Source organism: Malania oleifera, chromosome 11 (genome assembly GCF_029873635.1).
Source record: "Malania oleifera isolate guangnan ecotype guangnan chromosome 11, ASM2987363v1, whole genome shotgun sequence".
NCBI lineage: Eukaryota > Viridiplantae > Streptophyta > Magnoliopsida > Santalales > Ximeniaceae > Malania > Malania oleifera.
In genome coordinates, this window is record NC_080427.1 from 47607008 (window position 1) to 47751186 (window position 144179).

General features: G+C 35.6%; 10 protein-coding genes across 13 annotated transcripts in view; 5 read left to right on the forward strand and 5 right to left on the reverse strand.

Annotated features, from left to right (window-relative positions):
• Nucleotides 1–15946: 15946 nt before the first annotated feature.
• LOC131168258 (exocyst complex component EXO70B1-like) lies at nucleotides 15947–18425 on the forward strand. The gene has a single exon (XM_058127561.1). The coding sequence runs from the start codon at nucleotides 16296–16298 to the stop codon at nucleotides 18219–18221; it is 1926 nt and encodes a 641-aa protein (XP_057983544.1). The 5' UTR covers nucleotides 15947–16295; the 3' UTR covers nucleotides 18222–18425.
• Nucleotides 18426–35090: 16665 nt separating this feature from the next.
• LOC131168259 (sulfite oxidase) lies at nucleotides 35091–53516 on the forward strand. Of its 2 annotated transcripts, XM_058127562.1 has the most exons (13): nucleotides 35091–35397; nucleotides 42512–42627; nucleotides 42732–42794; nucleotides 42981–43017; nucleotides 43164–43245; nucleotides 43779–43897; nucleotides 44037–44132; nucleotides 49588–49698; nucleotides 49784–49885; nucleotides 50190–50237; nucleotides 52018–52233; nucleotides 53023–53135; nucleotides 53356–53516. In XM_058127562.1, the coding sequence occupies exons 1-13, from the start codon at nucleotides 35323–35325 to the stop codon at nucleotides 53378–53380; spliced, it is 1203 nt and encodes a 400-aa protein (XP_057983545.1). In that variant the 5' UTR covers nucleotides 35091–35322; the 3' UTR covers nucleotides 53381–53516. The 2 variants fall into 2 exon arrangements, with proteins under 2 accessions (XP_057983545.1, XP_057983546.1); XM_058127563.1 differs by having other exon boundaries at nucleotides 35097–35397; nucleotides 53023–53516.
• Nucleotides 53517–56311: 2795 nt separating this feature from the next.
• On the forward strand, nucleotides 56312–58493 carry LOC131168261 (cytochrome P450 94B3). The gene has a single exon (XM_058127565.1). It carries the CDS (start codon nucleotides 56534–56536, stop codon nucleotides 58037–58039), a length of 1506 nt encoding a protein of 501 aa, XP_057983548.1. The 5' UTR covers nucleotides 56312–56533; the 3' UTR covers nucleotides 58040–58493.
• A 1117-nt stretch (nucleotides 58494–59610) lies between these two features.
• On the reverse strand, nucleotides 59611–66252 carry LOC131168260 (ATPase family AAA domain-containing protein FIGL1). The gene is made up of 13 exons (XM_058127564.1): nucleotides 65898–66252; nucleotides 64640–64778; nucleotides 63955–64344; nucleotides 63123–63364; nucleotides 62574–62701; nucleotides 62361–62479; nucleotides 62188–62280; nucleotides 61303–61404; nucleotides 60973–61075; nucleotides 60440–60523; nucleotides 60260–60355; nucleotides 59982–60109; nucleotides 59611–59879 (listed from the first exon to the last, which is right to left on the reverse strand). The coding sequence occupies exons 1-13, from the start codon at nucleotides 66227–66229 to the stop codon at nucleotides 59778–59780; spliced, it is 2058 nt and encodes a 685-aa protein (XP_057983547.1). The 5' UTR covers nucleotides 66230–66252; the 3' UTR covers nucleotides 59611–59777.
• Nucleotides 66253–67878: 1626 nt separating this feature from the next.
• Nucleotides 67879–71796, reverse strand: LOC131168263 (SWI/SNF complex component SNF12 homolog). The gene is made up of 2 exons (XM_058127566.1): nucleotides 69341–71796; nucleotides 67879–68359 (listed from the first exon to the last, which is right to left on the reverse strand). Exons 1-2 carry the CDS (start codon nucleotides 70909–70911, stop codon nucleotides 68287–68289), a joined length of 1644 nt encoding a protein of 547 aa, XP_057983549.1. The 5' UTR covers nucleotides 70912–71796; the 3' UTR covers nucleotides 67879–68286.
• A 2664-nt stretch (nucleotides 71797–74460) lies between these two features.
• Nucleotides 74461–79440, forward strand: LOC131168264 (small ribosomal subunit protein bS21c). The gene is made up of 2 exons (XM_058127567.1): nucleotides 74461–75003; nucleotides 79114–79440. Exons 1-2 carry the CDS (start codon nucleotides 74564–74566, stop codon nucleotides 79220–79222), a joined length of 549 nt encoding a protein of 182 aa, XP_057983550.1. The 5' UTR covers nucleotides 74461–74563; the 3' UTR covers nucleotides 79223–79440.
• Nucleotides 79441–81042: 1602 nt separating this feature from the next.
• Nucleotides 81043–85830, reverse strand: LOC131168265 (uncharacterized protein At4g15970-like). Its single transcript, XM_058127568.1, has 3 exons — nucleotides 85483–85830; nucleotides 81708–82031; nucleotides 81043–81629 (listed from the first exon to the last, which is right to left on the reverse strand). The coding sequence occupies exons 1-3, from the start codon at nucleotides 85657–85659 to the stop codon at nucleotides 81159–81161; spliced, it is 972 nt and encodes a 323-aa protein (XP_057983551.1). The 5' UTR covers nucleotides 85660–85830; the 3' UTR covers nucleotides 81043–81158.
• A 16261-nt stretch (nucleotides 85831–102091) lies between these two features.
• Nucleotides 102092–115606, forward strand: LOC131168267 (chloride channel protein CLC-b). The gene is made up of 6 exons (XM_058127571.1): nucleotides 102092–102814; nucleotides 102942–103142; nucleotides 103336–103513; nucleotides 113150–113682; nucleotides 113908–115060; nucleotides 115336–115606. Exons 1-6 carry the CDS (start codon nucleotides 102624–102626, stop codon nucleotides 115441–115443), a joined length of 2364 nt encoding a protein of 787 aa, XP_057983554.1. The 5' UTR covers nucleotides 102092–102623; the 3' UTR covers nucleotides 115444–115606.
• On the reverse strand, nucleotides 112862–127575 carry LOC131168266 (uncharacterized). Of its 2 annotated transcripts, XR_009140272.1 has the most exons (16): nucleotides 127305–127560; nucleotides 127095–127209; nucleotides 126325–126436; nucleotides 126206–126250; nucleotides 125996–126063; nucleotides 125842–125896; nucleotides 125657–125736; nucleotides 125440–125523; nucleotides 124954–125067; nucleotides 118617–118735; nucleotides 118394–118511; nucleotides 117487–117617; nucleotides 117223–117376; nucleotides 117027–117106; nucleotides 115688–115910; nucleotides 112862–115407 (listed from the first exon to the last, which is right to left on the reverse strand). XR_009140272.1 is itself a non-coding variant. In XM_058127570.1 (15 exons), the coding sequence occupies exons 1-15, from the start codon at nucleotides 127520–127522 to the stop codon at nucleotides 115823–115825; spliced, it is 1581 nt and encodes a 526-aa protein (XP_057983553.1). In that variant the 5' UTR covers nucleotides 127523–127575; the 3' UTR covers nucleotides 115582–115822. The 2 variants fall into 2 exon arrangements, 1 of the variants encoding a protein (XP_057983553.1); XM_058127570.1 differs by lacking the exon at nucleotides 112862–115407 and having other exon boundaries at nucleotides 115582–115910; nucleotides 127305–127575.
• A 1047-nt stretch (nucleotides 127576–128622) lies between these two features.
• LOC131168268 (uridine/cytidine kinase UKL1, chloroplastic) overlaps nucleotides 128623–144179 on the reverse strand; it is a 23573-nt gene continuing 8016 nt past the window's right edge. The window contains exons 6-15 of one of the 2 annotated variants that reach the window (XM_058127572.1): nucleotides 144082–144161; nucleotides 142924–143118; nucleotides 141921–142004; nucleotides 141763–141823; nucleotides 139054–139114; nucleotides 138051–138134; nucleotides 132352–132445; nucleotides 132142–132214; nucleotides 129216–129298; nucleotides 128623–129126 (exon numbers count right to left, since the gene is read on the reverse strand). In XM_058127572.1, the coding sequence (XP_057983555.1) occupies nucleotides 128980–129126; nucleotides 129216–129298; nucleotides 132142–132214; nucleotides 132352–132445; nucleotides 138051–138134; nucleotides 139054–139114; nucleotides 141763–141823; nucleotides 141921–142004; nucleotides 142924–143118; nucleotides 144082–144161 (962 nt within the window). In that variant the 3' untranslated portion in view covers nucleotides 128623–128979. The remainder of the gene's footprint in view (nucleotides 129127–129215; nucleotides 129299–132141; nucleotides 132215–132351; nucleotides 132446–138050; nucleotides 138135–139053; nucleotides 139115–141762; nucleotides 141824–141920; nucleotides 142005–142923; nucleotides 143119–144081; nucleotides 144162–144179) is intronic. The other variant, XM_058127573.1, reaches the window with a different exon arrangement.

Sequence of the window (144179 nt, forward strand, 5' to 3'; positions counted from 1 at the left end):
ACATGAAATTTTTAAATTTCATAACTCGTATGTAACGGTCTGAACCCGAAATTAGGGTTCAGAGTGTTATTTGAAATGTACCTCTGATATCATCTGGCGGTGCCCTGAACCCGCTTGGTGGGGCCCGGGTGCCACGTGTTCCATTTACCTTAACCTGGCTCTATATCAGTTACGCAACGAAAATAATAACTCCTCAAAAAAATATACTAGAATTTCTGCATCTCTATACATCTCAAAAACATAACCCACATCCAGTATTAACAAACATCCACAAACATCTCTGAAAACATAAACAAACCCAAAAGAGAATATACATAACCAACAGTCTATACCCTCTCACTTTAAAAAATGCTACAACAACCCGAGCTCTCTAAGCTCAATCCCACGAAGGTCCTGAAAAAGATAAATTCAACTATCGGGTGAGACACATCTCAATAAGAATGAAATATATTAAATCAACGTGTGACAATCATGAGATTAAAGTACAACATATATGTATATTCATTATTTTCAAATAAAACCACAGTTAAGAAATCGTTCTCTATTCCTACTCATACACAAAGAACGTATTTTACCAACGAGAGTTCCTAAGGATGGGGGTGATTACCCGCCCATACAAGTAGCATCCCTTTGCTCTGATGCCCTAAGCAACCTACGGTCACAACTGAAGCATATCAGGGCACTTACCTTACTCAGTAAACCCTCAGGTGGTTAGTTTATCTCGTACTCACACATTCATACAAAGGTTTACTGGCAGAAGTTTCCGAGAATAGGGAAGATTATCCACTCATACAAGTAGTTTCTCTCTACCCTAACACGTTATGCAGCCCACAACTACATTTGATACCTATCAGGGCACTCGCCTTTCTCAACAAGCCTTCGAGCGAAGAGTATACCCCGCCCCAAATATAAGTAATACTATTATATTTAATACTGATAATACCTTACTGCATTACTCTTTATGTTGTTATCACTATACCATTCATTACATTCACTTTCATATTCTATATTCATGTGTTGCGTATTTATCATTTCTTTCTATATTCATGTCCGTTTTCACATATTCCATTTTCATATCATTTCCGTCTGCTGCTCTTATATCCATTGCTTCCATAACTGTCATTTCCATATCCATTGTTCCCATATTATCCATGGTTAAACTTACAATTATGCGTTTAGAACCCTTTATACTGGTGATAAATCCTAATCATGCTTTCGCCACATGACAGGTTGTGCGGCTCGAAGGTTAGACTTAACCCTGGTTGGCCCTCTAGAGTTAAATCAACCACATTCTACAGTTTGTAAGTATGATTGACTGTTCTCACACTAGTCTAGAGTCTAGGTGTAGAGACTTGAAGAATTTTACCGAATTAAGTATTAAAAGAGAAGGGAGAAAATAAGTTTTCTAAGGATGTTCAGTAGGCCTCGTCGACGAGGCCAAGTAGTTCGTCGATGATGAGTTTTTTGGGGCACGTCGACAGGGACATGTGTCTCGTTGACGAGACATTACCAAGAGAGGTGTTTCTGGGCTTGAAATTCATCGATAAGGAGTAAGTGCTCATCGAAAAACCTCCTTCTTGTGCTCGTCGACGAGTCTGCACTTTATAAATATGCTAAACCCGGATTTGAAGCGAGAAAATGGCATGCAAATTCCTCTCTCTCTCTCTCTCTCTCTCTCTCTCTCTCTAACTTCATCCTCCCCACCTTCTCTCTAAGTTTTTGGCTGCCACGCTACTCTTGGAAAGATTCTCTCCATATCTACTGGAGTAGATCGTTGGTTAGGCCTACTTGGGTACTATCCCAAAATTTGGGCAAGTTAGTTAATTTCAGTTTTATTAGGTATTTGGTGTTTCTGGACTGAGGAGAATATGTTAGGAAAGATGATATTGAAGTTTTGTTGGGAAAAATGTTAATTTTAGGGTATTGTGTTGGGAACACTGCAGGTATAGGATTGAGTGTTTTGTGGGTTTTTTAGTAAGTCAGGTAAAGGGTTAAATTAAGTTAGTCTTCTTATGAAAATATATTTATTATTTTATAGCATTTAATTTCAGGTAAATATGTATATTGTAGAATTATGTTTGGGAATACTGTTGTTGATCAGGGATATGATTTTAATGTATTTTTCCAAAAATATGATTTCAGAATAGATTTTATGTTTTGAATATTACCCTTTTTGTGTGGCATGAGTAACATTTACCACGGAAATTATGTTAATGGAATATTATGTTTTTTCCAGAATAATCATGTATTTCCAGTTTTCAAGGAAAACCATAAAACAATACAAGAACTATGTTCTAAAATATTATATTAAATAGTACAGAGATTTCATGATTCAGTATGCTATGATATGCCAGTGTAGATGCCATGATTCATGTTGGCACAAATGCCATAATCATGTATGATATGACAGGATTTATAAAAACATTAATATGTCTGTTATTACTATGGAATTTGAAACAATTATGTTCAGTATATGAAATTTATTATATGATATCAGAACCCAAATGGTCTAGTTCAGTTTTCAGGAGCATGGTACCATAGCTATATGTTCAGAATTATTATAGTGCTACCATATACCACACGACCAGTAGTGTGGGAGATGGTAGTCGATGTCATGCTCTGAACCAGCAGATGGGTCCTAATTGTGAATATAGTAACCTAACCTATATTTGTATCAATTAAACATACAGGATACAATAATGAATGAGGGTCCGACCCCGTAGGATACACGTGAACCCTACACACATTCACATACATATCCATACTCATCAAATACGCAGTGAAAATGTTTTTTCTATACATATATCATACCATACCAGAGTCTATACATAACTAGAAATATACATCCCAACATACAATACATACTCCGGGTGTCTACAAAACCCAACAATGATAACCCGGTTACAAAACTCGTACCTACACAGGTACTAAATGTAGCTAAACGACACCCCCGTTTCCGAACGCTAGGATGCTAGTTTCGGCTACCCGAAGGACCTGAAAAATATTTGTATTGTGATGACCCAAAAATATATATATATGATTAAAGTACAATAATAATAAAATAATAAAAATAGTCATTAAGTTAATATCAATACAGAAGTGTTTTTCTGTAGGATCCTTGATTCTATGTTTGATGCCTAAGAAAGACCTTGTCTTAGCGAGTGCTCAGAGACCATTGCGGCTCAGTCGCTCCCTGGAGGTCGGCCTGGTCAAAATAGAATTTCATAGGATAAACAGGATAGACACTATTTGTACACATAAATAAGTATATATACATAAAATAGTGTTTTGACAGACATAATTTGTCGAAATACATAATAAGATAATAATAATATAGGTATCATATGTGGGGCCCACAAGACTATGTGGGGTCCACATGAGTCCTGGAGCCACAAGACACTGTTTATATACGTAAATAAGTACATAAAAAATGTTTTAACTGATATAATTTGTAGAAATATATGATAAAATAATAATAATATAGGTATCCTATGCGGGGCCCACAAGACTGTGTGGGGCCCACATGAGTCTCGAAGCCGTATGGAGGTTTTCACAAGTCTCAAAGCTATGTAGGATGCATAAAATCGTATAAGAGTTATTCGAGTTACGTAGGATCCATTCGGGTCTCGAAGTTGTGTGGGGCCCACAAGACCATGTGGAGCCCACATGAGTTTTTAAAATTTAAATTTAATTCTTATTCAAAAATAAATAATAAAATAAATAAATACTAAAAGTAGTTTAAAATTAATAACAATGATAATAATAATGATTAGAAAAAAAAATACAATCAGAGAATAATTAATTAAGTTATTGATTAATTAATTAGGTAAGTAATTAATTAAAAAAATTATTTAGTGGGAATGGTGGCAAGCACTCCCACATGGCCTCCATCCCTATTCTATACTCAACCCATACCTTGCCCATTCTTTAATTTTTAAAAATTATAATTTTACCCATCTCCCCACACTTTTATAAATTCCATTTCTTCCCCAAAATTTTCCTATAAATAGGGAGCTCTCAACCTTCATTTTTCACAACAATTTTCTAAGGAAGAGAAGGATTAGTGAGTGAAAGAATTTGTGGTGGAGTGAGAATTTTGAGTAAGTTCTCACTCACCCACTCTTTCCGATCTCATATCTTAAAGATAGTTATTGTGTTCGTAGCACACGGTAAAAGAAGAAGGTAAGTAAATTTTGATTATGTTAGTTTCTTTTTATTTTAAATTCATACCCGAGTTTATTATGTACGTAAATTTTAATTATGTTACTTAGTTCCACAAAATTTCCATGAGTTTATTTTTACGCATATTTAATTATATCAGTTCTATCTTTAATATACTTGCATCTATTTTTGGGTTAAGAAATGTTCCAATCCCTTCGGGTAAATTTTCAGCATTTCTTTCTATTCAAAAATAAAATTATATATATTTTTAACACAAAAATTGTGTGGCATGAATTTATTTCTACGTTACATTTTTTTATGTAAATATGAGTAAAGATGAGATTTTCACGATATTATTTTAAATTGCATAAATTATAATAAGATGATTTTCAAACCCCTTATGGCAACAAAAGTTCAAAGTTACAGATGCTCGGTACCGCAGCTTAAAGTTTATACGGATCAGAGTGCACCCACACTGTTTACAGAGTGGTTATTTATGTTAGTGGATTTCTCCTGAGTGCACACCTGGTTTAAGTCCAGGACTTAATAAGGAAAATCTCACTTAAAGTTTACGTACGTTGATTTAGTTTGGTCGGCCAGCCAGCTAAGTCCAGTCTTCTGACCGCACAACCCAGTCATGGGGGTAAACATGACTTACGGCAAACAGGCCTAAGGGTGGGTTTTTATAATATATATTTATACATATTTAATTACGTGTACAAAGTTACTGATGATTTGAAGGAAAAGTGTAAGTTTACGTGAAAAGGATCATTTTGGTACTTAAATGACGATCTAAGGAAAACGTATAAGGAAAAGTATATGTATGTTTATCATTAAATATTTTTACAGTTTTAAAATTAAAAGTTTAATTTAGCAGTTATAGTATATGATTGTAAAAATTTACTGTTGAAATTGATGACAAAAGTTTTATGCAGAAAATTTTAAATTTATGTTTATTCTAAAAGCAGTCTTGAAGTTATAGTATTAAATATTATTTTACGAAATTCTTTAAAAGCTCATTTTGGCCACACACTAATAATAATCTTATTTACTTACTGAGCGTCGTCTCACCACAATCATATTTTATTTCAGATAACTCTGAAGGACATGTCGGAAATCAGGCTTAGCAAGCATGCGGGTGGGGATTAGAAAAATAAAGATTAATTAGAAATATAGTATGATTTCAGATATTTACGTTTGTGTAATTTTCTTCTTTTGAAATAAGTGATTGTAATATGAAATATTAGCGCTCTGGTTTAATAAAAATTGAGTTTATTTTGCTTTCGCAGGACCTGAAAAATATTTGTATATTCGGGGTGAGACACCTCTCAGTAAGGAAGAAAGCATGTTATATTAGTGTGTGATATATGAGTGTTATTTCAGCATAAAACATAACACAATACAATACAATTTCAATATTTTTCAGAAATCTGTTCCAGTACATACAATACCTAACATATGGTCAGTGTCGTCACACTCAAGCACCCGATACCCTGCAATAACTGAAGCCTCAAAGCGATATCGTTGCCAGTACGGTGTAGCTCACACCCATCGGTGACCAGCCGGAAAGAACAAGTGATATTTCACACCCTCGAATATAGAGTCAAACACTCTCACCCACGGTAATTAGTCGAGACATGGCGTTAGCGTACGGTAATTAGCCGCCCCTAACTATTTTTACAAAACCTGGAACATTTACATACGACATTTCATTCCAAACTTATTTGAGTATACATCAAATCATATCGTTTTTCAGTTGAAGAATACAGTTTAATACAAATATGCGTACGATCATCTCAATACTACAATTTTAATATAATATACGGTTTCTCTAACAAAATAGAGATGATACCTGAAACGTCCAAATTTTTCCAAAAGCTGTAACCCAAAAATCCTGCATTTTCACTCAATAATTTTTTCCAAATAAGTAACCAAAACATACATACGATCGTAAACTACAGGTTTACCAATCCCGATTTCAAAAATAAACTGATATAAACAGAATCCCCTTACCTTTTCTCAAATACCAAACTACGAATTCTACAGCTCCAAAACTACGAACTGAGTCCCCAAAACTTAAACATCTAAGAACTATACTTTACTATAATTCTTACTACTACTCATATACCGAAACGAAACTGAAATTGGACTCTTACCTCGGTTTTTGGGTCAAAACCCAAAAATCCTCGAAACAAAGATCTGATCCACCATTCTCGAAGAGATTCCTCCCTTGAACCACGCTATAACGTCGGATCATTGAATCAAGCGACGAACAATGAAGAATCGAAGAGAGAGAGAGAGAGATCCCGTTGGTTCTAGAGAGAGAGAGAGAGAGTTTGAGGTTTCTTAGCAACTAAGAAAGAGAAATGGATATTTATAGACCCTTTGACCTGGCCAACCTCGTCGACGAACCGATGCCTTCGTCAATGAATCATCCATACCTTTCGTCGATGAACCGACTCCTTTGGTGACGAACCCTATTCCAATATTTTACAACACGTTCGGTATCTCATCGTCGATGAGGCTCTGAATTTCGGTGACGAAGAATATGTGGGCCTTCGTCAACGAGAGAAATGACTTTGTTGACGAAGCCTGCAAATTTACCTTTTCACCCTTTTTCATTTATTCAATCTACATACCTCGGGTCGGGTTCTTACAGTCGATGTGGCTTCAGTGTAGAGTGGAGTTACTTCCTTAGCAGTCTGGGACCAGGTGGGGTAGACCCATCGTACTTACAGACTTATGATTTGTAACACCCCGACCCCGAGGGGCCTGGGATATTAACTTTTTACTACTGATTTACAGCGGAAGCAAATAAACTCAATTTTTATTAAACCAGAGCGCTAATTATCCATATTACAATCATTTATTTCAAAAGAAGGAAAATTACACAAACATAAATATCTGAAACCATACTAATATTTCTAATCAATCTTTATTTTTCTAATCCCCACCCGCATGCTTGCTAAGCTTGATTCCCGACATATCCTTCAGAGTTATCTGAAATAAAATATGATTGGGATGAGACGACGCTCAATAAGTAAATAAGATTATTATTAGTGTGTGGCCAAAATGAGTTTTTAAAGAATTTCGTAAAAACAATAATGAATACTATAACTTCAAGATTACTTTTAGAATAAACATAAATTTAACAATTTCTGCATAAAACTTTTGTCATCAATTTCAACAATAGATTTTTAAATCATATACTATAACTGCTAAATTAAACTTTTAACTTTAAAACTGTAAAAATATTTAATGATAAACATACATATACTTTTCCTTATACGTTTTCCTTAGATTGTCATATAAGCACCAAAATGATCCTTTTCACGCAAACTTACATTTTTCCTTCAAATTATCAGTAACTTTGTACACGTAATTAAATATGTATAAACATATATTGTAAAAACCCACCCTTAGGCCTGTTTGCCATAAGTCATGTTTACCCCCATGACTGGGTTGTGCGGTCCGAAGACTGGACTTAGCTGGCTGGCCGACCAAACTAAATCAACGTACGTAAACTTTAAGTGAGATTTTCCTTATTAAGTCCTGGTCCGGAACCAGGTGTGCACTCAGGAGAAATCCACTAACATAAATAACCACTCTGTAAATAGTGTGGGTGCACTCTGATCCGTATAAACTTTAAGCTGCGGTACCGAGCATCTGTAACTTTGAACTTTCGTTGCCATAAGGGGTTTTAAAATCATCTTATTATAATTTATGCAATTTAAAAATAATATCGTGAAAATCTCATCTTTACTCATATTTTCATAAAAATGCAACGTACAAATAAACTTATGCCACACAATTTTTGTGTTAAATATATATATAATTTTATTTTTGAATAGAAAGAAATGCTGAAAATTTACCCGAGGGGATTGGAACATTTCTTAACCCAAAAATAGATGCAAGTATATTAAAGATAGAACTGGTATAATTAAATATGCGTAAAAATAAACTCATGGAAATTTTGTGGAACTAAGTAACATAATTAAAATTTACGTACAAAATAAACTCGGGTATGAATTTAAAATAAAAAGAAACTAACATAATCAAAATTTACTTACCTTCTTCTTTTACCGTATGCTACGAACACAATAATTATCTTTAAGAAATGAGATCGGAAAAAGTGGGTGATTGAGAATTTATTCAAAAATTCTCTCTCCACCACAAATTCTTTCACTCACTAATCCTTCTCTTCCTTGGAAAATTGTTGTGAAAAATGAAGGTTGAGAGCTCCCTATTTATAGGAAAATTTTGGGGAAGAAATGGAATTTGTAAAAGTGTGAGGAGATGGGTGAAATTATAATTATTAAAAATTAAAGAATGGGCAAGGTATGGGTTGTGTATGGGATAGGGATGGAGGCCATGTGGGAGTGATTGCCACCAATCCCACTAAATAATTTTTTAATTAATTACTTACCTAATTAACTAATCAATTACTTAATTAATTATTTAATTATTTTATTATTTTTTTCCTAATAATTATTATCATTATTATTATCATTGTTATTAATTTTAAACTACTTTTAGTATTTATTTATTTTATTATTTATTTTTGAACAAGAATTAAATTTAAATTTTTAAAACTCATGTGGGCTCCACATGGTCTTGTGGGCCCCACACAACTTCGAGACCCGAAAGGATCATACGTAACTTGAATAACTCTTATACGATTTTATGCATCCTACATAGCTTTGAGACTTGTGTAAACCTCCATACGGCTTCGGGACTCATATGGGCCCCACACAGTCTTGTGGGCCCCGCATAGGATACCTATATTATTATTATTTTATCATATATTTCTTCAAATTATATCAGTTATAACATTATTTTATGTACTTATTTACGTATATAAACAGTGTCTTGTGGTTCCGGGACTCATGTGGACCCCACATAGTCTTGTGGGCCCCACATATGATACCTATATTATTATCATCTTATTATGTATTTCTACAAATTATGTCTGTCAAAACACTATTTTATGTATATATACTTATTTACGTGTACAAACAGTGTCTATCCTGTTTATCGTATGAAATTCCATTTTGACCAGGCCGACCTTCAGGGAGCGACTGAGCCGCAATGGTCTCTGAGCACTCGCTAAGACAAGGTCTTTCTTAGGCATCAAACATGGAATCAAGGATCCTACAGAAAAACACTTCTGTATTGATATTAACTTAATGACTATTTTTATTATTTTATTATTATTGTACTTTAATCATATATATATATATATATATATATATATATATATATATATATATTTGGGTCATCACATGATTGATCTAGCATGATCGGCCAACCATTACTAGGTCCCACCCTCAGGCTGCACAACCTAGTCATGTGAGGGTAAGACATGACATCACCTAATTATCTATCCTAAGTGTTATTTCAATATTGTACATTTATATAAGATGATTTTCATGTATAGAAATCTAGTATTCTTTATTATGATATGAAAAATCATGTTTTACTTGGTTCTGCTATGGACATATTTTACCAAATATACTTATTATATTGTTTATATGTATAATACGAAAATACTCATAACGCCACACACTGATGTTAGTTTATTTCTCTTATTGAGAGGTGTCTCACCCCAACTATATAACATTTCAGGAGTCCCAGGTAGAAGAGCGGATAGAGCTCCGCAACGTTAGAGGTCGGCTGTCCTACCTTGTTAGAAGGGTAAGCCTACTGCTAGGGTTTTCGGGTTATGACCATGGGGCACATTTTTGGTTTTTTTTTTGGGATGTGTATATGTATTTGATACGTTTGGTAAAACTCTGGTATTGTATTAGTTGGATGACTTGATATCTATATGATTTTATGTTTTCTGCTGCTTAAGTATCACAGTTGTATTTCAGGTATATCCCTCGTACGTATCAGTCCAGGTTGATTATGTTTTATCAGCTGAATAAGATAACAAGATTATTATATTAAATGTTATTTAAAAAAATTATATATAGTAAATTAGGCAGTTCGTTACACCAGGGGGACACTACTCTTCCCCAGCACAATCGACCATCCAGTCTCCAAACTCTATCTAAGACGTGTGGGTGCCCTAGCGCTCCATACATATCCGCAATAGTACTGTGCCTTTTTCTCGGTCCACGAGAGTTCTCAAACCATACATTGTAATTTAACATTACCAAACATATGCAAAATAATTCATATCACCTTTTAATTCTCATTACATTCCCAGTATTTCCAGCATCGATCTCATACACACACACACACATGCACACACACACACACACACACACACACACACACACACACACACACACATATATATATATATATATATATATATATATATATCACATAGTTTAACACAGAAACTTCATTTATTCATGCCACACAATTTAAAAACATATATTCATACGTTCATTGAAAATAAGTCAACACATATTCATCGTTCATATACTGAAAATATACATTTGATCTCTTACGCAATTAACTAGAAAATCTGTCATTTAACTTTTCATTTTCACAAATGATATCTAATACCACACCCCTAGGCTCAGAAATTTACAATTTAAACGGTTGGCATTTCATAACTCACATGAAAATCATATACATATATACATAATATTTCCATTTTTCACCAGTTATTTCCTAAAAAATCATGATTTAATATATTCCCCTTACCTAATTTCTTGAACTACGCCAACAAGAATCCCAAAATGATGCATGTGACGCTCACCCGGACCCTAAATCAAAAGCCCTAGTTTAATCAGATAAACCCTAATATCCTACTATTTCAACACTTTCTCAACTCATAAACCTCGAATAAATGTTTAAAAATTCAAAAACTAGGAATCTGAACCCTTACCTCAACTTTGGAGTGTTTCCTAAAAAGTCCAATTTAGAAATCTGCTCCGCTAGATATGTAGAGAATCTTCCCTAAAACAACGTAGCAGTTTCCGTTTGTTGATTCGGGTCGAATCCAGGCTGGAAACTTAGAGAGAAGGCCGAGGAAACGTTTAGAGAGAGAAAAACGAAGAGAAATATGATTTCTTCGTAGAGAGGCTTCCACAACTCTTTTTATACATGATGTTGCCATGTAGTTTCGTCAATGAGAAGACAGGATTTGTTGACGAACCACAGAAGGGAGTTCGTCGACGAGAGGATACATTCGTTGACGAAACTTAAAATTTGAAATTCACTCACTCGGGATCTCTTCGTCGATAAGGGACTAAACTTCGTCAATGATCCCTAAAAGAACACTCGTTGACGAGGAAAAGAGGTTTGTCGAAGAGGTCTACTGTTCTTTTTTTCAAAATTTTCCCTTTTCCCCTTATTATTTATTTATCTATTCTATTTATTATTTTTTTCTAATTTTTAAATAATTATAATTTTCCGGGTCTCTACACCGTACGTGTTTTTTTTACTAAATCTTATGAGAGGTCAAATAAAAATTTTTAAAATTTTAGAGAGGATGAGAATTTAATTTTTTGCTAAAATTATAGAGAGATTAATGTCTTTTACACTTTAATTATAAAAAGAAAAAAAATTTCATTGCCAAAAAAAAAACCTATCACAAAAAATTTTTACAAGTAGCCTTTTTCGTGACAAACTTCATCGAATGAATAATAAAAAATACAACAACATTAAATAAAATGCCCTAAATTTTATAACAAATATAATTTTTCTTTCATTCTTTAATAATTAACAATACTAATATAACTTGGGTACGTTTTGTATCATTAGTTTGTAAGTTTAAACATCCACAATAAACATGATTTATACATTTTAATTTTAAGGACCTTCAAAACTCGTAATTTTACACAACAAACGTTAAAAGAAAATTATACCTTGATCCATAGTCTCCAAGCATATATCATTAGACTGTATTTCTATCTCACAACCTTACGCTTCTTCATGCTCTATCTTAATTTGATGGAAGTCTTAATACAAGCTTTCTGGGTTGAGATAGGATTAGTCCCAAACCTCCTTTATATATTAATCACTTCCATCAAGTGATTAATTAATATACATAATTTATCATTATTATAGACTTCTCATATTCTGAGATATCATTATTGTAAATTATGATAATTAATGTCTTACATTGTTATGACATACATTTGGTAATCAAAGTCAAAATGCATTTCATGCACATTTGGAAAAATAAAATTGATTAAGTCTAATTTTAGTTTTAATTAATTTCCTACCAAATTAAATATATTGGGTGCAGATATGAGTTATTGGTTCAAAGAAAGAGTATCATTGGTAATAAATTAAAAGTATATCTTATATTTGATTTGCAAAGAATGATAAAAAATATTTAGTCTTAGAAATTAAATGTTATGTTGTGTTTGGGAGTGTAAATTTTAAGTTTTGAGTTTAGATTTGCATTAATTTAGATAAAATTTAATATAAATTTATGGTATAGTTTATCCTAATTCATATCTATCCACCCAAATATAAATTATTGTTTGAAAGAAAAAGCTATCTTTGGTAATAAATCAAAAGTAGATCTTATATTTGATTTACAAAGAATGATAAATAATATTTAATTTAGAAATTAAGTCTTATGTTGTGTTTGAGAGTACAAATTTTAAATTTTAAATTTAGATATGTATGGATTTAGATAAAATTTAATATAAATTTATGATATTCTTTAACCTAATTTATGGAGATTAAGCTCTATGCACCTAAATATAAATTACTGGTTTAAAGAAAAAGCTATCTTTGGTAATAAATTAAAAGGAGATTTTATATTTGATTTACAAAGAATGATATAAAAAATTAATCTTAGAAATTAAATGTTATGTTGTGTTTGGAAGTACAATTTTAAAGTTTAGAATTTAGATAAAATTTAATATAAATTTATGACATTCTTTAACCAAATTTATGGAGATTAAGCTTTATGCACCTAAATATAAATTACTGGTTGAAAGAAAAAGCTATCTTTGGTAATACATTAAAAGGAGATTTTATATTTGATTTACGAAGAATGATAAAAAAAAAAATTTAATCTTAGAAATTAAATGTTATGTTGTGTTTGGTAGTACAAATTTAAAGTTTAGAATTTAGATTTGTATGGATTTAGATAAAATTTTATATAAATTTATGATAAACTTTATCCTAATTCATACTATGCACTCAAATATGAATTATTGGTTGAAAGAAAAGACGGTCTATGGTAATAAATTAAAAGTAGATCTTATATTTAATTTGCGAATAATGATAAAAATTATTTAATCTTAAAAATTAAATGTTATGTAGTGTTTGGGAGCATGGATTTTAAGTTTTTAATTTAATTTTTCATAAATTTGGATTAATTTTTTTTTAAATAAAAATTATGTTATAATTTGTCCTAATCCACACAAATTAAGCTCCTAAATAGATAGATAGGGATCTTAGTTATGATAGGGATCTTAGTTATTTCTTTCTTTGGTAATATTTTGGACACATGGCGCACAACCCAGGTGAGTCGCACTTTGAGGCGTATTTTAATTTATTTTATTTTATTTTTGGACATGCGGAGTATCCTGGGCTTACGCGCAAGAGATGTGCGGTGTAAGCAGTAGGGTTTGAATTCTAGATCCACCGTTGCAAGTAGCCTTCTGGGACAAGTCCTTACTCCTTTTGACCATGTATCAGAGGACTTGAGGTATATTTTATTGATATCATTTTCAAACTTGCAATTCCATGAATTATTAAGAGGAGACATTGGAACCCCCAGGGTGTGGTTCAAGTGGTAGTGCAGACTGCGGGAGTACCTCTCACAAGGTCAAGTGGTTAAACCCTCCTAGGTTCTTTTCCGCCCCTGGATTCCTGAAATTTGCCTCCCTTTGAAGTTGTTGGGTCGGCTTCAACGGGCGCGGGATTAGTCACGTGGACCGTAAAGCAGACACGTGAAAACTCAGTGCGTAATCCGAAAAAAAAAAAAGAAAAAAAAGAAAGAAAAGAGAGACATTCGAAATTTAGTACTAAATGCATTTCATTTTAAATGACCTTCCACTCCCCCCCCCCCCCTCTCTTCTTTTTTTCAAATAACTTATTTCATTTGTTGTGTTCATGCATCTTCTTTGATCAATATTACTCCTCTCAAATGAAATATTTTGCAGACTAAAACAATGATTAAATGGGAGTCTAGGGGTCTCCTAAAATAAGGTTAAGACTATAAATCAAATATACCCCTAATTTCGGGTCAACTGTCAAGGTTAATGAGTGGAATAGTCAAATAAAAAAAAAGTTGACAAGAATTTTACTACTGAGTCATGCATGTGCATGTGCATGTGCATATGCATGTGAACAATGCACATTCACATACATGCATGTGCAACTATTAGATGCACATGTGCTCCATTCCATTTGATGGGCATGCTTGCGCGTGTACAATAGTTAATTAACAAAACACTTATAAAGATTGTTAAGTTGTGCACTTTGTGCTTAGAAAGTGAATTTAAATGTCATTCTCATTTTTTTAAAATCAATTATTTTATATTACTTTTCATTTTGAATAACATATCTTATCATACATCTCTCTTCTTCATTCTCAATTTGTCTTATTTTCTATCTTATTTATCTTACATTGAAAAAATTGAGTAAATGATAGTTGTTTATATATATGGTTGGACTTAAGACTCACTAGATTAAAGTATTTGGGTTAAATTGATGCTCACCTATGTGTATCAAACTTACTCATAGATTCTTCCGGTGCTAATAAGTGGTATCAGAGCCGATGGTAACTCTGGGTGAGCGACATTATACAAAAAGTCAAGGCATAAATCTAATTCTCCCGACGTGCTAACACTTGGAGGATCAAGTGTGTGATCAAGGTAATTAAGGATCATCTTGGGGTTGGAAAGTGAATCTAAATAGGGTCAAGACGTGGATGGATAAGATTAGTTCGGAGGCACGTGAAATGCAATTTGAGACACATAAGGCGTGGTGATAAAACCCACTTGAGCAACTATTGGAGAATTGGACTTACTCACATAAGAGAGACGATTTTTGTTCAAGGGCGAGCAATTGAAACTCACAAAGTGAGGGGGAGATTGTTGAGAATTTTACTTGTCAGTTTGTCTTACATTGGAAAAATTAAGTAGATGATGATTGCTTATATACACGATTGAACTCAAAACCAAATAGGTTTAAGCATTTGGATCAAGTTGGTATTCACTCATATGTATTAAGCCTACCTATGAGCTCCTTCGGTGCTAACAGTTTAATTTGACATACTTATTCTAAAATTGCTAACAAGAATAATTGACAAAGATAAAAATTCTTAACAGCATCATATGAACATTTCTATCACAGCTTTACTTATGTTCGGATACATAGAAATATCGATGAAGCCTAGTGTTGGGTATATTTTAAAAGTAAATAGTGACATTTAATGTTTGGTTTATAGAAAGTAATTTTGGTTATTTTCCATATATAGATGCAAGATATCTATCTCCTCCATCCATGTCCATTTAATATCTTATGCATTCATGTCTATTTAAAATGTGCCCAAATTATAATTAATGCCTTATATTATTTATATCTTCTAAATGCTAAATATAATTTTTAAAAAAAATTAATGATCTTTCACAAACTTATTTAAGCATAAAAATATCCAAGAAGGAACCGGATTTACCACAAAAAAATAAAGAAAATTTTAAATATTAATTTGGGTAAGTTGACAAAACATACAAGAGTTTTTTTATCATTAGCATTTATCTTCCCAAGAATTTAAAAATATATTTTATATATTAAAGAAATATAAGAAAATACTTTTATGTAGTCGATTCATTTATTGGAACTTAAAGGCTTATTTTTGTTTGTTGTATTATATTTAAAAAGTATTATAATTATTATTATTCCTTGCCAGCATCTGCATGCAAGAACAAGTAGCATTGAATTCAATTCAAAGTTTAGTCCCGGCAAAATGAAAGCAGTTTGGGATTTCGACCGGGAAACCCTAGAGAGTTTCAGCAACCCTTTGGAATCAGTCTGATCCGATCCATCCTCAAAAACCCTAGAAAAGGATCAGGGCATAGCTACGCACGACCCGCTTCCTTCTCCTCCGCCCCTGTTCTTGAATTCTCATCTGTAAACACGGGACGATTTCGGAGGAGGAATTTGAAATTCAAAAACTGGGTGTCTAAGGAGATTTTAGTTCAACAATGGCAGGCAATAAGGACGGGGACGAGAGGGTTATAGCCGCTGCCCAGCAGATTCTCAAGAGCTTAGGAACGTCAAAGAACGTTAAGGAAGATATGATTTTGATCCTGTCCAACTTCGATAACCGCTTATCTGCCGTCACGGATTTGCTTTCTGGCGGGTCAGTCGAAGAGCGGTTGGCGGCGGCGGAGGAGGTCGTTCTGGGTTGGAGCTCCGATCCGAACTCTCCCGGCGATTCCACTGCGTACCTTTCGGCGGTGGACGAGATTCTCAAGCTGATGGAGGATTTATCGGTGGACGGCGAATTCACCGATCGAGCCGAGAATGTGCTGCATTTGGCGTTGTCGAAGCTGGAGGATGAGTTTCGGCACGCTCTTGTGCGGAACACTGTTCCGTTGGACGCCGAGACGATTTGTGCATCGGTTCAATCGCAGAGGTTTTCTCTTTCTTTCCATTCCAATGATTGCGTGATTGAGGATTCTGAAGATGAAGAAGGGGCAAGCTGCGACGGTGACGAGAGAGGGGGAAATTTAGGGGATTTGGCGGTTGATCTGATCAAACCGGACGTCATTGATGATGTCAGGGATATAGCTGAGAGGATGATAAGAGCAGGTTATGAGAAGGAGTGCTCTCAGGTTTATACTAGTGTTCGTGGTGATGTTTTAGACAAGTGTTTATTGGTTCTTGGGGTAGAGAAGTTGAGCATTGAGGAAGTGCAGAAGATTGGGTGGAAGACTTTGGATGAGAAGATGAAGAAGTGGAGTACTGCCGTTAAGGTTGTAATTAGGGTTTTGTTGTCAGCAGAGAAACGGCTCTGCAATCGAATCTTTGTTGGGTCGGAAATGATTGGGGATTCTTGCTTTAGTGAGATTTCAAAGGGCTGTGTGATGCAGATTGTGACTTTTGCTGAGGCAATTGCAGTTGGGCAGCGATCTTCGGAAAGGCTATTTAGGATACTTGACATGTATGATGCGCTAGCAGATGTGTTGCCAGATTTGCAGGCCTTGTTTTTGGATGATTCGGGGAGATATGTTTGTGAGGATGTTCAAGGAGTACTGTATCTGCTAGGAGAGGTGGCAAAAGGGACTGTATTGGAGTTTGAAAATGTGGTTCAGAGAGAGACATCTAGGAAACCAATACAGGGAGGTGAAATTCACCCACTTACTCGATATGTGATGAATTATGTCAAGTTGCTTGTAGATTATACTGATTCCCTGAATTTGCTTTTGGCAAATGATGTGGGTGATTCAAATGGTTTACAAGTTGGTCATAATGATGATGATTGTAATGACAATGACAATAATTTGCATACAAGTGATGGATCTCCATTGGCACGATGCTTAGTGTCAATAATGGCGTCCCTGGAATCAAACCTAGAAGATAAATCGAAACTCTATGAGGATAAGGCAATGCAGTGTATCTTCCTGATGAATAATATACTTTACATAGTTCAGAAAGTAAAAGATTCTGAGCTTGGCAAGTTTTTGGGGGACCACTGGATTCGCAAGCGCCGGGGCCAGATTCGTCAGTATGCCACAACTTATCTCCGGGCTTCTTGGACCAAAGTCTTGTCTTGTTTGAAGGACGAAGGGATTTGGGGTGGTGGGAGCTCATCCAATGTCTCCAAGGCGGCTCTCAAGGAAAGGTTTAAGAATTTCAACTTGAGTTTTGAAGAGATCTACAGAAACCAAACAGCTTGGAAGGTCCCAGATCCTCAGCTTCGAGAAGAGCTTCGAATTTCTATATCAGAGAGGGTTATACCAGCATACCGTTCATTTTTGGGGAGATTCCGGGGTCCCATAGAGAATGGAAGACATCCCGGAAAATACATAAAGTACACAACTGAAGATCTAGAAAACTTTGTATTGGACTTATTTGAAGGGAATTCTGGTGTTGCACACTATCTAAGGAAAAAACTAAGTGGCTAGTGAACAGAATTCTTTTTTAACAGGTAAGCTCCTTGCTCTTATCGATAGAGGCGTTGTTGTTCCATATGCATTCATGTTGATGTAGTATTTGTATTTACATCAAGATTTCCAATAGCTTAAATTTATGTGAAAAGGGGGGATTTCCAGTAGCCCAGCCCTGCTTTTCCTATTTTATAAAGTGGAATGATGTAGATGCTGCACAAATCCCCATGGCTCCACTAGATTTCATGAATTTGTATTGAATTTTAGTTAGAACTGAAATAGTTTATGGGTATCATTGTTTAGAACTGCTAGGAACACTTGAAATATCATTAACAGTTCAAGGCCATTGACTCATATTGCTGTCACAGACACAGCCTTAGGTTTATTAGACTTTTTATTTTCTGATTTTAGTCAATCTATTCACTTACCTTCATCCTCCATTTCTTTTCATTTAAGGCCACATATATTATTCTCCTATTTCTTGTTTTTCAGTGATCACATTGCATCTTTCTCACATTTTTGTAAACCATGTAAAATCATTGAGTTCTGGTTCACATTCAAACGGTGGAAGAGAAGGCTTTGCATAGGGTGCAAGCCTTCCATACACGAAACCTTCCCTTCTGATGAAAAGGCCCAATAGTGTTTTGTTGGGTGTGGAGGGCTTCCTCCCCTTCAACCCCCTGCGTCCCGCGTGATACAGTGTAGTAATGTTTTGAGCCAAGGTGTATTGTGAGAATATTTTGGAGTTTTTACGGGGACTACTATATTTGTAGACAAGGATTGAAACCTATGGCAATTTTAGTTTGCAATACATACGGAAATCGGCTTTGTAGAAGTAAGTACACTATCGATCCACATAAAATTACTGTGTTTTTCTCTATTTTTGCAATGCCTTACAACAAAATCTGTGAGGAAGATGGACCTGGCAATCGACCTTCAATAGGTTTGCGGAATGGAATAGGTGGGGAATGAAATAAAATAAAAGTTTGAATATAAAATATAATGAAATCAATTAGTTAGCGTTTAGATTTAGACAAAATCCAATTCAATTTCCTACTTCGTTTTGGTCAAAGCCAGACAAATTCAAATACAAAGTTTGAAATTCAAAATTCCAAACTTAGGGTTTTATAAATTTGAGTTTGCTCTACTCAATTCCACTCTATTCTGATGTACCAAATTTGTGATCAGTGTTTGGCTTAAATTTTTCCCTTCTAAATTTGAGTGAACAATTACATGTGAGTTGTTTTCTCTTATTACTCAAAATGCATTGAGCGCCTTTCACTTGCCCTGCCTTTCTCATTCCCTGGCCCCTAATTTGCTTTTTTAGGGTTTGAGCATGGGATTTTTCTTTTTTCTTCCTTTCACATTTTCTTAACCTGAAATGGCCGAGAAGAGGGAAGATATTCCTTTTAAGGGTATTCCAGGGAACAGATTTAGTGGGGATCGGACGGGCCCTATAGCTCAAAGGATTAGAGCACGTGGCTATGAACCGCAGTGTCGGGATAAGCAAAAGAATGTATTACCACTGGGTAAAAAAATATAAACCAACGTCAGCTGGCTGTGTAAAAAGTCCTCAGTCTTGTTTTTTAATTCTTGATGTCTAAACTGAGAACATGCAATGAGCAAAATAAGCACACACTGACCAAGTCTAGGCCAGCAGAGATCACACTGGAGAACCAAAGCAATCACTTTTTTGTTCTTTATTATTTGAGTAAGGCGACAGAGTGACCTAAAAATTCTCCTCTGTCCACACTTCTTATTATATTATTCAATTCAAAAAATATTAATTTTTTTTTAACAAAACTATGGATTAAAAAAATTTGAAGCATATAACAACAATATATATATAACACATAAAAAATAAGGCTCGTAGAATGTGAAAAAAAAAAAAAACTTTTTTTTTCCTAATTCTATAAATTTGTATTCAAGAGGTTTCTTTCTTAATGCCAAATGGTAGAATGCTATTTGATTCTCGGTTTTCTTTTTTTTTTTGGGGGTATTTATTGTTCAATAAATAGTCGATATGGGGTTATCAACGTAGGTTATGATACTTACAACATTGGCTAGTAGCCATGGCGAGCATGATAACGGAGAATTAAGAAAATGTGAGAAATTTTCTTTCCTTTTCGCTCTAGAATACCATCAATCCTTACTTTTTCTTTTTCCTTTTTTTTTTTCCTCGTGTTCATAAAACAACCTATAAGGTGAGCATATGGAACTTTTTTGTTGTCAAATATAAATATAACACTTGTAATGCAATGTTAATTTGTGGTGGTGATAATTGTTAAGCTTCGCGATAAAGGTGATTACTCGAAAAATAGGATGATGATGATGATGTGGTGATACAATGCTATGTTTTGTTTGAAAAGAAGATAGAATTCATGATAAATATATTAGATATAATAGAATTGTAATTTGTGTATGCAGTTGTTGTGGGGAAGAGAAAATTTTACTTATGTAGTCTAGGATAATAAAAAAATTCTTTCAAAATTTTACTTAATTAGTGAATCAACTCAAAACCGAAATAGTTGGACAATAATACTAATAGTTAGTGCAATAAAACATTGAATCAAATGCTTGGATTCATCACATGATTTTGAATGGCAGTGCCTATGGGCTTGTTAGGACCAGAGGAGCCTATAGGTGAGCTTGATACACATGGGTGAACACCAACTTGACTTAAAAGCTTGAAGTCTATTGGGTCTTGGGTCCAATCATGTATATAAGCATTCATCATCCACTCTAATTTTTCAATGTAGGACAAGCTCACAAGTGGGATTCTCAACAATCTCCCCCTCACTTGTGACTTCCAACCGCTCCCCCTTAAACGGAAATCATCTCCCTTATAGGAGTAAGCCCAATTTCTCAACAGTTGCTCAAGTGGGCCTTACCACTGATGTTTTACGTGCCTCGGATTGCATTCCACGTGCTTCCAAACCAATCTTACCTCCCACGTCTTGATCATATTCGGATCCATCCCAGGCCTAGATGATCTTTATTGGCATCGATCACACACTTGGTCCTCCAACTATTAGCACGTCAGAAGAATTAGCTGCACGTCTCTACCTTTACGATGTCGCTGACCCAGAGTTACGAACTGTCGGCTCTGATACCACTTGTTATGATCGGAGGAGCCTATGGGTGGGTTTGATACATATGGGTGAACACCAACTTGACCCAAAAGCTTAGGCCTATTGGGTCTTGGGTCCAATCATGTATATAAGCATCCATCATCTACTCTAATTTTCCAATGTGGGACAAGCTCATAAGTGAAATTTTCAACAGGGCTATGAAGTTGTCACTCATTAAAAGAAAAAAAAAAGTGAAATCTCTTTACATTGTCTACTTAGTTTTACTTTTTAACCACTATTGAGTCTAATAATTTATTTTATGTATTTACGTATGTCGTATATACTTGCTAGAGTTAGGGGGGAATAAGTAAAGTTGTTTAATGAAAATCAAAATGCAAATTGAACTTGGAAGTGATAGATGAGGAAGAGTTTATAAATAAGAGATTTATTTGCAAAATTAGAGTCATTGAAGTTAAGATACCTTTGAAAAATAGATGAAAAATGAGAAATCAATATGATTAGATAACATACCAATTGAAGTTTGGAATACTTAGGGGATAAAGAAAGTATATAATCAATTAATTTATTCAACATTATTCTAAGAATGAAGAAAATTCTGGAGGAATGGAGGAAAAACACATTAATACCTTTATACAAAAGTAAAGACTTTAATCAAAATTGTAATAATTATCGCGAAATTAAGATTATGAGTCATGCAATGAAATTTTGAGAAATGGTAATTGAACAAAAAAAAACCTAGAAATGAGAGTTCCAAAGAATTAATTCGATTTTTTTATACTTGGGAGATCGATGACAGAAGTTATTTTTCTTTTAAAAAGATTAATGAAAAAAGTTTAGAAAAAAGAAGAGGGATTTGCATATGCCTACAAGATCGATGACAAAGCCACCTAAAATTCTCCTTTATGGACACTTCAATCCAAAAAAAGTTATTTAAAATTATTTTAACAGACCAATGGATTAAAAAAAAAATGAAGCATATAACAACAAAAAAGATAACAACACAAAATATAACGCTCGGAGCATGTGGAAGAAAAGCTTTTTCTTTTCCCAACCCTTATGGATCAAGGATTTTGGTCAAGGAAAAAAATGAAAGGAAAATAAGAAGGAAACCCTTTTTCCACTATATTTTCTCTCTATTCCAAATACTACTAAAAATAAATTTTTATTTTAATGTAATTACAAATTAAGAAAAATCAAATGTAAAAATGTGGAAGAAAAACTTTTTCTTTTCCCAACCTGTTTGGATCAAGGATTTTGGTCAGGAAAAAAAAATGAAAGGAAAATAAGAAGGAAACTTGTTTTCCACTATATTTTCTCACTATACCAAATACTATTAAACATAAAGATTTAGTTTAATATGATTAAAAATTAGAAAAAATCAAATGTAAATGGTGTGTAAAATCATATTTTTCATTCATCGATTTGGTATACCTTTTATTTTCCTTCTTAATAATCAAACATGAAAAAATGAATTCCCCAATATTTTTCATTGCCAATCCATGGCGAGCATGATAATAGAGAATAACAAATGAAGGAAGAGTCAAGAAAGATGGCAAGTAAACTTTAATAATCTTTTTAACAAAATAAGTAAATTATTTGCATTACTTAATTCTAAATTATTTTAACACAAGTAAGGCTTTAAGAATTTAAGCAAGCAACAAAAAATATATATATATATATATAGGCAAGGACTGGAAAATGCGTGAGAAAATTTCTTTTCACTTAACACCCGCAATACAATGTTAATTTATAGCGATGATAATTATCAAGAACCACACTTTTTAGAATTATTTAAGTGAATTTTGAAAAGTAATTTAGTATAGCTTTTGACTACTTATAAGTAATATTGTTCATAGACGGGGTCAATTTTTTATGTATAAGAAAATTTAGTTACTATTTTATAATTTAAAAAGTATATTAGAAGATAATCATATATTATTTTATAATATATATGAATTATTTTAATGAAATATAATTAAATTTTGGAATAAGGAAGAAAAACCATCTACTAATTTATTAATGTTAAAAATAAAAAATACTAATTTAATTAATAATATTATTTTAATATAAATTAAAATGATAATCATATGTTATAAATATATATTAAGAACATGATTCCTATTAATCAAAAAATAATATTTATTTTTTACTTAACAAAAATATTTAAATATAAATTAAATATAATAGTTAAAATGATTATTAATTAAATTATTAATTATATATTATTTATTATACATTATAATTATATTCCAGAATGAATAAAAAGAACCATCTATAAACTTAAATTAATATTAAGAAAATTAAAATTTTTAATTTATTTATTAATATTATTTTAAACATAAATTAATGTGATAATCATATGTTATAAATATGCATTAATTACAAGATTATTGTTTATTAATAGATAATATTATATTATTTTACTTAATATAAAATATTTAAATTTTAATTAGAAAAATAATATAATTATCATTTAAAATTCTAATTGTAAAAATATTAATATTTTTATTTAAAATATATTAAAAAATAGATATGAGTTATTATAAGTTAATTCTAGATTGAACCATAATTATTTATTAATTCAAATTAACATTAAATAAATTAAAATTTTAAATTTAACTATAATATTATTTTTATCATAATTTAATATGATAATAATATGTTATACATATACATTAATAATAAGATTATTATTAATTAAAAATAATAATCTTATATTGTTTTTTAATAGAAAATATTTAAATTAAAATATAATGAAATTATTAATTAAAAATATCAATATTTGTAATTTAAATAAGTATCCAAGTAACACTTATTTTAAATATAACAAAACGCCACTTATAACTTTCAGCACTTATTAAATTTAACATTTTTTTTTTCTTAAAAGTATTTCTATATAAGTGATTTCAAATAATCCATAACATTTTATTGGATTGTACATTATTATTATTATTTTGGATTACTGGATTGTACATTATTGCTTGAACCTTAAATTGTTGCATACTCTTTAACTTTCAAACAATTACAATTTCATATTTAATAGTCAATTGTCCTAATTTTTATTGAGTTAGATAAATGATTTGTGACTGTATTTTATATAATAATTATTATATTTTTAGTAACTATATAGAGTAAAATGGTACATTTTTTTATCTTAGATCATAGTTATTTTAATTAGATAATTAATAGAATTTATTTTGAGTCAATTAAATAAATAATAATGTGTTTGAGACGATAAATTATTAGGTTAAATTAAATAGTGAAGTGATGTTTGAGACTTTGAATTTAAAATATTTTTTTTTTCTAAAAATATGTTGGAATTGGTGTATTTTCAAGAGGGGCATGAATTGGATATTAAAAAATTTCTCCTAAGTTTAACGTCCAGTAGCAGTATAACACAACCTAAGGTCTGTCTAAGTAATTATAAACTCAATCATTCACAATAATAAATCACAAACATTTAAGTGCTGAAATTTAAAATGCAGAAACTACAAGCAGGCAGAAGAAATGTTATCGAAGTTTAGCCAATACTGTTTACATCCCCACCTCAACTCGCAAGCCCGATGATTACCACTATTGCTAACTTAACGAGTGCAGCGGTACCGGTTACAATCAGGTCAAATTTTCAAGTCTGATCTCAACCTTTACAAACTCTTCTTACGGGGCGAAGAAGACCCTACCGATCCTGATGAGTTAGATCAATACCCTCTCAAGCCACTCTTGGAATACAACAAATTCACAATACAATTTTGTGTACAAAGTATATACTTCTCCAATAAGCAGATTTGTATCAATATCAATCAATGCACCTCAAACAAATAAGAACTATAAGCTCAGTGCAAACAATGTGTAATAGCACTTTAGGTAATGTCAATGATCAATCAAGTGTAAGAGTGTATTACCAATCTATCTTTAAAACAATATGTAAATATATTTCAATCACAAGTAGGGTTTTAAAGATTTTCAAAATGTAACGTCTCAAAAAATAATATGCATGGAAGTGTGAAAAATTAAAATTAAAAATAAATTATATTAAATAATAAATTAATAAATTAATAAATTAATAAATTAATTAATTAAATTAAATGATTAATTAAATGATGATAATTATTAATTAAATTATATAATATACTAATATAATAAATATTATTATAAACTTAATATAATATATATATATATATATATATGAAAAGTTAACCTAAAGGAATCAAAAATTCCTTTAGGACATTCCAAAGAGGTTAGCTCTCTCTCTCCTCCGCCTCCCTCTCTCTCTCTCTCTCTCCTCATTTTCTCGATAAACACTCGGCTAATCGGAAAATGAAAAATACCGCTGGACTCTATTCTCCGCCACCAACATTTTTACCGGAGTGAATTTTTCGTAGGAGCGTTGTAGGCACAACTCTTGGGGTAAGATAAACCCACTCTCTTCTCAATTTCTTTCAAATTTTCGGCCTAACTGACGATCTAAAACCGTCACGTGATTTTAGGAGCATTTCTCTACAAGTCTAGTAGAACGGATTTTTAAACTAGACTTTCTAGGTACTACTCTAAGGCTAGGGTAAGATATAGGAAATTGAGCAAATTTGTGGATTTGGTAATTTAATTATTTATTTGAAGTTTATGAGTTTAGGAAATTTTAAAATAGTATTTTATTTGGGGTGAAATTTATAAATTAGGAATTAAGAATTTAGGGTACGGGTGAGCGCCACGGGTATAATTTTGGGATCCCTGCATGCGTAGTTTCTGGAACCAGGTAAAGGAAATAAATTAAGCCAGTATTTTGTGAATTTTACCAGTTAAAATGGAAAACATATATGTATATGAATATAATTATCATGCGAATTTAGAAAAAGTCAATTGTTTGAATTGTGATGTTTTTGAACCTAGAGTTGTGATATTAATTATTATTTGTGAAAATGGAGCAATGAAAGTAATGAATTTTCTAGATAATTGTGGAGATAACTATATTGTATTTTTCAATAAGTGAATGATGAATGTGGGTTGACTTATTTTCAGTAAATGTATATATATGTGTATTATTCTAAATCGCGTCGCATGAGTAAAATAAATATACTATGATGAATTATGATATATTTATGAGATGTAAGAAATACTGGAAATGCGTTGAGAATTAAAATGTGATGTGATTATATACTGCATGTAATTGAGAATGTTAAATTGCAATTTATGATTTGAGAACTCCGGTGGACCATAGTGAGGCACAATACTATTGCGTATGATTTTTGGCAGAAATTAGTAAACTCACACGTCTTAAAGTAAGTGTGGGACAATCGATTGTGCTAGGATAGAGTTCTCCTAGAGTCCGAACTAGTGTGGGAAAGTCAATCAAATTTATAGACTATAGAATGTGGTGTTGATTTAACTTTGGTGGGCTAACCAAGGCTAAGTCCAGCCTTCAGGACGCACAACCCATTATGGGGGGAAGCATGACAGTATTTTATCCATCTGGTAGTGAGTTCTAAACGCATAATTGTAAATTTAACCAATGTATAATATGAGAACATTGATTGTGAATACAAATTATAGAAAGGGCATCAGGGGACGGTGAGACGTAACGCCCCAATGACGATTATTGAGAAAGGTCTCGAGGGATGGCGATACGTAACGCCTCGATGACGATTATTGAGAAAGGCAAAGGGGTACAGTGATACGTAACACCCCGATTCTTGGGATTTAGCCCGAGGGCTTGCTATGAGGGACGACGATACGTAATGCCTCTTAGCGAGTGTCCAATGTGTATGGCTGGATTGAGGGACGATGATACATAATGCCTCAATCTCAGCGAATGTGAATTGTAGTATTAAATGCATTATATATAGTAGTATTATATGTATTTGGGGTAAGGTAAACTCTCCGCCCGAGGGCTTGCTGAGAAAGACGAGTGTCCTAATACATATCAGATGTAGCCATACCGGACTGCATAATGTATTAGGGCAGAGAGTAGTTACTTGTATGGGCGCGTAATCTTCCCTATCCTCGGGAACCTTTGCTGATAAATAATTGTTTGAATGTGTGTGAATACGAGACAAACTATCCACCTAAGGGCTTACTGAGTAAGGTGAGTGCCTTGATGAGTTTCAGTTATAGCCATACCCGGTTGCATAAGGTATCAGAGGGGTGCTACTTGTATGGATGGGTAATCACCCCAATCCTTGGGAAACTGTCGTTAATAAAATATGCTGCATGTGTGTGAGTAGGGACAAAGAATGATTTAATAATTGTGGATTAATATGTAAATGATGATTATACTTTGTACACAAACCTCATGATAGCCACACACTAGTATTAACATATTCCGTCTTACTGAAATGTGTCTCGCCCGATATGAATTTTATCTTTTTCAGGACCTCTGTGTGATTGAGCTTAGTGAGCTCGGGGCCGGATTTGTTGGCATAGTATTTTGTGAGAAGGTACAGATTTTGGTTGTATTTTTGGTTTATGTTTTTTTAGTTTTCTAAGATGAATATATATGGATACTGGATGTTGGGAAATTTCTTTTTGGGATGTTTATATAGAATTCTGGTATATTATTAAGGATGTTTATTTATTTTTTTGATGCATGGTTGAGGTTATGGTATCATACACAAGTGATTGGATCACATTACACCCCGAACCCCACTTGGCAGGTTCGGGACATGACAGAGTGGTATAAGAGCATTAGGTTGTTAGAATTTGTAGACTCTATGATGGATTAAGACTAGAGTATAAGATTGAGTTAGGATGAGGATAGGAATGGGTAGATTAAGATATTGTTCTGAATTCTTGGTTGTTTTTCGTGGCTTGGAGGTAGAAATCCCTTGACGAACTTCTATGATTTTCTGATTCAGTCGCGAGTTTCAAAACAACCACGGTAAATCCATCGACGATGATGTTTCTGAGCACTGACCCCGATTTTTGACGTTTATTGATTTTTTTTCAATTTTATATTTGTATCTCGACTAGTGTGGACATTACCTATGGCACGGGAGCAAGTAATAAATTTATATTATGAGATAAGCAATAGTTATTTTTGGTTTCTAACCTTAATTTTTGTTCAACTACCATTTCCCATAGTTTCATCGTACGACTCATAAGTTTAATTCCATGATAGTTATTACAATTTTGAATATCTCCCTCATTGTTGTATATATATAGGTATTAAAGTGATAATACTATTTTTACAAAATACTATATGTGTAACGACCTGCTTACTTATCAAATAATAAAACATAATTAATAAGATGGTCAACCCGAACCTATAGGTAACGGGGACACCTGTCAAACACAACGGAAACTTAAGCAGTAGTAAGCCTAAAATCTCAACCATCCAACCATAAAACATAATACCAGAGTTTAGTACAACATCATAAGACTGTGTTTATATACATCATTCAGAACATCAGAATAACTCTAGGATCAATCACAAAATAATCCTGATCCTAGTACAAAATCTTACCCTCTTAATGGGGTAATATCATTGACCCAACGACGGCCACGACCGTCGGTCACTTAGGGTGGTCTCCTGAAAAAAATACATTTAGTTCGGGGGTGAGACACTTCTCAGTAAGGGAAAATAAACTAAATACAGTTATGTGACAACATGAACATTTAATGCAATTATACATATGCAATATATTTCATATATTTGTAAACATTCGTCATGTCGTACTGAATAATCATATACTTTCATACTTGTTAATAAATCGTATCGTACATAAAACATCTGTTATAATTGATAATACTGAAAATATACCTAGGATGAATAACTAACTGATGTCATGTATTACCCTCCATGACGGGTTGTGCAGCCCGAAGGTAGGACCCGACAATGGCTGGCTGACCACTACCGAGTCAAATATGTCTGTAAGTATGATGGGTCTGCCACACCCTAGTCCGGACTGCCAAGTCGACGTCCACACTCTGCTGAAAGTCACATCAACTATCCATCTCCCACCCCCTCGTGGGATGGTTAGCACTAATCTGATAATAAACGTCTGATCTATAAGCTACGGTATCGAGCTTCTGAAACTGAACTAAACTAATATAAGCTACAGTACCGAGCTTTTGAAACTGAACTAAACTAACATCCAGGTTCTGATATCATATAATATAGTATCTTTCATAATTTCATAAATACGACCTCACGCCGAACATTTCATAAATACGGTCTCGCGTCGATCGTCTCATAAATATGACCTCGTGCAGAAATCATACATAAATACGACCTCGCGTCGAATCATACATAAATACCGCATCGCGCCAAAATCATACATAAATACGGTCTCGCGCCGAAATCATACATAAATGTATATCATTCTAAAAATAATCAATCTATCATGTATTTTCAACATCATAATGTACTGTATTCTTTCATAATTTCTCAAAACATATTTCATTCATATCAGTATCATATCATGATATTTTTCCACGTAAAATAACACTCATGCCACACATTTGTTGTATAAAACCATACATTGTATTCTAAAAATCATAATCTCTCGCATCCCATATATATATATATATACATTTCAACATAGTAGCAGTATTTTTCCAAACGTGCATTTCCTTTATAATTTACAGATATCATACATGCTTTCCTGAACTCCGCCTGTGATGCACTTAAATGGCCTAATTTTTTCACACACAGCCGGTCCCAAGCCCGGGTTAAGGGGGAGGGTTGCGTTAGGTAGCTGACAGCCAGAGTAAAATTTGTCAGATCACTATGATATGAATCCTTACCGAATATTTGCTGGGGCGTCCCCTATGAGCAACGTGTTACACTTGAACCACCCGGGTGTAGCGAAAAGTGGGCGAGGGTGGGCTAGGTCGTCGCCTCGAAGCGACGCGGCGTGTCGGCGCACAAGTACGGTGTCAAATATGCAAGGGTTCCTACATCATTCTGGACGTGGGCAGGTAAAGACGTTAGTTCAGGAAACTAGGATTAGATTAGCAACTTGAAATATAGGGACACTTACGGGTAAAAGCATGGAAATTGTGGATACAATGATTAGAAGAAGAATTAATATAATTTGCCTTCAAGAAACTAAGTGGGTGGGGGAGAAAGCTAAAGAAATCGATAAATTAGGATTTAAACTTTGGTACACTGGAAAAGAAAAACATAAGAATGGAGTAGGCATTATTATAGACAAAAACTTAAAAGATAGCATTGTGGATGTAACTAGAGTAAGGGATAGAATTATAAAAATCAAGATGGTATTAGGACAAGAGATAATAAATATCATTAGTGCTTACGCTCCTCAAATTGGCTTAGCAGAAAATCTTAAAAGGCAATTTTGGGAAGATATGGATAGTAGTATATAAGGCATACCAGGGACTGAGAAAATATTTATAGGAGGAGATCTGAATGTACACTTTGGAAGAAATAATAAAAATTATGAGAGGATACATAGAGGATATGGATATGGAGACAAAAATGAGTCTGGGGAGATGATCTTAGACTTTGCTATGTCATATGATTTTAGTATAATAAATACTTGCTTTAAGAAGAGAGAAAAACACTTAATAACCTTTAAAAGTGGACAAAATAGAAGTCAAATAGATTTTTTTTAACTAGGAGGGTAGATCGTGTATCATGCAAGGATTGTAAAGTTATTCCAGGTGAAAGTCTAACCACACAACATAGAGTCTTAGTGTTAGATATATGCATTAAAAAATGGAAGAAAAAGGATAAAATAAACCAGTGTAGGAGAACTAGATGGTAGAACCTAAAAGGAGAAAATATAATAAAATTTAAAGATAAAATGATCAAAGATGGGGATTGGACCTTAGAGGATGGGATAGATTCAAATACTCTTTGGAATAGATTAGCTAGCTCTATTAAAAAATAGCAAAAGAGATTTTAGGCGAATCAAGAGGAAAATTCTCAAATAGCAAAGAAAGTTGGTGGTGGGATAAAGATATACAAAAAATCATAAAGACAAAAAGAATTTGGTATAAAACGTGGCAAAAATGTAGAAACAGCGATAACTTTGAAAAATATAAGGAGGCAAGAAAAGATGCAAAAATGGCTGTTAGTGAAGCTAAATATAGATCATTTAATAGTTTGTATGATAGATTAGGTACAAAAGAAGGGGAAAGAGATATATTTAAACTTGCTAAAGTTAGAGAAAGGAAGAACAAGGACTTAGGAAATGTAAAATATATAAAAAGTGAGGATGATATTGTCTTGATTAAGGACGAAGATATTAAAGAAAGATGGCGAAGTTACTTTAGTAAGTTGTTTAACGAAAACCAAATAGAAGGCTTAAATTTAGATTTGTCAAATAAGGAAAAGACTAAAAATATAAGATTTATTCGAAAAATTAGAGTTAACGAAGTTAAGTTTGCACTAAAAAGGATGAAAAATGGGAAAGCGATGGGACCAGATAACATCCCAATTGAAGTTTGGAAATGCTTGGGTGATAACGGAATTATATGGTTAACTAATTTATTTAATACAATTGTAAAAACTAAGAAAATGCCAGATGAATGGAGGAAAAACACTTTAATACCTATATACAAAAATAAAGGAGATATTCAAAATTGTAATAACTATCGTGGAATTAAACTTATGAGTCATACGATGAAACTATGAGAAAGAGTAGTTGAACAAAGATTAAGGTTAAAAACGAAAATCTCAGAAAATCAATTTGGTTTTATGCCTGGGAGATCTACCACATAAGCTATTTATCTTTTAAGAAGATTAATGGAAAAGTTTAGGGAAAAGAAGAGGGACTTGCATATGATATTTATTGACCTTGAGAAAGCATATGATAGGATACCTAGGGAAGTTCTATGGTAGGTTTTAGAAAAAAAGGGTGTATGTTGTAGGTATACCGATGTCATTAAGGATATGTACGATGGAGTAATGACTAGTGTAAAGACTATAGATGGAGAAACTAGAGAATTACCAATTACCATAGGTGTACATCAAGGATCTGCTTTAAGTCCTTATCTTTTTACTTTAGTGATGGACCAATTGACTAAGAGTATTCAAAAGGAGGTTCCATGGTGTATATTGTTTGCAGATGATATTGTATTAATTGACGAAACTAGGGATGGAGTGGATGCTGAGTTAGAATTATGGAGAGAAGCTTTGGAATCTAGAGGCTTTAGGATAAGTAGAAATAAAACAGAATATATGAAATGTAATTTTAGTAATGATAGGAGGAATATTGGAGACAAAGTTAAACTTGATGATGAAGAAATAAATAGCACTTGTAGATTTCGATACCTTGGATCTATTATGCAAGCTGAAGGAGAAATTGAAGATGATGTAATGCATAGAGTTAAAGCAGGTTGGGTAAAATGGAGAAGTTCTTCAAGTGTTCTATGTGATCGTAGAATACCCTTAAAATTGAAAGGGAAGTTTTATAGGACAACTACAAGACCAGCTATGCTATATGGATCAGAATGTTGGGCGACGAAGAAACATAATATCCAAAATGTAAAAGTTGCCGAGATGAGGATGCTTAGATGGATGAGTGGTATAATATTGAAAGATAAATTAAGGAATGAACATATTCGTGGTAAGTTAGGTGTAGCTCCTATAGAAGATAAGATAAGGGAGGGACGACTCAGATGGTATGGACACTTGCAACGTAGGCCTTATAGTGCACCTATGAGGAAGAGTGACTTAGTTACTGTGGGGGGCAGTAGAATGCGTAGGGGTAGACCTAAAATAACTTGGGAGGAGATAGTGAGTAAGAATTTAATATCTTTGAATCTATCAAAAGAAATGGTTCATGATTACATAAAGTGGCGGAAAATGATTTATATAGCCGACCCCACTTAGTGGGACTAAGGCTTAGTTTTGTTGTTGTTGTTATACATGCTTTCCTGAAAATAAATTTTCTCATAAATAATAATAATTTGCATGAAAATGATTGTTTTAGTTTATTCCCTTACCTGACTACTAAGAAAGCCCCCAAAATATTCTAGTCTAACACCCGTAAGATTTTCTAACCAATGCCTTGAAAATAAAAACTCTCAGTATTAAACTTTAGTATTTCCACGTGTATATCTTTTCTTATAACTACAACAAGACTAAATTTAACTTAAAAAGTCTTACTTCAACTCAGGGATGATTTCCAACTTGCTTTCACCAACGATCTGCTACGGCAGATTTGAAGAGAACTTCCCCAGGAGCGTCGTGGTGGCTTCAGATTGTCGATCCGGCATAACTTTGGCCCAAAATCGACGAAAGAGAGAGAGAGAGGACCGAAGGGGAAAGAGATTTCTTAATTGGGAAGTAAAAAATTCAGATTTTTGATATTTATAGAGCTGGATTCGTCGACGAACCACGTCATTCGTCGACGAGTCCTTTAATAATTTTGTCGACGAAATCCACTCCTCGTCGACGAAATTCAGTCTGCTCAAAAACTTATCTCGGTATTTCTTTGTTGACGAATCCTCTTATACTTTCGTTGACGAATCCCTGATGATTTTCCTCGGTTATTCCTTCCAAAGTGCAATGTCATCGACAAACGCTTCGACTTCCTCCTTCTGTTACTATCTCAATTTCCCTTTCTCTTTATTATTTAAATCTCATTATTATTCGGATTGTCACAATATGAATGATAGTTATTACAATTTTGAATATCTCTTTTCTTTCTTTCTTTTTTTGAAAATTTATTTTATACACATATATGAGTTAATATTGGGACACGTGTCCAGTGACTCGATTATGTTCTTTGTGCGTATTTGCATGTTTTCGTCCCAGTTACAATCCTTCTCCCTTTTTGCTATTTTTAATTTTGCATTTTATATTAATATTTCTTTTAAAAAAAATTAATGATATTTGAGACTCTTTGAATATTAATTTGACTAATTTTTAAAGCACTGGATCTCTACATTTATCATTCTCAATTCAAATAGATCAAAGGGTTACTAACCAATCATGATGATAAGTTCGTTCCTATATCTTTCTCCACTTAAATATGAAAGTATTATCTGAAATGGAAAATCATAACCCTAAACCCCTAAAATTCAAACCCTAATCATTCAAATACTTAACCTCTAAAATTGTAGAACATTCCTTTTTAAAAAAAATAATAATATATTTTTGGTATATAATTTTTATTTGACAATTTGAGATATATATTAAATATATATTCAGTATCTCATTTCAAATTATTTTAGGTCTACTCCTATTTCTTCTATCACCACTTTTAGTAACTAATTCACTTTTTCTCATTGGTGCATCATATCTAGCCTACATTTTATATTCAGTATCTCATTTCAAATTATTATGTTGTGCATGTATGAATGATACATTTTTAAATAATTTTATAATTTATTTTAATTAATTTTCAATACATAAATTTTATATTTGATAATCAATTGTCATAATTTTATGAATGATATGGGACTGTATTTTATAAAATAATTATTTTATTTTTAGTAACTATATAGAGTAAAATGATGCATTTTTTTTTATCTTAAATAAGCAATTATTTTAATTAGATAATTAATAGGATTTATTTTGAGTTGATTAAATAAATAATAATGTGTTTGAGATGATAAATTATTAGGTTAAATTAAATAGTGAAGTGATGTTTGAGACTTTGAATTTTAAATATTTATTTTTTTCTTAAAGTACTTATCAGTGAAACGCGTTACTATCATATTAATGTCATATTGGTTATCGAGTTGCATACGGAAGCTTAAGGTTAGTGCCTCGGTGGCATAGGGGTCTAGTGCTATATCCAGGTGGCGAGCCTAGGGGCTGCCACTTGTTTAATCGGAAATTATAGGACAAAACAAACATCCGCATTATGCCCTAGTCTAAAAAGCGCACCAGCCTACCGGGATTTGCTAGCAGCACTGGGCGGTGAGCGTCGAAGCCGACAACCTTGCTCGTTACCGTTCGTTTCCCGGCCCCGCCCCCCCCCGGGGGCGTGGTGTGGAAGTAAATAAAACAATAAGACATAGATTTCATTTTAATATTCTCTCTGCGCAGAGAAGAGCTTTTGAAGAAGAGCTTTCGAAGAAGAAGAAGAAGGAAGGAAGGAAGGAAGGTGGGGGCAATGCCGGGAGTGAGAGGGCCAGCTGATTATTCGCAAGAACCCACTCGTCACCCCTCTCTCCGAATCAATTCCAAGGCAAGTTCAGTTCTTCCGATTAATTCCACTTTTCATCTATCACATGATTGTCGATTTTACGATTTCCCTCTCTCCGTCGGGTTCGATTCCTTCACTCTTCCTTGAAATTTCGATTTTCGGATTGAATTTAAGGTTGAAATTTGGTTCCTATTTTTTTCATCAATGACGTGTTACTCGATTTTCCTCTCTCTCTCTCTCTCTCTCTCTCTCTCTCTCTCTCTCTCTCTCTCTCTCTCTCTCAGGAGGTTTGATTCTTTTTTTTTTTTTTTTCCCCTTTAAATATGGCTTTTCGGATTGAATTGGGGGTTGAAATTTGGTTTATTTCTTATTATTCATTCGCTTATGCTTTGGATTATTGCCTGGCAAGCTGTTCCATTTATATGGGAAGTACGGAAGGGGGGCACGTGTATATATATTGCCCCCAAATAGAATGTATTTTTGAAAATGTGAAGGATCTTTTTGTTGTAATAATCAACGTCCTAATCTGTGCATAAATATACAAAGAAGAAGTCTTAAAGACCAAATATTATTTTATGCATAAATATACAAAGAAGAATTCTTAAAGACCAAATATTATTTTATGCATAAATATACAAAGAAGAATTCTTAAAGACCAAATATTATTTTATGCAGGTAGATAAACAAAATATACTTTTTCAATGTAGATACTTAGATAACATGCATTAAAAGTCAAACTAAAGCTGTGTGTGTGAGAGAGAGAGGGAGAGGGAGAGAGAGAGAGAGCAGTACTGGCTGCAGTCTTCCACAACACTGAGCATTGTAATACCTACAGGAAACAAGATTAGTTTGCCAATTTTAAAGTTGGTGATTTTTTAAAGTTTGTGAACATGTTAAGTTTCTTAAATTGTGGCATATGTATCAAAGTCTAAAAAAAATGAAGCCCTAATAAGAGAAAATCGAAATTCAATGCAAATTATAACACTTTACAATGCTTATTCACTTATTTCTGTATTGACCCAGTTATCATTTGGCTATTTGGAAAATACCACGGAACTTACATTGTATTTGACAGCTTGGAGTTCACACCTTGGATTTGGATTTGAACAAAACACTGGACAAAATTTTGTTGAGTTTCATCTAAATCCGAAAACACTGTACAAAATTATATTTAGTTTCACCCAAATCCAGAAAAATAAATATCCAAGTCCCAAAATCCGTGCTCTCAGCCACAACCTTAATCTTTTTTTTCTTTTTCTCTTTATTTGAGAAACATGCCTAATTGTAAACAATGTAAAGAATAAATGTAATGAGAACTTATGTGGTCTCATTTGTCTTGTGGGATAAATGCAACTTTTTATTCATTTAGTAATCATTCTTGAGCTCTACAAACAAAATAGAAGAAGCATTTAAGAATATCTTCACACCAGATTAAAAAAAGAAAAAAGTTATACAGCATAATTATGAGTACAAATTAATCAACCATCTCTGAAATGCACCGTACTCAATTTTATGGGCAACTAAACATTTATAATTAAATGCATAGTATAATTTTTTTAAAAAAATTGTGCAATATTTAAATTCAATATATCATCCATCAAATCAATGTTAATATGAAAACAAAAATCATGAAATTTGGAATTTAGACAAACAACATAATGTGATATGTCAAAGAAAAAGTCCAAATTTAGTTTGTAATCTGCTTGCTTAACAATATTCTGAGAATGATGTGTACCTGAATTAAAATGCAAAGAAACCAGTATTACTGAAGTTCCTTTACAACAATGCTCAAACTTATCAAACGATGCTGCTGGCTAGTGGTTACTGTCACCCTCCCAATTTTCAAATGCTTCCCTATTTAGATGAGCAATTTCAAGAATGGGAAGATGTAAATCTAAAACAGCTAATTGAAACATAAATTTTCTCTCTTTGGTAAAAAAATGAAAAAGTTCTGGAAACTATTGAAAAAGAGACAGTATTGTCAATGGGCAACCCCCACCAATAAACCACTGATCAGTCCTCTGCTGACACATGAAGAGTAGACAATGGAATGACAGATAGTCAGAGTTGAATATATTGTGACCTCGCTAGAGTTCAAAAGGGGGAAAAAAGCTTGAAGGTTTTGTTTTATTTTCAATTTTTGTGATGAAGAAGATGGGTTGGGATTAGAAGAAAAGGGTTGGGGAGGAAGCAACAACATCTATGGTGCTTAATTGTTTATTGTGGAGGAGAGTGACAGAAAAAATAACAAGGCAAGGTGTCATGGGCTGAACGCTTCAATTCGTGTGAAAGGCCATGCAACACTAGTTATAGCACACAAATTTTATAAGTGTTAAGGTTAATTGCCAATTCACCACATTAGGGGGTGAGCATTCAGCTGGTATGGTTAATTTGGTTAATTAACTGAACATTATCGAAATTCCATAATAATTGAACCCCAAAACCGATCGAACTGTATTTCGGTTAAATCAGTTAATCAATTTAATATTTTAATATATACAATATATATAAAATATGAAATAATATAAAGCATATTAAATTATTAATTTTTACTATATACTAACTAATTAGGTTAACCAAACATATTTAACCTAAAATGAACCAAAAATCAGTGAAAAAGAAAACAGAACTGGATTGACCAAATTTATTCGGTTAATTTGGTTTTGGCGGAACTATGCTCACCCTTACACCACATGAACAAGTTCACAACCATCGAATACAAATTACGAGGAAGCAGTAAGCAAACATGAAAAATAAACACTAGTTGGTAAACCGTAAAGCAACACAATTCATATTACATCTTTGCAGGCAACGTATGTTTTGTGAGGCAAGCTAGGATGCTAAACATATTTACAATAGCTAGTAAGTTTTACAATAGTTGATGAACATTCCCCCTCTCCTAAAGAGCTTTCTATGCTAATCTTACTCTGGCACTAGGAAACATTAATGTAATTGAGGAGTCATATTCCCCTTTTTCGTTACTCTCCCTAAAGAATAAAACTTACACTAGTATTTATGCGATGATTATCTACTTAATACACACAAGACAAGCATTCACAGGCAAGCGTATGGCCTTGAAAAAGCTTGGCTTGTGAGACAAGGTGAGATGCTTTGTTCATACCATAATGTGGGTAGGTTGAGGGAGATCTTTTCATTGCTTGCTTGTAAACATGTTTGGGAGTGCTAAGGACCTAATAAATTTTTATAGAGAGAGAGAGAGAGAGAGGCTAAGAAAGGTATGAGACAAGATTTTCATTCGGGAAATGGGTGGGGGTGCAATCTCCACTTTTTTGCTAGAGAGGTAGAGCCAGGGGAGGGGGGAGGGGGAGATGATGTTGCTATCTGCCATGAGTGATGACAGGTGGAGAAAAAGGCATCCAATGATGAAGGATGACGGGTAGAGAGATGAGAAAAGTGGAAGTCTGAGAGGAGAAGCTGCAATCAAGAATAACCAGGGATGGGGTGAAAGAAATGTCTGGGAGAAATGTTGGGGCTTGGGCTGAAAGGAACAAAAGGGTGGGGGAATGTTCTCACATAGATGACAACCATCCATGTAAACATGTCCTCAATTTATATATATATATGTATATAACTCCGCCTGTGATGCACTTAATGTCCTAATTTTTTCACACACAGTCAGTCCCAAGCCCGGGTTAAGGAGGAGGGTTGCGTTAGGTAGCTGATAGCCAGCGTAAAATTTGTCAGATCACTATGATATGAATCCTTACCGAATATTTGCTGGGGTGTCCCCTACGAGCGACACGTTGCACTTGAACCACCAGGGTATAGCGAAAAGTGGGCGAGGGTGGGTTAGGTTGTCGCCTCGAAGCGACGCGCCGTGTCGGCGTTTGGGTACGGTGTCAAATATGCGAGGGTTCCTGCATCATTCTGGACGTGGGCAGGTAAAGACGTTAGTTCAGGAAACTAGATTAGATTAGCAACTTGGAAAATAGGGACACTTACGGGTAAAAGTATGAAAATTGTGGATACAATGATTAGAAGAAGAATTAATATAATTTACCTTCAAGAAACTAAGTGGGTGGGGGAGAAAGCTAAAGAAATCGATAAATCAGGATTTAAACTTTGGTACACTGGAAAAGAAAAACATAAGAATGGAGTAGGCATTATTATAGACAAAAACTTAAAAGATAGCATTGTGGATGTAACTAGAGTAAGGGATAGAATTATAAAAATCAAGATGGTATTAGGACAAGAGATAATAAATATCATTAGTGCTTATGCTCCTCAAATTGGCTTAGTAGAAAATCTTAAAAGGCAATTTTGGGAAGATATGGATAGTAGTATATAAGGCATACCAGGGACTGAGAAAATATTTATAGGAGGAGATCTGAATGTACACGTTGGAAGAAATAATAAAAATTATGAGAGGATACATAGAGGATATGGATATGGAGACAAAAATGAGTTTGGGGAGATGATCTTAGACTTTGCTATGTCATATGATTTTAGTATAATGAATACTTGCTTTAAGAAAAGAGAAGAACACTTAATGACCTTTCAAAGTGGACAAAATAGAAGTCAAATAGATTTTTTTTTTTTTTAACTAGGAGGGTAGATCGTTTATCATGCAAGGATTGTAAAGTTATTCCAGGTGAAATCCTAACCACACAACATAGAGTCTTAGTGTTAGATATATGTATTAAAAAATGGAAGAAAAAGGATGAAATAAACCAGTGTAGGAGAACTAGATGGTAGGACCTAAAAGGAGCAAATATAATAAAATTTAAAGATAAAATGATCAAAGATGAGGATTGGACCTTTGAGGATGGGATGGATACGAATACTCTTTGGAATAGATTAGCTAGCTCTATTAAAAAGATAGCAAAAAAGATTTTAGGTTAATCAAGGGGAAGATTCTCGAATAGCAATGAGAGTTGGTGGTGGGATAAAGATATACAAAAAATCATAAAGACAAAAATAATTTGGTATAAAACGTGGCAAAAATATAGAAACAGAGATAACTTTGAGAAATATAAGGAGGCAATAAAAATACAAAAAGGGCCGTTAGTGAAGCTAAATATAGATCATTTAATAGTTTGTATGATAGATTAGGTACAAAAGAAGGGGAAAGAGATATATTTAAACTTGCTAAAGTTAGAGAAAGGAAGAGCAAGGACTTAGGAAATGTAAAATGTATAAAAAGTGAGGATGATATTGTCTTGGTTAAGGACGAAGATATTAAAGAAAGATGGCGAAGTTACTTTAGTAAGTTGTTTAACGAAAAACAAATAGAAGGCTTAAACTTAGAATTGTCAAATGAGGAAAAGACTAAAAATATAAGATTTATTCGCAAAATTAGAGTTAACGAAGTTAAGTTTGCACTAAAAAAAATGAAAAATGGGAAAGTTATGGGACCAGATAACATCCCAATTGAAGTTTGGAAATGCTTGGGTGATAACGGAATTATATGGTTAACTAATTTATTTAATACAATTGTAAAAATTAGGAAAATGCCAGATGAATGGAGGAAAAACACTTTAATACCTATATACAAAAATAAAGGAGATATTCAAAATTGTAATAACTATCGTGGAATTAAACTTATGAGTCATACGATGAAACTATGGGAAAGAGTAGTTGAACAAAGATTAAGGTTAAAAACGAAAATCTCAGAAAATCAATTTGGTTTTATGCCTGGGAGATCTACCACAGAAGCTATTTATCTTTTAAGAAGATTAATGGAAAAATTTAGGGAAAAAAGAGGGACTTGCATATGATATTTATTGACCTTGAGAAAGCATACGATAGGATACCTAGGGAAGTTCTATGGTAGGTTTTAGAAAAAAAGGGTGTATGTTGTAGGTATACCGATGTCATTAAGGATATGTACAATGGAGTAATGACTAGTGTAAGGACTATAGATGGAGAAACTAGAGAATTTCCAATTGTCATAGGTGTACATCAAGGATCTGCTTTGAGTCCTTATCTTTTTGCTTTAGTGATGGACCAATTGACTAAGAGTATTCAAAAGGAGGTTCCATGGTGTATGTTGTTTGCAAATGATATTGTATTAATTGACGAAACTAGGGACGGAGTAGAGGCTGAGTTAGAATTATGGAGAGAAGCTTTGGAATCTAGAGGCTTTAGGATAAGTAGAAATAAAACAGAATATATGAAATGTAATTTTAGTAATGATAGATGGAATATTGGAGACAAAGTTAAACTTGATGATAAAGAAATAAATAGCACTTGTAGATTTTGATACCTTGGATCTGTTATGTAAGCTGAAGGAGAAATTGAAGATCATGTAATGCTTAGAGTTAAAGCAGGATGGTTAAAATGGAGAAGTGCTTCAAGTGTGCTATGTGATCGTAGAATTCCCTTAAAATTGAAAGGGAAGTTTTATAGGACAGCTATAAGACCAGTTATGCTATATGGATCGGAATGTTGGGCGATGAAGAAACATAATATCCAAAATGTAAAAGTTGCCGAGATGAGAATGCTTAGATGGATGAGCGGTATAACATTGAAAGATAAATTAAGGAATGAACATATTCGTGGTAAGTTAGGTGTAGCTCCTATAGAAGATAAGATAAGGGAGGGACAACTCAGATGGTATGGACACTTGCAACGTAGGCCGTATAGTGCACTTGTGAGGAAGAGTGATTTAGTTACTGTGGGGGGTAGTAGAAGGGGTAGGGGTAGACCTAAAATAACTTGGGAGGAGATAGTAAGTAAGTAAGGATTTAATATTCTTGAATCTATCAAAAGAAATGGTCCATGATTGCATAAATTGGACGAAAATGATTTATATAGCCGACCCCACTTAGTGGGACTAAGGCTTGGTTTTGTTGTTTGTTGTATATATATATATATATATTAAGTATAAGGAGAAACTATGTTAAAGAGCATTAGTTTATTTTTTTTGTAAGAATAATGGTAGAGAAAATTTCTGTTGTTTAATATTAAATGTGCAAAAATTCAGCAATTTTGGTTATTTCCACTATGGGTTTGTGAATCATTTATGATATTGCTGTTTCTGGGGATAGTCAGATGAAGTTTTGTCCTTCAGTATCCTTTGAACATTGGCGAACTTTTAAATCTTTTGTGTGTTCTTTGTTCACGTGCTTATTTTTCCTATAGTCCAGCTTTCTTCAGCAGTAAAAAGTGATATTTTCTCCTATTTATATTGCAGGAACCCTTCAATGCTGAGCCGCACCGGTCAGCATTGATTTCCTCTTATATTACTCCAGTGGAGTTGTTCTACAAGAGAAATCATGGACCAATCCCAGTAGTTGATGACATAGAAAGGTCAGGTTGCCTTCTCCTAGTTACATTGCAGTACCTCTCGAACATCCAACGCGGTCAATGCTAAAGAATTTTAAGCTGAATTTGATATTTTTTTGGCAAAGCAGATATTGTGTTTCTATAAATGGTTTGATTGAAACTCCAAAGAAGCTGTTTATGAAAGATATCAGGTAAGTGATGATTGGGGGATGTACAGATGCGAATGGATGATTTATAATCACACTGAGCACCGTATTGCATGTTTAATCTTCTTCACATCATTTTAAAATTTTCTTCTAAATAATTAGGTTAATTTAAATCATATGTTAGTAGCTTGTGCAATACGGTTGAAATGTCATTTGTTATGTAATTACCAGGAAGCTTCCCAAATATAATGTCACTGCTACTTTGCAGGTAAGGATATGCATAAATATCTTGTTTTCTTTTGTTTTAGTCAATTGTCTCTGACCTTCAATCTTATGACAAAAATTAGAATCAATTTTTTGGTGCTAAATTTCAGTTCAATGATATCATTTATTTGGCTTGTCTTGAATGAAAAGTGTGCAGGTAACAGGAGGACTGCTATGAGCAAAACCAGAAAAGTGAAAGGAGTTGGCTGGGATGTTTCTGCCTTAGGAAATGGTTTGTTTTCTCTGCCATGGCTCGATGAGTTTCTTTGATAAAACAAAATATGCATCAGTAACATGTGAATCTAGGATGCTTTACTATGAGAATAGTGTGGAATTTCAAATCATGCAGAGGAATCTGATGTGATGACATACTCTGGATACTGGATTGTTTGACAGAATAAATATACGAATTTTAGCACTTGTTCTTGTTGAATCCTATGTGCCAATAGTATGTGTGAGAGCATAGATGTATGCTACAAATGAAAAAAAAGTGAGAAGAGCATATTTTAATAAATTTTATTGTTATTTTTCATTTCTTCTTCTTCAAGTAGTCAGAGAATCACCCTTTCCAGGAATGAGTCAAGGCTGCCTACCACCCCCAACCTTGCAAAGACCTTGCTATAAGCAGGAGCCTTGTGCATTGAACTGACTTTTTTTCTTGTTTTAAGTTGTGCTTGAATAATTTTTCTGTGTGCTGTCATATTATGTCGGAGTTGTTGTCTCTTTGATATCTGTTTAACTGATCTTTGAATGAGTTTCTTTCAGCTGTATGGGCTGGTGCAAAATTGGCAGATGTTCTTGAACTTGTCGGTATACCTAAATTAACAAGTACCACGCAATCAAGTGGGAAACATGTGGAATTTGTCAGCGTTGATATGTGTAAGGTAATTACTTTGTATTTCCAGATCTTACTCTCCAACAGTCCTGTTGATTTTTTACTCTTGTTGTTTGATGGAGACATTTTTCATTTTGATCTGCTTCTATTTTCAATTATAAATTGAAAAAAAAAAAAAAAAACTATAGGAGGAAAATGGAGGTCCTTACAAGGCATCAATACCACTAATCCAGGCTACAAACCCTGAAGCTGATGTATTACTTGCATATGAGATGAATGGAAAGGTAACTGAACCAATCTTTCAAAAGTAAACAGTCTGTTCATCTATTTGAAGATTTTGCATCTTTATAGATCACTCTACATACCATGGTATAATTTCAAGTTTCTTGTTTTGTTAGCTCCATTGTCTATATTTTCACTCCAGATGTCTTGCTTCGACGATTCTTTCCCAAGTCTTCAGTTGTATGAATAAGGGAACCTTAAAAAATATATGCCAAGGTTTGCAGTATTTACCTTGTGTTTTTGGGAAGCAGCTTATGTGCTTTGAGGATTACTGATAGTCCTCCCAATAATAGTTACATGACAGATTTGAATAATGGCTGTACTAGTATTTCGCGAACTTTTTGTGCAGAGCTGAGATCTGTTGTTTTTAGAATACAGCTAGATTTGTGTTTGGATTGGGCTTGAGTTGACTTATGCTCATTGAACCATCCTCAAGAAGCTATATGTTTTTTGGACAAAGTTTGACCTTAACTTTGCAAAGCTTGACTCAATTTTCTTCAGTTGTGATTATGCATTATGCAAAATAAACATTTGGATGCCGATTTCAGAGTTTTTTTTTGGATAGAAAAGTGGAAATTAAATTTAGTCTGCCTTCAAAAGATGAAATGGGTAGGAGAGAAAGTTAGGGAAATTGAAAAATCAGGGTTTAAACTTTGGTATATACACTGGCAAAGAGAAACATGAAAACGGGGTGGGTATTATTGTAGATAGAAACCTAAAAGATAATGTAGTAGATGTTAAAAGAATAGGGGATAGGATCATTGCAATATAGTTAATTTTAGGTCTAGAAATAGTGAATGTTATTATTGCATATGCTCCCTAAATAGGCTTAGCGAAAAATCTGAAAAGACAATTTTGGGAAGATACGGATAGTATTTTACAAGGGATCCTGATGTCTGAAAAGACATTCATAGGAGCTGATTTGAATGGTCACATTGGGAAGGATAATGTAGGGTATGAGAGGATACATGGAGGCCATGGATATGGAGATAAAAATGAGTCCGGTGGTACAATATTAGATTTTGTCATGTCTTACGATTTGGTTATGGAATACTTGCTTTATAAAAAGAGAAGAACACTTGATAACTTTCAAGAGTGGGTACAATAAAAAAAAACCAAATAGATTTCTTTTTTATTACGAATAGGGACCGTCTATCTTCTAAGGATTGTGAAGTTATTCCAGATGAAAGTTTGGCTACACAACATAGAGTTTTAGTATTTGATATACATATTATAGAATGGAAGAGAAGGAATAACATAAATCAACATAAGAAGACTAGATGGTGGAACTTGAAGGGAGATAATATAGTAAAATTCAAAGATAAAATGAACAAAGAGTGTGATTGGACAATAGGGGATAAGGTTGATGCAAATACTATTTGGAATAAAATGGTGAATTCTATTGTAAGGATAGCAAAATAGGTTTTAGGTGAGTGCAAAGGAAGATATTTGGGTAGCAAAGAAAGTTGGTGGTGGGATCAAGAAGTCCAAAAAACTGTCAAGACAAAAAGAAATTGGTATAAGATATAACAAAATTATAGAAATATAAAAAATCTTGAAAAATATAAAGAAGCGAGAAAAAATGCAAAAAAGACTATCAATGAATCTAAACATAGAGCTTATGATACTTTATATACTAAGCTAGATACAAAAGAAGGAGAAAAAGACATTTATAGACTTGCTAGAGTTAAAGAAAGAAAATACAAAGATTTAGGTTTTGTAAAATGTATAAAGGATGAGAATGATAAGTCTTAATTAGAGAAGAAGACATAAAAGAAAGGTGGTGGAGATACTTTGATAAGTTATTCAATAAAAATTAAAATGAAAGATTGAATTTGGAAGTGACAAATGAAGAAAAGATTAAAAATAGGAGATTTATTCGTAAAATTAGAGTCCTTGAAGTTAAGATGACATTAAAAAAGATGAAAAGTGGGAAATCTATATGACCAGATAAAATATCAATTGAAGTTTGGAAATGTTTAGGGGATAAAGTAATTATTTGGTTAAGTAATCTATTCAATAATATAAAAACCATGAAAATGCCAGAAGATGGAGGAAAAGTATGGTAGTACCTCTGTATAAAAACAAAGACGATATTCAAAACTGTAATAACTATCATGGAATTAAGATTATGAGTCATACGATGAAATTATGGGAAAGGGTAATTGAACATAGAATAAGATTAGAAACGAAGATTTTAGAAAATCAAATTGGTTTTATGTCTGGGAAATCAATAATAGAAGCTATTTATCTTTTAAGAAGTTCAATGGAAGAGTTTAGGGAAAAGAAGAAGGACTTGCATGTGGTTTTTATCGATCTAGAGAAAACTTATGATAGATTACCTAGAGAAGTTCTTTGGTAGGTATTAGAAAAAAAGGGAGTTTGTAGTAGATACACGGAGGTCATTAAGGATATGTATGATAGAGTAGTGACTAGCATCAGGACTATAGGAGGAGAGTCTAGAGAGCTTCCAATCTCAATAAGTGTTCATCAAAGTTTTACATTGTGTCCTTATCCTTTTACTTTAGTAATTGATGAAATTATTAGGAATATCCGAGATGAGATCCCTTGGTGTGTGTTGTTTGCAAATGATATTGTGTTGATTGATGATAGTGATAACGGAGTGGAATCTAAGCTAAAACTTTGGAGAGTCACACTAGAGTCTAAAGGGATTGGGACAAGTAGGAAGAAGATTGAATATATGAAATGTAATTTCAGTAATGTAAGGAGTAGTAACAGAGAGAAGATTAAATTAGATTATCAAGAGATTAATAGTACTGATAGATTTAAGTATCTTAGATCTATTATACAAGGTGAAGGGGAAATTGAAGAAGATGTAGTGCATGGAATTAAGATAGGTTGGGTGAAATGGAGGAGTGCGTCAAGTGTGTTGTGTGGTCATAGAATATCCTTAAAATTAAAGGAAAGTTTTATAAGATGGCTATAAGGTCAGCTATGCTTTACGGTTCATAATACTGGGCAACTAAGAAACAACATGTACAAAGAATGAAAGTTGCTGAGACGTGTATGTTAAGGTGAATGAGTGGTTTAACATTAAAAGATAAAGGAAGAAATGAACATATACGCAAAAATTTAGGCATAGCACTAGTTGAAAACAAGATAAGGGAGGGGTGACTTAGATAATTTGGGCATTTAAAACGCAGGCCTAGTAGAACACTTGTGAGGAGGAGTGAATTAGTTATGGTTTCTGGCATAAAGGGATAGGGGTAGGCCTAAGATTACCTGGAATGAGATAGCGAGGAAGGATTTAATAGCCCTTAATCTAATAGAGAAAAATGCTCTGGATTGGGTGAATTGGTGGAAAAGGATTCATGTAGCCGACCCCATCTAGCAGGACTTAGGCTTGGTGGTGGTGTTGTATAGAAAAGTGGAAATGTGTTTTTAGAGAAGCACAAACTGCAAAGAGGATGAGAAGTCCTCACATTGTGTTTGGGCTCACCATGCATATTGAAGACACTAAACATGACATGGGTAGAGCTAAACATCTGAAAATGAAGAAGTTGATAAAATATAGGATACAAGACATTTTTTTGGAGATTCAATGGATATATTTTGCACTCTTTCCGAATACCCAAAAAAGAAGAAGAAGAAGAAGAAAAACACAAAAACCATAAGAACAAGGATGTTTGGAGAAATGGATAAAGAGTTCTTTGTTCAATGCATTGATGCTTCAACATTTGCTTTCTTTGCAGATTACTGCAAAAAAAGTTCTAAAATTATCTTCTATGATTAAGATAGTACAGTCTGAGCTACAGTGACTATGAACAGATAGGAGCACTGTTACCAGATTCAAGTTACTAAATGCCTGCTATAAGTAAAACTATATGTTCAATCAATATGAATTTAGAGGGTGGAATTTTGAAGTGGTAAACCTGCAGCTCAATGCGCACAAGAAAATGGAAAATACTGTTGTGGAAAGCCATGGCACCAGCTGCGAACATTGGTTCAAGGCTTGCTGCCACCAAAATTTCATTAAAAAATGGAGTTTATAGTCTAAATTAGACAATTGCCTCGCTTAAAATACAAAAACATGTTCATTTAAGAGTGTTTTAGTATTTTAGTGTTTGAGCATACGAATCTCATGATATTTTAGTACTGAAATATTCCATTGAAAATGTATTATAGCAATATTGCCCCACATTCCCTTGTGCTAATAATGATGCATACATATTGTCCATTCTGATACTTTTTTGCCCTCAGGACACAGCTTACGAGGTGAAACAAGGGAGGGCAAATGGAAGAGAACAAAGAGTAGATGGTGGGAGATATGGATGGGGAGAAAACGACTGGAACAGGGGAAAGGAAGAGGATACAACAAGAATAATGGAAACAAATAAAGATAGATCACAGATAGAAGGGAATTAGAAGCTTAAATGTAGTTACATTCCAAATCATCTCTGCTCTTAAACCATTGTAAGGATGCTAATGCACCCAATATAGGACATTAATTACAGTTCAAAATGGAATTCCTGAAAATCTCTATATATATATATCCTTCTGATTCCCAAGAAAATTGAAATTACAAAATAATCCTGAAGTACCTGAAAATATGAAACTATAAAATTCCAGTCTTCTTGGTTGCATCATCAACATCTGAGTCAAATGTGGACCATTATTTCCAATATTCACTGTCACCAAACCAGTACCTTTTTACCTTGTTCATTTGTTTGTTTGCTTCCCCTCTCCCTTCCTAGCTTTTGGGATTGGGGTTACTGCTTTCCCATCAGCCTATCATTTTTTAGGAAAAATAAAACTACATTAATAAGAAGCAAAACAACTTGCAACAAGCTGCTCAAAACAGAGGATCAACTGAACTAAAGAGCAAACTAAAGAACCAGGTAATGAGCCAACAAAGCAACTACTACACTACTATGCCAAGTAACAGGAAAGCCAAACAGCCAACAGAAATGGTACACACTATAACACTATGCCTATCTATGGAAAACTAAATCCAGAGTCCACCTAATATGATTTTTTTTTGTTTATTCAAATAAATAAATAAAATAAAGCTCCTTAGCTTGCAGAAGACAAAGGCTTTGTATTGGAGTAGTCCTTGCCTCAGTAAGTTGCTAAATTCCAGCACCTTGATAGCTTGAAGCCTCAACCTATTGTGCATGGATGATTAAGTTCTGGTATTTACGTGTCAACAGAAGCTGTTGTTTTACCTTCCTTCTGGACAGGATCTGAGATTCTGGCCAAACAAAGAAACTTCTGGGTGTCAAAATTATGAAAAACGAGACATATTTGTGTTACACAGTTATGGAATTTTTTTAAACATAATTGCTCAGTCATCTCTCTCATTATTATATTTACATATTTCAATACTTATCTCTCTTCTTGCTTTACCATGTTCTGTTTTAATATGATTTATGTGGATGTAGTATGTTAATTTTTTCTTCTGATATCTAGCTCACTTTCTTGTTATTATTGCCAAAGCTTCTTAACAGGGACCATGGATATCCATTGCGTGTGGTTGTTCCAGGTGTTATAGGTGCCCGTTCTGTTAAATGGTTGGATTGTGTAAACATAATTGCAGAAGAATGCCAGGTTGGAAATTTTCTTGTTATAATATTTATGATAAAGATTTTTTCTTTGGATTTCTTATAAATGCCTTTGTATTGCCACCTTTTAGGGATTCTTTATGCAAAAGGACTATAAAATGTTTCCACCTTCAGTGAATTGGGAAAACATCAATTGGTCTACTAGGAAGCCGCAAATGGATTTTCCTGTGCAGGTATGCATGGATGTTTGGTGCTTTCTTTTTTGTAGTGTTTTATGCTTTTTTTTTTTATCAATGAAGCACTCTTGAAACGTTTTATATGCTAGTAAATTTGGTTAAAATTTTATAGTTAAATTAAACCTAAGTCTGCAACAATATGTAGCCTAACTTTAAGAAAAGTGATTGAAAAGGTAGCCCATTAAAATGTTATTTGAACTTATTTCTTTTGGTTAGAATTGCGTGCCTTTATTTATTTAGGAACTCAGGTTGTCTTCAGACTATAATGTCCCAACTTACTTGTGGATTTGCTGATCGACAGTGTGCAATATGTTCCCTAGAGGATGTGGACGTGAGAAAGCCTGGAAAGGTTAGTTTTCTTTGCAATTGCATGTTTGTGTTGGGCACTTATATGCATATGGTATATGAGCATGTTCATATTCAGTCATCACTTTTATTGGGTTTCCTTGTCACAGTACCCAAACACCTTTATTGCTAATTTTCATGCAGCATGTATAGAAATGATGCATTTGAATTTGTTAGAGCTCCCAAGTACGTGTTTACCTTTTCAATTGAACTTGGGTGACTGGTTAATTCCACACCTTAGCAGTGGTTGAGTTATGTATAAAAATATGAAATATTACTAATAACTTTCTAATAATATTTGAAATTCTTTAGTTACTTTTCTATTGGTAAAGCTTGATATACATTGTTAGCCCACAACCATTAGCTTAAGATTTTAGGTAAAGTTGTAATCTAACAGGGTACAATGGAGTAATGACTAGTGTAAAGACTATAGATGGAGAAACTAGAGAATTTCCAATTACCATAGGTGTACATCAAGGATCTGCTTTGAGTCCTTATCTTTTTGCTTTAGTGATGGACCAATTGACTAGGAGTATTCAAAAGGAGGTTCCATGGTGTATGTTGTTTGCAGATGATATTGTATTAATTGACGAAACTAGGGATGGAGTAAAGGCTGAGTTAGAATTATGGAGAGAAGCTTTGGAATCTAGAGGCTTTAAGATAAGTAGAAATAAAACAGAATATATGAAATGTAATTTTAGTAATGATAGGAGGAATATTGGAGACAAAGTTAAACTTGATGATGAAAAAATAAATAACACTTGTAGATTTCGATACCTTGGATCTATTATGCAAGCTGAAGGAGAAATTGAAGATGATGTAATGCATAGAGTTAAAGCAGGTTGGGTAAAATGGAGAAGTGCTTCAAGTGTTCTATGTGATCGTAGAATACCCTTAAAATTGAAAGGGAAATTTTATAGAACAGCTATAAGACCAGCCATGCTATATGGATCAGAATGTTGGGCGACGAAAAAACATAATATCCAAAAAGTAAAAGTTGCCGAGATGAGGATGCTTAGATGGATGAGTGGTATAACATTGAAAGATAAATTAAGGAATGAACATATTCGTGGTAAGTTAGGTGTAGCTCCTATAGAAGATAAGATAAGGGAGGGACGACTCAGATGGTATGGACACTTGCAACGTAGGCCTTATAGTGCACCTGTGAGGAAGAGTGACTTAGTTACTGTGGGGGGCAGTAGAAGGGGTAGGGGTAGACCTAAAATAACTTGGGAGGAGATAGTGAGTAAGGATTTAATATCTTTGAATCTATCAAAAGAAATGGTCCATGATCGCATAAATTGGCGAAAAAGGATTCATATAGCCGACCCCACTTAGTGGGACTAAGGCTTGGTTTTGTTGTTGTTGTTGTTGTTGTTGTAATCTAACAGGGTATCTAAGTCTAAACTATGGTTTCCAGGAGGTCCTGGGTGTTGCCTATATTTATTTTATGGTGGTTAAAATTTATCTTAGTCCCTGTAATGGGTGTTATTTATCATTTCCTCAACTGCCCACAACTGAACAATTACAACACATACTTTTATACCATGTGCTTCTTCCTTCATCATCACCCAGAAAAAGAACAAACAAACAAATGTAGTGAATTTTCTTGTACATTTTATGATGCTTTCCATTTGAACATTCTCATATCCTTTGATAACAAATTAGTCTTTTAATCTTAAGTTGTTGCTTTGGCTGGTGTATTCTGCCTGGACAGATGAACATTAGCCTTTCTGCATTTTAACTCCATCAGTTGGATCCATTTGTTATTATTTATTGTGCAGATAAGTATTTGTGGATACGCAGTATCCGGAGGTGGCCGTGGAATTGAGAGACTAGATGTATCTGTTGACGGTGGCAAAAACTGGGTGGAAGCAACCAGATTCCAGAAGACTGGGGTTCCGTATATTGCAGATGATTCAAGCAGTGATATGTGGGCATGGGTGTTTTTTGAGGCTCAAGTTGATGTCCTAGACAGTACTGAGATAGTTGCCAAAGCGGTGGGTTTCTTCTTTCTTTTATGTAATATGCTTCTTTCTGTAACAAAATTATCTACTATAATTTTTGAATTTACACCCAACACTGTATCATAAATAATTCATTTGAGATCACGTTTCATATTTTAGAAGGACCAAAGTACAATAAGATATAGGCATTTGGTTAATCCAGGAATGAACCTCCATTCATGCCGGCATGACTTTTAACTGCCCGCCTTATTTTCCTTTGATAACTAGTAGAATAATTCTGTTTACTAGAATCTTTTCTAACATATCTAACAGCTACTTGAGCTTTTACAATGAAGGTCAAAATTTAATGCACTGGTTTATGAATTATATGCGCTAGCAAATATATTAAAGTTCTACAATATTAGTAGTTTTTACTGTTAAAACAGCTTTATGAGTCTGCACAACTTATCCACTGGATATGGATTATACACGCACATAAATGATATTTTTTATTTACGTTCAGGTTTGTGACATACGTAATTATTTACAACCTTATTTTCTTGAGTTAAATGGTTTTTTAATTATGATCATTATATTGACTCTTAAGAACTGTGTAAAGATAGCCATGGGCAAGAAGTTCTCTTTCCCATTCCTTCCAACTCTACGTAGGTTAACTCATAGGTGACTATTCGTCGTGCCCATATGTGCATGCGCATGCACAAGTTGCACCATGCACGAATTGTGGAGATTGGACTCACAATTGTCCTCTCCATTTCCTTTTGAGATAATGGGGTTTTTCCTATATTGCATGACATTTGGCGTATTTCTTCTATGAATGACCAGGTGGACTCAGCCGCAAATGTCCAACCAGCAAATGTGGAGGACATTTGGAACTTGAGAGGTATACTGAACACTTCGTGGCATCGGGTTCAAGTTCGAGTCGGCCACTCAAATATGTAAGGCACAAGAAATCGGGGGAATGATATAGCTTTTAGTTATGCAGCTTATGCTATGTGTGTATATGTGCTGATTTTTATCATAATGCCCTGTTTGATGTACGAAAAATGACATCATTTTGCTGTTCCCTGTTTGTGAAAGCTTGCATAAAATGAAGCCATTCTAAAAAAAAGAGTTTGGCTACAATAATTTTTTTTCTCTCTGTTTTTTTTTTTTTAGGGGAAGCGTCAACTGTGGGAGTTGAGAGGTAATGGTTAGAGTTCATCGCTCATGAGACAACCATTTGGGAGCAATGGACTCTGTGAACTGGCTTGAGCAATGTAGTGGTCAAGTTGTCAGGACTATATATTGTCTTTATAAGAGTCAATTTTGGTTAGTCAGTGTCTGCTTTTCCCAAGCTACGTCCATGGTTGACTATTCATCACTTTGTTACTTTCTCAGAATGCTTTCATACACTTACGTGCCAAAAAATAAGAAGGGAAAAATATTAAAAATAAATAAAATGAAATAAAATATAATAAGGGCATATGCTTCCAAGTACTTGCAATTGTCAGCTGAAGGAAAATGAAAGCTAGAAATTTTTTCCAGTGGAAGTATATAGGACACGCGGAGTAAGAGTTTTAATGAATTGTGTGTTTGGTTTGTGAGAAAATTTTGAGATTGTGCATTAAGTGGTCCAATGAGTTTTTGCATTATTTTAGGAATAAAATATGTATAGAAGGGAAAATGCATAATTATCTATGTTTATGAGAGCATAAGGAAATAAATATAATTCTCTTTTGGAAAATAATGCCTAAATTAACCATAGACCCTGAGATTTACCTGTCTGCCACTGCAATTCTATTGTCGCACCATCTAGAATTACAAATTTGATTTTATTTCTTTAATTTTTATTTTTTAAAAAATATTTAAGCGCATAGTTTCAAGATCAAGTGTGATTTTACATTATATTTTATTTAAATTCATATAGAGTTAAATTCAAAGTAAATACTGTACGCCATCTATATCAAAACTCAAGCTGCCTTGTTTGTTTACCATCGCAATGGTCATTCGATCATAATTGGAAAAGCATTCAAGCGAAGTTAGGGACAAAAAATTGCAAAAATAAAGAAGACCCGTCTTCATCAATCTGTCTCACAATTTCACAATACAATTGCAATTACTTGGATGATTTGTATTAAATTTGTCGAAATCTAAATTGGTCTAGGTCTGCAGAAACAAACTTCTTAATCTTCCAATGTGAACTGCTGGCGCTGGTCCACCGCAGTGGATGGACCATGTGAAAAGGGCAAAAGCCCTCGCCTGAAAAAGAACAATCGCTGTGTGGAAACAGAGCAGACCATCACTGGAAAGATTGATGCATAGATGAAGCCCATGTGGTTTGGACTTGTCCCTTTCTTCATGCAAGCTGACATGTTTTGATGTCTGTAGGCCAAACTACATGATGTATTGATGTGCCCTTTGCTCTGCCTTTTAACTCTGCCCACAGTTTCAATTCCAATTTTTGTCACTTTCATGGAGGGGGGATGGCTCTACGATTTTGCTCACAACCCCAGCCCTTGGTTTGGTTGCTGGTATGGGTCATGGGTGACTCCATGATGTGATTCTCCACTTCAATCATTTGCTAGGATGGGAGATATGGTCCCTCTGCTTCGGTGATATCAATTCTTAGATATCACATAATGCACAAATGCCTGAGTTTTCTTTTCGAATCATTTATACCAAAGTACTTTTCAAAAAAGATATTGAATTAATTAAGTGACGATGATAAATACTGAACTATAAAATTATTGGTAATAATTCAAATGTCTTTTTGCCCTCGTGAAATCTTCCCCCTTTCTTAGACAAGCACCTCTCTTATCTGAGCCGCATCTCAACAACGAAATGGGTTGCGCATGCATAAACCTGACAAAGTGGATCAGGTCCGATAATTCATGATGAATTAGGCGGATTATTGGGTGAGAATATTACAATTCATAACTCATACTCATTTAAGTTGTGAATTTATGACATTTTGGATTGGATAATCTATGACGGATGACGAATAATCCGTCATTCCCATTCTGAATATAATTTTTTTTTACCCTATGATGAACAATTTATTTTGTAACATAATAATTGAAATCATATTTAAAATTATAATTTGGTCATTGTTAAACATTTAATGACTAATCGCAAAATCATAATTTTTTTTTATTTTTAAGAACATGAATTTAGACGTTTTTGTTTTGATCACGGATTCACGAAAAAATTGAGCATTTATACTTGAATTTGAATGTGGGTATGGGTAGACCTAGAGGCACATGCAATAATGCAAGATTTGGAAGTGTGAGACTAGGTCTTAGCCAATAAAGCTTATGCTAATTGAATTGATGCCTAATAAGCATGAACATATGTAATTATCAATGAATTTAAACATTAGTTTTTAGTGGATAAGCGAGTATTTATTAGATAAAATCCTAAATCCGCCAACCAACTCATTTAGAGACGGATAAAAAAGGTTAAATCACATTCGACTAATTTAATGTGCGAGTCTGTTATGAGTTGGTTTAAGCGGGTCAAATTCGATTCGGATTAACATATTTTTATCCATTCTCCTAGATCTAGCGCCTAAGAGGACTCTAGTTTGATAGCACATGGGCATCAATATCATGGCAAACAATATAAAACTTTTCAAAACATCACAGAAGAAAGGTTTTTAGGTGAAAAATGAATGTATTGGACGATTACATGAACTATCCCTGAATCTCATACCGATTGGAGGATAGAAATTAAGGAAAGAGCTCTTTGCCGAGCATATTAGTCGAGCACTATAAAAGATCTATATATCATTAGTTGTACACTACACACATACACACACGTGCGTGTGTGTGTGTGTGTGTGTATATATATATATATATATATATTAGACCCTCTTAATTAGTGCAACGCATCTAGACCCTCTTGTTCTTTATCAAACACTAAGGGTCAATACTTAACAAAAAGTAAAAAAACCTAATGTATTCCAATTAAGTTCCCGTGACATTTAGCACATAGGAATATAATAGAATTAGATAAAGCAAAGTCGAATTTATCGCTCAATCCCTTCATATTTTTTTATAGAAATACTTTATTTTATTTTATTTTCACCACATCATTCTGCAAACTAAATGCAGCCTTAAAGTAATGGGTAAATTGAAGCGAACCAATTCATTATTGAGATTTTGTCAATGGAAGGAAATTTGGTGTGAATTGGAATGCAAATAGGTCCAGTGCTCTAATCATCATTTAAACCACGCAGTTGGAATATTCCCCACTACCCACCATATATTTAAAACTTCAGTGTCTTCTGCCATGGCTGCAAGCAAGAATTTTGTTAACACTCTCCTTCATTAAATTTAGTTATCTCCATCCCAAGATGGGATTGGTCATGTTCATGTCTCTTTTAACACTATCAATGCTTCTTTACTTGTGCTTAATTTTACGGCGAGTTCGGGGGTTCTCCGGCCATGGTCCTCCAAACTACCCCATCATCGGATGCTTGGTGTCCTTCTACAAGAACCAGCATCGCCTGCTCGACTGGTACACTGATCTTCTTGCGGAGTCAACCACACAGACCATAGTGGTTCACCGGTTGGGAGCCCCACGAACCATTGTGACAGCAAACCCCTCCAACATTGAGTACATACTCAAAACGAACTTTGACAACTTCCCCAAAGGCAAGCCCTTCGCTGAGATCCTCGGGGACTTTCTGGGCAGTGGCATATTCAGCGTAGATGGAGAGCTTTGGCAAGCGCAACGCAAGTTGGCTAGCCACGAGTTTAGCACCAAGTCCCTACAGGAATTCGTCTTAAAAACAATGAAGGATGAGGTTGAGGAAAGACTGTTGCCACTGCTTGAGTCACTGGCAGGGAAGGAGAATGTGGCTGTGGACTTGCAGGAGTTGCTGAGGAGACTGGCATTTGATATGGTTTGCAGGGTTTCATTAGGATTTGATCCATGTTGCTTAGATAGAGAGAATCCTTCTCCACCAGGGTGGTTCCCTCTTGCCAGAGCTTTCGATACTGCATCACAGATATGTGCAAGGCGAGGGGCAGCCCCCATTTTTGTCATTTGGAAGATCAAGAGATGGATCGGGATTGGATCGGAGCGAGAGCTCAAGAAGGCTATAGGGGAAGTTCATGAATTTGTGGGGAGAATAATCGAAAAGAGGAAAGAAAAAGCAGAAGGCAGCAGTACTGGTCAGGATGATCTCTTGGGCAGGTTGGTATGTGCAGGGCACGAGGAGGAAGTGATAAGAGACATGGTCATAAGCTTCATAATGGCCGGGAGGGACACGACATCAGCTGCCATGACATGGCTCTTCTGGCTGCTTTCCCACCATCCTGACATAGAACAGGAAGTGGTGGAAGAGGTAAGGTCTGGGATGGGTGATAGAGAATTGGTAACCTATGAGTCACTGAAGGAGATGAGATTGTTGAAGGCATGCCTCTGTGAGACTATGAGGCTGTACCCGCCTGTGGCCTGGGACTCCAAGTATGCTGATGGAGACGATTTGTTGCCAGACAGCACACCGGTTCGGAAGGGGGACAGGGTGACATACTTTCCCTATGGAATGGCGAGGATGGAAGGTTTATGGGGGAAAGACCGGTTCAGGTTCAAACCAGACCGGTGGTTTGATGAACCGAGCAGGGAGAGGAGAACGTTGAAGCAGGTGTGTCCCTACAAGTTTCCGGTTTTTCAGGCTGGTCCAAGAATGTGTCTAGGGAAGGAGATGGCTTTTGTTCAGATGAAGTACGTGGTAGCTTCGGTACTAAGACGATTCAGCCTTAGACCGGTTGGGGTGGGCGGGCCTCCTGCTTTTGTGCCACTCCTGACGGCTCACATGGCTGGTGGGTTCAAGGTTGTTGTCTGCCGGAGATGAACTGGCTCCGGCTGAGTATGCCTGAAAGGCTAATTAAATTAATAAAGGGCCGATGGATCTAACTTAAGATTCCTTGGGAATGTTGAGTGTATAGCACCATTAACCCATGGCCATTTTTCATCATCAATCCCAGAGGCCAGATACTCGAGACATGATCCGAAGATGTGTTACTCATAACTTGCTGAGGCCTAATCTGTGCTTAGACTTTTATTATGATTTTTGGGATCACAGATTTCGGGATTTGGATTTAAATTTGTGTTGATTTAAATAAAACTCTACACAATTGAAATCCGAAACTTAAAAATCTGAAATCCGAAACTTAAAAATCCCAACCGTCAAACACATGGTAAAAATTAGTCAGAGGCTCAGAATTCACGTTCCTGCTTCCAATGATGATTTCACATGTAGTGTTGGTGCAAATTTCATTTTTAAATTGCTTCCAATGATCATTTCACATGTAGTGTTGGTGCAAATTTCATTTTTTTTTTTTTTTTAAAGATTCAATTTATAATCATTAATACTAAGACTATAGTATTTATAAGTCCAAATAGTTATTCCCTGAAGGAGCCACTCTGCTCCAGACCAGACTTCAATAAAAAAAACAATAATAATAGAATGGTGAAAAAGCATCACATGCAGTGTTTCTCCAATGAATAGTACTTGGTCAAACACTGCATTTTTATATTAGTTCCATGAGTAAACCACTACGTACTTGACTTCAAACCATACTCTGTAGTAGTTGCCCTATTTTCTTTTGCAAAATATGGGAGATATGATAAGACTGATAGTGTTGGCTTATCAGATTATGTATTAAAAAATTAAAAGAACAAAGAATATAGAAAGTAAACCACCTGCCATTGGGAGTGCATCATTAATCTACATATAATAATAATAATAATAAGAGCCATCCAACATTGTTAGTTGCAAAAATGGGTCACTGTTATTTGCATTAACACGCAAACTACACATGGGCTTGTTGCATGCCTGCCTTCATAATATAGAGAACGATATATATATATATGTGGGTGTGTGTGTGAGCGTGTGCATGTGTTAGAAGACATACATGCACGAACCCTAAGATTATGCACACACACACATACAGCAAATCAAAAGAAAAGTAGGAAAAAAAAATTATGTGGCTTGAGAGTGTGCCTATGTCTATGAAGCCCCAACAAGATCATTATTATATTGTTAATGAAGATTGTCTCATGGTTTATACACTCAACTACAAGTACATATAAAACCATGTGAAAATCTCAAAATCACACACAATAATATAACAACACTATGTCTTAGCTCAAAGCACCTCTTCGTACCATGGGGTGCAAAAGCGGAACTTTTTGGGATGTTAAAAATAGATACCAAAAAGAGATTAAGAGGTAGTTGTGGGTAGTTATTAGTCATCGGGAGTTAGTTGTGGGTAGTTAAGAGGTAGTTGTGGATAGTTATTAGTCATTGGGAGTTAGTTGTGGGTAGTTCTTAGTCATCGGATAATTTTGTGTTAGTTATAAGTAGTTAATTATTGGTTAGTTATAACCAGAGAGAAAAAGAGAACAAAAAGATGGGGAAAAGAAAGCAAAAGATCTAATTATTATTATTGCAAGGCCATAAGTGGGGAATGACACGGGGGTTAAATAACACAATTTCACAATGGGAAAGTCAACTTAAATTCACTGATAACAAGAAGGGTGCTTGAAAACTAAATCTTATGTTCATTCTACAATAATCAAATTGGTTCCTAGAGTGATATACTTCCAAATTGTTTGTTCCAATCCTCATACGTACTGAGTTCATTCAAAGAAACAGAGGGCCGAACCTCATGCAGCGCATTCTTGAAGTCCTTAAAAAAAAATGCAGAACAAGCGTGAGTTATTAAGTTGACAAAATTACAAACTCATAGCCATAGGATGTGTGTACTGTAGGAGTGTCAACATATTATCACCTGAAAGGTTACTGGCCTCATATCCTCCTTTTTCAGCATCGTAATATCTATACCCTGTGTTAGAGCCTCTCTCAGTGGACCCATAGAAGCATCCTTTACCAAGTTTTTCATGTCTGATCCTGAATACCCTGATCCAGAGAAAAAAACAAAGCAGCTTCTGTATAAACTAAGGAAATTTCAGACAGAAACCCAATAGGGAAGATTGCAGGTCAGGATTCAACATGAGTATTAAACAGTAATAGGTTTGTCACTGTTTTTGAACTGTATGAAACAGATACCTTCAGTCAACTTGCATATGGCATTAGTATCCTCTTGCGAAAGCTTAAATAATCCATCCTTTTCTAAGAGATTACGAATGATCCATGCTCTTGCTTCTTCATCTCCAAATGACAGAAGTTAGCCACAAATTCATAGTTTAAATGTGGTTTGAGAACTAGATGGAAAGGTTTAAGTTGCACCTGCAGAAGGGAGGGGGATATAGAGTCGCTTGGTGAGACGCCTCCTTGCTGCTTCGTCAAGCTCTTGAGGTCTATTTGTTGCACCTGAATAATACACTTACTTGTAAAATGACTGCACAGTAGAGTATGACTTATAATTTGATGATGGAATACCAGAAATATTTTAAGTTAGAAAGAGGCAGGGCCAGTTAAAAAAAGCTCATCAACTACAGGAATCAGAAATTAATGCAAAAACACTATCCATAACCACTTATTGTATGGACAAATAGTAGACAACTTCAGCATTTCATCCAGATCATATATGTACAGAAAAAACTTAACTGAACCTTAAATAAAACAAAATAAAGACATTATGCGGCTACTCATTGGCTGTAATTTCCTCTCTCTCTCTCTCTCTCTCTCTCTCTCTGCCTTTTTAGAAAGTAAAAAATGGTTCAAATTGTTCGTTCACTAAATGAAGCTCTGACATTAAATGCTATGGTAAAACAATATCCAGCGAAAATGGTTAAATTATACAGGAGTTTGATCAATACCTATAAGTAGAATTTGCTCAGTTCCACTGTCAAAACCTTCCATTTCAATAAGGAATTGTGTTTTAAGTCTCCTACTCGATTCATGTTCACCTTCTGACTTGCGCTGCAACCATACAGAATTTCTCAGCAGAACATCGTCATGGGTAAGACTTGATTAGTTTCAAAAAACAAACCTGAAACAGTCATTAATAAACCATAAGGAGGGTATTGTGCGGGTTTATTGGCATAATGTATTGTGGTGAACTCTACTAGATGGGAGTTGACAGAGCACCCACGGAACACTATGCCTTGACATCTCAAATTCTACATTAGTGCCAGAATCAACCTTACCTGAGACAGAAGTGAGTCTATTTCATCAACAAATATTACAGCAGGCTGACGGCAACTGGCAACTCCAAAGAGAGCCCTCACTAGCTTTTCACCCTCACCAATCTACAGTCAGCAGTTGATGAGTTAAATGCTAATCTATAACATGCAACATCATAGACTGCTACCATGCATCATCTACTTACATGGATGGAATCTGATTTGTGCTAAACAGTTGCACCATAATAAGACATTGAACTTCCAAGTCAACCCACTCCTCAATTTGCTCCCCCAATTGCATAAATTTCTCGGGCAAGTCGAAAATTTATGTTTAAAAGAAAAATGATGACCATGCACACATTTATCATTTCTACAAGAAATAGATTTGTCATCTATTCCTAAATTTTATAATATTCCTAAACTTTTTAACATGTCCAGTGTCCCTAGAAGCTTTGTCATCTAACTAAATTATCATGTTGATGAACTTATAAGCAATTATGATATCTTGTATACTGCCAAACTTTATCCAGTTCCTCTGCTTTCTAGTAGTCAGAAACTCAATTCCTAGAAAATAAGTGCATCTATTATAGTCCTTCTAACCTTGATAGCAAGTGTTGGGCACAATTTTAGAAAAATACTTTGGGATGAGGACTTATTTGGTGCTAGAAGTATGGATAATATGGGAGTGGTTTGAGAAAAGATTGAAAAGTATGAGCCAAAAGAAAAGAGCACTAGAAAACAGTACAACAGTAAACAGAATGTGAAAAACCAACATTTTTTCACAATGCAAATATAATAACGGTATTGCATCTAATGTTTGCTCATAAACTTTCCCAGCTTTCAGAAGAACAAGAATGCAAAATGATGCTATATTAATGAACCATCACACTAAAAGAATTAAAAACATACCCACTTGCTTGTTAATGAACTAGCAGATATGTAGAAAAATGTTGCTTTAGCTTCTCCAGCTATAGCTTTCCCAATCATTGTTTTACCTGTTCCCTGAAACATAACTGGTACTTAAGCTAATACTAAACTGATGATATTTGTACCTCCCACATACAAAAGTATTCAATACTTACTGGAGGACCAAAGAGAAGAAGACCTTTTCCTGGAGATCGACAACCTTTAAATATGTCAGGACGTAATAAAGGCCATATAACCATCTCAGTCACACATTTTTTTGCATGCTCCAGACCAGCTACAAAATTGTCGATATGGGTTATCAAGTAGAAAATCAAAGACAAATAAATAGATTAATGAGGTGGAATAAAATTCGGAGCATCTTATTTTACCAATATCATTCCACCGAACATTGGGATCCCGCTCCATAATCTCATTACTGACATGCTCAATCAAACGAGGCTCCAAGTTCCTCAATTTTTCGGGAAGCTCGCCATCAGGACCACATAACATTTCCAAACTAGAATTGAACATGCAATGGGTTAAAACTTGAATAGGAAAATTCTTCATTCTTTTGGTGCACATGTGTACACAGGCACACGTGTGCACGCACACATACAGAGTGAAGCAAAAAAGAGAAAAGTTCATGCATCATGACAGCTCTTTATGATTGAAGGAGAGAAACTCTGTAGCAATGTTTAGGTTAAAGGAAAAGGTACATGCACATAAGAACTAAGTATAACTGAGCATGCCTGAAGCAGCATTACGGGACCTGACTATGCAACTGCTATCATTGCCCACTACAAGATTATCTGTGTGACTGCAAATGGGCACCACATTTGCAAAATTTCTTATGAAGGCACATACTAATAACATTATTAAACTTATGGCATAATGAGCTGCTAGGTGGATGGTTGAAAAAAAAAAAAGTTACAACGAACCATCTTTTTGTTGAGTCATCTAATGCATCGTCAGACTTCCCTCCAGCTCGTGAAGTCATATTACCCACATTGCCCCCATTAGATCTGATAGGGGGAACAAAATTACCACGGATGCCACCACGGCGTGCAAAACCATATGATTTCACTCCATAACCTCTATTGGTGAGATTGTTATCACTTTGTGGGGACATGGAAGCACTTGCTGATCCTGCTAACCCTCTCCTTTGCCTTGCATCCATTTCCTATAACATAAATAAATAAATGAAGACATTAGCATAGCCCAATGTACACAAAGTAAGCAAAAGAATAAAAAATCAATACAACTTTCAAAAGATGATGAATAAGATATTTTGACATCATTACTATTTATATTTTACTCAAAAGTCTACCTAATGGTGTTTTCTTTTTTTTCTTTTTCCTTAAAGCAACATAATAGTATAAAAATCAAAACCTAACGCTCCCTCATCTCTCAAATCTAAATGAAAATGCATAAAATTGGCAGTCCAGGATCCATAATTTAAAACCTCGGCTAATGCAAATGCTTTTAGAATACCTACAATTTAGACAAAAAGAGTAAAGGTAATACCTACAATTTAGACAAAAAGAGTAAAGGTTTTTAGTCAACTATCCACTGGCAAGTGTCCTTTATACATAAACATAGCAACATCAGTGTCATCTAGCCCTTTTTGAATTACGTGTTTGTTTGAACAAGTTGACCATATACATGTGGCTCAATAAAAATAAATTATTAAAAAAGACAATACAATGTCCCCTAGAGACACAGATGTACAAAAAAAAAAAAAAAAGTGTTTGAGAGATTTGAAATGGATACCAGTTTTGCTCTTGCAGTTACAAATCCATTTCCAGAAGCATCAGTATCAGCTTCGATGTTGCTTACTGAAGACTTCGTACTATCATCTCCTGGGCTTCTAATTTCCATATGTGTGCGCTTTGTCCCCAGATTGTTTCCATGAGCTCTTTCTTCCTCATCAACCTTTGGAGATGTAAAAATTCGGCGACCCTTAAGATGGCTTTGCTGTGAGTGAGAACTTCCTAGAATAATGCAGTCACCAGAGCCATTAGTTTTGGAGTTCATAGGGCATTTAGTAGAGCTATTACTTGCCCTTGAGATATCATTTCCAAATGAGTGACTCAATTTTGATTCTCTTATAACTTTCAAGGTCTTGCTACTCAATTTGTCCTGTCTGTCCACATCTTCAGTCTGAAATATATAATACTTCTCATCAGTTGTGTAATTTCAACGAGTGGCTAAGTTTTTTGATAGCCACAGAATCTACAAGCACAGAACAGAGCTCCAAGCTTGTAATACTCAACAAAAATGCCAACATTGCATATCCAAGGGCAGTAGGAAATTCAAATGATTCACCCACTCTTGAGAATAATATGTAATTTATGATAATATTTTTAAAGGAAACCAGTCACACTATTGGATGCTACAGACAGAAAACATCGCTAAGACAATAAAGTTATTAAAATATTTTTAAACAACAACATACCAACTCATTTACTGTCTTTCCATCAAATTGCTGAAGAAGAGCACGAAAATGCTTTGATTGTTTTATTTTGTCAATGTCGATTCCCCCTTTAATTTCAAAAACAGGACCTGGAGCTCTGCCCGCCAGTTCAAATGCTCGGCTGAAAGCATGTGGAACACATATTATCACCATTGAATCAGAAAGCATGCTCTGATGGAGAAAGATATCATTAACACAACTCACTAACTCTGCTCAAGACAATTAGATAAAAAAGATTTGAGTATTACTTTTTAAAAATAAATACACTCGGGAAGCAGACTGCCTGAAGTGGCCGATTAATTTACAGCTGAGCGCTCCATTATATAAAATATTTACTAAATGAAAAAATTCAAATGTAACCACCTTCTGTTGCACAAACACCGTCATCAGCATATATTTGAACTTCTTAACTATTAACTTGAAATATGTATAGGAAAAAATTAATGCCCCATATTTTCTGTTGTTGTTACTATGAAATTTCAACTTTTAAAATTTTTTAGCCAAAATTGAATTAAATTCTTCTGTGAGAGCAGGGCATTCCCCTTTGAAGTAATACAGAAAATCTGTAATCAGCTCTAGCATCCTTTCCCGGTTATCCAGGAGAAAATTAAATTAATATTATCCCATCAAATCAAACAAAAGCCAAATAAAATTGAAAATAAAAAACCCATAAAGTTCCCAAATCCGGATTCAACTTAAGACGTAAAGCCCCAGCAAATCATAGGGATCCTATCAGTCTACTACACAATCATAAACTTTCCAAGAGAATCTGCATTCCATAATTACAATCAAGTTAATAAAAGCCGAGGATTATTCCAGTAGCAGCATAAAAAGCCAAAACTGAATTGATATTAGTTATTGACTATAAGAAAAGTGATTTCACGATGATGGATCAATAAAAAAGAAACAAATAAGAAACCTAGACACCAGGAGTTGAAAATTCGACTTAAGAGTTGTAACTGATACACTCAAATAGCAAGATAAGGCCAATTCAATTTGGGGAACACTATTCTCAACTTAATGCAACATATTAATATCACATATATTTTATACTAATACTTAATATTGTTTAAAAATTAAATAAACTTAATCCAGCTGTATTTTTAAATTTTAAGAACTCATATTCAAGTTGAATTCAAGTTTAATTATTATAAGTTTTTTTATCAAATTTGAGACGAGCAACGAGTTTAAAATTCCACTATATTGATACGACTACATGAGAAAGAGAGAGTGAAGATACCGGTCAGATTCAGGAACGAGGGCGTGCCTCGCGGCGTCGACCTTCGACAAGGCCTCATGGAGAATCGGTCTGATGAAGGCCTCGTCTTCGTCAGTACGAGAATGGGAGTGCAGGAAGCCGAGGAGGCGGAGGCCGAGGAGATGTGCGGAGGAGAAATCACGCTTCTCGAGAGCGAGGTCGGCTCCGAACATGAGAGAGTGGAGCCTCTGTAGGTTTTGATCCACTTCTCTTCTCCAGCACGATTCTGAACCTTCTTCCATCGTCTCAGCCCTCGACGACGGAGAAGGCGACGGCGACGGTTGCTTTCCGGTGTCGTCTGCTTTTCCCGCCATTTTTTGGGTCTGCCCTTTCGCTGCTGAACAGGTACTGGCTAGCCTTTGTGTATTTGTTTAACGGAGAAGCCTACTTTGAATTACTAAAACACCCTCCTCAATAGCCTAAATTACCGGCATGCCACTGCGATTTGTGTTTTATTATTATTAATTATTCTATTTTATTATTAGCTGCCCGCCAATTAGCAACGCTTATTTGTGTCGGAAATTTTTTTTCGAGAGCTTCAGAAATCATTAGGGCAATTTTGGAAAGGAAAACAAGCGAGCTAAAGCAATTAAAATTGCTTTATTCAATACTTAATTTTTTAAAAAAATTAGTATATAATAAATCAACAAAAAAATTTATTGAATAAAGCAATTTTAATTGCTTTAGCAATTTTTATCGAATAAAGCAAATTTAATAAAACTATTAAATTTTTTTAATGTTATTAATTTAATAAAAAGTAACTTTAATTATACTTAAAATGTATAGAAATATGACCAAAAATAATTTATTCTTTATTTGAGTTTTCGTATTTGCCTCACTAACAAATTCATTAGGCAAAGGAACACCAATGTTTTTTTGTGTTTTTTTTAATCTTAATAATTAAAAATATGACTAGCACAATTATGCGGGCACAAAGTACTTTTAGTCACAAAAACAAAATTTAATTATAAATTACAATTAAAATTATTTGTAGTCATATGTTAAATCATATTTTTTCCTTGTTGTGGAGGCATAATCACATTTGTTTTAGTAATTAATATTATTTTAATAAAATATAATTTAAAAATTATTAAATTTATATAAATCCTGATTCAAATTTGAACATTATCCAAATTCATTCGAATCTAAATTCAGGGATTTTATTCCCAAACATAATTTTCGAATTCACACAAGATATAAATTTGTATAAATTTGAACAAGATGAAATATTAAAATATATTAAATTATGTCCAACATGTAAATCCAAAAACTAAAATTCATGTTTTTGAGATTCGATTCGTATACATCGAGATAAAAAATACAATAGAAACCAAACTCATACATATTATAATAAAAAAACGTAAAATCTACACCCCCAACACAACCATAGATAGCGATTTTTTCACATTACCCAATAGTCTTTATGAATTTCATTTGAATGAATCTAGACAAATTTCAATATAATTTTACATTACATCTTATTTAAATCCAATACAAATTCAAATGGAAGACTTCTCCAAGCATAGATCAAAACAGTTTTATATTTAAATTCACTCAAATTCAAATTCAAATGCTAAAAATTGTACTACCAAATACAGGGTCCATGCCTTTTCTATAAATTTCAGAGTCCAAACTTCAAATGCACAGCAACACGCACTATAATGCAACAGGGCCTCGAATAATGTAAAACACAGCAAGCTCAAGTCCAAGGGATGTTGCCGCATGTAATACGTCATGGCCATCCATTTGTAAGGTCCCATCAGCTTACATTGGTGGGGTCCATGCGATATCATTGAATGAATGGTGATGATGTATGCAATATATGTATTGATGCAGTCTGACACATGCCATAGTTTCTCCAAATGTAAAGTCAAGTAGATGGGTAAGCTGATAAAATAGAAACACCCTAGCCAGGGTAGAGACGACACATAGAAGAGCACTGGACGATGGGGTATCCGCATCATATGGAAATGACCTTGCTAACTTGTATAACAGTTGATGAATGAGCACATTTGATTTCTACATTGATAGTTTCTTCTTTAGTAGGAGATTTCTACATACATAATATTTCAATATCCAGAATACAGACTGATGCAAAACAGGCACTGCAGAGCACCTACTAGTCAATCATTTATAAATCAAAGCAACCATTATCAAAATATCAGGAACCTGAGCAAGTAGAAGGAGCATTTTACTGCTAGATGGCCAAAACAGTGTTCTTGTTCCACAGGCATCAAATCAGGTCCAATGTATCTTTCCAACTTCTTGACAGGATGAAAAAAAGATGTATGGATGAGAATCAAGCAGCGGGATTGACAATGTATATTGGCCCTACAATTCAGAAGCATCACTTTCTGCAGCTGCCTACCGCTCATGCGCTTCCAGGAGCATCACCGCCTCCTGCTGACTTTCGATTCATATATCGGATCACGGCATCTTCAACCCTATTAAATTTTTTTTTTGTGAACAAAGAAATTATATTCAATGAATGCAATCTCATAAGAGTACTAAAACAATCATGCCTTGCATGCAATGATGAATGAATGATACTGCAAACATATAAAGCTAACAGGATATAGCTCAAATAGCACTGAATAACTGAAGCCCCTATAAATTACCATAAAAAAAGGACAGCCCGGTGCACAAAACTCCCGGGTATACAGGGTCTCAAGAAGGTACGGACCATGATGGGTCTATAGTACAGAGCCTTACCTTACAATTTTGCAAGAGGCTGTTTCCACGCCTTGAACCTATGACATCCAGGTCACACAACCATAATTTTACCCACTACAAGCCTTCACAAGACATCTTAGGCTTAGTTTGGTTTCCCGTGTTCTTTGAAAAGGAACTTTAAACAAACTGGCAAATTGAGACTGATGTAAAAATTATTTGACCCTCTTGCGAAAAAAGGAGTTAAAAAGAAGAAGTTTGCTTTGAGTGTTTAGTAAAAAAAGTTGTAAGGTGTCTAAAAGTATTTAAAATTACTAAAACAAATATGCTTCTTAAAAAAATAATGTAATTAATGTACTGATAATTTTATAATATTTTAAAAAAAAAAAAAAAAAAAAACCAAACCTAAGGACTACAATGGAATAGAATAATATGTTGGGAAAAAACTAGCTTTTATAGACAGCTTCAAATCCAAAACTTTTAAAAGGTCCCAAAAAAAGCGAAAAGTGGGGCTTTTGAAAGTTGAACAAGTTGTTTTGTTGAACGCATCGTACTTGACTTTAACTTTTTAAAAGGAGAAGATGGTGCAAAAAAAAACAGGGGCCAAACATGCTTTTAGAACTCTAAATGACAAACTCAGCAATACTGTTTTGAAAATGAGTATTATTGCATCCATCTAATAAAAGAGCAAAGCTTAGGGAATTCACTAAAAACAAAATAAGTTAATAATAACAACAAATAGCAAATGGGCTCACCATGGTTGACTGAAGAAATCCGACCGACGCTCCTTTTCAGCACTACGACTAGGTTCTCCAGCAACAAGCTTCAGATCCCTGCTTTGAGATTCAATCAAAGCATTAATGAATTCCACCGGTGATTGACTGAAACCAAGAAAGAATGCCCGTCTCCGGCGGTGCTCATGGATTTTCTTTATAGCAGCACATATTGCTTCATCACAAGCATCTATCTCTTTGTTTTTCTCTGTGTTAGCTAATAAAGCAGTCAATTCCTTCTGTATTGGAAAGGGCACATCAACTAATATATCATAGCATGCATGTCCAGCTGGGCTATTCCCCGAAAGCTTGATCTGATGCTCCAAATGTATAGGCTGTGGAGGAGATAAATGATGCGATATTTTTTGAGAAACCATAGTAAATTTCATCTTTTCTTCCCCAAACACTTTCTGAAGAGTTGCATCACAATTAAAGATAGAAGGATCAGTTGGGTTCTGCAATTTTCTAGCTTTTACATAATGCCAGATTCCAGCTATAATTCTCGGACGAGTATCAACCTCAATACCTAGAAGTTCCATCAAAATCGGTGATAGTTTAAACTTTTCAGGGGCATAATTAATTTCTAACCTAATATTCACTGTGAACTCTTTATCACCTTTCCTCTTAACTTCAAAGCCCTCATGAGGAGCAGGTGATCGCGCCTGCTCCCATATTATCATATTGTTATCAGGATAGAGCCTCTGATCCAAGGAAATGGTGACTCTCTTGAAGAAAGACGAGAACTTTGGATATAATGGGCTTGGTTTCTGCATAGCCGCGGGCTGATCAGGATCTACCCCATCTTCCAAAATCCTCCCAATTATCTTAAGTGTCCAAGTAGGGGGCTCAGCGTTTGGCTTCTTAGGAATTGTCCGCATCTGATTAGCAAAAGTGTTAAAAACATATACACGGAGGGTTTTCTGAACACAAGGAGGGATTTTAAGGGCCTCCTGGATGTCAACTTTCTTTCTAGCCAGAGCAGCATCAACACGAGTCTCAAACTCAAGGAGCTGGGTGTACAAAGCAGATTCGGGCAGGAGTGCAGCCACTCTATCCTGTAATTGCTTCTCGGGAAGCTTCTGCTTCTTCCTGCGAGCTGCAGGTGTAAGTTCCATAGCTTTCAAAGGTGAAATTGTGTTGGTAGCTGAGGAGCCGGGAGGTCGTGCTGGGGGTTTCTGCATGGCCCGCTTTGCATTTGCGCTCCCAGGTGCCATCATGGAAGGAGAAGCTGCACCTAAATTTCCAATCCCAATGCTTTGTGACTGGTTTAGGGACAAACCTTGAGCTTGTAAATGAGCTTGAAATTGGGCATGGGCTGCTTGAGCTTGTTGATGAGCTTGAACTTTTGACTGCGCAGCAATTGCCTGCACTTGAGCCTGGGACAACTGAAACTGACCAGGAAAGCCAGCCCCAAGCTGTGCTTGAGCTTGAGACTGCCCATGGAGATGGGATGTGGGGTTAACAGACAATGTTGGGGGAACAATTCCGGGATTGCCAAAGGGGGATGAAGATGTCCCCAGGCTCTTGGGCGGGTTATTGTTATTTACAGACATATTTATCTAATATATTAGTTGACTCAATTTTACTCAAGCCTCTGAAAGTCAACCAAACATCTACGATAAAGAAAAATCCAACCTTCTTCAACTGCACAGCCCCTGAAAACCGTTCCTTAGTGTAAAATGGCGAATGAAAACCCCAATTTTTTCTAATGCTGATTTTAAGCTATATAATTCTCACAGCAAAACCCCACAAACCTGGAGACAGCAAAATAAATGAAACTCCGCCCAAAAAAACCCACACCTTTGGGAAGCTTACATAGTCCGATGATCCCAACCGAAATATTTAGCGCGCCTAATAAAACGCAACAACCCTTGAAAAGCCCTAATTTCACAAAAATCAAAACCCTTGAAAAATCACACCCTTGGAAAGCTTAGATCCAGCAAATAATTTATGAGTTCCACGATCCCAACCGAAGTCCTCAGCGCGCCCCAAATAAAAGCGATGTTAAAAACCCATGAAAAGACCTAATCTTTTAGCAGGAGTAGAGGCACGAACCAATAAAAAAAATTGGGGAACCCTAATTTGAGGACCGCCAATCAAAGTTCAATCCCGAAAAACGGCGAAAGAAAAATCTAGCGAGTGTGCGCAAAATAAACTAGAAAATCAAAAGGAAATTCAACTCTCGCAGCTCGGGAGCTGTTTCTTCGGATTAATCTGAAGTTAATTGTAGCATGGAAACGACAACAAAGGTGCAGAAATTGAAGGGATTCAAGAGACTTCCAATGGAGTAGAGTGTTCTTACGCAATGTGAGCAGTCTGGAGATGAGATCTTCGGCGGTCGCTTCTCTCTCTTCGCACGATACTAGCTATGGCGATTGAACACACACTGACACACACAGTCTCTCTCTCCCCTCCAGACTCTGGAACGGGTTTACTGCATAAATCCAAGGCTGGGCCCATTTTCATGAAGTGGGGCCCAAAAGTTGTGCCCGGAATCTCGCCCGGCCCAATAGATTTTAACATGTCAATCTCGGGCTGCGTTCGGAGGCCCAGCCCAAGACACGTCCTCCCTATTTTTCAAATTTCAAAAATTATGTTTGAAGTGTTGAGTATAAATTGATTTTGATAATTTGATGAATGAGATTAAATGGTCATAAAAATTTTGAACATCAAACAAAATTGTTAAACTAAAATTTCTCATCATCAAAATATTTCAATAAGAATTGAGTTTTAAGTTTTATAAAAAATAGAGACGCGAAAGATACAAAATAGATAAATGGAGTTGGCATAAACATCATACAAAATTAGAGTTGTTCACACTTAGAAGTTGAGACTGGGGGTGAGCATAATGCGGTTAAAATTAAATTAATAGAGTAAATTTAGTCGGTTTGGTTCGGATAAAAATTTATTTGGTTTGGTTTAGTTTTCATTTTCATTGAATTTCGAATTTCAGTTCGGTTTTTGGGCTCGATTAATTTGGTTAACCGAATAGTATAAATTAATAATAAATAATTATATATATTATATTAAAATATTTTATATATTATATATATACTAAAAATTTCTTTATTTTTATATATTTTATATATTATTTATATTTTACATATATATATATATATATGTGAAAATATTAAATTAGTCAAAATAGGTTAACCAATTTAACCAAAATTTGATTTGATTGGTTTTGAGTTTGGTTAAATATGAAATTTTGATTGGTTCGGTTAATGAGATTTTTAACCGGATTTTTTTTGTTAATTCGGTTAATTAACACTGACCGAATACTCACCCCTAATTGAGACAGATATAGACCCCACAAATAGTCTAAGAAGTTATATCTATTTATTCGATATGCGAATGCAATGTGAGTCTCAAATAATAGTGTGATTCGTCTCTTTGAAATTGGATGAAAATGAAAGTCAAAAAATAAAATAATAGTGATATGCTTATCGCTCAAACATCACACTTTTTTATGTACTATTTTATATAATTGTAGCATATTCGTTGTATAATATGCACAAAGTAGTGGATAAATAAAAGTGTGATTATTTATGAAAAGAAAAAATAGAAAGGGAGAAAATATTGGATACTAAATGTGTAAGCGATGGATTAAAAATAAGGCAAAATTTATTTAGTTCCTTAGTATGCACAGTAATTATTGTTAAGAATTAAGAATTATGGGTTGAAGTGTAATAATATTAATAGAGTAATGATTTATAACGTTAATATTTAAAATAATTTCTAGGTAATAAATTTGTAACATTAATAATTTATAAATTTATTATTAATTCCCTAGGTAAAGGCAACTCAGCATAATAATAATAATAATAATAATAATAATAATAATAATCCTTCCTTTTTAAGTGTCATATGATTTACAAGAAAATCTAAGAATTCAAAATAAATAGAATAGAAAGTTGAGTTAAGCTTTAATTAAATATAATTTTAAAATAAATAAATTTCAACCTTATTTTTAGGGCAAAAGATACCGACCTCCTTAGGTTTAGTAAAAAGATAGGAACCTCCCTTGAAATTTCAAAAATTCTAAAAATCTCATTTGGGGTTTCAAAAATTTGACCTCCCTTGAGTTAAAAAACACAAATATCTTATTGTAAAGATAAGTTTTTTTTTAGGAGATGTTTGTGTATTTTTACCAAACCTCAGGGGGAGACTTGTGGCATTTTTTGAAACCTCAAAGGAGGTCAATAGAATTTTCAAAACATCAAAGGAGATTTTTGTCTTTTTTTAAAACCTTAGAGGAGGTGAATTCTTTTTGCCCTTATTTTAATGCATGACCCGCACAAATATATATCACTAATTTACATAATTTTTAATAATATTTTTAAATGAGTTATTAAATATTTACTCATTATTTATTATCGTGTTATTATCTTGGAGTCACCTTTACATAATAATATATTTTCTTATCGATGGTATTAGTAATTATTGTAAGCAACTTCAATTGCAACGAATAAATAGATGAAGATTTAAGACCTCTCAATTTTTTTAATAGGTATATAATTGTTCTTCGTTGTTAGATGTGTGCAATTGGTCGGTTCGACCAATTAACCAAATTCATCAAAAAAATTTAATTAATTATTCATCATAAAGAACCGAATCAACCGAATTATCCTTCTAACTTGAACCTTACTCAATCAAATCGAATTTTCGGTTAATTCGATTAACCAATTTTAACCGAATCAAATTATAATTAATTATGGAGAAAATACCATTATATATTTTAATATTTAATTATTAATTATATAATAATTATAGAACCCTAATTATAAATTATATAAATTATATTTTATTATTAATTAATTTTATAATTTGATTAAATCTGTTAACCAAAATCTAATTTCTGCATAATCAAATCAAAAATCAAATAATTAATTTTACCAAAATATAAAATCAAACCAAATTTAAAATTTATCGAATCGAACTGATTGAATTTATTCAATTATTTTGTTTAATTCAATTTTCACTGAATTATCCACACCTATATTGTAATATTTGTTTTAGAAATTAATTAATTTACTTGTTCGTACCAAAAAAAAAAAAAAAAACCTTAATTTCTGCATTAGAACGTGGACCCCAATGGTGACTCAGACCAGAAGGTCCAGAACTTTCCCCTATCCCCAAACACAGACGAAAAGCACCCACAAAACCCAAGCACCAGTGCAAGACAGTATTCTTCCTCAGTCGACAATGGCTGCGTCATCGTCTTCTCTCTCCAATTTCATCTCCTTTCTCTTCCCGTCAAAACCCCCAGCGCCCAAAACCCCTCCGCCCCACCTTCTCTCTTTCCCTTCCTCTCCTAGTGCTCCCCCGTCTGTCTCTTCTTCATCGGCATCATCGTTATCCGCTCATTTTCTGAGAGATAGAGATGGGTCGTCGTCGTCTGCGGATTTGATGTCGGTGGTGTGTCCTTCTCTGGCGAATGCGAACACCCTTTTCTTCAAGTCGGGGTACAACGTTCAAGTGGTTGTGGAGGAGAACGAGCCGGAGGAGAGGCTGGTGAACCGGTTCAAGAGGGAGGTTATGAGGGCTGGGGTCATTCAGGAGTGCAGGCGCCGGCGGTTCTTCGAGAGCACACAGGATAAGAGGAAGCGCAAGACCCGCGAGGCCGCTAGGCGTAATCGTAGAAGGTTAGAACCTCCCCCCCCCCCTCTCTCTCTCTCTCTCTCTCTCTCTCTCTCACACACACACACACACACACACACGCACGCACGCACGCACGCAAACACTTGAATGCTAATGCTTCACCTGGCTGGTTAGTGATTTTCAGCGCAATTAAGGTTTTGGGTTTTGTGGGTCTTCTTTATGTTGGGAAATTGATAAGTTCTTCTGGGAATTTGAAGATTTTGCTTTGGTGTTTTGAATATGTGGAGTTTGAAGGATATAAATGTCCCGCGGAAATTGAATAGCTTCTTTGTGCTTTAGGTATTTTTGGGTTAAAGCATACACATTAATCTTATAGGATTGTGCGTTAAAGAAGAACTGGAGCAATCGTTATTTAGGATTAGTTATAGAATTTCAGAAGATCTATACAACAAAATAAGCTGACAACAAATTAAGGAATCTATTAGCACTCAGATTTAACTAATAAATTAAACTATAAACTCAAAAGACCATGTGTCATGCGTTGAATACTTCACACTGTAAAGGGGTGTATGGCACTAGTTATAGCATTCAGATTTAACTAATAAATTAAACTATAAACTCAAAAACATGTTCACAATTATCAAGTACAAATTATGTGGAAGAATTTAGCAAACTGAGTCGAGAGGTAAACCATAAACTATTCATAGTTTCATATTATCACATCCCCATATGTACATGTGTTTATTAAGGTAGGATAGTAGGCTAATTCATTTACAGTAGTTAGTGAATTTAGCATTGATTGAACACTCAGCCTCCTCAAAAGATCTTTCTATGCTAATCTCACTTTGGCACTAGGAAACATCTCATGCAAATACTCTCCCTTTTCACTAAAGCATTACACTACCCAAGGAACGAAACCTAGACTAATATTGACATGATGGTTGTTGTCACAGCGTCAAAATTCACAGCACACAAACTTGACATTATGTGATACCAAGTGACACACTTGGTTAGGCCAAAGTCATGCACACACAGGTTTGTTGGTTAAGTCTTGCAAGTGTATAGCAATTGAAACAACATTCATGAGGCAACAACAATTTATAGGAGCAGCATGTCCCAACCCTTTCTCTTATTCAAAGACAAGGAAAACACTCATTAACATGTGCAAGAACAGTATGCACAAGTCCCCTTGGTGCTGGGTGCCACCCACATGTTAAATTGATACACAGTTAACACCCTTAACTGCCTAGGGCCTGCATTTGACAACCCCAACTTGTGCTGGATATAACTGGCATTTGCCAACAAGGCTAACCCAAGTCATGCTCACAAATAAATGGCTAAAAACATACCCATATGTCAAACCACAAATTTACCTACTAGCCAAGCTTGTCTATCAACCATGCAAGGATAACCTGCCTTGTAAGTGCCCTACTTGGCCAACATGTCAACACTACATGCATTTGGACATGGCACTGTATACTCATGAGTCAACACTTTTGTAAGCATGGTTTCCCCTTAACCATGATTTGTTCTACGTCCCAATAGCCGCATATGTCAATGAGACACTTGACATTACCCAGTTAACCATCTAAGCGTGTCAACCCAAACCAGCCACTATAAGCAACCCTGTCAAGGAACATGACCCCAACCATGTCAAGTAGGCAACTTATCATCTATGTGCTTCCCTTTCATCAAGATAGATTATCCAATACACAAAATATCAAGACAACCTAGACAGGCTATCTTAAGCTACTACCTTGGCACATGGATTGCCCATGCTGTATGCCTTGGCTATCTCAAGCTACTTAAGGGTCTGATAGTTACCCACCTAATGTGCACCAAGACAAATGGACATAGGCAAGCATTACAAGTTTGGCTCATGACATCATGGATTGATTATCATATTTACATGATGTGGATTCTAGAGTTGAGTTCATTACGAGATAAATAATAATAGAACAAAATTCCATCTAATGTTGAAAGCATTGTTGCAATATATAGAGGGATTTTTTGTAGGGGAGGCTTGAATGGTGGTGTTCATGAGAGGGAACTCCTGCTCTTCAGTGATTGACATAGATCGTATAACATTGAAGGCTACTTGGTCAATGGAGTGTGCACATAAGCTTTAAATCCATGTGTACTTTCACCTTAATACCGGATAGTTTTCCATTCTCTCACTTGTATGCATACATTTAAGGCTAATCCCCCCCTCCCACAAAATAAAAAAAAAGGGAAAAAGGAATATTATCTAGGAGATCTAGCTCTTAAATGTCAATTATAGTAAAATGGGATAAGACATACAGATAGGTTCTTCAAACCTTTACAGCTGCAATAGAGAGCTGAAAGGTCTTAGGAAGATGTTGCTACTTCCAGCAATCATAAGCTTTCAACCTTCAAAAACCTATCGATTTTTGAACCGATGGACATGTCTTTCAAATAACTTATGGACAATTGGTTATGACTTTCTAAAGCTTCACACACAGGCAATAAGGTGCCTATGTTTCAAAGAGCAGATGAAATGAGAAAGTTTTAGATATATATATATATATATATATATATATATATATATTTTAAAGCTTCACACACAGGCAATAAGGTGCCTATGTTTTGAAGAGCAGATGAAATGAGAAAGTTTTAGATTTTTTATTTTAATTTTAATTTTTTATTTTTTTGCAACAAGTCAACCTTTTGCAGAATTAAGAGTGGGTGCTGCATACACAAAAAGTTCAGAAATTATGAACTAGTCAAAGAAAAAAACTTGCCGAGATACTATAAACAGATATCATAAAGACAGGAAGTTCATCGACTAAATTCCACAGAACATGTATTCATCGGGAGGGTGCAAATTATTGATGTATTTAAGGGTGTGACAATCAGAGTGCTTTTTTTCCCCTATGAGAGATTTGATTATAAGTTGTAGCATATCATTTTAATTCATAATACTCTGCCATACATCTTTGTAAGAGGTCGTTTGTTTGGTGTAGCTACCCAACCCTCTCCCCCCCCCCCCCCTTCCCCTGGGTCGTATGTGCTTAGTTCTCATTTTCCATACTTGAAAATGCCAATGCTTGCCCTTGCTGGTTAGGTGGGTTTTGGTTTTGTGAGTCATCTTTTTATGTTTTTGTGAGTCATCTTTATGTAAGGGAAATTGATAAATATTTGGGGGAATTTGAGAGTTTTTCTTGATGTTTTTTATATTTGGGCCTTTGGACGTGCTTTAAGGCTACTTCTCAAGCTTCTATCTCTAAAACCCTGTTACTTTTTCCATATTCATTTAGGATGGGTTTAAATGGAGCATGGAAATTAAATGGCTTCTTTATGCTTTAGATGATTTTGCATTACAGCATACAATTTATCTTTTGAATTGTGCATTTTTAGAAAATGGAGCGATGACATTGTAGGATCAGTTATAGAATTTCAGAGAGTGTCACTTGCTCATATTTTCACTATCATTTGTGATGGTAGCTGTCTTTTTTTGGTATGGCTTATTTGACAATATGCATAAAAAAAAATATGGAATCTATTGCCATGGGACATCCCTCAATCCCACCCTATTTTTTATGTTTGGTTCACTTAATATTTATTCCTAGGAATAGAATGATTATAATAAAGAAATTTGATAGTTTACACAAAAAAATATGTTATTATGATGAAACAAATAACAATGCAATGAATCTGTGATAATGAATATACAAGGAATGACCATTCCCAATTCCTCAATGGGAATGTAGGGAATAACATAAACTTTTGCATGAACAACTTCTTTCTGAACTATTATGTTCTTATACAGTTTTTATTACATTCTCATTGTATTCCAACCTATTCCTAGTATGCCATGGACCAAATGTAACATAAATATTCTTAAAATAAAGTATTCAGATCTTATTTTTATATATTTATTTATTTTTCCTGTTGGAATATGTTGTTCATGACTCTTAACTGCCAGCCTATTAGCTTTTTTTAATCTGTTGAGAAATTATGCCTTCTGCGCCTGTAATATTGGGGGTTCTTCTTGTCCCTTTTCCCTGCACTATAAAAATAATTTCTATTAATTAAGAAGATGAGTCTCAGAGACAGTTACAGAATTTTTTTTGAGTTACATTTTCATCGATAATAATTGATATTTATATGCCTATGCTTCTCTATTTAATTAGACGTCCTCAAGCAAGAGTTGCATCACTGAATAATGAGAAAGCCTCTCGGAGCAAGGATGACGATGAAGAAGACAATTGGGAACTTCCTGAAGGTGGCCTGCCCTATTGACTGCATTGAACTACATCTTCTTCCTTGGAGAAACTGTCTATTTTGCTATGAAGGCTTTGGTTCTTGTAATTTCCAACGGGCGTGTTCTTTCTTGTGTACTAGTAAATTATTTCTTTGTTTCCTTTTTTGCACTAAAGTTGTGATTTTTTATTCTCGGATTCTTGACTGTTGTAAGTCCGCTTTGTCTGCTTAATGAAAAATAAATTTATTTCTTCCTAGATTGCCTAGTACATTTTTTCTTTGTTTTTTTTCTATATTAAAGTTATAATTTTCCATTTTGGCTTCTTGATTGTTGAAGTCTCTTTTCTGGAACATACTCCATGTAGGATTGAACCCACCACTCACAAGCTGTTATATTGTTGTCTGGGCCCACTGAAATTCTGTTGGACCCCCACCTAACAAGGCTTCTCTTATGAGTCCAAGTGCTGACATGGCATCCAACAATTGAATGGATTCCAAATCCTACATGAAGGAACAGTTCCTTACAAGTATTTCTTCTTTTTTCTGCTTAATGGAAAGTTGTTAGTTTTGCCAATGGTATTTGAGACTCGGGAGGAAAAAGCATAGTCCTCTTTGTAAGCCTTAGAAAAACAGTGTGAAGACTGAGGATTAATGGGTAAGGGAGATTTTGGGATGATAAAGTTGTCATCCTCCTCTTGGCTGTTATATTCGCCTGTATTGTTTTTTGCTTTTCCACTTTTGTACCAATACGGTCCTGAAGCCCCGTCACATGATGGGAGAAGAATGGAGGGTGTTTGAGGGGTATGAATGAAGGAAATTGGAAGAAAATGGTGCCAATCCACCTCCAGAACAGATGAGTTTGATAGGATTCCAAAGAATCATGGTTTCAAAAAGCTTGCTGCTGGAGTGGACTTGATTGCTTGGAAATGTAGCAGGATATTGGTTTCTTGAATTTGAATTTGAATTTGAATTCTTGGTTTTCTATGACTACTTTGACAGCTGACACACCTATGGCATTTAACTTTTGGAGTTGGAACTGTATTATTTTGTAGTTCAATAATATTTCATGTAATTTGTCTCCAATCGCTAATCTCTTAGAATTTTTGCTAGTGAAATGTTTTGGAAGTTGGTGGGAATTTAGTTGAAGAGTTCAATTACTGCATTGTGGAACCTATGCTAGGGATTCTATTGCTTGATGTGTTCTGGGGAGCTTAACATCATTTTGGAGCTGTGGCTTGTAGGGAGGGCATGATAGAGGATGTTCGAGGTCAAAGCAATGGAAAATAAGTTGGAGAGGTATAATTACCAATTAGCATCTAGGTGGGTTAGGTCTATAATTTCAGCTGTATTGTGGCAATGTTGGAGATGAATCCAGTTGCCTGTGTCTGTGCCCTCAATTGTTTAAAGGAGAAATAAGGAGAGTATCCCTTTTCATCCTGCAAGTTACTTTTTCGACGACTCTTATGATATAAGGATGAGTTTTACCATTGAAATCACTTGATAAATTATGTTATAACGCTTATAATATAAGGTTGTTTCAAGAAATTGTTTGAAATTTCAATCACAATGATGCTAGATATAAGAGAGAGAGAGAGAGAGAGAGAGAGAGAGAGAGAGAGAGAGAGAGAGAGAGAGAGCAAATAAAAGGGAGAAAGCATTTAAATTTGAGTTGTGAAGTTGTTATGCCATGATGGCCTTGGATATGATGTGACTATTTGACATTGCAAAATTTCCAGTTAGACATACTTAACAATGATGCACAGCAGTGTCTTTGTTGGGTTCTGTTTTTTTGTTTTTGTTTTTTTCCTATTCTTGTTTGTTAATAAAATAGAGGATTGTTAAGGGGAAAGAACAAAAACTGAAGGAAGAAAAAAAACGAAAATAAAAGAAAAACAAGAAAAAATCAAAAAACCAATTGCCCATTATTACACTGAAAGGAGCTTAGGTGCTGGATACCCCAAAACAAACTTCTTTGCTACTTGCATTTGCTTGGAGCTCTCCAAGAAGAAAGTGAACCATGTGCTGTGAAGTTCCTCCAGTCATCAAGAACAAGCCTGAGGTCGTGGACCTTCTCTTCTGTGCTGCCACAGCAGCCACCATGCACTGTGTGCACCATGCTAAAATTCGCGTTTGGCAGGCACAAGCTGATGAAATAAGCTGCATCAACATATTGGATACGTGCTTCAATGATTTTGGAGCTCCGATCACCTTTGATCATCTCAAAGACGGATATATCATTGTGGTGAGGATGCAGAATCCCTGCAGCCAAGTCCCAGTATGTGAAGAACTGGATCGATATTTCGTTTGATCTCACATAAAACAATCCCCCATTTGCCCTGTTTCTACTGCTCAGAGGATGCCCGGTGTAGACATCACTTGCCATTGAAAGTTCTCTCCCAGCATCAAAATGAGGTATAGGAGTTCTCAACCACATCACATCTAGATCCTGCAGCCAAAATTGTAATGCATAAAGACCAAAATGATCTAACGTTTATTATCTGTGTCTCAGGATTGCAGACCTTACCGAATATACAAAATTGTAGCCCAGTTTGAGTATGTGGGTTAAGAAGAGGGTCCTCCTTAGTTTTGGCTTCAAGTTGAGGGGTGAGAGGTCAAAGCAGAACAAGTGTTTGGAGCTGCAGTGTTGAAAGGCTTGGTCATCTGTGGTGAGGATGAGTAGGTGATTCAACAAGCGTTTGGTACCTTGGCCGATTTGGAAGCTCTCTAGGAAGAGGTCAAGGACACAGCCTGGGGCTGCCCATGTGCTGTTCAGCAAGGTTAGTATGACCATTCTATCTTGCATGGCTGCTGTCTTTAACATTTTGCTCAACTTTCTGCTTGCTACTTCCTGAGCAACAAAACCACAGAACAGTCATTAGCTTCAATGGAAAAAGGTTTCCTTTTTCTTTTTCGTTGGTTGAAATGGAAAATGTTTCCCTTTTCTTGGTTGAAATGGAAAATGTTTTGATGAAGCAACCTGGATTTAGCAGACAACTGCAGTGACTCATTTCACCAGTGAGGGGTTTGGGTTTGATTTAAACTACTTTGGAATAACTTGAGATTGCTTAGGGCTCCTTCAAAAATGCCATTGGCTATAGCAAGAGATGCTCTCTTTTTCATGACAATTGGCACCGAAAAGGCCCTTGGTGGTAGCTTATGGGGATAATTTAAACAGAGACTTGAGTCTCTCTCTTAACCACATTTAAAACTCAAAAAATCTTTTAGGGTAAGAAAGGGAAAATAAGGAGTTCACTTTCTTATGTTTGATTATTGTTAAAGCTTGATATACATTGTTGGTCCACAACTTCATAGCTTAACCTTTTAGGTAAAGTGGTAATATAATATTTATCAAGGAAAGTGAAAAAAAAAATAAAAAAATACTAAGTATACAAAGTGATTGCATCAATATTTGATTTTACAGATCATTAAAGTTTGATTTTTTCAATTTTTATCATTTTAGAACAAATTGTTCTTTTTTCTTTTCCTTTCCTTTTCTCAAGCAAATATAGTGAAAAATAATTTTTTTTTTTTTTCAAGAAAAAATCTTGATCCGAACGAACTTGTAATGATTGCTAATAATTCAGGAGACTTCACAGTGGATCCTGCTTGGGATAAGGTTAAAAGAAATTATTGTTCCTTGGTATAAGACTTACCTGGTTTAGGGAGTGAATACCATAGTATGCTCTTTGTAACTTGGCTGGCTGTTTGAACAGACTGGATGCATGAGTGTTAAAGCTTTGTTGGTCTACAACTTTATAGTTTAAATTTTTAGGTAAAATAGTATTCTAACATGGTATCAGAGTTATCCTCGGTTCTAGTTTTCTTGTCCGCGCTTATTATGTGGTGTTTAAAAAATTATTGGGTTCCTTATCATGAGTGTTATTTATCACGTGCTTATCTCTTTACGTGCTGTCAGGCTGCACGTGTGAGAGGAGTGTGAAAGCTTGAACTTTTAGGTAAAGTAATATTCTAACAATTAGAAAGAGCAGCAAAATGGTTGTGAACTAATTTTGCTCTATGCAGATTTTTGAGTAGAGAATTGACTACTGAGAGCAGATATTCTTTGCCTGATCATATTTAGGGTGCTTGCTCTTTCTTTGTTTGCTGTGGAGATTAGAAGTTTAGCTACTTTGGATAATAGTGCTACATTAGTTATTAGGAAGTTGGCTTGGGAAACGAGCATTTATATTGCGTTTGAGAGTATGAATTTCGGATTTTGAATTTGAATTTGAATGAGTTTACACAAAATTCGACACAATTTATATTATATTTATTCAAATTTACATAAATTTAAATTTAAGGTCTCTCCTAAACATAAGGTTACATAATTTGAAAGGGAAGAAATGCAAAAAAATTTGAACTCAACTCGCAGTTCTAATCACATTCTAAAGAAAATAATTGATGATGTTAAGGGTTGTATTAGGGTTCTAGGAGATTTTCTAAAATGGTTTTGGCATGGTGCTGTTTGGTTGTACTTACGTTTCTATTCTGGTTTGTTGTTAATATTATGTCTCTTACTTTTTCCAAAAAGTAAAAAAGTTGAGATTGATTCATGTTTGTATATGCATATTCAAGTTTGACTTGATAATTGTCAAGAAACTTGACCATAGATTGGTACGAACTTGAATTACTAATCGAGTGAGATTAAGTTAAAATCTCAAGCTCAATTTCAAGTCTTACGTAGTCCAAGCTTATGTAATTCAATCTTCATAATTTCAAGCAAGTTTGCCTTGATAAGAACTTAAGCTATTAATTTGCGAGTCCTATTAAGGTTAGCTCTACTCGAAACTTGGGAAAAAATGGAGGTGAAAAACTATTTATCTGATTGATTGCACTACTTTTTTATCTTTAAAAATGAGAAATATTCCCAGAGAGAGAGAGAGAGATAGAGGGTGAATTTACCCAAAGTCCTAGTGGCTTGACATAACTTATTTTAAGGCAAACTAAATCTAAATGTGCTTTGAGCTAACTTTGAATTTTCTACATTCATAGTCAAAAGAACGACATCTTATTAACTTGATTTAGTTGATAAAATTAATGAAAAAATCGTTACAGTTTTGTTTGAATCAAGAATTTTATGAGATAAAAGAAAAAAAAGAAAAGAAAAGAAACTAAATTTCATTGTATTTTCTCCTTATTATGTAAATTACTTTTTAAATATATATATATACATATTATAAAAAAGCAGGCGTTAATAACATGTAAAATAGAAATTATTTATTAATATTTATGTATCTTATTTATTTTCCTTTTCATTCTCCTTGATATCCAACTCCGGAGAAAAAATGAATTTTATCGAATAACGACAACTTTTGACTCTTTTATTCTCCCTAAATACCTATCCGTCCTTCTTTTACTAAAGGCACATGGGAATAATCCGGAAAAAAAATGGAGTAAATTTTGGTCTTTTTCTACCATGAATTCTTTATATCTTTTTCTTTTCTCGAAATCATGTGCCTTGAAAGGCTCCCTTAAGAGGGAATTGGTTAAAACATTCAAAGCAACAATTAGGAAAAAGGAGGAAATGCCTAAATTGTTCTTGTCTTCTATTGCGCCACAAAGGAACGTAAATCCCGCTATTAATCTAATTTCATTAATCATCTCTTTGAAAAAGTTAAACCGAAACAAGTCGATTGGTATGAAATGTGGATTGAGAATTCTTGATATCCACATTTTGTTTATCCCGAAAATTATACGTGATAACTATTTGAGATTTCTTAAGAATTAATTCTATTCACAAAATATTCTCATCCATTTTTGGTGATCCAAATTTGTATGAAGAAAATGTTATGTTATTCTTTGGACCAAATGCAGGTAGGTATATTAATCATAATGCCATCCACAATCACAAGTTATATAATAATCATTAGCAAATCCAAAATGTCCTAAAGGCTAGAAAAAAAAAAATCCCAAAGCAAGAATTCCCAATTTGGATAAAAAAACTACTAAGCAATAGTACAATTTCTCCCCAAACAAACAAAAAATTTGAAAATATTAACAAAATTACTCTGAAATTTTGCAATTTGGACAGTAAACTTTTTTCTAAAATAAGATGCAGGGAAATTTTTTACCTAAAACAATGTGGTAAAAATGAAAGCATATAAATTGAAAATTTTTAAAAACCAGAGTGCTAGAAAACAGAAAATTAAGGGGAGAAAATGCAGAACAGAGGAACTCAAAACAAGGAAAACTTATGATATCTATATATATATATATATATTGATTGATTTCATATATAAAATCTCAAGTGAAGGAAAATTGAAAAGCAGATAACAATCAGAGGGAAGAAAATTTCTTACGGACTGAGTATGCTGCAGAAGCCATGGTTTGTCTCTGTTGCTCCCCTGAATTGGATTAATAATGCAAGAGAAGTATAAAAGCACTAAAGCTGCAAGTGTCGTGGTCAAAAGGATTACAAGAAGCTTTGCTTTCCCTCCTGCTTCCATTGCTCTGTGCTCATATTTGTGCTTCTGCATGTTATATTTTCTCACTCTCAGACAAAAAAGAAAAGAAAAGAAAAGAAAAGAAAATGTAGTTTTTCAGGAGGAAGAACAGAGAATGAAAAGAAAAGGTAGGTTTCTTCTATTTTCTTCCTCTCTGTTTTCTTAGAAAGCTGGAATTAGGTGAAAAAATGAAGACATTTCAATCTTTTCTCTGTAACTCCCATGATCAAAACACCCATTTGTTTTACTTCTCTCCAATTTGGAAAGAAATTCAAGCCCAAATTTTCATCTTTCTTTCTTCTTTTGGGTTTTCCCCTTATTATCTCTTTTTTCTTCTCCAGTATTCATATTATATATATATATATAGTGCAGAGTATGTATTAAATATCATTAAAATATTTTATAATAAAGTATAGAATAAATACCTTTTATGGTTTAATTATTAAAAATCACACTAATTAGATTTTTTTTATAAGTGTCATGTGATATAAGTAGACATTATTTATGTTTAGCTATTGTTTGCATTCCTAAGTTTTGAGAGTCTATCATATGGTATTAGTAAGAAATATATTTTGAGAAAAAAATTCTTGTTGCTCAAATATTTACTATAAACTTTTCTTAGTTCAATTTATTTTTTTTTTTTTTGAAAAAAAATAGTATGCTAATGCTACAATAAATATATGTACCACTTGAGAGTATAGATTTCAGAGTTTGAACTTGTATAGATTTGAAAGAAATTTAATATAATTTTATATTATATTTTGTTCAAATCCACGCAAATTTAATTCCAAAATTTGAATTCCATAGTCGCAGACAATGAGCCTTTATTCTCACTAGGTCGGGTTGAGTACATGAATCTTTTATTAGGCCCATCCTCATTGTCCCATTCCGTGTTTTTTTTTTGGAATATCGCCGGGTGTCCACGTGCGTTTTATGCTCCGTGACTAATCCCATGCCCTGTGGAGCTGGCTTCACAACACTACACAGAGAGAAAATTCAGGAGCCCAGGGGAACAGTCCGTGTTATTTTAGTTACACCTTTACTTTAACGTCCTAGAAAATGATATACTTGAGAATGTAAAAAATAATAATAATAATTAAAAAAATAAATAATATAATATGATAATATTTTAATATATTATAATTTTAGGGGATGGACTGAGTAACTGCTAACTACGCCGATATGGACTATTATCAAAGAGAGGTAGTATTCAAACCTCAAGGAGGACAGTAGTATAGATTTGTGAGGTTATGTGTGCACACCCTACCACAATTGTTACCCGCCATTCAGGCGAGTGGGTTGTTGCTAGAGGGTTGTCAGGGATATTTGGATTGTGTGAAGGACGTATTAGAAGGGCGTTGAGATTAGAGGATATCTCGGTGGTGAGGAATTTTCCTGATGTATTTTTCGAGGATTTGTCGGGACTACCTCCTGAATGTGAGGTAAAATTTTCTATTGATCTAATTTCAGGGACAACGCCGAATTCTAAAATGTTGTATAGAATGACACCGACAGAACTAAAAGAGTTAAAGGAATAATTATAAGAATTATTAGATAAGGGGTCTATCAGGTCCAACGTGTCACCCTGGGGAGCATCGGTATCGGTTGTGAAAAGGGAAAATGGGTCGATGAGAATGTGCATCGGCTACATATTTTCATATTTCCATAAGTCGGCCAAAATAGTGGGGACAGTTTAATCCTAAATTAAGATAACCATAAGAATGTAAGATACTAAGTGAGTAACAATTGGACTCCTATGTTTTGTGAAAATTTTTAATTCCCTGGGAAGTGATGTTATCATAATCTGGAAACAAGCATGAGAATAAGATGTCATGGACATCACATTGCCAAGTATTCCTGTAACGACCTAATTTTACATGCCATTTTTTTTTTTTTTATATTAACTATAGATTTCTCTACTATGATACCTTCTAATAAAACCAAGCCATCATCACGGACCAGATAGGAACCGTGGAATCTGGAACCCAATAAACTACCTAAGCAGCGGTAAGCAGAATACATACATGTAACGTCCCTCAATAAAATGCAAAATAATAAATAAAATGGTCGACCTGAACCCGTGGGTAACGGGGACACCTGTCATACATAGTAGAAAACCTAGCAGTAGTAAACATAATAATCCATACATCCATCCATAAAACATAATACCAGAGCTTTCTATTAACATTAATATACTGTACTTCTGAACATATCCATATACATCAAAATATCTCTAGGGTCACACAAAATAACTCTAACCCTAGTACAAAATCTTACCCTTCTCACGGGTAATCTCACTAACTCAATGGCGGCCTTGACCCGCCGATCTCTCTGGGGCTCCTGAAAAATTTAATAATGTTGGGGGTGAGACACTTCTCAGTAAGGGAAAGTAAACTAAATACAGCTGTGTCGCAATATGAATATTTAAAGTGCTTATACATATACAGTACATTTCATAACTCTGGAAATAATCATAATATCATGTTGGATAATCTTGTATTTTCATATTCGTTAATAAATCATAACATACATAACCATCTTTTATAACTCGTAATACTGAAAATATACCCACGATGAATAGCTAGCTGGTGTCATGTATTACCCCCCATGACGGGTTGTGCAGCCCGAAGGCGGGACTCGACAATGGTTGGCCAACCACTGCCAAATCAAATATGTTTGTAAGTACGATGGACCTGCCACACCCTAGTCCGGACTGCCAGGTGGACGTCCACACTCTACTGAAAACTACATCGACTATCCATCTCCCATCCCCTCGTGGAATGGTTAGCACTAATACGACCTCGTGCCAAATCTGATCTACCCATAGCTATGGTACCGAGCTCCTAGTCTGAACTAAACTAACATCCTGGTTGCAATAACATATAATACATGAACCTACGTAACATCAACACGGCCTCGTGCCGAAAACATAGATACGGCCTCGCTCCGAAATCATACGTATGACCTCGTGCCAAAATCATAGTAAATGTATATATATGACCTCGCGCCAATAACATAAATACGGCCTCATGCCGATAATATAATAAATACTACCTCACGCCGATAGCATAATAAACACGGCCTCGCGCCGATAACATCAATAAATATGGCATCGCGCCGATAACATCAATACGGCCTCATGCCGAATCGTTTCAGGTATTTACATTAAAAAAAATAACTCTTTTATCATATATTCGTCAAACTCAATATAGCATAACTCGTCTTTCCAAAATACCTGAAAATGCGTTTTACACGTAAAAGCATACATATCATATCTCATTTCACGTAAAATAATATTCATGCCACACATGCTCTGTTAAAAGTCATACTTCATATTCTAAAATCGTGCTTTTCTATCGTCTCATACATACATATACGTTTCATCATAATAGCAGTATTTCCCAAACGTACATTTCATCTATAATATACAAGTATATCATATGCTTTTCTGAAAATAAATTTACTCATAATCAATAATAATTTGCATGGAAAATAACTGTTTTAGTTTACTCCCTTACCTAACTACTGAGAAAGCCCCCTAAAATCTTAGCCTGACCCCGTAGGATTTCCTACTCAATATCCTGAAACTCAAAACTCCCAATATTAATCATTAGTATTTTCATGCGTACGTCAATTTCTATAACTACCATAAAGTCTAATTTGGCTTAAAAAGCCTTACCTCAACTTTGGGATGATTTCCAACTTCATTTTCCCGACAATTCGCTCCACTAAACTTGCAAGGAACTTCGCCAGGAGCATCGTGATAGCCTCAGATCTTCGATCCGGCGTAAAACCAACCCAAAATCGAAGAGAGAGAGTGAGAGAGCCGAAGGGGAGAGAGAGGGATTCTAAAAAAATGAGATTTTTTTCCCGGATTTCCATATTTATAAAGTAGAGGATTTCGTCAACGAGCGTGACCTTCGTCGACGAGTCCTTCACAAATTTCATCAACAAGACCCTATATTCGTCGACAAAATTCAGGCTGCCTCAGAACTCCTCTCGGTATTTTCTCGTCGACGAAGCCCTGTGTTCGTTGACGAAATCTTTAAAGCCTTCGTCAACGAAACCCTGTGTTCGTCAACGAAGCTTGGCAGCTTACCTTCTTTTCCCTTTTTCAAATTTTCCTTTCTTTATTATTTAAATTTCATTTAAAAATTCGGGTCATTATAATACAACCATATCTATATATACAATACCAAAGTGTCAGAATTTTTCCCAAAATATACATACATAACCGTTCTCAAAATATCCTCATCTGAACTAGGGACTACTAAAAAATGACTTCCCAAAAACACTCACCCTACAAATAGGACAGTACTGTAGTCCCCTCTATCTACAAGTTTGATCTGCTTGTCTAACTGGATCACCTGAAAAATATTAAATCACTGGGATGAGACAACGCTTAGTAAAATGAAATATGTTATTGCTAGTGTGTGGCAGGTGAGTTTACATATTTGTAAAATCTGATTTAGAAATACCATAAATAACTAAATCTAAGAGAACACGTATATAGTTCATACCTTCGTTACTTAACATAAACTATTTTTCTGAATTTTTTATTCATAATACTTCTAATATTCATAGGTTTGTTTATGGATTCTATAAATCTGGATATAAATATAATAACTAAGAAAATTTCCCTGAATGGATAACTGAAAGTCATGATTTAACCCCTCATAACAGGGTTATGCGGCGCAAGGGCGGGACCTATCACTGGCTGGCCGACCAGGATAAGTCATATGAATTCCGAAAGTCAGATTGACCTCCTCAACCCTAACTAACGGGGAGCCTGAATATTGTTAAATATTATTTTTTTGAGGTTTATTTGAAAATTTGGATTTTGAATATTGTTTAGGGGATTTTTTTTATTATCGAAGTTATTTATTTATTTATTTTCTCTCAATTATGTTTACTGGTAGATTTAATTAGTGCTTCGAGTTATTTAATTAATTAAGTTAAGTCCGTGTTGGTTCTAAAAAAAAAAAGGAATAAAATCCAAAAAGAAAAAAATTGTTTTTGTTTTTAGAAAATTAAATTAGTTGTCCTTTTTAAAATTTAATCTTTGTTGAAGCTCGATTTAGTTTAGGGTTAGCCTTATTAAAGTCTTCATTTTTATCGTGTTCAGTTATTGTTTAAGTTGTTAAAGCGTTAAATTTTTGTTGAGTTCGTGTTTGCCTTTAAATTTTGATTTTGATTCGAGTTCTTGATTTTGTTAAAGGTTCAGTATTTATCGTTCGCGGTTGTGTTTGATTGAGTTTCCATTATTGCGTGTTTTAATTACGTGTTAAAGTTACCGTCTTTTCTATTCCGTAGTTTAATGCGTGTTTCGATGTCTACCTGATTAGACGTAGGATTTCTGTCCTTGTTATTTAATTCAGTGCATGCTAGGATTAGGGTTTAATTTGGATGTTCGTTTAATTTGTCCAAAGAAATCTCAACAATCTTGAAAATCCCGAATCTGAACTGAATTTAGTAATTTTTTTAATTTCGATTGGAAAAACAAAAAATTTGAGATTAAATCGCATTCCCTGAGGAGACGATCTAATCCTTAGGCTGAATATTACACGATAGAACTCCTATACTTGGGATAACTTCCGAACTGCTCATTTTTCGAGTGAGTCAAGTTTTTGGTGCCGTTGCCGAGGAGTGCCAGTTTTATTTCAAATTTTGTGTTTTTCCAATTATTTTTTATTTTTCATTAAATCAAAAATAATAATAAAAAAAAAAAAAATTTTGATCATGTTTGTTTGTTGCTGTGTTAGTAGATTCCTGCTACTTGCATTGATGTTTGATGCCCTGGATTCGAGATAATTTGAATAGACTGTCAAAAATTTCACGTAGCACTAGTAGGGACACACAGAGCACTGAATCCGATGGTTCTCTTGTTAATTCTAAAATTGATTTGAGCAATATGTTTGACCAATTATTTGAGGAAGTCATGGCTGCACCTGTACCACACACACTTCAGGATTTTCTATAACCCACACGCACATCTACACCTTCATGCATTGTGTTGTCACAAGATGCACTGAATTTCAATATTAAGCATGTCATGTTATCTGTGATACCCCAGTTTTACTGGATGGATTCTGAGAGTCCATGCCAACACTTGACAGATTTTGAGTTAGTCTACACCACTTTCATTAATAAGGCTGGAATTGATAAATATATCAAACTTTGCTTGTTTCCTTTTTCTTTGAAAGATAACGCAAAAATCTGGTTTAATTCTCTACGACCTAACTTTATCACTAGTTGGGCTGAAATGCAATGTGAGTTCTTACATAAGTTCTTTCCTTTTTAGAGAACTCAGTAACTGTAAGAGCATATCAGTCAATTCATGCAAAATGGTGACGAGACATTCCAGGTTTGTTGGGAGAGATTCAAGGACCTGATGAACATATGTCCACACCACGAATTTGAATCTTAGAGGTTAGTGAATTGCTTTTATACTGTTCTAACCCCTGCATGTAAACAATTTGTCCAGACTATGTGCAACAGGGAGTTCTTACGCAAGGAACCAGATGAGGTTTTATCATTCTTCGATTATTTAGCTGAGAGTGCCCAACAATGGAACACACGTCATAAATGGGCACCGATAGCAACACAACCTCTCAGAGCGATCGGTGTTAGAGGTAGATACGAGGTCAAAGAGGAAACTAGCTTACATGCTCTTGTTGCTGCGTTGTCTAAGAAACTGAAGGTTATGTAATCAGAAAAAGCAAATCTGAGGATTGCTCTATTTGTGAGACCTCAGACCACAGACCTTAGGACTGTCAATTTCTACCAGTATGGCAAGAGAGTAGATCTAATTAGGTGTCATCGGCGAATTGGGTCAACAAAAAGGCAAAATCAGCCATTCTCGAACACTTATAACCTAGGATGAAGGAATCATCCGAACCTCTCGTGGAGGAATGATCAGCCCAGTCCATCATCCTCACGGTATCAGCAAGTTCCTCAACCTTACGCACCGCCTGCGCAACCGACATATCACCCAGTTGCAGCTCCTCAACCGCAGTATCAGCCGCAAAATATTTCTCAGAGCTACGCACCACCGGGATTTCAACCAAATTTAGCTCCTATTCTAGCAAAGAAATCTCCTGATGATAGCATGGTGCAGATAACAAGCATGTTTCAGCAATTCATGTAGATTCACGTCACAGCCAACAATCAGAGTAATCATGTAACGACTTGCTTATTTATTCAACATAATTTTTTATTTTATAATATCATCAATGTCATCTGTCTGAAATACTACTAACAACATCCCAGACCCAAAGGAACATTGGGGAATACTCTGTACATCATACAAAACTAGGTAGCGGTATACAAATCTGGGAACTGCTATATATTATACAATACCAAAAAACTATAGAACTTTGAAATATATTTACAATACAAAATACCCAGTGACGTCACTATAATCCGAAAATTATCCCAAAATACTGTTATCTCAAAAATACCTACCCTTCCCACAAGGGCAGCTCAAGTCAACCTCTACCCGCGTGCCTGATCTGCTCGCCTAGCTGGATCTCCTGAAAAATGATAAGTCACTGGGATGAGACAACGCTCAATAAGTGGAAATATGCTATTATTAGTGTGTGGCGGCTGAGTTAAATAGTTAAAATACTAAAATAATACTGTAATCTGAGAAAATTGATAAACTGTACAAAATATATCTATCTATCATGTAATCTTTAAAATATGACTGTGTATTTGAGTTTGCTATCTGAAGATACTGCTAGTATAATAATATAAATTGCTGCTGTGTGATATATCTGTACATAGGAACTTCTGTTATACCTTGGGATCTGTATATCATGATATATCCCCTCATGATAGGGTTGCATGGCCCGTAGGCTGGACTTACTCTGGTTGGCCCTCTAAGTAAGTCAATCTTTATCATCCGCCAATCTGTAATGATCTATGTAGATCCTGACCCACTGCAATCACTCCAGGCTATCTCAAATCTCTGTCATCGTCTAACCGGTTACCTCAACCCAGCGCATTGGGAAGATTGCAATCTCTCCTAGCACGGTTAGACGGAATCCACATGCTATCTGAGTCATGTGGTTGCACGTGTTTGAAACTAGCAACGGTATCGTGCTCTGCTGTAAATATATATGTCTGTAATTTCTACAGGGATCTGATATCGTGTAATACTGTATACATATATAAATATATAATCATCTTGTCGTTTTTAACATGATTTCAAAAACAACCATAACACTATTTTGCATGCTCTGTATATAGTATATGTGTGCTCTGTATATAATATCTGTATACTCTGTATATCTACTGTAGCATCTTGATGCTAACATTGTATAATCTATCTAAATAAACTGTCTGAGTGTAATGGTTTAGAAATCATGTTTTCTAAGAAATACTGTAAGTCTCATTCATTTCTAATATTCTGAAATATCTGAATATCTGCATATTCGTAATACTATAAAATCTATATGTAATGTACTGTAATAAACTCATGCCACACATTTAAATAAACGTAGTCTCATGCTCAATTTCTGTAATTCTGTTATAAAAATAATATTCAGAATTCTCTGCAAAATAATCTGATATACATGCTCGTAAATACACTTTTATAATCTTCTGTATACACATTAAAAAATTGATAGCATAGCATATTTCCCTTACCTTAAATCTAAAAAGCCCCTATAAAATTCTGGCTCTATACTCGCAGGGTTCCTAACTCAACATCCTGAAAATAATATCCCCTAGAACAAAATATTAGTATTTTCCTACCTACATTATTTCTTATAACTACAAGGAAGGCAATACCTGAATAAAATATCTTACCCTGAATTTGGGATGAATTTCCCCACGATCTGCTCCAGCAGACTTGCAGAGAACTTCGCCAGGAGTGTCGTGGTGGTCTCAGATCTTCAATCCGGGGAGAAATGGGGCCAAAACAGAAGAGAGAAAGGGAGGAGGTCGTAAGAGAGAGAGAGAGAGAGAGAGAGAGAGAGAGAGAGAGAGAGAGAGATGAGGGTTTTGAGCTGAAAATTTGATTAAAAATCTAATTTCAATTATTTATAGAGCTGGATTCGTCGACGAGACACGTCACCTCGTCGAAGAAAGACGAGTCTTGTAGGAATTTCGTCGATGAGCCTATACCCTCGTCGATAAGTTTTAGCCTGTTTTAAACCCTCTCTCAGTATCTTCTCATCGACGAAACTTGTCCTCGTCGACGAGCTCCTTTTATATCCTCATTGATGAATCCCCTATGTTCGTCGACGAGATGCTGAAAAATTATTCAGGTTATTACAAATCAATCCTTTAGTGAATTGAAAGATGCTATGAATAAGATAAGTGCACAACTGAACACCATGGAAAAAGGGAAATTCCCTGCACAGCCTCAGCCTAATCCCCAGGTATATAGACAGCAACAGCAACCGGTGCACAATGTTTCAGGGAATGCTTTTGAGTTAGCTAAGACAGTTATTACCTTGCGAAGTGGAAAAGAAGTTGTCTGTCCTAAAATGCCCATTGATCAACAAACAGCCGCTCCCGCACCCGAAGTGACAGCTAAGCTAGATGAGGGAAAAGAAAAATTAGATGAGGCCAGCCCAAGTTTAACAAAGTTAGATAATAAGGAGGATGAGCCGGTCAGGGAGTATTAACTTGTGGTACCCTATCCTTAGCGGTTGACATCTGGTCAAAAGAATAAGTATCACACTGGGAAAAAAGAAATATTCAAATAAAAGAAGATCAACATTCCACTTCTAGAGGCCATACAGCAAATCCCTGCACATGCAAAAATTCTGAAAGACCTATGTACAATAAAAAGGAAATGGAACGTGAAGAAAAAGGTTTTCTTGACTGAGCAAGTTAGCGCGTTGATATTGAGTCAGTAAGTCCAAATATTACCATAAGATCTTGTGATTGATGGATTCGAAATTATATGTGGAAAATCGTTTCTTATAAATATTTTTTCTTTTAAAACATTAATTATCAGTCTTTATCGTTGCCAGTATTTATTGTTACATTGTCAACAACCTTGAGTACTTAGGTATTAGAGCCACTACCAAGTCATTTATATAAACCATGTACCATAATTAGGGGCTAAATCCTTCTTTGATGGAAGCTCGAGAGGAACCCTAGTAGAGTTAGTATTAGGAGGGTCCTTATAAATGATTTTTGGTGAATGAATTTAATTTGTAGGTCTAACCACCTATATGCAAGCAAAATTTGCAACTAGAGATGGTCTTCAACTTGGAGTTTTTTTTAGTGTGATTGTTGAATCAAGCTTCTTTGAAGCTTTGAATTTGATTAAGAATTATGTGAGCACTTGTGTCGAACCTTGGTTTTTTGGCATGTCAAAGACAATTATATGTTGATTATTTATGGTCCGTTTGAATTAAGGAATTAGTTTGGAAAAAGGAAATGTAGATACCTCATTTTGTCTAGGGGCCCAATATAACAAGAAAAATATTTTTTATTACACTATGTATTACAATTGCAGCAAAGAAAAATACAAAAAGGGTGGGGGGGGGGGGGGAGGAACACATCAGAGAAAAATACAAATGAAATGCAATACAGTGCAACATAAATGCAAAAATAAAAGGGGAGACAGGAGTATTGGAACCCTGCTTGCACGCTTGCACACCTGCACAAGGGGAAATGGTCAAAATTGAATAGGCAGGTGGGAATTTAGCAATTAATATATTGGTTGGGGATTTAAAATTAAATGCCTCCTTGAGAATATAAATTAAGGTTTAAGGAGCAAAAGGAGGAGATACGGATATAGAGATACAGGGAAAAAAAAAAAGAGGAGAAATTCACAGTGCAGAGTATTGGGGCTAGAGGAGTCTATGGGTGGACTTGATATACATGGGTGAACACCAACTTGACCCAAAAGCTTAAGCCTATTGGGTCTTGGGCCCAACCATGTATATAAGCACCCATCATATACTCAAATTTTCCAATGTGGTACAAATTCACTAGTGAAATTCTCAACAATCTCCCCCTTACTTGTGAGTTCCAACTGCTCCCCCTTAAACGGAAACTGTCTCCCTTATGAGAATAAGTCCAATTCCCAAACACTTGCTCAAGTGGGTCTTACCACTAGCACCTTACGTGCTTCAAATTGCATTCCACGTGTCTCCAAACCAATCCTACCTCCCATGCCTTGATCATATTTAGATCCATCACAAGCCCACTTGGTCCTCCAACTGTTAGCCCATCAAGAGAATTAGTTTCACGTTTCGACTTTTACGACATCGCTCACCCAGAATTACGAATCGTCGGCTCTAATACCACTTATTGGCGTCGGAGGAGTTTATGGGTGAGCTTGATACACATGGGTAAGCACTAATTTGACCCAAAAGCTTAAGTCTATTGGGTCTTGAACCCAACCATATATATAAGCACCCATTATCCACTCAAATTTTCAATGTGGAATAAACTCACAAGTGGAATTCTCAACACCAAGAATATCAAATAAGAACAATTCATCATAGCAGAGCAATTCCTAGAGCAGACAACTCACATAGCAAAGCATTTCATAAGCATTAAAGCATCATACAATCCAAAGGGGCATCAGAATTCAATTTAAAGATTGAAGGAGTGGAAGACAGCAAGTAGGTATTTTTAATTATTCTTTGTAATTCTATTCAATATTCATTTAAAAATAGGAACAAAAGCACTCTGAAATCAGTCAAATCCGACCCGTGGGTCTGGATCCAACCCGTTGACCAGACCCATTGACCCGACCTGTGGGTTAACTTGACCCATTGACTTGATTCACGAGGGTCCATTGACCTAGTCCACTATTTAACAAACACCAAGGCCCATTTTTTTAAAAAAAACAAAAAACAAACAAACCAAAGCCCACTGTTCATTTTTAAAAGGGCTCAAGCCCATTTTAAAAAAAACAAACCAAAGCCCAATTTTTTTAAAAAAACTCAAACAACCTTGGGCCTATTTTTAAAAAATGATCAGGACCCATTTTTAAAACAAGCACATATTTTTAAAACCAAAGGGCCCTGGGCCCAAATTTAAATTATCCAGCCATTTTTTAAAAAACAAAGGGGCCCAGTGCCTATTTGGAAAAAAAAAAACACGACCATTTTTTAGACCAAAGGGCCTCAGGCCCAATTTTAAACCTAGACCCCATTTTAAAAAAAAACACGGCCCAGGGGCCCAAATTCAATTTTTTAAACTCGTTAATTTTTAAAACAGAACCTAAGGCCTAAAGTTTTAAAAGCCCATTTTCAATAAGAGGCCCTGGGCCCAAATTTATTTATTTTTGAATCCCTTAATTTTTAAAACTGGGTCCGAGACCCATTTTTTAAAAACCATTAATTTTCAAAAACAAGAAGGCCTTTTTTAAAATAATAAAGCCTATTTTTTAAAACCTAAATAGAACCCAAATCCAACTCAGTGGGTTGACTCCCTCTGAGTCAACCATGAGTCTTCACCCACTAAGTTGCCTTTCCCGAGGCAACTAGTAACCCCCAAACTCGCTGAGTGTCATGAGTTGACTCACTCAACAATAAGACCTAATGCACCGCAGATCATAAACACAACTCTAAACAAAAACATAAAGGAAATAAAGAAGATTGAGAGTGGGGGAACTTATCTTGGGTTTGAATGATCTTGAGGATCTTTGATCCTTAAAAATGGTAACTTGCAAGAAAGAAAAATGAACAATAAACAAATCAAGGAAAACACAAAAAGAGAGAGAGAGAGAGAGAGAGAGAGAGAGAGAGAGAGAGAGAGAGAGAGAGAGAGAGAGAGAGAGCATATTAGAACAAAGAAAGAAAGAGAGAGAAGAAGGGGAGAGAGGGAGAAGAGAGAAGAGAGAGAAGAAGAAGAATAGGAGAGGAGAGAGAGAGAAAAAAGAAAAGAAAAGAAGAGAGAGAGAGAGAGAGAAAAGAGAATTTTATATGGGGGTTAGTGGCCACGTGTCACCTCCACATGGTGACACGTGGTGTGTTCTAGTCCATATTTTTTGTGAGCAACGTGGCCGCTTCCGAACCGTCCTATCTGTGCTTCTTTGGACGGTCCATATTGTGTCACGTCAGCAACCTCAGTTACTCCTCGAGAGCCAATCAATGGCTATCATGTGGCTACGTGATGTCAGCATGATGACACCCTCTGGCAAGAAAAAAAAAATATTAAACTGGGTCACGGGCCACCATACGTACGGTAACACATGTCACGGCTCCCAACTGTTAGATATGTGTTTCTTTGAACGGTCCAAATTGTGCCACGTCAGTGACCTTCTCTTTTTGTCAAAATTACTCATGAGCTAACATGTGGCAGCTAACATCACCCTCTAAAAGGAAAAAAAAAAAAGGAATAAAAAAATCCCTATCATATGTCACCACTCAGGATTGGCACGTGGTCCCTACTTCCTGAACCGATTGAATCAGTTTAGACAAGTAGAACCGGTTTATTTAATTATTTATTTTATTAAATTTTTTATTGAAAAAATATAAAAATCATAAAAATAGGAAAAATTCATTAAAAAAAACAGAAAAAAGTAGGAAAAATATTTTGAGGGTTAGAAAAATAGAAAAAAAAAATTTTGGACTATTTTAAGTTGAAAAAATGAGGAAAAGACTTTAAAACTCCTAGAAAATTTTTGAAAAATGTTGGAAAATTCCAAAAAATATCTACAAAAATTTTGAAAAATTTGGGGATGATTTTAAAGACTCTTTTGTTTATAATTTGACATTTTCCTCCAGTTTTTGCTTCTGTGTGTCCCTATTATTTGAAAAAAGGCAATAGAGTATTTTACGCCTCATTTGCATTAGCTCTGATGGGTTTTATATAATAAGATCCCTTTGTTTGGATGTCTTATTAGACATTTTTAAATCACCCTACGGATTTTAACTTTCTGTCAATCTTGTTCATTTATTTATTCATTTATTTATTTATCTATTTTAAAAGAAGTTAATCAAAGGTTATTTAATTTAATTTTGGGATAATTCATAATTAATTAGATACCGTTCATTGAACGGGTGTATAGTATGAATCCTTTCCCTCGCATGACTAAACTCCTAATCCTGATTATGGTAAAGCATATTGAGATTACTGGTTCCTTGACTTAGGTTTAGTCTAATGACCAATCAAATAAGTAGTAATTAGTTTTTCTAACCGCACCAAGGGGTTAGTGGGGACTTCAAATCAAAATTTTCAATATCATATTTTATTACCTTGTAGTCCCGGAGACCCCTCTCCGAGACGTCATGACAATAAGAATAAGAAAATAAGAAAGAAACTCATTTTTCATTGTATTTTTTTTTTATATGAAATACTATTAAAAATAAAAATTTATTTTAATATATTTAAAAATAAGAAAAAATCAAACAGTAATGATGTGCAAAATCAAATTAGAGGTGAATTTTTAAATCAAATTTTTTTTTCAAGGTTTCAAATGAGACTTTCATGTCTATTAGCAAGAAAACTATGAATCAGTGACTTCGAAATTCTATGTGCAAAAACAACTCCTCTTTAAAAAATAAAAATAAAAATTAGAAGGGTCATTTTCTTAATCAATGATTGGAAATGATAATAGACGAAGAAATGGACAACCCAAATAAAGAATAAAAACAGAGAATTCAATGCTTCCAACTCCATGATGTTCACAAAAAAGATTGTTTATTAAGCTTGGATTGCTCATTTATTTATTTTAGTTCTATAATTTATGGCCACGATATTCACATGTTCATCTTGAAATATAATTTTTTTTCTTAAAAGAAACTTGTTAGTTGTTGAAAGTTGAAACTTTGAGATCAAATCTCTAGCACATCAATTTGCTTAGATATCAAAATCAGTTCTTTTATTTAATCATTAATAGAATAGAAACAAGATTATGATGTACATGTGTGTAGTTGGTAAATTTATAGAATGACCTGCTAAACTCCTCGAATAATTTGAAGTTGATTCAAACTTGATCGAGAAGAATCAAATCGAGTCAAACCACTGAGCAAGCCCAGGTAACACGCACTTACACTCGTGTATGTCATTCTCACCATCTCCTATGAGATCTAATACCGCTTTTTATTGTTCTCAAGATTCAAACACGAGACTTCTAATTACATGCTCATTTGGTACCGAATATTATGAGGGCTAAACTCCTAGCATATGAATTTTTTTATATGTTCACACAACTTCCTTTTAATTACATTAATGATTTACCAAATGTTAATAAAATTAAGCAAGAAATATGCAGGAAATCGGTAATAATAATAATAATAATGATGATGATGATGATGATGATGATGATAATAATAATCATAATAATATGCATTGCTATCTAGAAATACTAATTTAACTAGAAATATAAAAAACACCTTTTATTTATTAGGATCAATATAAAATTTCAAATTAAAATTTAAGTGTAAATTAAAAAATTTAGAAACAAAATTTAAAGATTTAACTCACAAAAATAGCATAAGGTTATGTAATTATTGAAGTCTACATAGTAGCACAAAAAAATTAACTTTTAATTTTAAATTTGTCAAGGAGTTAAAAAATATAATCTTATTTTCCAGTTCTCTAAGATTTGTATAGAGAAAATGAAAAATTTAAAAACAATAAAAAAAAATTTATATTTATCGACATTTCTATGCAAATGCTTTAAATTTAGAAATTAAAGCGACAATTTTATAATTTTTTAAAAAACTAAAAATGGAAAATATATATATTTTTTTACATTCCAACAGACCCAAAATATTAGTTCTCATTTCTTGTAACCCAATTTCAACAAAAAAGGTGAAATTTTTTTTTTCTAAAATACAAAGGATATGCTTACTTTTTCTTCTAAAGACATTCTACCAAATCAAAGTTTTTTATTTTAAAAAATAGCTAGCAAAAATATGCAACCATTTTTATCAAGAAAATCTCTCTGTTCTCATCTTACCCAAACCTTACCCTATTTTTGTGGGTCATTTCAAATTATTTAAATTCTTTTAAAACTATAATCCTTCGATTGAAAGTTTCAAATTTAAATTTTAAATTTAGAAATATATATATATAAATATATATTTTGGTAATGTGAAATAGGTTGGATGATTTGGCCTTTGGACTGGCTCAAGGGTCGTTTCATTTTACACCGTTGATCTGACTGATTGGCTCCCCTGATCCACCTACGTGTCATTAACACATTGGTTGCCATTTTGGTGCTTATCTGTCATGGCAACCCATAAATGGAAACAAAATAGGATTGGTTCATTAGGTCTCACAATAAACAGACAATACTCATTTGAACATTTTTCAACTGTAACATCCTTCTTTTTATATAAAAAAAATGAGAGAACAGTTTGCCTCATCTCAGCAGATCATCAGTTCACAATTCAAATCTAATCAATACAACATTTTAAATTATAAATTTCATTTAAATTTGTACAAAATTAAACTATAGTGTTTAGGCATGAATTTTATACCTTAAATTTAAATTTGAATAAATTTAAATAAAGTTTATAGAGACCTTGAATTTCGATTAATATTAAATATAAATAAAATATAAAATAAAATTACAAATTCATATTCCCAGACACAGCGTAAATAAAATCAGAATTCCAATGATTTGCTCTACATGGGTTTTGGTAAGACCACCGATGATTGGGAAAATATCGTGTTTTTATTTCCAAGAGGACAAGCCCAATTATCGCCCGAGATGAAGAAACCGTCAATGAGAGAAACCCTTTATGCCCTTCTCACCTAATATACCTGAAAAAAAAATATATGGGATACTTTATTCGATACTCGCATTAACATACTTCACATGTACCATTCTCACCATTTCTTTATTTGGTGAGACAGCAGCAAGAACATGCAGGGGCAGCATCATTCCATTTCAGCTCCCTAGCTGTAAAAATTCCAACTTCAGAGGAGCCCATCAGATCTATTCCCATTCTTTGTTAAAGCAAAACAGACACAATCCAGAGAACTGTAAACAGCACCAGCAGCATCAGAAGGCAAAGCTCCCAAGCTTCTGAAAACAAAACTCTGCATTTCCTCACTCTGGCCACATGGAAAAGTCGAGCCACTTTGCAGAAGCAAGAGCAGCCCACACGGTAGGGACTGAAGTCGATGAGGAAGGAAGAAACCCAGAAAGCAATTCGCTGAACCAGCCATTGCTCAAGAGAAGCCGAACACTTTCCTCCAATGGACTGGCCATGGTTGGAGCCAAGGTCTCACGTATTGAGAGCTTGGACTATGAGTAAGAACTAAGAACAGTGATATATAATCTCAACTCTGTTGTCCCCTCTTTTTTTGGGGTTCCAAATCTAATGCTTTTTGGCCTTTGGGGCTTTGCGATGAGTACTTGCCGCTCGTTTATGATGCAGGATCAATGAGAATGATATCTTCAAGCATGATTGGAGAAGCAGAACCAGAGTCCAAGTGTTGCAATACATATTCTTGAAATGGACATTGGCCTTCCTTGTGGGGCTGCTCACTGGCACAATTGCCACGCTGATCAACCTCGCAGTAGAGAACATCGTGGGGTACAAGCTTCTTGTGATCATCGAATGCATAAAGAAAGAGAGGTTTTTGCGAATCCACCATGTTCTTCAAATCTGTACTATTTCTTGTTCTCTTACTTCCAGCTTCAGTATCAGATAAAAGCTTGAAACTGATGCTAGCTGGATTAAAATGTTACCTTGTGCTCTGTTTGGATTCAAGAAAATTAACTCTGGATAAGGCTGCAGATTGAGAAAGCTCTTTTGATGGTGGCTGCAGGTATTTGATGGGATTGGTTTATTTCAGTGGGGCAAATTTCGCACTGGCAATGGTTGCTTCAGTTCTCTGTGTGCGATTTGCTCCTACTGCAGCTGGGCCCGGTATACCTGAAATCAAAGCTTATTTGAATGGAGTTGACACTCCGAACATGTTTGGTGCTTCAACACTTATTGTCAAGGTGGGTTAGTTCTCAAACAGAATATCTGTACAAATTCTCTAGAATAACAATATGCACAATTTAATTCACAAGACAGTTCAGTACGGGAAAAAACATATCAAAAGCACTCTCACATGAGTCTATCATAAAGCAATTTCTGGCAGGGAGTTAACCAGCTGAAATCTAGTTTTCCTTCCCAACATGAGGTTTGGTCAGAAATACAATCCCAGAGTGTTTCTGTAACGACCCAGCCCTTTACACGGACTTAGGTGTCACTCACATACATCAAATGTCTATACCTGTTCAAGATATGGAAACAACCCGCCCTAAACAGGGACATACGGGTGTAAATCATATATAATCATGATGTAAATGTCGCGAAAAAACATAAACATCCATTGGGATTACTACTAACCTTATACCAGAGTTCACTAATACATCCATAATTTACATACATTCGGACTTAGAGTAATCGTCATATTACAACCCTCCAAAAAAAGACTTTCATCAAGTTTAGTACAAAATTTAGATGCTTACGTACGCTAACCAAAATAACCACCCCAGTCCCTTTATCTACTAGGACCTACGCACGGACGGACCTGAAAACAAAGGTTGTAAGATAGGGTGAGACACCTCTCAGTAAGGAAGAAGGAGTTACAACAGTGTGTGACTGCATACATGCATATTTTCATTCAACATCTGGAATATAAATCAAATATTTTCAATGCAGTAATGCATCAGTTATATCATTATTCATATTACAAAATTCTCACATCTGTCTTTCGACCATTTAATGATTTATCAGATGACCAATAGTAAAAATATCCCTATAACCAGTTTTACCCCGTGGCTCGGGTTGTGCACTGGTACTCGTCCAATGTCCTGTTCGTGCAGACACTGCCGAGTACCTACATTCGATCCGACTGCCTCCATTGGCCCAATATCAGCCAATGGTTTCACCCTACTAGTCGACCATCTTGGTACCCACATCGTTTAGTACGTGTGGTTGCACGTGTACATCTAGCTACGATATCGTGCCATATCATATAACAGTGGTTTCATTTCACCCTGCAAAGAAAGTATTTTTCAACCCTCCCGGGATTCTCAAGCTGTGGTTCCGTGTATCATAAATTCAATTTATACAAATATGATTTTATCTCCCATAATCTATATCAATAGTATAGAAATAATTCCAACGGGTTCAAACCGGCGTCTTTCCACTTAGTTTACCCCTCTTTGTTTACTGATGCGGCTCGGTGTATCACCAGCCTCTGTTTATCACATTGTCAGTATAATAAATAGGAATTTCATTCCCATATTCTATATCAGTAGTATAGAAAATACATTCATTTCCATTTCAACATATATCACACAAGTTTAATACAAAAACCCACTAAATGATAGAAATTTAATATACATAGTTTAACTGAATAAATAAAGGATTCGAGCCTCTCCTACTATAATATAAACACAAATAAACAATATTTGTAAAATTTGGAGATCACACATCGAAATCCTCGTTTTTACCAAAAACCATAAAATCGTCAAACCGGCATTTCTACTCGGTAGAATTTCACAAATAAGCATTTAAATCATACATAATAACATAAACTAGTTTTTTAGCGGTTTAGTTTTCCAAAATAGTTGTAGTAATCAAGTTCCCCTTACCTTATATTCGAAATGAAATTTCGTACGAAAACGGTCCAAAATGACAACCCGAGATCCCGAAAACCTAAAACCACTGAACATAACCTTACTATGTTTTCTACTGCTATCCAAATATCCAATCAAAATTAGGATCAGATTCCTACCTCGATTCTTGGAAAAACCCGAAACTCTCCGAAACGACGATCAGATCCACTAAAAGTGTAGAGTTTCCTCTTCTGATCCACGCAGTACCCTCCGTTTTTGGAAACGGACAACGAACGGCGAAGGATCTTAGAGAGAGAGAGAGAGAGAGAGAGAGAGAGAGAGAGAGAGAGAGAGAGAGAGAATGAGAGAATGAGAGAGAATAAGAGAATTTATAAAATAAATCCTAACTTAGCCCTTAAGTAATCTAAATAAATATCTCCTCTAAGATATTTATATATAAATATCTCAAAATATCTCTTTTTAAAATATCTTCTCCAAAATATCTTCTTTTTCTTTTTTTTCGGGGTCGGGTTACTACAATCTCCCCTCCTTATAAGAATTTCATCCCCGAAATTCACCAACTGATACCAAGCATACTCTACCTTATGTCAAAGACCTACAGAAGAGTCGGCAGCCACCCTCAAAGCAGCTCCGGTGCGAAGTTATTATCTACCCTCGCTTATGGCGGAGGAATACCGTGGTTACAATGTGATGCTTTAGAAGATTACACACACAAAACTCTCCCGAAGACCATACCACCTATACTACTGTACATAATTACGTACCATCCGAAAATAACTGCGGGTACTTCTGGCGTATTTCTGACTCTAACTCTCATGAAGCTTCCTCCACTGTATGGTTACGCCATAATACATTCACTAGCGGTATTTCCCTAATCCGTAACTGCTGAACTTTCCGATCTAATATCAATATTGGTACCTCTTCATATGATAAAGCCTCACTGATCTCTAGAGGTTCGTAACTCAATACATGCGATGGATTTGGTATGTACTTCCTCAGTACAGACACGTGAAATACATCATGAACTCAGGATAATGCTGGAGGTAAAGCCACTCGATAAGCAACCGAACCTATCCTTTCAAGGATTTCAAAAGGCCCAACATACCGAGGACTTAGCTTCCCCTTCTTCCCGAATCTCATCAACCCTTTCATCAGAGTGATTCTCAAGAATACCATATCTCCTACTTCAAATTCCAACTCTCGCCGACGAGTATCAGCATAACTCTTCTGTCGACTCTAAGCTACTTTAATTCTTTCCTTGATCAATGCGACCTTTGCAGAGGTCTGCTGAATCAGTTCTGGACCTAATATCTATCGCTCACCTACCTGATCCCAGTACAACGGAGATCGACACCAACGACCGTACAAAGCCTCATAAGGTGCCATCTTTATGCTCGCCTGGTAACTGTTGTTATATGCAAATTCAACAAGCGGTAGATATCGTATCCAACTATTACCAAAATCTAGTATACAAGCCCGCAACATATCTTCTAACGTCTGAATAGTTCTCTCTGACTGTCCATCCGTCTGTGGGTGAAAAGGCGTACTGAACATCAATCATGATCCCAAGGCATCTTGTAAACTTTTCCAGAAACAAGATGTAAAACGCGGATCTCGATCTGAAACAATAGATATAGGAACACCATGGAGTCGTACCACCTCCTACACATAAAATTCTGCCAGCCTATTTAGAGAGTAGCTGACTCTGATTGGAATGAAGTGTGCAGTCTTCGTCAATCGATCTACTACAACCCATATGGCGTTCTGCCCATGCATCGCCGCAGGTAAACCCGTCACAAAATCCATTGAGACATGTTTCCACTTCCACTCAGGGACGTCGAGTGGTTGAAGTGGTCCTGCCGGCTCCTGATGTTCTGCTTTAATCTGCTAACATGTCAGGTACTGTTCTACAAATCGAGCGATCTCTCTTTTCATATTAGACCACCAGAAAGATTCCCTCAAATCCTGGTATATTTTCGTACTACCAGGATGTACAGTGTAAAGCGAACGGTATGCCTCCTCTAGAATAACCCGTTTAATCACGGCATCATTCAGAACGCAAACCCTGCTGCAGAATCTCAGTATCCCATCACCAGAAATACTGAAGTCTGGCTTTAAACCATTCCGAACTCCTTCTATAACCTCAACTAACTCTGGATCCTCTTTTTGCGCTACATGGATCCTCTCTTGTAAGGTCGGTTGCACCACCAAGCTGGCAAGGACAGCCTGATGATTTCCTTCTACTACTTCCAAGCCCAACCTTTCCAAGTCCATACAAATTTGGTGCTGAACTCTAATCGCTGAAACAGACGCATCAACAAACTTCCGACTCAGAGCATCAGCTACCACATTAGCCTTTCCTGGGTGATAGCTAATAACACAGTCGTAGTCTTTAATCAACTCTAGCCACCTGCGTTGTCTCATGTTCAGCTCCTTCTAGGTGAAAAAGTATTTAAGACTTTTATGGTCAGTAAAAATCTCGCACTTTTCACCATACAAGTAATGCCTCCAAATTTTTAATACAAATACTACCGCTGCTAATTCCATATCATGTGTCGGGTAGTTCTTTTCGTACTCTTTAAGTTGCTGAGAAGCGTCAGCAATTACTCTGCTCTGCTGCATTAGAACACAACTAAGACCCTTCTTAAAGGCGTCACTATAAATAACGAATCCACCATCCCCTGAAGGAATGGTCAGGATTGGAGCAATAACCAGTTGCCGTTTCAGCTCCTGGAAACTCAACTCACACTCCTCAGTCCAAACGTACCTCACGTTCTTCCTCGTGAGTCGCGTCAAAGGACCTGCTAAACTGGAGAACCCTTCCACAAAACGACGGTAGTAACCTGTAAGACCTAAAAAGCTTCTGACTTCCTGAACATTCTTCGGTCTCGCCCAGTTCACAACTGCTTCAATCTTACTCGGGTCCACGAATACACCTTCCTTGGACACGACGTGACCAAGAAACGCAATCTGCTCTAGCCAGAACTCACACTTCTTCAATTTAGCATATAGTTTCTTATTCCTAAGCATTTGCAAGACAAGCCTCAAATGCCCCTCATGCTCTGCAGCGCTCCTAGAATACACTAGGATGTCGTCGATAAATACCACGACGAACCGGTCTAAATATTTGTGAAAGACCCTGTTCATCAAATCCATAAACGCTGCAGGTGCATTAGTTAAACCAAAAGGCATAACCATAAATTCATAATAGCCATACCGAGTTCGAAATGCCATCTTAGGAACATCTTCCACTTTCACCTTTAGCTAGTGATACCCAGATCGTAGATCAATCTTAGAGTAGATCTGCTTGCCCTGAAGCTGGTCAAACAGATCATCGATCCGAGGTAGCGGATATTTATTCTTTACCGTCAACTTGTTCAGTTCTCTGTAGTCGATGCACATCCTCATCGACCCATCCTTCTTCTTAACAAACAAAACGGGCGCTCCCCAAGGAGAAACACTAGGATGAATGTACCCCTTGTCTAGGAGCTCCTAAAGTTGTTCCTTCAGTTCTTTCAATTCAGCTGGAGCCATACGGTACGGAGCTTTCGATATCGGCGCCGTACCTAGAACTAGCTCTATTGCGAATTCCACTTCCCTGTCCGGAGGTAACCCTGGCAAGTCCTCTGGAAACACGTCAGGGAACTCGCACACTACAGCAATTGTTTCCAACTTATTTTCTTCAACCGGCGTGTCTTTCACAAACGCCAGATACCCTTGGCGGCCATCTAGGAGTAGCCTCCTAGCTTGCAAAGCTGAAAGGATTCGTGGTGTAGAACGCACACACGACCCCTGGAATCTGAATTCCTGCTCCCCTGGTGATTTAAACAACACCTCCCGCCTGCGGCAATCAATACTAGCATAACTGGCCGACAACCAGTCCATCCCAAGGATGATATCAAAACCATGCATGTTATAGACCACTAGGTTAACTGGTAGTATTCTTCCCTAAATTTCCACAGGGAAGTTACAGACTAACTTACTACACTCGACTGCAGACCTAGACGGCGTAGTCACTATCAGTTCATAATCCAACAGTTGCACCTCCAAACCACATAGTTTAACAAAATTACGGGAAATAAAAGAATGCGTAGCTCCAGAATCAAAAAGTACTACAGCTTCATGAAAAAACACATAAATAGTACCTGTGACCACGTCATCAGCGTTCTCAGCGTCACCAGGAGTCAGAGAATATACCCTAGCCTGGGCAGTACCCCCCTGCTGACCGCCACGCTGTGTCGGAGCATTCCTTTGGTATTGCTACTGTGTGACTCCATCATTCCTTTGCCTCAGACAGTCTCTCATCTGATGTCCTTGTCTACCACACCGCATACAGGCTCTCGTAGACAACCAACACTGCCCCTGGTGTTTCTTACCACATAAAGAGCAACGTGGAACACTTGCGGCATTCTGGGACGTGCCACTACTATTTTTCTTTCACTTACTCTGTCCTACCCCAGATGAATAATTAGGAGGCGCTGGTCTCTTCTTCATAACTTGAACTTCTGCATCCTCTAGTAAACACTCCTCTGCTACCGTGGCTTTATCAACCAACGTAGCAAAATCCTGCAACTGCAGAATCGCCGTCTGCTTACGGATCTCGCTCCTTAGACCCCTCTGAAACTTCCAAGCCTTCTTTGCTTCATCAAGAATCACGAATGGAGCAAATCGAGACAGATCCTGGAACTTGGCAGCGTACTGCTGCACTGTCAGTGAACCCTACGTCAAATTCATAAATTCCTCCATTTTCGTGTTTCTAATTGTGACCGGAAAATAACGTTCAAAGAAGAGCTCTTTGAATCAAGCCCATGTCAACACTATAGGTATCGGTCGGTGCTCCTCCATCTGCTTTACCGACCCCCACCATCTCTTAGCCTCCCCTGCCAACTTGAACGCAGCGAAAGTGATTTTCTGCTTTTCAGTGCAGTTTAACACACCTAAGATCTTCTCGATCTCCTGGATCCAATTCTTAGCACGAACTGGATCTGTACCGCCCACAAAAGTAGAGGGCTTCAATCTGGTGAACTGTTCAATGGAGCAACCCAACTCAGTCATAGGACAATCCTGCCCTCTATTCGTACGCACTACCTCAGCCATAAGCTACTGTGCAAATTCACGTAACACACTAGTAGAGTCGTTACTAGCCTCGGGGCTGGCACCCTCACTACTACTGCCACCTATATTGGCAGTGATATCCCTAGATTCCATCTTGAAAACATTTACGAGAATCCATTAGAAGGTAATAGCCTAAGCATCAACTAACACTATCATACTATAGACTCAGTTCCTTAAATCCACATCCTGAATATCGATGTACTCCATTAATTTAACATCATCATTCTAACTCAAGTTCTGCCCTTCCACTTGGAAACAACACCATCAATAGATTGCCATGATTTTCTGAACCCTTCGAATGATCTAGAAAAACACAGAAGTCTGCCAATTGTTTTCGTCTCCAGGTATACAAAACAAAACTCAAGGTCATATCCATGTCCTATACTCTAGTATATTCTAGATTGTAACAACTAGAAACTTCTAGTTTAGCACATATCCCGAACCAGGCAGCATGAATCAAATCATACTTCCGACTGGCTATGGGCTCTGATACCAACTGTAACGACCCGGCCCTTTACACGGACTCAGGTGTCACTCACATACATCAAATACCTATACCTGTTCAAGATATGAAAACAACCCGCCCTAAACAGGGACATACGGTTGTAAATCATACATAATCATGATGTGAATGTCGCGGAAAAACATAAACATCCATTGGGATTACTACTAGCCTTTTATACCAGAGTTCACTAATACATCCATAATTTACATACATTCAGACTTAGAGTAATCGTCATATTACAACCCTCCAAAAAAAGACTTTCATCAAGTTTAGTACAAAATTTAGATGTTTACGTAAGTTAACCAAAATAACCACCCCAGTCCCTTTATCTACTAGGACCGACGCACGGACGGACTTGAAAACAAAGGTTGTAAGATAGGGTGAGACACCTCTCAGTAAGGCAGAAGGAGTTACAACAGTGTGTGACTGTATACATGCATATTTTCATTCAACATCTGGAATATAAATCAAATATTTTCAATACAGTAATGCATCAGTTATATCATTATTCATATTACAAAATTCTCACATCTGTCTTTCGACCATTTAATGATTTATCAGATGACCAACAGCAAAAATATCCCTATAACTAGTTTTACCCCGTGGCTCGAGTTGTGCACTGGTACTTGTCCAATGCCCTGTTCGTGCAGACACTACCGAGTACCTACATACGATCCGACTGCCTCCATTGGCCCAATATCAGCCAATGGTTTCACCCTGCTAGTCGACCATCTTAGTACCCACATCGTTTAGTACGTGTGGTTGTACGTGTACATCTAGCTACGATATCGTACCGTATCATATAACAGTGGTTTCATTTCACCTTGCAAAGAAAGTATTTTTCAACCCTCCCGGGACTCTCAAGTTGTGGTTCTGTGTATCATAAATTCAATTTATACAAATATGATTTTATCTCCCATAATCTATATCAATAGTATAGAAATAATTCCAACGAGTTCAAACCGACGTCTTTCCACTTAGTTTACCCCTCTTTGTTTACTGATGCAGCTCGGTGTATCACCAGCCGCTGTTTATCACATTGTCAGTATAACAAATTGGAATTTCATTCCCATATTCTATATCAGTAGTATAGAAAATACATTCATTTCCATTTCAACATATATCACACAAGTTTAATACAAAAACCCGCTAAATGATAGAAATTCAATATACATAGTTTAACTGAATAAATAAAGGATTCGAGCCTCTCCTACTATAATATAAACACAAATAAACAATATTTGTAAAATTTGGAGATCACACATCGAAATCCTCGTTTTTACCAAAAATCGTAAAATCGTCAAACTGGCATTTCTACTTGGTAGAATTTCACAAATAAGCATTTAAATCATACATAATAACATAAACTAGTTTTTTAGCAGTTTAATTTTCCAAAATAGCTATTGTAATCAAGTTCCCCTTACCTTATATTCGAAATGAAACTTCGTATGAAAATGGTCCAAAACGACAACCCGAGATCCCGAAAACCTAAAACCACTGAACATAACCTTACTATGTTTTCTACTGCTATCCAAAAATCCAATCAAAATTAGGATCAGATTCCTACCTCGATTCTTGGGAAAACCCGAAACTCTCTGAAACAATGATCCGATCCACTAAGAGTGTAGAGTTTCCTCTTCTGATCCACGCGGTACCCTCCATTTTTGGAAACGGACGACGAACGGCGAAGGATCTTAGAGAGAGAGAGAGAGAGAGAGAGAGAGAGAGAGAGAGAGAATGAGGGAGAATAAGAGAATTTATAAAATAGGAACTTAACTAATCTAAATAAATATTTCCTCCAAGATATTTTATATATAAATATCTCAAAATATCTCTTTTTAAAATATCTTCTCCAAAATACCTTTTTCTTTTTTCTTTTTTTCGGGGTCGGGTTACTACAGTTTCATCATTATCTAATAACGATCATTTTTAAAATTGAAAAAAAAAAAAAAAACTAATTTTCTTTTAGGTATTTAAGGGAAGTCTTTAACTGAACTAGTTTGGATGTGGATTTGCATTGATGATCCCGAACCAAACAGAAATCCAATGCATGAATCTAGTTTTGAACAGACATTTTAAAAATTGTTTGAGAAGTAAAGAAAAGCTACCACTTTCAAGTTTATATTTTATTGAGAAAAGGAAAAGAAAGGAAAAGCAATTAGAAGTGCTAAATAGGAAAAGAGAACAACTAATTATGTACCAATATCATATGTAGACATCCTAAATTACCATTTTTGGAATTGGACTAGTTAGCACAGAAATCAGACAGAACAGGTCACACAATTTTCATCGACTTAAAACACATTGGGCATGTGATAAAGAATACTTCAAATGTGCTCATTGGCTAATGGCTAAAGAGCATTGAAATCTCTCGGTAATTGTAGATCACTGGGAGCATTGGAGCTGTCTCTGCAGGCCTGGATCTAGGAAAAGAAGGCCCTTTGGTACACATTGGTAGCTGCATTGCTTCCTTACTAGGCCAAGGGGGTCCTGACAATTACCGTCTCAAATGGCGCTGGCTTCGTTACTTCAACAATGATCGTGACCGCCGGGATCTCATCACTTGTGGTGCTTCCTCAGGGGTTTGTGCAGCTTTCCGTGCCCCAGTGGGCGGCATCCTGTTTGCTCTTGAAGAGGTTGCAACGTGGTGGAGGAGTGCACTCCTGTGGAGAACCTTTTTCAGCACAGCAGTCGTGGTTGTGGTGCTCAGGGCCTTCATGCAATACTGCAATTCTGGGAAATGTGGGCTCTTTGGAACAGGAGGGCTCATCATGTTTGATGTGAGTAATGTCACTGTACGGTACCATGTGACTGATATTGTCCCTGTGACAGTTATTGGAGTGCTTGGAGGAGTACTGGGAAGCCTTTACAACTACACTCTCCACAAGGTCCTCCGACTCTACAGTCTCATTAACGAGTAAGCAATCTAATTCCACAAAAATCTTGATTCACTTTATTAACTTCATCACAAGCCCTGGAAAGGGAATGAGAAAGTTCACCGTAGCCTCAGACAGCTAAACATAGAAGCAAGTCAGAGATCAACAAAGAACAATGCCAACATGTACCCAGAATTAGTAACACTTAGGAATGATAAGCATGAAGTCTCAATTGCTCAGCTTCAAATTACTCGTTTTTGTTACAGGAAGGGAAGAATACACAAGCTGCTTCTGAGTCTCACTGTCTCGCTATTCACCTCACTTTGCCTGTATGGCCTCCCATTTCTTGCCACTTGCACACCCTGTGATTCATCCCTTGCTGAGTCTGCCTGCCCCACCAATGGACAGACTGGCAACTTCAAACAATTCAACTGCCCAGATGGCTATTACAATGACCTAGCTACTCTCCTTTTTTCCACCAACGATGATGCTGTTCGAAACATCTTCTCCACAAACAGTGCCACTGAATTCCACCCTTTCTCCCTCTTAATCTACTTCACACTCTATTGTGTATTGGGACTCTTCACCTTTGGCATTGCCGTCCCATCTGGACTCTTCCTCCCTATCATACTTATGGGCTCTGCTTACGGTCGTTTGCTTGGTGTTTCCATGGGAAGCTACACAAACATTGACCAGGGGCTTTACGCAGTTCTAGGTGCAGCCTCACTCATGGCCGGCTCTATGAGAATGACTGTTTCTCTTTGTGTCATATTCCTCGAGCTCACCAACAACCTTCTCTTACTACCCATAACAATGTTTGTACTTTTAATTGCCAAATCTGTTGGAGACTGCTTCAACGCAAGCATCTATGAGATTATACTAGAGCTTAAAGGCCTGCCTTTCTTGGATGCACATCCAGAGCCATGGATGAGAAATATCACGGTCGGTGAGCTTGCTGATGCCAAGCCAGCTGTAGTTACACTTCATGGAGTGGAAAAGGTGGCTCGTATTGTGGATGTACTGCAAAATACTACACATAATGGTTTCCCTGTTATAGATGAAAGGGTGGTGCCATCTATGGGGATCGTCACTAGTGCAGCAGAACTGCATGGCCTGGTCCTCAGAGCTCACCTTGTTGCAGTGCTTAAGAAGAAGTGGTTCCTGCAAGAAAGAAGGAGAACAGAGGAGTGGGAAGTGAGAGAGAAATTTACCTGGGTTGATCTGGCTGAAAGGGAGACAAATATTGAGGAAGTGGCTGTGACAAAGGATGAAATGGAAATGTATGTTGATTTGCATCCTCTCACCAATACCACCCCTTACACAGTGCCAGAGAGCATGTCCGTCGCAAAGGCAATGGTGCTTTTCAGGCAGGCTGCACTCCGCCACCTGCTCATCATGCCTCAGTATGGAGCAGCTGGGGTAAGTTATCCAACTTATAGCATGCTCATTCACTTCACCTTTATGCTGTCATAACAAGATAACTATAGATGTTTCTAGAATGTTACATTAGAAAATTAAAATTTTTAATGATCAGATAATTCAATATTTATGAAATTGTTATATGGAGAGTAAAATTGGGTATGATGAAACATTAATTTTGCATGAATGATAATTAAAATGGGCATTTTTGTGAGAAATTAAGAGTTTTTACAGGGCAAGTGTCACTTAACTTGTTGGCATGCTCAATTTTGTAGGTTTTTCCAGTGGTGGGGATATTGACCAGGCAAGATTTGAGGGCCCGCAACATCTTGAGTGCCTTTCCTCATCTAGCCAAGTCAAAGCAAAGACAGAAGGGGAATTGAATCCCAACCAATGAAAAGCATCTGTCAGTGTTCCTGGAGCCTATTATTCTTCTCTGCATGAAGCACTTCAGTTTTTTTTGAAAAATGATTTTGCATTCTTTTATCCAGTTTTAAAGGGAACAAATAAGATAATACACCTGTAGAAATTTTTTTTTTCCTTCCATTATATATGGTCATGCTACACATCATTCAGTTAATAAATCAATTCTTTTTTCATCAGAAAAAAAGAATACAGAGAAACAACCTTTCCAATAGTTTCTATCTAACTTGAATGAACCCAAATATGGGCTTCTTTGTTCATGCCCTCAAACAACCAGCTGTTGAGTCCCATTTGGTTCTCACTAAACTTCCATTCTGCATCAATGAGTAAAATGCTTCCTTATTGTGGCTTTTTCTTCCTTTTTCGCAATTTCTTTTTCTTGAGCCTTACTCCGGGGCCTCTCTTGAATACTGCCAAAACCTCAATGCTGCAGCCACAGCACAATATTAATGAATTTAAACAAAAAAAAAATTTCGAAAAAAAATCAGCACTAGTAAACTGCAGTCTCTCCAAACGTAGGCAATCAAATCTCCATCCACTTCCCAAGTTTTCCTTCCATGTTTTTAAGTTTCAAAATGTTTGTCTATCGTAAAAGGTTAAAGGAGTTCTATCAGTTTCTTTATCCCTTATCACAATATTAAGAAGACTATTTCACATATTTATTTCCATTAAATGAGGAGAGTGTCTTCAGAAAACGTGAGGTGTCAATGGATCTAATGTAGTTTGTAAAATGTGAGATTTTTAAATGAGGATAATCTTTGTGGGACAAATGGAATAGCTGCTAAAAATAATCGTAGTGGGACAAAAGGGAGTAGCTGCTAAAAAATATATATGTTATGACCCTATGGTCCCTATCACAACAGAAAACAGAATAATAGTTAAAATATAAAATTTTTAAAGCAGATTTTCCACAAAATTTTTAAATCAATTTTTTTTTCCTTTTTGTGATGAAAATCATAGTGATCAAAGCTCTTGTAGTTGATGACGCTTCACAAGACAATTCAAATGCAATCACATGCTCCATTCAATTTTAAGAATTTGCACAAGTACGTCGTTTAAGTACCTGTTGCAATGACTCTTTTTTTTTTTCAAGTGGTTCCAAACAGGTGCTAAATCTTATGAAGCAATTGTAACTAATACATCCTACAGGCCATATGTCCATATAAACTCTTCTCCCTCAATGCCACTCATGCTCTATCCTCTCCTCTTTCTTTCCTGTCTTTCTTAGTAAGAGTAGACTTGGCCTGGGGTAAAAATTTCGAGTTGAGTCACTTTGGAAACTACTATCAATGACTACCATCAATGAAAATATTCAAGTAGTCTGCAGCATTAAAATGCACTCAAATCATCAGCAGAAAGCATGACCCATTCTGACTCTTATTTATTATTTTCATATTAAAGTTGTCTACTGTGATCAGTTTGCAGTATCACACAGACACATTTTTAATACCACGGTAAACAGTAAAGGAAGCTTGCTAAATTGATTGTTCTGCCTCTTTCTGTGTGCGCGCACACATGTATATCAAACAAAAGAATACCTTACCTTTGAGTGCCTGGAAAGAAATTAAAGCCATGGGCTTTATCCAAATGCCATGCCTTACTAGACAGCAGTGACTTGCAATCCTATAAAAGAATTGTTGCATTAGAAACTTGTGACAATGGTTCAAAATATTTAAGTTCAAGAACCAGAACTAATTCCATTCCAGTTCTTAGCAACCATGCTAAGGATCCATAAGTACCTCTTTGAAGCTTTCCCACCCACAGCTTATATAAATGAGGGTTTCAGGCAATGAATAGCTTTCCTTCTGGTTTGTTTTGCTTGCAACACGAACTAAAGCTTCTCTTGCACGCAGAACCCATGGTCTCTTTTCATCTTTGACATTTAAGCAAGAACTGATGTAGATGTGTTAAGGCTTGACAATTAAAAACAGTTTAAGCTACTGCAGTTTGCATTAGTAATTGAATAAGTAATGGCATCATGATTGAAATCCAAGTTGCCCTACCTTTCAGATGACCTGACCTTATGTTCCACTGAAGATAGAGTCTGTAATGCACTAACGAGAGATGGGTCCATCCCCTTTCTAGGAGGATCAACCACAACTACATCAGATCCCACAAGCCAAGAAAGAGGTTCCTGATCCAATTTTACATGAATTAAATTATAATCCAAAATCACCCTATGGGTACACTCAAAGCAGCGGCAGCAATTTGACAATTTAATATTAAGAAAATATAAATTTTCTCTGTTTTACCCTACAACAACAACAACAACAACACCAAAACCAAGCCTTAGTCCCACTAAGTGGGGTCGGCTATATGAATCCTTTTCCGCCAATTTATGCGATCATGGACCATTTCTTTTGATAGATTCAAAGATATTAAATCCTTACTCACTATCTCCTCCCAAGTTATTTTAGGTCTACCCCTACCCCTTCTACTGCCCCCCACAGTAACTAAGTCACTCTTCCTCACATATAATAATGATCTGACAAATTTTACGCTGGCTGTCAGCTACCTAACGTAACCCTCCTCCTTAACCCGGGCTTGGGACCGGCTGTGTGTGAAAAAATTTGGACATTTAAGTGCATCACAGGCGGAGTTCTGTTTTACCCTACTGTTTAAAAAAAAAAATCTAAAATTTTATGCAAAATAAAAAAGAAAATTTATGGCAATAAGAATTTAATTATTTAGCTAAATACCAATTAGAAGAATAAGCTTGAATATTGGGAAGTTCAATTCCAATTTTTCAATACATGGCAAGTTATATAAATTCATTTCCCAGGAATACAAAGAAAAATACCATAACATCCAATGCACATAATCTTGAGAGATGGAATTAATGTATCACTTATCAATATTGATGAAAGCTGAGATATCTGTGATCATAAATTTAAAGTATTGAAAACTTACAATTGAAGTGTCTGCATGATGCCAGCTAATGCTGCTATCTATGGATTTAGGCAAGCGTTCAACCGTCTTCTCAAAAGATAGTTTTGACTCTTTGTTAATCTCAATGCATTTAATAGACCTGGAAAAAGAAATAATTCTTAAGATTCTAAGAATTAATATTATTTCTAGTCACAAAAATACAAGAAACTTTGAATTTTAGAGTACTTAGAACCAACCCACTTGCCTGCATTTTCTCATAGCAACTAGTGATAAACCAATCACACCAGCTCCTGCATACAAATCAGCAACTGATGCACCTTGTGGGACATACTCTTGCATCTTCCGCAGCAAGGAATTAAAAGCCTGGAAAAAAAAGATAGACCAAGTTTTATTAAATAAAAATATGTTTTATGCAACGTAAGACTAAGGCATGAGTGTAATATTACAATGCTAATTATTTAGTAATATTTTTCTTCAGTCCTTCATCAGTGTATGGGAAATATAAAAGACCCAAAAATAATTATAATTAATAATAAAGCGTCAAGTGGGTTTGGTGCCGCACTGAGGGGGGGTCCAATGTGGCTCGTCAGTGGCTGGAGTTCCCGCGTCATAAAAAAATAATAATAAAGCAAAACATAATGCATGACAAGAGGCCGTGGAGACCTTAGGCGCCTTAGGGAGTATGTGGAATAGGCAACCCACTATTCTCATCCTCTACATCTTTCCAGTTTCCAGTAATAGCAACACCACCTAGAAGATTTTATAAAAGCATGATGATGCATTTAAATATGAATATAGGGTACTGATGCAGGGCAGCAACATGGATTTTCTGCCAAGGTAAAAAATAGAAGAAATTGAGAAGAGAGGAGAAAGGGAAGAAGAATATACAAAGGGAGGAGGTGGGTAGATGTTTATTTCAATTCAAATTCATCAATAACCACCTCCTACATGGCTTTCACACACTATTTATAAGCAAGCCTTTAATACAGGAAATTACATACATACCCCTAAGATACATGAAATTACGCACCCCTAAAATACACAAATATTACATACTAACCCCCAAATACACATAATTTTATACTAATTAGTAATTAAACAAAGCACACAATAAACTATTAATTAAACCCCAACAATCCCTTGACCCAATTCTTCTCTACCGCTTTGTCACGAGGCCAGTACCTTTTTAGGGAGAGGGTAATGGCCCCGTGACAAAGTGGTATCAGAGCCAACCCAACCTGATTTGACTCACGCCAAGCGCCCAAGAGGGTAGGCAGGGTAGCTATCGGCAATGAGGGTGTCGCTGGATTGGGTGGGGGAGAAAGTCACGCGAAGCGCCCAGGAGGGTAGGTTAGCAGGTAAGGTGACACGCCAAACACCCAGGAGGGTTAGGTAGGGTGTCTCGCCAAGCACCAAAGGGTAGGCAGGGTGCTTTTGTCGCACATCGGAAATGGTTGGAAGATCCCGAGGGCTTATAAGCATGGGCGTTGCACACCCTAACAAGGTACCTTTTTGGGAAGAGGACAATGGCCTTGTGATACCCTCTCCCCAAAAAGGTACCTTGTTAAGGTGTACAACGCTCACACTTATAAGCCCTTTCGATCTCCCAACACATTTTTTATGTGGGACAGAAGCACCCTACCTACCCCTTGGCGCTTGGCAAGACACCCTGCCTACCCTTTGGCGCTTAGCGAGACACCCTACCTACCCTGTAGTGATCCTATAAATAAATTATATTATATTATATTATATTAATTAATTAATTTATTATTATTAATTAAATAATATAATATAATATAATAATATAACATATATTTATATATGTGAAGGTTAAGCTCCTGAAGGAATTTAATTCCTTCAGGAAGAAGTTACTGCAAGCGCCTCTTCAATCTCTCTTTGCGTCTCACGTTCTCTCCTCTGTCCCTCCTCTCTCTCCTCATTTTCTCGACAAATATTTGGCCGATTGGAAAACGGAAGATACCGTCGGGTTCCTATCTCCACCATCGATATTCCTACCAGAGTGGATTTGTCATAGAAGCGACGTAGGCACCACTGCTAGGGTAAGATATACTCCCTCTCTTTCCTCAATTTCTCCTTAAATCTTCAACTAAATCGATGACCGGGCACCACCATGGGGTCCTAGTCTCGATCGTCATCATTTTGGTCAGAGCAAATTTTCAATTTGGGAGTCTTAGGCACCACTCCAAAGCGAGGGTGAGATTTAGAGAATTAAGAAAATTGGTTATTTTTTGGAGTTCAATTATTTATTGGAATTTATGGGCTTAAGAAATGTTAAAATAGTATTTTATTTAGGGTTGATTTGATTGAACTAGGGTTATTGAATCAGGGTTTGAATGAGCGCCGCAAACCGTTTCAGGGTCCCTGCGACCGTAATTCAGGAAACTAGATAAGGGGAATAGATTAAACCAGTTGATTTGTAAATTTCACCGATTTAAATAGAAATTATATGTGTATATAAATATATATGTTTAACATGTGAGTTTTAAAAGAAAGTCAATCGTTTAAACTGTGGTTTTTGAGCCTAGGGTTATAGTTATTATTTGTGAAAATGGAATGATTAAAGTAATATGTTTTCTGGAAATTGTGAAGATAATTTGATGTGTATTTTTAGTAAAATGGATGATGAATATGGAGTGGCTTACTATTTTAATGAGATATAATTATGCTTATTATTTGAAATGTGTGGCATGAGTTAAATGAAAATACTAAGTTGAGCTGTGATATATATATATATATATATATATATATATATATATATGTATGACATGTTGAAAATACTGAAATGTATTGGGATTACTTGCATGCGTATTGTTATTCAGAACTGAATATGAATGTTAAATTGCAATGTATGATTTGAAAACTCATGTGGACCATAGTGAGGCACGGTACTGTTCCATGTGATTTTGGCAGAGATTAGTGCACCCACACGTCTCGTGGAGAGTGTGGAGACGGGATGGTCAATTGTGCTGTGTAGGGTAGAGTTCCCTCTGGAGTCTAGACCAGTGTGGGAAAGTCAATCTGACTTACAGACTGGAGAGAGTTTAACTCTAGTGGGCCGACCAGGGTTAAGTCCAGACTTCAGGCCGCACAACCCGTCATTGGGGGAAGCATGACAGTGTGTTATCCATCTGATAGTGAGTTCTAAATGCATAATTGTTTAATTTAATCAGTGAATGATATGAGAACAGAACATGTGAATGCAGATGTGAATACAGAGTAGCATGAAATCAGAATAATGCGAAATGTGAATGTGAAATGTGGGTGATGTGAAATGTGAAAGTGAATTATGTGGTGTGAAATACTGAGAACATGAAAAGATGAGCAATACAGTGATGACAGATATAGAGTAAAGTAAATATGTATTATATATTGTAATATTATATCTCGAGGGCTTGTAGAGAAAGGCGAGTGCCCTGATTAACATTAGATGTAGCCATACTGGGTTGCATAACATATTAGAGTATAGGGAAGCTACTTGTATATGCAGGTAATCTTTCCTATTCTCAGGAACTTCTACAGTAAACATTTGTGTGAATGTGTATGTATACGAGATAAACTATCCACCTGAGGGCTCACTGAGTAACATAAGTGCCCTGATATGCTCCAGTTGTAGCCATAGGTTGCATAAGGTATTAGAGCAGAGGGGTGCTACTTGTATGGGTGGGTAATCACCCCAATCCTTGGGAACTCTCGTTAATAAAAATATTCTGCATGTGTGTGAGTAAGGATAGAGAATGGTTTCATAATTGTGATAATTTTAGAAATGGTGATTATATATTTGTACACAAACCTCATGATAGCCACACACTGGTGTTAATCTATTCCGATTTACTGAAATGTGTCTCACCCAATATGAATTCTATCTTTTTCAGGACCTTCGCGTGATCGAGCTCAATGAGCTCAGGATTGGTGTGGCATTTTTGAGAGAGAAAGGATATAGACTTTTGGATGTATATATATATATATTTTTGGGTTTGTTTAAGTTTGCTAAGATGCATATATGTATTTGTGAATACTAGATGTTGGGGTATGCCTTTTGAGATTATAGATATGTAGAAACTCTGGTAAATTATTGAGGAATTGTTATTATTTCCGCTACATAATTGATGTGAGAATATCAGATACAGGTAAATGAAACACGTGGCACCTGGGCCCCACTTGGCAGGTTCGGGGCGTCACAAGGTGGTATCAGAGATTTAGTTTAAATAACACTCCGGACTTTAGTTTCGGGTTCGGGGCGTTACAAGTACTCCTGGGTGCTTGGCGTGTCATGCTGCCTACCCTTCTTGGACGCTTGGCATGACATTCCACTTTATCACGGGGCCATTACCCTCTCCCTAAAAAGGTAGTTTCCAACAAGGGTCTACCCATGGCCCTGCTTCTCGTCCTACATTAAATCTCCCCCATTTGAAAAAAAAAAAAATTGACCTTGAATTTTGAAATCGTAGACAATCAATTGCTTAGAAAACTCATGAAATGCAGAAAAAACTGATTCTTGATGCTGGAAGTGGTAATTGGCACTCCAAAGTGTTGATAGTATGCTGGCAGTACAATTTCTAGGTTTCTTATCAAAATACCATGCTTGTTTGAAAAATATCTTATTCACAATCAAAGCTTCATGTACCGATCAAAATATCATCTACAATTTTCTTACGAGTCTGCTGCAGCTGTTTCAGGAGAGTTCTCCACACGCGCATTGCCAGTGATCCTCCAGCAATGAAATTTCGGATATTGGTAGATGAAGGGGATGTGAGTTCAATGGTAGTGGTGGCGTGAAGAGAAAGTTCCAGGAAGTAATGGATTTTAAGGGGAGGTAGCCAAGGAATATTTTTCCAATGCAACTGACCAAACAATTTGTTGGAAGGTGATGAAATTTTGAGGGAGAGCATGTTGAGGTGTTAAGGCTTGATATACATTGTTAGCCCACAATCTAATAGCTTAAGCTTTCAGGTAAAGTGGTTATCTAACATAGTTAGAGCTGGTTAGTAAGAGGTACAGGGTTCTAGTCCCCTTGACCGCATTTATAGTGCGACAATTAAAAAATTATTGTATTCCCTATAGTTTAGTGTTATTTATAATGTCTTTATCTCTCCACGTGCTATTGAGTTGCACGGGTGTTAAAGCTTGATATATATTGTTAGCCCACCACCTAATGGATTAATCTTTTAGGTAAAGTGGTAATCTAACACACGGGTTTCTGTTTTGTTTGGTGATGTTAGTGTCATGAAAGGATGACTGAAAAGTGGGGTTCCAAATTGAAGGGCACAACAATAATTTTGGCTGGAAAATGCACTTTTTTTTACTGAAATTTTATAGCAGAGATGATGATTGAAGGGGTTTTCATGGATGGTGTTGAGATGAGGGATTGATAGAGAGGGAGAGTGATGAATGGAGAGAATGAAAGATGTAAGGAGAAGATTTGGTTCAAGAGTTCTGCTAAAGAATAGGGCAAGTACAGAATACCAGAAATAGAGAGAGAAAGAAGTAAGGGAGAGAAAAAAAAGTGAGAAGATGAGAAGAATAAGAAAGAAGGGAGAAGGAAAGAGAGGAGAATGCAAACTGCTGCAGGCTATGCAGGGGGGTAGAGGCAGAGCAGAGAATAGAAAGATCAGAAACAGAACAAAGATGAACAAGAGGAAAAGAAAGCAGAAGATGAGAGGAGGAAGAAAAAGAGAGAGGAAAAGATGGCTACTGGACAACAGAGAACAGAGAAGATCAGAATGGAGCAGATTGGATAAAGAACTGAAGGAGAAGGGAAGAAGGAAAGGAGAAGAAGGGTGATTGGAAGGAAATGGGGGACTGAAAATGGAAGAATGGAGATTGTGGTTGGCCTCTGATATGGAATGATGCATGACAGCATTATCGATTTGCTGCCAAGGGAAAACTTAGAAGAAACTGAGGAAAGAGGAGAAGGAGGAGGAGGAGGAGGAGGAGATACAAGGGGGGAAATCACATGTTTAGCTCAATTCAAATTCATCAATAACCACCTCCTACATGGTTTTCACACTCTTTATAAGAAAGCCTATAATACAAGAAATTACACATATAAATTTAAAGATACATCATTACAAAATACAAACACACCCCCAAAAAACAAAAATATCACATTCAAACCCCCAAATACACATAATCCCATACTTATTAAACTAAACACACTTTGACCAATTCTTCTAAGTTAGCTTCGAATCCATGGCCCTGCTCCTTGTCCTACATCAATAACATTTGGTTCACAAAATGGAATAACCTAGGAATGAAATGGTCATAGCATGGGTACATAATAGCATTATAAAAGAAAATGTGTTGTCATTATAAAGCAAAATTTTCAACATGGAAACATTTATTCCTCTCCTATTTCATGTTGGTTGGAATAACACAAGCATTTGCATAATCATTCCCACCTGATCCCATTCTGCGAACCTAATGCAACAATAATGCCATTCTGACTCCTAACTTTGCTGTAGGTCAATTGCAACTCACGGAAGAAAAAGATTACAAGCAATACTACCCAAACATAAAGGTGAAAAGAGATTACTAGATTAAAACTCAGAGGCTTAATCTACCCTGGTATTCGCTTGTCCAAAACTGGATGGAGCTATTGAAACATCAATTCCACCAACATGTTCCCAAAAATCTCTTTCTCCAATCAGATGTCTCCACCTATTCCCAAAAATAACCTGCATTTCCATATTAATATTAATGAAGGCAGATTAAATTAAACATATCAATACAAATCATATGAGAAACAAGTGCAGCAAATCTAGTATGAGTAACAAGTTAGCCAGGAAGAACAGGTAAGACAAATTTGATATGATATCTGCTAAACATATCAGTAAAAGGAACCTTTAGCGCAATAGCTGAACTACCATCCTAATTTCAATTTGTTAAATAGAAATCTAATATATCATTATCAAGTTCTGTACTATATACCCCAACTTTGTTCTCTTATTATACAATACTTGCTAATAAAAATTCACTGTTCAGTCCCTATTTCCTTGTCCTTTCACTTCCCATAATGTTGTGTGTTATTCAACAAAAAAGCTCCTCACATTGTTAGCTGATGTCTGAAAGTTGGCCCACACAGAGTGAATTAAATGGAACTTTCTGCTCCGACCTCCATTTCTCCATAAGAACTGCAATGTGAAAATCAATAATTGTTACAATATGTGCTCCCCACCCCCTCCCCCCAAAAAAACAATAAACAAGGAAAAATGGATTTTATTATTAATAATGGAATTTTTTTTTTTCTATAAAAAATCAGCTTACATTGGCCAAATTGTTTAATTTTTCTGCACTAGCTGAGTTTTCACTCCTTGAATTCCATACCAAAGTTACCTGTACCTTACCTGAAACCAAACAAAAATTAATGCAGGGTCTAACTCGCATTCAAACAGTATTAACACCAAATATTCCATAGAAATTCCAAGCTAATATTAGTTTTAGTTAGCAACCATTTCTATATCTTTCAGATGCAGGAAGGGATGTGTTGTGAGTTGTTACAGCCATCTGCAGGCACACAACACCTAGTGGATTAGGGAAAATATAAAATAACCTTCATTAACTGCCAAGTTCCATGGGCATTTATTAATACAAACTGCACGTCACCTGAACATAACGCAATTCACCAGTTCCTTCATCTTCATTGTATGGTTCAATATTCAACTTAGTAATGCCTGAGAAAAAAATTCAAAAACAATAAGCAACTCTATACTTATACACCTAAAAGGAGAAAAAAAAAACACACACACACACACCGCGCGCGCGCGCGCATACATATAACATAAATGAAATAACGATTTATGATCAAGAACTGGCCTTGCTTCAAGAGTTCCACAGCGACATTGATGTTAGGATGATGAGCTGCAAATACAACATACACACTAAGAACAAGCATAGCAAAAGAAAGATGAAAAATCGAGGGTCCGAATTCAAACCTTTACATTGAGGAATATCCACTACATTGTGAGTACCCTCTTGATAGAGCCCGATTAATGGGCTGATAGGTGAGCCACGGACAGCAAGTTTGGCACGGCATCTCCATCCCCACTAAGTCAGAGACACACTCACTATCATAATCACTTCAGGAAAAAATTAATGCTTCATTTGGCACTTAGAAAACATGAATATAAGAAAACAAAATTATGAAGGAATCAACTTTTTCTTATCCAGTTATCAAGAATAATAATCCTTTTCACCAATTTGTACCTTGTGTATGATCTTGAGCAGTATCCTTGCACAAATTGGGGTTATTGAATCCTTGCTCATTATCTCACTCCAAAATATTCTAGGTCTACCCTCCCCCTCCCACTCCCACTCCTGCTAACATTAACTAACTCACACTTCCTCGTATGCATTATATTAACTATGGTGCAGGAGCCAAACCATCACACTGCCCCTCTCTTATCTTTTACAGGCAAAATGCGTAACTTAACCATGAATGCGTTCATTCCTTAATCAATGAATCTATACTAAATCAATGAATAATTTTTTATTTTACATGCCTTAAGCCTTAGTTTTCCTAATTTTGAATTATATTTAAATAACTTTTCATTCTTAATTGCATTTAAGATAAAGAGAAAATATAGTGTTTTCCCTCTTATTTTCTTGTCCTTTCCTTCCCTCTCACAAACTTTTTTGATCCAAACTGAGCTTAGATAAATTTGCTGGAACAATGAAGAATTAATCCAGGAACGACGGCACACACCAGTCTGCAAGTATCGAAGGTGAAATCTGAGACCCCGTGGCTCTTGAAGAAGTCAGTAACTTCGTCGAGGATGACCGGACGGTGGAGATTCAGCTCATGAGAGCACCCTGAGCACCTGCAAATCGAATAAACAAACAATGAACTAAGTGATACGTTTGGATGATGGAGAATGGTCTAATCGAGACTAAGTGCATGGGAGAGGGTGTGTACGATTGGAAATGCGGGCACTGGAGAGCGCAGGCCAAGGAGGCTGCTGGTGTGGTTGGATTAGGGTTCGGGAGGAAACAGGAGACCGGCGGTGCTGGCGGTGGTGCGGTCGTTGCCGACGGTGCAGGCGGGGTGCGGAGGGCGCACTGGGCAACGAGAGAAGGGAAGAGGGAGGTGGTGGAGGGCGGGTGAGAGAGACGGAGCCACGGAGGTGTGGCCATGGAGGTTGGCGGCCTTGGAGTCTGGAGCTTCACCGCTCGTGGCGGGAGAGGATAAGAATAAAGTAGTTGAGGGTAAAATGGGGGCTTTAAAAATTTTTAGAACGACGTCGTTTTTAGGCTGATTAGTTTGCCACCCCTATTGTTTTTTTCTTTTTGAAAAAATTTCCTCCCTCTTGAACTTCTAATATAAAATATGAGATTCGTAATCTATTTTTTTCAATTCCAAATTTTATTATTAAATTTCTAAAGGAATTGAATTGAAGGTTGTTTAAACATGATTCAAATTTAAGGTGTACAAAAATTATTAAAAAATCATAAGTTGAACCGAAATCACAAACGATTCGATTTTTTGGTATTCAGTTTCGATTTCAGTCTCCAAACCAAAAAAAAAATTTATTTAAATTTAAATTATTTATATAAATTAATTTAATTACTTAATTAGTATGCTAATACATAATTGGTTCATTTAATATTTAAAAATCAAAATGTCCAATAGATTTTCAACAACTCTTGTGAAAAGCAATTGTTGAATATTTAGAAAATTAATTAAAAATCGAAAAAACTATAATCGAACCGCTGAATGTTTAGTTCTCCAAGGGGTAATAAATTCAGTTCGATTTCGATTTTATTTTGGGAATACTTAAAACCATAAGGCTTCATTTTTCGATTTGACCCATAAAACCGTAAGAAACCAATTACACCCGTACTCAAAATATAGATTTTAACTAAAAATAAGAGAACTTTTTTAAAATTTGTGCAACAAAATATCTTATCTCTTGAATTATTTGTGTAAAAAGACTTCATATCCTTCTTTGAGAAACCAAAGTTTGCACATTTTATTCATGAACAAATTGTCTTCATTGAACACATATTTTGGTAAGCTTTTATTGGTACTATATGCCATTTTAGATCGATCGTATCTAAAGAGACTTAAGGCTTGATTTTGTTGTAATTGTTATGTCATTTATGGTGAAAGTGAACCAAGTTAGCCTTGACTTATTTGAGCATCATCTATAACTCAATTCGACTTAAACTCAAATTGAAACTACTCAAGTAATTTGGTGAGCTAACTTCGAGTTTTGTCATACTACTCAAGACTCTAATGAAATTAAATTCAATTGAGTTGAGGAATATCGTTCTCTTCTCTTGAGGAAAATCACGAGGCTTCATAGTGCTAGAAGTACATCTACATCTGAGAGCTAGTAACGCATAACAATCTATGCATCATAGTGCTGAAATGCAATCATACTTTTTCATCAGAGCATAAATAACGTCACACCCTAAATGACGTCACACCCCGAGTAAAATAAAATCGCACCCTAAATGAATTATGAACAAAGCTTAAACCAATTTCTTTAAGCTTTTCCCTGGGTATCTATTCAATCCAAGAGAAAATACCATCCCACTCAAATACAAGTTAACAAACTCTGCTCTTCCCAAATACCAACCATCATCCATCAATCATCAGTGCCAAAGTAGCGATCACCAAACTCCCCCATGCCCGGTATGACACGGAACTCTTCATTTAGAGCAACATCAATCTCTGAAGTGACGATTTTCAAGGATGGGAACCGTTTGCAGACACAATGGATTCCCTCGGGAGCCTGAAATGAACAAAATGGTTAATAATGTGATTGGAATCTCAACATTGTAAAAGAACATACCCCAAACTCAGCATTGAGGAATAACTCACTGAGATGAGGTTCAGGAATATAATGTGGGATTCGGGAACTCCCTTCTGTATGAGTAGTTCAATTGCTTGGCCAGCAGAATTACCTTCAAAGAAGACATAACAGCATGCATAAAGTTCCAACAGGAAAAGGAAAGACAGCCTTAACCTAAAACATGATCAATCTTGAACTTTAAGATCTTGTGCAAGATGCTCCAATGTTATCCACATCTGTCTGATTAAAATTCGATACACTGACAGGCTTATTTGATACAAAATCAACCAACTTTTGTCTCATGAAAAAATATTGATGACTTTGTTTCACATGGGAAAAAAAGCCTTTTGTCTATATGCACATCTAATCATCTACTCGTCGACAAATTTCGGGTTTGGATTGAACGAGACACTTTAACTCATGATTATAGTTTTGCCACCGGATGGGTAAAACCTCATATCAGGAAAATTACTTAAAAGCTTACAAACAATAATAGAACTCTAAAACAGAAGCGAGCGCAATGCTTGAACAATGATTATGATAAACGAAGATCATACTTTATATAACCTTTGTTTGTTAGATTACCACTTTACCTAAAAGCTTAAACTATAAGGTTGTGGGCCAACAATATATATCAAGTTTTAACACTCCACCGCACATGTGGCCCGACAGCACGTGGAGAGATAAACACACGACAAATAACACCCATGATAGGGAATGCAATAATTTTTTCAAACACCACACAATAAATGTGGGCAACAAGACTAGAACTCAAGACCCCTTGGTAACCAGCTCTGATACAAGGTTAGATTACCACTTTACCTAAAAGCTTAAGCTAATTGGTTGTGGGCCAACAATGTATATCAAGTTTTAACAACCATGAATAAGGATTATGAGAATTATGATTAAAAAAAAATCACACTTTACATAACCTCAATCAAAGAACTTCAATCTTTGTAATACCTTATATTTGTTAGCCTCTAAGTTTTACAGTTGACTTAAAATGTGTAATAATCAATCATGGTAAAAATCACAAATTCAAATGGGAAAAAACTTGTCTCCTGGAATGCACTGATAGCAACGACCAACAATAAATGAACTCTTTTGGACCCTCTGATTTTAACCTGTTGACTCAAACACAACAAAATATTTTCTAAAACGATGTCTTCAGTAGAATTAGAACTATGCAATCAAATCCTTTATTACTTAAAAGCTCACAAACAATAATAGAACTCTAAAACAGAAGCGACGCAATGCTTGAACAATGATTATGATAAACGACGATCATACTTTATATAACCTTTGTTTGTTAGATTACCACTTTACCTAAAAGCTTAAGCTATAAGGTTGTGGGCCAACAATATATATTAAGTTTTAACACTCCCCCGCACATGTGGCCCGACAGCACGTGGAGAGATAAACACACGACAAATAACACCCATGATAGGAATGCAATAATTTTTTCAAACACCACACAATAAACGTGGGCAACAAGACTAGAACTCAAGACCTCTTGGTAACCAGCTCTGATACAAGGTTAGATTACCACTGTACCTAAAAGCTTAAGCTATTTGGTTGTGGGCCAATAATGTATATCAAGTTTTAACAACCATGAATAAGGATTATGAGAATTATGATAAAAAAAAAATACACTTTACATAACGTCAATCAAAGAACTCCAATCTTTGTAATACCTTATATTTGTTAGCCTCTAAGTTTTATAGTTGACTGACCTTACTCATCCATAAAACTTGTCTCCTGGAATGCACTAATAGCAACAACACAAGGACCAACAATAAATGAACTCTTTTGAACCCTCTGATTTTAACCTGTTGACTCAGACACAACAAAATATTTTCTGGAACGGTGTCTTCAGTAGAACTAGAACTATGCAATCAAAACTTTTATTACTGAAAAGCTCACAAACAATAATAGAACTCTAAAACAGAAGCGAGCGCAATGCTTGAACAATGATTATGATAAACGAAGATCATACTTTATATAACCTTTGTTTGTTAGATTACCACTTTACCTAAAAGCTTAAGCTATAAGGTTGTGGGCCAACAATATATATCAAGTTTTAACACTCCCCCGCACATGTGGCCAGACAGCACGTGGAGAGATAAACACACGACAAATAACACCCATGATAGGGAATGCATTAATTTTTTCAAACACCACACAATAAACGTGGGCAACAAGACTAGAACTCAAGACCCCTTGGTAACCAGCTCTGATACAAGGTTAGATTACCACTTTACCTAAAAGCTTAAGCTATTTGGTTGTGGGCCAACAATGTATATCAAGTTTTAACAACCATGAATAAGGATTATGAGAATTATGATAAAAAAAAAAATCACACTTTACATAACCTCAATCAAAGAACTTCAATCTTTGTAATACCTTATATTTGTTAGCCTCTAAGTTTTACAGCTGACTTAAAATGTGTAATAATCAATCATGGTAAAAATCACAAATTCAAATGGGAAATCTGACCTTACTCATCCATAAAACTTGTCTCCTGGAATGCACTGATAGCAACAACACAAGGACCAACAATAAATGAACTCTTTTGGACCCTCTGATTTTAACTTGTTGACTCAGACACAACAAAATATTTTCTGGAACGATGTCTTCAGTAGAACTAGAACTATGCAATCAAATCCTTTAGTAGGGGAGTCCAGGGCAAACAACCAATTTGCATTACTGAGAGGAAACTTCAAGCATTCAATTCAATCCATACAAAATGGCATCTCAAGATGATCCTTATATTGAACGCGTAAGATCTTCACAAACCACCCTTTTAGTTCCATTTATCTTGCTGGATTTTCTTACTTATGGATGGGTCTAGGTTGTAAATGTATTGTCAAAAGCACATCTCTTGCACAAGACTGTTCTTACATGATGCAGTAATTGCACAATACAGAAAATAACGCAGAAAAACAACAAAGTTACCTGTAGCAAGGACTGGATCTAGAAGCAGAACATGCCGCTCTGAGATGTCCTTGGGAAGCTTCTCATATATGAGCTACTTAAGTAGAAGAGATAAAATTACAGTTAAAATTATTTATTGAGATACAGCATGGAGAAAGCAAACATTTTCTTCACCTAGAAAATTTCGACATAGGAGGGGAGGGGGCTAGGCAAGAAAAAGGTAAACTACACCTGTTTCCCATTGTCTCCGTCACGGTGGATCAGAATCTTTCCAATTTTTATTCCTTTGCAGCATGCTCGCAAAGCATTTTCCATGCTTTCACCACTGCAACATGACAAACAAGAAAAGCTTTATACAAGTAATTACGACGGAGACAGTGAAGAGCAATTCACTCTTAACAGAAAATTCCAAAATAAAGATTCAGAGGGTGCATAGCACCAAACCAAATGTAAAACGAGGATCTAAAACTCAATAACTATACAAATTGATTTCATAATACAAGAGTAATTGCGGCATAAAAGTAAACTGGAAACACTGTCAACAGAACAGCAAACAGCAAAGCAAAAGATTTCTTTCCTTACTTCAGCCCACATTTATTTCCTTATATTTCAACTCATTATTTTGTACTGTTAGCATCTATTTAGTTTACATGTATAGGGCTTGACAGATTATAGTTTACTTGTATAGAGTAGAATCATGCTAGACCTTATTTACTTTCCATGTATAGCATTCTCGTAAAGTCTATATATAATATAAAGAACTAGGTCAATTCATTGGGCCATTCACAAAATATTTGACATGGTATCAGAGCCAGCCGACTGCTACTTTTTTTTCCCTTTGATTTTTTGTCTTCTCAGTTTCATGGCTGTTGTGGTTTTTTTTTCTCTTCTGGAATTTTTCTCTGTTCTTTCAGTACTTCTGTGGCTGCGTGGCTGTCGGCACAGCAGGTTTCTGGGTTGCCATTTATTCCTCCAGTTTATGTCCTTGTGATTCTCGGCAAGCAGGCAACAGTTTTCTGTTGCTTTTTGAAACTTTCAGCAAGCAAGCACAGCAGGTTTCTAGTTTGCCACTTATTTCTCCAGTTTCTGTTGCTGTTTGTGACTCTCAGCAAGCAGGCTTGTGACTTTCAGCAAGCAGGCACAGCAGGTTTCTGGTTTGCCACTTATTTCTCCAGTTTCTGTTGCTGTTTGCCACTTTTTTTGGCTTCTCAATTTTCTCTATTATTTAGCATGGACTCCGCACATATGTGTGCCAAGTTTACGGGCAACAATTATTCTACGTGGGCTTTTCAGTTTGAACTTTTCCTAAAGGAAAAAGATTGTTGGGGGTCATATTGATGGCACAGATTGTGCACCCAATCCTGATAAATCCAAGGAGTCCGCAGCTTGTCCTTCATGGGTTGTGTTTGATGCTTGGATTATGTCTTGGCTTCTTGGCTCGGTTGAGCCACATATTGTCCCCAAGTTGCAACCTTATCACACCGCTCAATCCATGTGGACTTATTTAAAAACAGTATATCATCAAGATAACAGTGCACGTTGGTTTCAGTTAGAGCATGCGGTTGCCATGTTTCAACATGACAATCGTTCCATCCAAGACTATTATTCAAGGTTTCTGACTCTTTGGAATGAATATTCTGATCTAGTTACTGCGGATGTTCCTGTAGCTTCTCTTCCCATTATTCAACGTCTTCACGAGACTAGTCATTATGATCAATTTCTTATGAAACTCTGCCCCGAGTATGAATCTGTTCGCTTGTCTCTGCTAAATCACTCTCCTGTTCCTTCTCTAGATGTTTGTTTTGGTGAGGTACTTCGTGAAGAACAACGACTTAGTACTCAAGTTACTCTGGCACAATCTCATGGTAGTTCCGGGTCTGTCCCTGTGGCGTCTGTCCCTTTGGCTTATGCCGCTCAACGAAGAGGACTGCCTGCGCATTCTAATACTTTGCAGTGTTTTTGTTGCAAAGAGTTTGGACATATCGCTGCTAATTGTTTCAAGAAATTCTGCTCTTATTGCAAGAAGAATGGTCACATTATCAAAAAATGTCGTATCCGCCTGTAGAATCGTCAGGCCCAAGCATTCCATACTTCTGGTAGTGTACCTCCCACAGTGACTTTTGCGGCCCCTGGCTCTTCTTTAGGTTACTCTCTATTCCTACACATCCTCCAGCGAATTACTGCGCATCCGAAATGGTGCAATAGATGCTAATTTCGTCATTATCAGCAATGGGGCTCCAAGCTAACAATTCTACTAATCTCTAGTATGTGGACTCAGGTGCCTCTAATCACATGACGAATAATTCCACTACCTTGTGTCATGTTTGGCCCTACGCTGGTCAACCTACTATCAGACTACCAATGGCAGTTCTTTGCCAATAGCTACTGTCGGAGATGCCTCTTCTAAGTTCACTATTGTGTTTCTTGCTCCTCAGCTTTCCATGAATCTTATTTATGTTGGTCAATTAGTTGATAACAATTGTGCCGTTAATTTTTCTTGTAATGGTTGTGTTGTGCAGGACGAGGTAACAAGGGAGCCGATCGCGAAGGGACCTAAATTGGGGAACTTGTTTCCACTACTTTTGCCTGTTCCAACATGTTATCCGGCTTCTTCAATTAAGTCTTTTGCTTGTAATAATGTTTCAAATTTTAGTATGGTGTGGCATTGTCATTTAGGTCATCCCAATACTCAGATCTTATCTCATGTATTGAACTCTAGTTTACTTGGTAATAAAGAACGTTCTTCTTTATCTCTTGAGCGTGCCTCTTGCAAACTTGGTAAAAGCAAAACTCTTCCCTTCCCTTTGCATGCTAGTAGAGCTTCTCAGTGTTTTGAGCTCATCCATAGTGATGTTTGGGGACCTTCCCTGGTTAGTTCACATGAAAAATTTAAATACCATGTGACTTTCATTGATGATCATAGCAGATTTACTTGGGTCTACTTTCTTCACTCTAAATCTGAGGTTTTTCATACTTTCACTGAGTTTTTAGCATATGTTGACAATCAATTTTCTGCTTCTATTAAAACATTACGCACAAATTCTAATGGTGAATATGTGTCTACTGAGTTTTAGGCATTTTTTGCTTCTAAAGGCATTATTCATCAACGTTCATGTCCTGCTACTCCCCAACAAAATAGAGTAGCCAAACGGAAAAATCGTCATCTCCTAGATGTGGTCCGTACTCTCTTGCTAGAATCCTCTATTCCATCCTTGTTCTAGGTTGAGGCTCTGAAAACTGCTACTTACTTGATTAATCGTTTACCTTCTCAAGTCCTACTCATGGAGTCTCCCTATTTCCGTTTATTTGCTAAGCAACCTAGTTACAATAACCTTTGTACCTTTGGTTGTGTATGTTTTATTCATTTACCTCCTTATGAGCGACATAAATTATCTGCTCAATCTGTTCGATGTGCATTCTTGGGATACAATGCGTGTCAAAAGGGATTTGTTTGCTATGAGCCTACATTACATCATACACGCATTACAAGGAATGCTATTTTCTTTGAAAATCAACATTTCTTTCCTGTGTCCTCTGTACCTTCCTCTCCTACTGTGATTCTCCCCTCCTTTGAGGAGCAGTTCTTGGATCCTCATCCAGTCAGTTCCCATTTTAAACCAGGTATTATGTATACGCGGTGCCCCCACCCACAGTCTCTTCCGATAGCTCATCCAATATATGATCCTACCACACTCTAAATTCAGCCAATTACAGCACCTCCAAAGCCTTTGGTACGTTGCTCTTCTCGAGTGTCTGTACCCATGGACAGGTATGGGTTTCCCTCTTCAAGTTCTAGTAACTCTGTTTCAGCTCTTACTACTACATTGTCCAATTTAGATATTCCCACTTCCTACTCGCACGCTGCCAAGCATGATTGTTGGCAACAAGCTATGCAGGAAGAAATTGCCGCTCTAGAGGCCAATCACACCTGGGACATTGAGCCTTGTCCTCCCACCATTGTTCCTCTCAGTTGTAAATGGGTTTACTCAGTCAAGGTCTAATTTGATGGAAGTCTTGATCGTTACAAAGCTCGCCTTGTTGCACTTGGGAATAATTAGGAATATGGTGTCAATTACGAAGAGACCTTTGCTCCTGCGGCTAAGATGACTACTGTTCGTACGATTCTAACTATTGCTGCTTCCAGTGAGTGGCCACTACATCAAATGGATGTCAAGAATGCTTTTCTTCACGAGGATCTTAAAGAGTGTATTTATATAAAGCCACCCCCGAGCTTGTTTTCCTCTCCGATTTCACATGTGTGTAAGCTTCGTCGTCCTTTTTATGGTCTCAAACAAGCTTCGAGGGCCTGGTTTGACAAATTCCGCACCACTTTATTACAATTTACTTTCAAACAGGGCAAGTATGACACTTCATTGTTTCATCGAAAATTAGACATAGGTATTGTTGTTCTTTTGGTTTATGTTGATGATATTGTGATTACTGGTTCCGATTCTGCTTTACTTGCTCAGCTCAAGACTTATCTCAGAGAGTCCTTTCAAATGAAAGATCTTGGGTCTCTCACATATTTTCTTGGTCTTGAGGTGAATCGTAGTCCCTCAAGTATTTCAATCAATCAACATAAGTATGCTAGTGACTTGGTGGCCACAGCTGGCCTTCAAAAGGGTACTTTTGTTGATACTCCCATGGAATTAAATGTTAAGCTTCGCAAAGAGGAGGATGACTTACTTGCTGATCCCAGTTTATACTAGAAGTTGGTGGGTAGTCTTGTCTATCTCACCATTACTAGACCAGACATTTCTTTTCCTATACAACAAGTCAACCAATTTCTTCAGACTCCTCGTCATTTTCATTTGGCTGCTGTCCGTAGGATCATACGCCATGTTCAGGGCACTTCTGCCAGTGGTTTATTCTTCCCTGCAGGCAATTCTACTCACCTTGCTGCTTATAGCGATGCTAATTGGGCTGGTTGTGCGGATACACGTCGCTCCATCACTAGTTGGTGTGTGTTCTTAGGTGATGTATTAATCTTTTGGAAGCGTAAGAAGCAAGACCGAGTTTCTAAGCCATCGACGGAATCTAAATACCAAGCAATGTCTCTTGCTTGTTCTGAAATTATTTGGCTTCGAGGCTTGCTTGCTAAGCTAGGTTTTTCTGAGGCCGATCCTACACCTCTACATGCTGATAATACAAGTGCTATCCAGATCACGGCCACTCCTGTCTATCATGAGCGCACGAAGCATATTGAAGTCGATTGTCACTCTATCCGTGAAGCATTTGAAGCTCGTGTTATCACTCTTCCACACATTTCCACTGAATTACAAATTGCGGATATCTTCACCAATCTCACTCATCATCGACATTGCTTCCTAAGTAGCAAATTGATGCTTGTTGATCAACCCGCATCAATTTGAGGGGGGCTGTCAACAGAACAGCAAAGCAAAAGATTTCTTTCCTTACTTCAGCCCACATTTATTTCCTTATATTTCAATTCATTGTTTTGTACAGTTAGCATATATTTAGTTTACATGTATAGAGCTTGCCAGATTATAGTTTACTTATATAGGGCTATAATCACGCTAGACCTTATTTACTTTCCATGTATAGCATTCTTGTAAAGTCTATATATAATGTACAGAACTCAAGGCCAATTCATTGGGCCATTCACAAAATATTTAACAAACACAACCCACACATAGCTTAATCAAGGTCTGATCAATTCCAGAAGAAAATTAAGGTTTATAAAAAAAGGTATTCTTCGAAGATGACAAGAACTTTGACTAAAAATAGTAGAAGAATTCATTGAGGAATTTAAAAATCAAAATGTCACCATACAGAATATTTAAGAAATAAGCTACTTTTGAACACTAATAGCTTATAGGCAAGTAGATCTGATATATCATAAAAAATGAGGCTTGTTCAGAAATTTGAAGCTCAAAATATGAAACACATAAGGGATAGTTAAGTACTACCCTGGAGAAGATGGAATATTTGTGAGAACTACATGCACTAGTGTCAACATTGCAGAAATCCTCTGATCCCTGTTAAGAATAATCCTGGAAGACAAAAAATATACTAATGGGAAAAGCCAATGATAAGATTATTTCTACTTTGTTAGGGCAGGAATGCAGATTTGGATAGCAAGGAAGAATAATTTTTCCATCATTCATTCTGAGGTCAGGAGGATGAGAAAAATCATCTTCCTTTAATTGTTTGCTTTCACATGTTCTCAAGAAAACAAATTCAGGTACCACAAGCAACCTCAACCTAGTGCCTACCTGGAGAAAATAAAGTAACAAAAAACAAAAGAAAAGACTATTTATTAGGTCAGATTTGGGATTTGGAGATGTGAAAATTTGCATGTTGCAGAAGAGTCTCCTTGAGTAGGTTGTGGTTTACGGTTAAAGAGGGGAAAAAATTAATGAATATATTTGAGGCTTCAAGCTTGAGGTCGGACCATGTGGATACCTGCAACAAAAAGTTCAAAGGTGGTATCTTTTCTACAATCTTGTACATCACATTCTAGTGGTTTTCATAAGGCCATCTATGATAAATATTTATCTTTGCTTATCATTGACATCATCCAGTAAATTAATTCAATTGTCTTTGGAAATACAAGGACATGCCGAATGCTAAAAGTTTTTTTTTTTTTTTTTTCAACTGGTGCATATTTTATACTACAGAAACATCATCTTTAACGCAAAAACAAATAAATAATGCTTGCAAATTGTGACAGACATCATGAGGAATTCAGCCACCAAGGCACCAACACTAAAAATCAACTTAAGCTCATAGTTGGATGGCTGATAATAAATCCAATTGAATTGAAAAGATAAAAGTTTTATGCAAAAATTGGAGACCTGAAAGATGGGGTGTAATTTTGGTTCAAACACTGCATTATTCCTTTACATAAATGATTTAAAGCATGTCCATAACCAAAAAATCAATTTCCCCAATACCTTGTTGAAGGCTCACCTTCGGACAATAGAAACTCCACACAATTTCTTGCAAAAGTCAACCCCAGTATACACTGATCCTGAAATGAAATAAAACCAAATTTCAAAGAAAAGCAGAGTAATATTTTTTACCGTATGTTTGAAGCCACACGATCCAAATTCTTACATTTAAACTACTACAACAAGTATGCATATAAACATAGATAGCTCTTATAGCCTAGAAAAAGCTAACAAGAACTTAAGGGGTCATAACCTTTTTTTTAGAGAAAAGAAAATTATATTAAAGAAGAGAATTTAAAATACAGATACATAAAAAATAAAAGAAAAGAAAAACAATGAACAATTAATGCAGCAAGTATGTCCAAATCTCACTGGATTAGAATCAGAAACTCCTGGAAAAGCACCAGCTGTGGACGCACAAAGTGAGGCAAAAAATAACTCTCTCTCCCAAAGCAAGTTAAGAGGGGTAGCTTTGTCATGAAGATACTCAAATTCCTTTCTAGACAAATGCATCACACCATAGCCAACAACAACAACAACAAAACCATGCCTTAGTCCCACTAAGTGGAGTTGGCTATATGAATCATTTTCCGCCAATTTATGTGATCATGGACCTCTTTTTATAGATTCAAGGATATTAAATCCCTACTCACTATCTCCTACCAAGTTATTTTAGGTCTACCCCTACCCCTTCTACTGCCCCCTATAGTAACTAATTCACTCTTCCTCACAGGTGCACTATATGGCCTACGTTGCAAGTGTCCATACCATCTAGGTCATCCCTCCCTTATCTTCTCTTTTATAGGAGCTACACCTACTTACCACAAATATGTTCATTCCTTAATTCATCTTTCAATGCTATACCACTCATCTATCTAAGCATTCTCATCTTAGCAACTTTTACTTTTTGGATATTATGTTTCTTCGTCGCTTAACATTCCGGTCCATATAGCATAGCTGGTAATGAAGAAAAAAAAAATTCACCGCCTCCAAATATAAGGAATATGCAGAAAAAGATGGCAAATGGTCTCACTATTCAGCTTGCACATAACATACACAGCAAGCGACGAACTATTATTAGGCCTCCTCTTCAGCGAACAACCACACACATGCAAAAGAAAAAGCCTGAACTTTAAAAGGAACCTTAGCCTTCCAAATCAATTTGTTTGACAAGAAACGACTATTAGATGGTGTGCCAAAAAACTAGGAATAGAAGGATTTGCAGCAAAAAGAACCAGAGCTATCAAAAGAGTATAATCTCCTATCTAGGGAGGGTAGGAAACCAATAAGAATCAAGAATAGAGCTCAAAGAAGTAAATTCCTTATCTCCATATCATTAAAATTACGAAAGAACCAAAGATTCTAAGAAGAATCATCCTGACTATAGAAATTAAAAATATAAGCATCACAAATAGTGGTCACAACACATTAAATCCCAAATATTTTTACAATATAAAAATAGAAAAAACAACTTGATATGATTTAACAATGTTTGGGGGCTTAAATTCATTTTTCAAAACAATAAAGATAGAAAAGAATATGGATGTGTACAAAGGATAAATGAACTATATTAATAAAGGCTATTTTTATTATGTATAAAATAATTTTCAGTACAAAAAGAAACTAAGACGCCAGTACATTTGTTCAACTCAATGTTTTAAAAGGCGAAGACGTAAGGCGAGGCATTTTAACCCTTAAAAGGCGAGGCATAAGCCTTAAGGCATTGGGGCGTAAGCCTTTTAAGAATTTATTTTTTAAGAATAAAAAATGTAAATAAATTTTATATATTTTAAAAATAAATAAAAATTAAGAAAATCACAAATATAATGTAAGAAAGAAAAAAATATATATGCTTTGCAAACTACTTGTCGACCATTCAAAAATCACTAACTTGAATACATGACATAAACAATGACAAAAGAGCTATACTATTACAAAGTTCAAACTATTTTCATGATCTAAGATACAACTCTTTGTTATTTTGGAAAGATTGAAATTCAAGAGTTCTAGAAATCAACTCATGTTATGAGATTCCTTTTAAATAAACATGTTATTAAAATTTTTTAACCAATTTTTACTTGAGAATCACATACCCAAAATGCGTAAGCCTCAACTAAAAAGGCGCGAAAGGCGTTCCGCAAAAATGTGTTAGCTTCAGCATATAATGCATTAGCCTTTTTGGAATTTGGTATTTTAGATTGAGCCTCAAGGCGTTTTAGGCATGTTGTGCCTTGAGGTGAGCCTTGATCGAGCCTTTTAACACACTGGTTCAACCATCTCAAGGCATAGAACATGCACAACATATGTGAAAAATATAAGGCAATATATCCTTCGAACAAGATGATCTAAAAGCCTGTCAGGCCACAATGCTGATAAATCAATTCCTATGTAACCATTACTACTCAATTAATTTTTACACCAACCATTCAGGGTTATTACATAGATATTGCTCAGACAATTCACTTCATTTGGAATCTACAGGCATATCATTTGATTCATTTGCTAAATCAGCAGTGATCAAATATATAATTATTAGATAAAATACCAAAACATAACAAGGGGGAAAAATTCAAAATTAAGTCACAAGTGACACTCTGTTGTGAATAAATGCAATGCATAAGCTGATGTATGCAGTGTCCCCAACATGTCTTATAAATACTACATACTTTAAATTACACACAATTTTTTGTTACTTATTTTCCTTTTTTTTTTTTTTTTTTCAACATACCTGTAGGAGTGATCACTTGCTTCTCAGTGAATGGCAAATGTCCAAGGCCATGCTCCACAACCTGAAAATTAATTCATCACAAGCAGCCATTTTGGTAGGTTTTCAACAAAACCTCTGGTGCATGATGAATTCCAAATAAGCTATACATAAAAAGGTACCAGACGTATAAGCCGATCAGAATAAAAGACGAAGTCATGTTTTGATATATCCGTGTCTCGAATCAGTGTATGCATTCCTCTTATCTGTAACACAGGTCTTCAGTATGAGCATAAGTACACTAGAGATCATACATAGACCAAAAAATAAACAAACCGCATTTGAGAGCCTAGAAGACAAAGAAGAATTTTAAACGAGGTAAGTTCCAAGCCCTTTACATCAAAATATGAAGATTTATATCCAGAGACCCAATGTTTGACCAATGTTTTTTGCTACTGGTGTTGTTCGTTTCTCTCCACATGTGTATTAGAACACAAACAACACCAGTGACTTAGCAGTTGTTTCCCCTTTGTCGTAATGCGAAAGACCAATATGCTACGTATGTGTGAGTGCACCTATTTAATTTACTAAGGCATTGCCTAGAATTGAAAGTTTAGAACCCACAATTTCATTACTCTATTCAGCTTCCCTACAGTCAAACTCCATCTCCAATTTTTAGAACTCCTGCCAAAAAGGATTCGTACTTCAACCTTGTCTGATGTCGTTTTGTCTGCAATCTGATATCTTGTTCTTTCACAGGTTTAGAAACTAGGCAAGGAATAGTTACACCAACACTATTCCAAAAATGATTAAAAAAGTACTTAACTATAACAAAAAAATAGAAAGCGCTAAACTTGAAATATTTATTAGACAAATTTTAACCAAATATCCAATATAAACATTGGGATACTCCATCCAGGTAACAGTATATGATAGCCCACCATATTACCATACAACCACTTAATATGGTCTGTGGCACTTTTTGCCTGAATAATTGACTCATCTCACTAATCATTGAATTTGGTAGTTTAGGACGGTGGCCCATCAAACAAAAGGAGACTCACCAAGCATATGGAAAATAAATTAAGATTGGGATAGATAACCAAGGACCATCAATTTTCCTGACTTCACATAAATTAAAATCTAGCCACTGACCACCAAATGAGAAACAAACAAAATACATACCTGAAATGTTGATTGAATAACATAAACATTGGGATATATCTTGCAAAGATCATGCTGACCAAGCTTTGTGCGAATATGTTGCACAATCAGATCAATTGCAACATGATTATCACCTCCCCGAGGTATAATCACATCAGCATACTTCTTTGATGGCAGAACAAAATCATCAAAAGCCGGCTTGACAAACTTGGCATACTGCACAATTAGCACAATAGTTAGGAGGTATGCTATTCATTTTGGAGTCAAGAAAATTATATCTCTCACTGACACCAAAAGATATGATGGCTTAGATTAACATGAGATATTTATCTATCCAAGTGTGAAGTTACCCCAATTCCAAATCAAACTAAAACTTGGGTAACCGCCGACAGTTTCAATAAACATTAAAGGAATCATTGTTGATTTTTGGCTCTAGAATCCAACAGTTGAAATCAAAACATTCAGTTAAGCAAATCAGTTGGTTCATTTTAGGTTCACATTTTCAGTTTTTACAGTCAGTTTTTGGTTTCCAGAAATTCAAGGCTTTGGGTTTGCTCTGGGTAGAGCATACAAGAAGATGCAACGAGTGACAAAAACGCACTCTCTCAAAAAATATAAGCCTTACCCTTATACCAATTATTTCCAATTGGGTGCAAGAATATTTAAACCACTTTGCGCACATTCCAGACCATAGGCACTTGCAGGCAATAACTCCTGTGCACCCCTCCCATGTAGATACCTGAACTTCGCTCATTGGTGGCAGTAGCACATAGGCCACTCATTGCCACAAATACCACCTCATACTTAGATGTTTTAGAATTTTTAACAGAATTCTGGACTTCATTATCACATTGTTCCTAGTTTAGTGTCCATCCTTGTCAACCTTACTTGAGCTAAACAATGGGCAAGAGGCTGGCTATTCTAGCACAGTTTAAAAACCAATATCCCACAGATTCCAATATTTATTAACACTGTTAACAGCACAAAGCATAATAGGAACTTTTACATTCTATTTCAAGGCAGGCAATTTGAGACAGAAAGCCAGTCATTTTTGTCAGAAAGCTCCAGGGAAATTTTAACAGACAATTAAAAATAAATAAATAAACAAAAAGGCAATTTTTTACAGTAAAATAAGTAGGCAAAATTATGACAAAGGAAGTAGTTAAAGAGTAGGCTTGCCTGTTCAAGAACAGAGTTTACATCCCTACCCCTCTCAACTGTGTCACGCCGAATTCTACGTGCAAGTCTAACATCAGCATCTGCAAGAAATTAATTGC

Bases quoted from the DNA above. Each gene is read 5' to 3' on its own strand.
- LOC131168258 (XM_058127561.1), top strand. From the start codon at position 16,296: ATGGCAGGCAATAAGGACGGGGACGAGAGGGTTATAGCCGCTGCCCAG.
- LOC131168263 (XM_058127566.1), bottom strand. From the start codon at position 70,911: ATGTCTGTAAATAACAATAACCCGCCCAAGAGCCTGGGGACATCTTCA. The intron at 68,360-69,340 runs GTGAGCCCATTT...AAAATTTAATAG, and splicing joins GATTTCTTCAGTCAACCATG to GGTTGAAGATGCCGTGATCC.
- LOC131168264 (XM_058127567.1), top strand. From the start codon at position 74,564: ATGGCTGCGTCATCGTCTTCTCTCTCCAATTTCATCTCCTTTCTCTTC. The intron at 75,004-79,113 runs GTTAGAACCTCC...CTATTTAATTAG, and splicing joins GCTAGGCGTAATCGTAGAAG to ACGTCCTCAAGCAAGAGTTG.
- LOC131168259 (XM_058127562.1), top strand. From the start codon at position 35,323: ATGCCGGGAGTGAGAGGGCCAGCTGATTATTCGCAAGAACCCACTCGT. The intron at 44,133-49,587 runs GTAACTGAACCA...TTATTGCCAAAG, and splicing joins CATATGAGATGAATGGAAAG to CTTCTTAACAGGGACCATGG. The intron at 49,886-50,189 runs GTATGCATGGAT...GCTGATCGACAG, and splicing joins AAATGGATTTTCCTGTGCAG to TGTGCAATATGTTCCCTAGA.
- LOC131168265 (XM_058127568.1), bottom strand. From the start codon at position 85,659: ATGCAGAAGCACAAATATGAGCACAGAGCAATGGAAGCAGGAGGGAAA. The intron at 82,032-85,482 runs GTAAGAAATTTT...TTTGTTGCTCAG, and splicing joins TTCTGCAGCATACTCAGTCC to GAAGTAGCAAGCAGAAAGTT. The intron at 81,630-81,707 runs GTAAGGTCTGCA...TTTTGGCTGCAG, and splicing joins GCTACAATTTTGTATATTCG to GATCTAGATGTGATGTGGTT.
- LOC131168266 (XM_058127570.1), bottom strand. From the start codon at position 127,522: ATGGCCACACCTCCGTGGCTCCGTCTCTCTCACCCGCCCTCCACCACC. The intron at 126,437-127,094 runs GTGTGTGCCGTC...TCTCTGACTTAG, and splicing joins CCTTCGATACTTGCAGACTG to TGGGGATGGAGATGCCGTGC. The intron at 117,377-117,486 runs GTAGGGCAACTT...CATCTACATCAG, and splicing joins AAGGTCAGGTCATCTGAAAG to TTCTTGCTTAAATGTCAAAG.
- LOC131168260 (XM_058127564.1), bottom strand. From the start codon at position 66,229: ATGGCGGGAAAAGCAGACGACACCGGAAAGCAACCGTCGCCGTCGCCT. The intron at 62,480-62,573 runs GTAAAATAAGAT...ACAATTTTGTAG, and splicing joins TGTTCGGTGGAATGATATTG to CTGGTCTGGAGCATGCAAAA. The intron at 60,356-60,439 runs GTGCAACTTAAA...TTGGAGATGAAG, and splicing joins TATCCCCCTCCCTTCTGCAG to AAGCAAGAGCATGGATCATT.
- LOC131168261 (XM_058127565.1), top strand. From the start codon at position 56,534: ATGGGATTGGTCATGTTCATGTCTCTTTTAACACTATCAATGCTTCTT.
- LOC131168267 (XM_058127571.1), top strand. From the start codon at position 102,624: ATGGAAAAGTCGAGCCACTTTGCAGAAGCAAGAGCAGCCCACACGGTA. The intron at 102,815-102,941 runs GTAAGAACTAAG...TTTATGATGCAG, and splicing joins ATTGAGAGCTTGGACTATGA to GATCAATGAGAATGATATCT. The intron at 103,514-113,149 runs GTGGGTTAGTTC...CGGTAATTGTAG, and splicing joins CTTCAACACTTATTGTCAAG to ATCACTGGGAGCATTGGAGC.